The sequence below is a fragment of the Apteryx mantelli genome, chromosome 15 (assembly GCF_036417845.1).
Source record: "Apteryx mantelli isolate bAptMan1 chromosome 15, bAptMan1.hap1, whole genome shotgun sequence".
Classification (NCBI taxonomy): domain Eukaryota; kingdom Metazoa; phylum Chordata; class Aves; order Apterygiformes; family Apterygidae; genus Apteryx; species Apteryx mantelli.
In genome coordinates this window covers 10735550-10879728 of record NC_089992.1, presented here as the reverse complement: position 1 = coordinate 10879728, position 144179 = coordinate 10735550, and the positions used below count along the sequence as shown (strand labels likewise).

The window sequence follows — 144179 nt, the reverse complement described above, 5'->3', positions numbered from 1 at the left end:
AATTGCTAACAGTTTCTCCCTTATTCAGTTCAGCTTTATCAAAGTCAACACATAAAACTCCATACTGCCTAGTTTCTCTTTTTAGAAATGCTCCAAAACATCATGGCATTGTCTTTGACAGAAATCTGTAGATTTTACAAATGCTTTCTCATGTTGTATTAATGAAGGCAGCTAACATGGCTGCTACCTGGATTTGGTGGACAGAAAACATGAAGGTTTACAGAAGCGTTAAACTTTGAAGGTTGGCTCTGCCATATGGTGTAACTAGGAATCACCCCATTTTTTTCTTGTCAGGTTGGTTAATAACAACCGAGGATTACATGGCCGTGAGTCTAATGTCTAGGTCAGACTACCCAGAATGGTTAGAACTTTAATTCCCTTACATTAATCCTTTTGAAGTATGTCATGAAAGTATAGCCTGTAGCTGTCAAATTACATATGCACTGTGAGTGTAGTCTGTTTAAGTTCAAGACTTAGCATCATGTATTACAATTCAATTTATTTTTATATCTCATCTTTCACACAGAGGGTCTGAAAATGCTCAGCAGTGAGAGACAGAATAATGAGATAATGCTTTACAGAACTGTGTAAAGTGACTTGCATGTAGATAGAAAGCAAGGCAGAAGCTGGACTTCAATGAAAGATGACAGCTGTAAATTAAAAGTAGTAGTATAAATACAGGGATATTCTGATAACAGAGACTTGAAGGGTGTATGGAAAAAGGTTTGTGTTGATCTTAACTTGTATTAAAAGTCAACTGTAGAATAATAAAGCTTACAGTATATACAATGATGATACTTTGTGCTAAATAATATCTTGTATTATAAGAGTTTGCATTTTCAGGATTGCACAGCATGCTTCTAAATTTGTTCTTATGGGTGGAATAATGTAAGGATGGAAAAGTAAAAATGATATGATAGCCTCTGACTGATGCCAAACTGAGAGTGTTCCTACTGAGGTGCTTTGCGAGGACATCTTGATGAAGCTGTGTGAAGGAAGAAAGACTCGGGAAAAGAAGTTCTAGGGGTCATTCAAGAGAGAACTAATCCTGGCCTAAGCAAGAATCATAGTGATGGTGTGAAAATAACGGTAAACATTCTGGCAAGGAAGGGAAAAAATGAAAATACAGGAGTGTGGTGGGATAAATAGATGTCTTGGATTGGGTGTTTACTCCAAAATAGTTTCACATGTCTTTCATCCCGGACATGGGACTTTTCCCATTTTGCCCAGCCTGCGGTATCCAGCACTACGAAAGGAAAATGACAGTCCCTCATCATGGGATTTTACCCTGCTTTTTCTTCTTTAAAATGTGGTCATTTTTGGTAAGGTATGAGGCTTGTGGTCTCTAGTAAAGAAGTAACATTGAATTCTCAACTGAAGAGAGTAATCACAGGATCAGAACATTCATTAAACTGCTCTATAGCGAAAGACAATGTACTGTCGCTTTGCTTTTCCCCCACATTCCTGAACTGTCTTACTTGCAGGTGCAAAACTTTGAATGTAGACCATTATTTGAGTTGAGGACTGCAAATATATTGCATTAATTGTACCAAATTGAGAGACCACACTGAAACTAGCATAGATGATCAGGAAAAAATATATAGTTGAAAGCACCAAGCCTTAAGCAGTGAAGAATGGTGAAGAACCGAAAGTAGAAAAGAGCTTCAAATATAGACTTTACTCTTTGAGGGCAGCATCAAAGACAGATTGTTGGAAAGGTTTGGGAAGGACAGGCTAAATAATTAGTGCTGCCATGAAGATAGCTTAGGAGAAGAGAGAAAGAGCTATGTCAAGGATTAAAAAAAAAAAAAAAAGTGTCCAAATGAACAGCAGGTGAGATCAGAAGTGGTTTAAAGCAAGAACATTAGGATTTGGGAAGAAGATATAATCTCCGTTGAATGTTCAGAGAAATAATTGTAGAGAAAAGAATTGGTGATTAGCTAGCCAAGAAGGGCATTTTGAGGTTATTGTGAGAGGAAGGAACTAGCAAAGGAAATGGTGAAAGAAGTTAGGGATGGAGAGAATGGGATGAACAAGATGGTGCAATGAAGAGGAAATCTGTGATGGATTGATTTGGGAAGAAATATGTTCAAATGAATGGCTGTATTGAATGTGTTAAGACTTTTATTTAATTTCTTATGTTCTACATAGGAATTTGGTTTTCTGCTGGCTTTTAGTGTTGTCTTTCTCTGAATTTCTCAAGACCTTCAGAAATATTCCTAGTTAAGTGTGCAAACCACTGGTCACTGAGCAAGTATTATTTGTACCTTATAGCTGAGCAAAAAGATGCATTTCATCCAACAAGCACTCAGGCAAATGAGCATCTTAACAAATTTGGCCCTCTATGACAGTCTGCTCAGATGCCTTTCTGACGTGCTTCAATGTGTTCTTATGTTCAGTCAGCCAATATGAAATAGTTTATGAGAATTAAGAAGATTCAGTGCTGGCTACTGTACCTTGCCTAATTATACTGTTATAGTCACAATTATATTAATTTATTGTATCTCCACTCTGTCTTTTTTCAGGCACAGCTGTGCTCATTCTAGAAGCAAAACCTAAAGTACTCCCTCTCCAATCAACAGTGCTTGTAGGAGTAGACCAAGGTTTCTGCCAAGAGGTACAATCAGTCCATCCTTGAGCAATTCTAACAGTTCAGTACTTAGAAAACAATGCCAGTCACTTGTGCTTTGTGTTCAAAAGTTGATGGTGAATTTGAGCCCACCATTTCTGGATTTCCAATGTGCATCAACTTAAGCTGGATTTGGGGAGGTGGGGTGCTATAGTATAACTATGTTAATGGAGTGGATATTTTGGCTTTTTTTTTTTGTTTTATTGTTTTTAGTAATTTTTATTTTCTCTGTCTCTATCAGCTGAAAATATGGAGACCCATCGCAATGACCAGACAGTTTTTCATGGATCTGCACAATGCTGGAAGCCACAATTAGAGTTTTGCACTGATCCTGTTAAACTGTTGAGTAACATTAGGCATGCTCGGAGTGCTCTGTTAGTGGCTCTTCAGGCTACTAACCTCTACTGACTCTACGCAGACTGCAGTCTGAGGTGTTTCTGTGCTTGTGTTCCATGAGACTGAGTCAATAATTGATTTTTAGATATTAAAAAAAAAACACGTGTCAAATAATGTATTACTATGTGTTTCATGTTCAGAAGTACCTGGAAAAAAAAAGACATGCTAAAAAGATGAAGTTATCAGAGTGAAAGAACGCACAGTAAGGAAGAAGAGTAAGTGGGTCTCTTTGTTGAAGAAGAAAGAAGAAATCCTGCTCCAGAAATTGCCAGCTGGTTGGTGGTTCTTTGCTGGCAGTCACCCAGCTTCAGAAAAGACTTGGTTTTATAAGGTAACTTTACTCTGATTTGATGAGATGTGTACTGCCTATCTATAGTTTACCACAAATTTTTGATACACACCTTAATAGGCAGTGTAGTATGCTATAATATTGAACTACCACAAAAGTTGTTTTATTTCAAAATTACCTTTTATATAAATGAGCTGGCAGGAAATCTTTGATAATTGCTTTTTTTTTTTCCTAGAGTTGAATTTGACATAGGACTACAATATACATAGTTATTAAATATTACTAATATATTATCTACTACTAATAAAGTCAAACCATTTAACATCATTATGCTAACAAAACACAATGACCCTCAGCACAAGTCCTGACATAAATTTTTATTGTTTACACTGAACTCCTAGCAGTCTCCTAAATGTAGTTTTCCACTCAAAATTTTATAGCAGTACTGCTTGAGACAGACTATTTTTACATACAGTACTTGCTGTAATGCAGATTTTCAATGTAACAGTGCATAAATAAGTCCTGCTTTCTGCTTCTTATCATAATGCCACCTATTTTATGAAAGCAGAAAATACTTTTGAAATGCTAACCTTTCAGATTACCTGTGGAGTCCTAGATCTTCCTTCTATCCTTTTTACCAAGTAATTTTCCCATAGCTGCCATAGAAGTCTGCCGTGCTTAGAAAGGTTTCATATCTAAAAGATTTCATCACCTTAAAATGACATTAAATGGTTCAGCATAGTAGAACACATGCACTTTCTGCTCTATGGGGTAATTAATAAAATACAAACTTAGCACACAGCCTAAAATTGATTTCTCTGGGAAAGACTGGGTTGATACTAGATAATGATGTTGCATATGGACAGCAAATGACTTAAAAGACCTCCTCAGTTTTTTGATCTTCACACTGTATTTTCAGCATGTTCCACAAATGTATCTGTACATTTCCTATTGAAACAAACGGACTGCAGCTGATACATTTCAGAAAATTAGTTTGCTTTCTCTTGGTATCTCAGTGAGATGCTTTAGGTCAGGTTTTGCAATTTAGGAGCTTGTTTAGAAAAAGTGTTGATATAGTCAAATAAGAAAATGCTCTGATACACCTCAAGGTAACAAAGTCTCGGCTTTGTTACCTTTCAAAAAGAGAGTTTGGAGAATGCTTGAGCCTTCCTCTGGGGAGAGTAAAACCTTGGCTTTCTGTTCCCTTGCATTGCTGACCCAGATTCTGAACTGTATCTCTATGAAAACATGAACGTAGTCAGGAAAGGGTTAGGGAATACCTAAACAGTGCTTAAAATTAAGATTGGGAAAGGAAGACAGAAGAGCTATGCTAACTGCTGGAGACTGGTGGGTCGGTCCTTCACTAGCCATTGATACTGAATGGCTATGGAAAAAATTTGGTCTTTTGGCTCCCGTTATCCTAAACTCTTGTCTTAAACCACGGATCTAGTTGAAGGACTGACTATAAACAATTCTTGCTTGTTAATACCATCTCTTTTCTAGATTTTGTGTATTCTGTATGGGGTGACAGTCCACATAACTGAGAAAAGCATGATTTCTCATATTTTTGGAGCCTCGTAGTTTTGAAGTGGGCCTCTACCAACTTTAGGGTATAGTGGTCTTATAAAAGAAACGGTTTGCTAGTGGATAATGAAAGCCTGGCAGGACTAAGGGGATGGTAATGCAAGTGAGAGGTTTGTGATTTGCTGTGTGGCATGTAGGCCATGCAGAGCTGTAGTTAAGACTGGGAAAAATGATGCTATTAGGGGTAGCAGTAAAGTCTGGTAAATAATAGGCTGAATAGCTTGCTTTGTGCTGGATCACAAAAGTCCCACAAGATGCCCAAAGAGAGCTGCTGCTTAGTGTCAAATGGCTTAATGTTAGCTCTGGAGTGAGTAGGGATCATTCAAGGCTCATGTGAGGTTTATGCCTATGGTTTGGAAATGAAAGGGTTGTTTGGCTTCTTGTTGGATCAGCACTGATGAGGGCTGGTACCAGCAGTGGTGAATGGCTGGAGGTTAGGATTGGGGCTGAGAGGCTGCTGGTTTGGGGATGAAACTTGTGTCAGAATTAGGTTTGGAAGCAGGGGTAAGGCACAGCTTTTTAGTTGTGGAGGTGAATAACTATTGAAACAGTAACAGCTTCATATTTTTTCTCTCTGCGAATTCTTTCTTCCCTCAATAAAGGTTGAACATCCTTATGAAAGAGCTGCCATAGCTCAGTCTGAAATGATGGACCTGATGCAGAAATAATTGGAAGAGGGTCCTTGGCTTGTGCTATGTAACAGTTAGGCTAAATGATAGGAATCATGCCTTCTGGCTTCAGAATATATGACTGTATTTGTTTCCAAAGGGATCTGCTTAATAAGCTGAAGAACTCTGGTAATTTTTGTCTTGCAAATAGGCACGTTGGATTCTTTTGACATTAGAATCTTAAAAACATGAAAAAGATGTGCAACATGCTAAATCAAAACACTTAAAGATGAAACAAAACAGAACTCTCGGCCTTAACACTGTGGGAAAATAAGTTTAAAAAAGTGATGCTGTGTTTCTCATCCAGAAAATTATTCTAGCAGAACCAAAAATTTTCTTGCTAACGTTCCAGTAATAACCTCATCTGGTGTTTTCAATATAGTTGCACTGACTGTATATTTATCACAGATCCTCAATGGACAGTGTAGCCTGGGGTTTCCTTTGCCCAAACTCTCAGATATAGTAGAGCTTCCAGATATTATTTACAGGTATCAGTGCTTTGCTGAACCTACAAGAAACTGAGGATGTTTGCTTACCTTCGAGCTGGTGAACACAAACAAAACTTGATTATTTTTCCTCTGAATTTAGTAAAATAGACATGCTATGTTTTTAACCTGATTTTCTTTAAAGACTCAAGGTTTTAATGACTATTCATTGTTTGTTGGTTTGCATACAAAAAAATTTTTTTTAATATAAGCGTATATATAAACCTGTAATAAACAATAAACCATATTAAAATTGGTTTAAAGATTGACAGAAATCATAGGTGGCAACTTGGTTCCTAGTGTATAACTCACTGAGTGCACCAAGACCACCACATACATCAGCATAAACAACCACATGCATTTCTAGTTGCATGTCGTGTTTTGTATATGGTGATAGAAGTTTGAACTTTTCCATAGTTCATTCTGCAAAGCAAGTTATTTACTTATTAGTTTAAAATAATCCGGACTGTCTTTTTAGAATTTTTTAAATTGAAAAATACATTGATTTTTGTTTTCCTTTCTGTATATAAATGGTCAAATCCACTCAAGGAGGTATTAACTAATAAGGAAAAGTTGTGACACAACTTTCTTTTCATTAGAGTTTCATCTAGCAAGCCTCGAAGCTTTGGAAGTGGTTGCACGTTCTGGTATTGTCCTGGTTTGAGCAGCCTGCACTGCAGATGTCTCCTGGTTGGAAAGCTCACTCCTTTTGTTATTTGCAGTGTTGGACTGCACAGATCATACGAATTCTTACCCTACTGAAATGTCAGGAAGAAATCTGATGGGCTGTGACTATCAAAAGGGAAACTTGAACAGGATGCTGTGATTAGCACTAATACTGTGGAAATGATACTTTGGGATCTTTGACCTTGTGCGACTAAAGGTCTCACTTTAGTATCTGCTTCATCATATAATATCCCTGGTGCCTAATAACATGCTCATGCTTTGGTACAGTACCAACTCCAAGGGAAGAGTGCCACCTGCTGAATTACCAATTCTGTTTCCTGCAACGCTTGCATTTGCCAGTTTCTCACCCAAAATACTGACCAAATCCTGTCTTACCTAGTGTCAGAAATGTGAAAAGATCAAGGCCTTACATAACATTGCCTTATGTGGTGTTGCAAGTCTGAATGACATTACTGCAGTGTGGCACTTACCAAAGGAGAGGTCTTTTTTTTTTTTTCTCAGTGTGGACATTGGAATTTGTATTTTAACGTGCTAATTATAAGAGAGTGTAGTAAAAGTGAAGTTAATAACAGTCCATATAGCATTACTATCATCTGACCCCGATTTGAACTCTTCACTGCTGTAAGTGCTAAAATATACTGCTAATGATTTCTTTGGAAATACGCTAATAATTGATGCAATATTTCAGTCTTAGTCTCATAAAAAATTAGAAATGTCTTAAAAAATTAAAATAATAAAACTCTTAATGCTTTCCACTAGATGCTCAAGTGCATTTCATCAAGGTCTCTCATGCAAAAAAAATTCAATTATCCTTCCATAAATTTGGATGGAATAAAGTATATATTTATCCCATAAACTCTTCTTTTCATTCCAGCATGACTAAAATTGCAATCTCTGTTTTTTCCTTCTAAAGTCTTTCTTTTGGCAAAGCAGAGGGGAAAAAATACATCTTTGGACATGTGCATGTTCATTTCTAAAGGAAAACTGGACAACTTCTGTTTTGTAGAAAAGCTAAATCTCATAGAATGAGTGTTTTGTATGCCTCACAGATGGAACTTCAAAATTGTGTTCGAGGCTGGTAATTTGGCTTCCCATGGGTCACCCGGATTAGAGGATGACTATGGTAACTGAATGGAACTGACCCAAGTATCTCCAGCATATACAGCTTTGTGGTTCACATGGTCTGCAAAAACAGATATTGAAATAAAGATTAAAATAGAAACAGTGAGAGTCTTTCTGATTGGAAAAAATTACTTCAAGAACTCTTAGTAAGTATTTGCTTAGATTTGTGCTGCAGTACCTTTGTGACCTTGTGTATATAGACTTCTGCATCTGACAACTTGAGGTCTTTCCCTTAGGCAGTTGCTGGACCATTTGTAAGATTAAGATCATTCATAGCTCCTGTCACACTTCAGTGAAATTCTGTACAACACTCCCTCAAAATTTGGCAGAAGAGAAAATAACAGGCATGAGAAAGGGGAAAAAACATGTAGAACTAGCAAATGCAGAAATAGCAATTCAACATTCTGTTAATATTTTTTTCTTTTTCTCTATTGGCAGGATTCAGCTGTCACTGCAAAATACACAGTGCTGCTCTGTGCATCCAACCTGACAAAAAACTATCTCCAAGCAAAATCAGCAAGTCCTCCTGTCACAAAGTAGTTACCTCTGTAGTCTACTGATACTGGAAACTCTCACCCAGAAAATTCCCACTGCTTCAGTAGTTAAATGGTCCTTTTTATTGTGTATTGTATTTTTAAGGGCTCTCTTTGTTGATATACAGTTTACAATTGGTGTACTTGAAGTAGAGGTAAAAATTATTCGAGGTGGCAGATGGTTTTAGATATTCTACATGCTGGACAAAGCAGGTTATAACTCAGCCATAATGGAGTTTACTCATATCTCTTCATCTTGTTTTTGCACTTGCTTAAAGGAATTTGTCTCAGGGATCCACTCTTGTTCTGTCCAGGCAATCACAGCTGTTGCTCTAGATCTGTACTTAGACGGGTGTGGGGAGGAGATCACTTAGCAAATTAGCCCAAATGCTCACCTTGAACTCAGGTGGTCCTAGTTAAATAAGAATTTGGGTTCTCAGCTAGCACTGTTTTAGTCTAACTACATCAGCACTGCTTCAGGCATCTTAAACAGGTTATTTTGCTTCGAGAAAACAGCAGCTGACATAATCATTTTTATTTTGTGAGGAAGCAGAAAATTTGGTAGAAACAAACTTATAATGTGCTTTCTACACCTTTTTCTTTTCCCTCCTCCATAGTTTCCATTCCTGGGTTCTCTTCAGGCGAGTTCTCCCTCTCTTGAAAGCTGACAGGCTTCAGAGGATACTCAAATATCTGATTGAAATGAGAATTACCTTTGCTGGCATGTAGCTGCTTGAAATGCACCAAATCATAGCTATCTTTCATAGGGATCAAGGCCTGAATTCTAGAAAGTGCTAAGCCATCCAAGCACTCGTTGCGACCGCAGTGAGATTATTCACAGGCTTAATATGCTTCATACCTGGCTGATTCTTGGTGTAACAGGAGGCTTTTCTTTTACTCTAGAGGAAATTAATAAGAGGCTTGGCACTATCGCTTGTTGGGTGAAGTTCACTGATAATACTCTTATCCCCCAAAGGCCCATGTTTAGGGGATGGTTCTTTTTACAGAAGAAATTCAGTGATTATAAGGGGGATTTTGATGCATGCTTTCTTTCCCTCCTTTGTTTCCTTGCATTGTTTATTTGGAAGATTTATCTTTTCCATTTATCATAAACAAATATGTAGGTTGCTAGAAGTGCTTTTATATGTCATGCTTGTTATTGTATTCAAGAACAAACTGATGCTTTATTCTCTTTGCAGCAAATTATTGCTGAGTATAGATGGTGCAGAGCATCAAGTTTCATGTGTTTTCTTTGTTTCTTTGCAGAAAAATGAAGTGACAGGTGCTTAGCCTCATTTTTCATGCTAGCTTTGCCATGCCATTTTCACCAATAATGAAGGCAGCTGCCAGAGCTTGAGGAAATCAGGCGAAAAATTCAGCTGGCAGGTAGACCCAGTCACTTTAAGAAATGTAATCTTGTCTTAGCAGATAGTAATTAAAAGGCAGAAGAAATAAAATTTTGTCTCAGTTTTCTGCACTGTTACATCAATTAAATCTGCAACAGAAATGCAAGCAGAAAATATAACTTATTTTCATGTGGCTACACAGTATGATTGTATGCAAATCTAATGATTTGCGTTGCAAAGACAATGGCAATTTTTTAAACCTAAGTAGAATAACTCATCATTTCCAGAGGAAATGTCTGTGTATGCACTAAATTTTCAGTCTGTAATATGCCTGATGCAACGAAAAGCATCTCCTCCTTGTTTTCCATTCATTGTTAAACCTCAAATGAGTTCCACTATCTGTGCTTCCTGCTTTCAGTAACGCCAGTTTTAATCGTAGCAGTTCAGTAAATCTTAGTGTGGACAACTAGGCTAGCCCAGGCCTCAGCAGGGGAGCATCCTGTTAAAGAGAAGATTCAGGAAGTGCATGATTGAACCTGGTAAGAGTTGTCATGATTTTGCAGGAAAATGATGTTTTGATTCAGACAAGATTTCTAAGTATTTTCTGCTATTTCCCCTACTTAAAAACATCTACCTTTGAGGACACAGCCTCGTCATTCCTCATATGTTACTTCTCCTTATGGCTGCTAGAATCATGAGCAGCATGTGCAAATCAGTTGAAGTGTGAAATAATTACATAATTAAAGCTCATTATGGTATTGACGGAAATGAAATGCTACTGTAGCTATGTCACTGTTTTTGTAACGGGCTTTGATTTGCAGGGGTTTTATAAGTCACTCATAAAACCTCACCCAGTTTCACAAAAGTTCACCTAATTTTGACTGTTACCATATAGCCAGAACAGAAGGACGTTTTATTAAATGAAGTTAGTCATCTCTAAAGATATGGGGTTGTTTATTTTAAAGTTGGTTGAATGACTAGATGTTGATTTTGTACAACTCCAAGCCAGTTTTGGTTTTGCTGAAATCACATGTCCTTTCTTACCTCTCTTGTGCAAAGTCTGCATTAAAGCAGATGAGAACTAAGATATGTTCCTTAAAAATGAAATTCCCAGTTCTTCTGTCCTGTTGACTGATTGCTGATGCTTCTAAGCATAATGGAAATTTTATCACTGTAGCTCCCATTCTAGTGTGGCTGGTGTAACAAGCAACATTTTTTTTTAATAGTTTTTCTTAAGTATTTGGTTGAGCAGAAATGCAAACATACTCCTTGCAGCTGGAGTGCTTGAACAGATCACTTTAGATCAACTGTGAAAATGTAGTCTAGTCTGGTAAGTGACATCCCTGTTCAAGTAAATGTAATGTGAAATGTATAGTAATGTGGTGTCATATAATGATGTAGGATTTTTAAGTTTTTATGAGTAAGAATGAATATTAGTTTTGAATCACATTCATTCCATGTTTGCTTATGGTGTATCTCCGAACTTTTATATTTAAGAAAATATATATTTCACTGAGGGAATCTTTAAGTGACGCTCTGGGAGAGAGAGAAAAGGAGGAGAAAAGGAGTCTAATGTATTCAGAGACAACCATAGCTCTTTTTGCTAGGAGCAGATAAAATTTTCATGAGTCTGAGTTTCACTGATCATGAAGGGTGGATGGGCTTCAGGTGCTCCATTAATGTAGTGCTGCATGGAGAAACCTGTAGGTACAGGATAGCATGGAAAGCAAAAGTGGGAGCGCTCTGGTTTTATTCGAGGAGATGAGTAATTCCAGGTCACAACTTCTGATCTAAGTTAGACTGGTGGTGACTGGAAACATTTTTATCTCCTAGCTTGGCCTGTGAGGTTGGGTTTCACTCTGATTTATCCCAGGTTGCTAAACTTGCATTGTGGTTGCTGGTAATTGGTGCCGATGTCAGCTGGGAGCCCAAGACAGAAGGGGAGCAGATACCAGAGTATCCTGAGTGCTAAATAGGCAGGGTAAGGGAGGAGTGAACTTCAGCTTCCCCAGGGCCCATGTTGATGCCTTTTAGATCCACAGCTGGTAACAAATCACTTGGCAGATTGCTGAAAGAGTTGCAGTTCTGGGCAAGCAGAAAGCAGAGTGGTGGAGGTTGACTCCATTTGAGAAGCCTCTCTTAGCATCATCTGGGTGGCAGCAGCTAGCTGAGCCTGCAGCTTGGGATGTCCTCTGCAAGCCTCAACACATTTTCTTTGCTCTTGTCGCCATCCTGACCCACAATGCTCTTGTAACTTCCAGTCCCTGAACTTTTGGTCCCCTGACTCCACTACTATTCCCATGTGGTATAGGACTCTAAAACATGGGCATATGTCCAAAGATACCACAAACATATTTTTCCTAGAGACCTAGGCCAGGACTGGTTCTTGGCTTTTGGTGCTGAAAGGCTATAGCATTTAACATATCCTCCCAAATATTAACTTTTAACTTCCTAATTTTTGTCAATGCTTGTCATGTTTGTCATGTCACATTATGACTTTTAAATATTTTTGAATAACATAGATTACAAAGGAACAAATGAATAATGGAATTAAGGTAAAAGTACAAGCGGAAGAAACTTTCTCTGCCTGATCTTTGTTAAATGGGGATACAGATTGTATTTTGACAGGAAGATATTCCAGCATTGTTAAACCTTTTGCTTTTTCTAGACACCGACATTTAACCTCTAAGTTGTTCAGCCACAGGCTTTAGATCTGGAGCTGTGTTTGTCCTTGGCTTTGCCACACACAGCAAGTGTGTAGCAGACTATGAACTCCTGGGGTAGCTGGGGATGTTCGTTATTGTCCAAGAAGCCAATGCTGCTGCTTTTGAAATTTCATCTGTGTCCTCTGAGAAAAGATTTTTTTATATACCCAATAGGATAAAAACCTTTCAGCTAAGGCCTTCCAAAAAATGAATACTGCATTCCTCCTGCTGGGACTTTGTGTTGAAGAAGGAAACAGATGCTTCATTTGGTTTCTCCTCTCACACAAAATTTAAAGAAAAAGGTAATGTAAAGTCAAGATTTTGAAAATATGAAAAGTGAAAACAATGCACTTAAATCAGGTGTTCTTTAAAATGCTCAAATGCTATTAATTTGGGGTCTTTAGTCTTTAAGGGTCCCAAAATAGTAAATTCAAGAGCCTAATATTCTTAAAATGCTGAACAGCAATTCTTGACAAACTGGGGTTTCTAGGCGTGTCACCTCCTCACATCACTGGTAATTAAAAAAAAAACAAAAAGTACTTGGCTTAAGTATTTATGTCCTGTCACTTATGAATCCTCCAACCAGTTTCCTCCTCTATTTTCAGAATCAAAAGACAGAAATGTTGGCAGCAGTTTGAAAAATGGCAGGGATGCTGGTCCTGGGAAAGACTGGTCTAAAAATCAATTCAGAGGGGTTAAGCAGCCTGTTAAAGAGGGAGGTGAAGTGGGAGAATAGGAAACTAGTTTAAATTCTGTTTGACGTTTTCTTTTAAAACACGTGTCCTCAGTCAGCTCATGCAGTGATAGTAATTTCTCAGCACAGTGTCAGGTACATAAAGAAATGTGACAGGCTTCCGTGCTAACCTAGGCCGCCTGCTAGAAATTATCATTCATTATCGTTATTATTATAACTAACTCCAAGTCTGACCCACTCCAGTGGCACTGAAATGGCAAAAGTCCCAGTTACATCAATGGTACAGACTCAGGCCTGAAGCTCCCAATTACTTTTTAAAGAAATCCAGTGGTGATTAGTGGCCGTAGCTGTTATTCTACCTGTGATTTATGTTCTGGTTTGTTAATGGAGTGTGTTAAATGAGGAGCTGTAAAATAGTAGTTACTATGAGAAAAATAGTTTAATGTGATTTTAGAGTTTTGATATAATGTGTTACCAGATGTAGCTACTCAATCAGTAAAACAGTTTTTCTTGGACAGCATTCTGCTCCAGTGAATAAACTTCAGTAATTACCCTGCTGCCACAATTAAAAAAAACCTCTTATCTAGACTCCTTGCTTCTAGTTTGTTCAAGCTGATGAGAAACTGATAAGATGGAGTTTCAGTGCCTGTGACATGTTGTTATCACTTGGCAGCATTCAAATGCAGAATATTTTAAAATCAAATCTGTAAGTCTGCACGTTACTTTGAGGAAATGTGTCAACAAAGCGCTGTCAACTCCTTGCCTCTTGACAAGCTGTACAGATTTCAGACTACTCTGAACTGTAGCTTGTCCATCAAATCAGCAGATGTCTTTTTTGGCACTATTGGCAGTGTAGTTAGGTTGGTTGGTGGTTTTTCAAAGGCAGGATAGAGATTCTGATTGTAACGAAGGCCTAAGAGCTGGTCCTGATGGCACAGAGCTGAGCAGGTGAAGCTTCTTTGTGGTGAGTCTGGCAATAAGAAGGAAGCGCTGAAGACTTTCACACTTTGTTCATTTGGTTTGAGATAGGGACGAGGTCCCGAATGACAAGAATGGCTAATTGGAAGCTGCTTCCCTCAGCCCTGGAGAAGGAAACAAAGAGCTTGGAGTGTTTGTTCAGACTGCTAAATGTCGCAGGTCTTGATGGTTCTTACTGCTGTCATTGCAGTATGTAATTTTCTAGTCTTTCAAGAGGGACAGCATTGCGCTAGCACCCACTTTCCATTTGGAGAAAATCCTTGGCTTGCAAGGTACTTCTGGTTGCGATTATCTTCGCTTTTTGTGAATTGGCTTGGCTGGAGAGGTTCAGCTGTTCCTAGTTTGCCTTGAAAGGGAATATAATACAGGGTTTCAGTAGGTTTAATGTTTTACATGCCAGCTTAATTGTCAGGCTGAAGCATCTTGTCATGAGTTGAAAGATGGCAGAGTGCCTTTCTCAGTTAACTCTGCAGATTTAGATGCGTACAAGTATCTTGCATGTGTCCATATGCTGTGCTTATTTAGTGCCTTCTTGGGCCCAAAAGCTTCTTTTATTCTCTAAGGCCAATATGTGCGTGTGTTTTCCAAATAACACAAAACTAAAAGCTATTTGTGGAAAGGAAAGTAAGTCTTTTCTATCATATACATTCTTAAGTTATTTGTTGCAAAATTTAGACTCTGGCTGAATTTCCTTTGAATGGTTGCACTTTCAAGTGTACTTATTTAAAATGCATGTGCTTTGACTTTGTCTTTTGTTTGTAAATTAAATCTGATTTCCCTGCATTCTGCAATAGCCTATAGGGTTGGGTTTTTTGTTTGTTTGGTTGTTTTTTTTCCTGGCATAAAAGCTCTTTTGCTGTGTCCTTCAGTTAGTCAATGGTAGAAGTCTCTCCCTGAGAGATTAGTTTGTCTCGCTGGAATTTCATACTGCAGGATGACAGTCTTCTCTGGCATACAGTAAGCTCACCACCATCCACAGTATACATGAAATCATAATCAAAGACAGATGCCTTTCCCTGTTATAAATAATCAGTGCTGCTTGCATAGGCCAGGAAAAATCCTTGTTTAGACTGGTCTTACTTTCTTTGTTGGACCTCTGTATTTCCCTTGGCCTTCCCTTTTTTCATCTTTCCTCTGTCTCTAATTCTAGATATTTGCCTAAGGAAATAAAAGGAATGGGGAAAGTAGATCTTGGCACTCTCTGAATTCTCAGTGGATTACCCTATGGAGTGAAATTAAATACACATGACATATAAAAGGGAACGGCCTTTTAATTTATAGCAAAAATCCCTGTTCACAATAAATCCCTTCTTTCCTGTTTGTTCGTGTGCTTGACGAGAACATGTCATATGCTTCTGGGAAGCTGATATAAAAGCTCTTTGTTCTGTGTAGGATTAATTTTTTTTGAATTGGTGAAAGGTTTTATGTAAATATCAAATAGCAATTGTGGATACACTTTTAAATTGGTTATCAAATTTACTTGCTTTTCAGCAAAACCCAGTACAGTACTCTCTATTTTAATAGCTTCTCATAAAGACACAGTCCTCCTGACTACAAATTGTCTTCAAATAGTAGTGAGATTTCTGAGATGTCAGGGCTTTCAATACATAGCATAGAGCACACAGTATCTTGCAGGACTGGGTCCTAACTGGTGTCTCTCTTGTATGGTACTTTCAGGTCTCTCATGGAAAAATTCTGCATTAGAGGTAATGTGGTTATCACTTTTTTTTTTTACTTGGGCAGTGCACAAAGCACTTCTTTGCTGAGCTTTAGATTAGATTTTCAGCTGCAGTCACTGCCCTACCAGAATGTTTCTTATTTAGATTCTCTGCAGTGTTCCTGACTAAATGGTCCACATGAATGTTTCACTGTAGTGTTTTGCATTCTAGCCTTCCAGCTTCTTGTGCTCTATTCTTTTCTTCAAATATGTACTGTGTGCCAAGGCAGGGATTGTGAAGAGAGAGTTGTGTGATTGACTGGTTGCTACACAACCAACATGACGAGTTCTAATCCTTTAAAAATCTAAACAGTTCTGGTGTCAGTTCTTGCCGTGTTCTGTGCTCTTACAGGAGTTTGGGCAAAGACCTGTCATTAAGAAATGAGAACATCATTTAGCTGTGCAAGGAGTCTCAGTTAAAGTGCTTGGGATCTCATTTTTACTCTGTTAGATTATCTTGATGCAGAAATATGCTTGCACAATGCACTGTGGTCTGAGCCCAGTAAGACTGAGCTTGGTAGCACAGAAGATCGTGTTTGTTCTTACACCATTCATCAGCAAAGACTTCTAATGTGAAAAGCCATTCAAATAATATCTGATGAAGAAGGGCCATTGTGATGAGACAACAGGATTTTCTTTTTAAAATACCAGTGGATTGCCATAAAAAAACACCACTGCCAGTGACATGATAAAATTCCAGGCTGGTCCTCTTCTAAGAGAACTAGCATTTCTCCTGCAAAGGTCAGCCTTGCTCATGATAATATGGGGGCTGACAAGCATTTTTTCTTTAAAAACATCAGGGCCAACTGCACAGTCAACTATGAAAACTTTTGTTTTTTCTTGCATGCTAAAAAAGAAACAAATTGCTATGGTCACTGCCCCTTAGTATTTATAGTTTTCTCCCTTACCTAATCTCTTCCTACACTATAAAGACCATAAATACAGTAAGGGGCAAAGCAAAGTATGATCAGTTTGCCCTTGAAACGTACCCACTCAAACTTGTTGACATTAGTCCCATTAATTAATCATTTTAGAGACTCAAGGTTCCTTAGCAGAAGCATCATCTGATTAACACCCACTCCTGGCATTAAGGTGACTTACTGATACCCGTTGCCACAAAAAACATGGCATATAGGTCAAATGCAGCTGAACTGGCTCTCAGATTTCAGCACATGGCAGTCAGGCTTTGCCTGTTGTAACTGTGCCTGGTTTCCCACTTCTGTGGGAATCAGTTAAGACTATAATAATAGAAGTCTAATGAACTGAAATCCCTCAGCTTCAGCTGTCTTGGTAATATATACATATTTTTTTTCTGCTGCAGTGAGAAGGATCTTCCTACATTCAGCTACTTATATTTTCCTCTCATTGAATATACAGATGATTAGCTGTGCAGGGCACGTGTCAGCAAAAGCACAAATCAGTCTGTGTTGCAGACTGGCTCTATCTTTTATAACATGTTCAACTTTGACACTGCTTTCTGATGATATGGGTCCAGGGAATGAAAAGCCCATGGAGCAAGCTACATGCTAAAACTATCACTGAAATTCCTGCTCTATCTGGAATGCTGTAGTCTTTTTGAAGCCTTTGTATTAGAACGTGGCATGTTTCTTGATAGCTGATACTCTGTGTTTTGGATAGAGTCATGGCAGAAATTTCACACTGAAAAATTGCCTGATGGATATTTACACCCATTTAATCATCTATTGGAGAAGTGAGCCACATATCACTGTTGATATGAATGCTGCGTGTTGACTTTCCAGCTCTGCTGGATGTAGCTTAATCTTATGTCTAGGTTTATAAAACCAAAACATGAACTGTGCTCCCTTCTCTGGAAGAGGTGACTTTTTTCCCCCCTTCATTTTTCTTTCTCCCTTTCCACACTGTTGCTTGATTTCTTTGCCTCTGATATAATGGAAAATTAGAATGGAAACCAGTTAAATCACTATTAAGGAATGCTGAATCATACTGTCTTTGGGCCACAGCTGCAAACTGTAGTGTTTTATCCAAAAGCATTGGATCTGGCTTCAAATCCATTCAGTTAAACCAATGTGACCTGTTTAAATGTTTGTTCTTGCAGACACAGTAAATCCAGCTAATATATATTTTAGGCCAAACCATGCAGTTACCCAATTAAAGTAAACTGCTAAAGGACATTTTGCTATGGTTTATGCTTTTGTGACTGACCAGCACAAGCTGTATCCCTGTAAGCTACCTGTAAACACATGCAGAGCATGCACCAGTTCAGTTATGCTGGTGTAACTGGTTTCGGTTAAGCAGCGTGACGATGCTCAGAGGCAGCCTGAGGCTCTGGCCTTTCGAGGCCTTCTCTCCCATCAGTATAGCAGAAGCCTTTGTGGCACGCTCTGTGCATAAATGTGACTTAGCAGCTTTGGCAGCAACATCGGGCTGTTCTTGCGAGTACAGGAAAACTATAAGCACTTGTTTTCTAGTTGGTAATTGCATTTTTGACCTGATGCGTCTTTGCTAAGTTCACAGTCCTTCACATGTAATGTCTTCTAGTAATTTGAAACCTAGTCCCTCTAATTCCTCCTTCCCTTCACCCAATGAAGAAAGATGCAAGCCAAAACCCAAGTGACTGTGATTTCATCTTACAACCTGTTACAGCAGTGAGAAGTCTGGCTTAATGCTGCTGATCAGTGGCGAGCTTGTTTGTATAGAAATACTGTGTGAAGAAAATCATTTGCCGTTTGTGCATAGGAATGTAACACTGAGGGTTTCAGAAGTGATATTGTAAATAAAAAGCTCACTGCAAAAATAACCATATATGAGATATCTCAGGACATGCTGTGCTTCAACATGAGTTAAATTAGCCTCTGGTAGCTGCTATGTTCATCAAAGATGAATGTCTGGACATCTGACAGTGCAAGTGTGGTTTGGTTTCTGTGATGTGCACAAGTTCACCTCACAAAGTCAGTTTGAAGAAAGTGGGTTTGGGGGGCAAGCACGAGTGAAAGGAACTGAGCATTTGAGTGGTTGGAAGTGCAGAGGAGACTTTCATGTCTATTTTCTGAGGGGATGTGTGTATATACGTATGTATGCATGTGTCTGTGATTCAGGGGCAGGTGTGGTTGAATGGGAATGACCAAGAGCAGGGACAGAGACACCACCAGACTGGTGGGGAACGAAGATGGAAGGCAATATGGAACTATTGGAAGGAAAAATCCTCAGAGCTGGGACTGGACCGGCCTCCTGTAATTTACTGGGGGAATCTGTTCCCTCCAACACATTTAATTTCACATCATCTCTGCCTTACTTTTCAGAATTCTTGAATGGAAAGTGTCTGTCACTCACTTTGTGTTAAAATGGCCTTTCCTAGTTGTTCCTCATCTTGGCAACTTTCAGTGGAGCTACAGAGAAAACTAAAACCCTCTCTCCTGATCTTCAAAAGCATCATCAGGGAGCTAAGAGGCTGGGATTAGCCTTGCTAATAAATGTGTGCAAGAGAACTCCTTTGGGGCTTTCTGTTTTTCTAACTATTGCTTTAAAGGATTGAGTTGCTACCCTCCCCTGATGAGACAGTGTGAGTTTGCGTGGTCCTCCAGCCTGTTGTGGAGGGGAAGAGAAATTACCCAGTCAGACTGCTCTTTGGTTTTCTAGAGGATCTTTTTTTATGATTTTGGCACCGCAAGTTTTTGCTTTCCAAAGGTACTAGTGAGACACCCGCCATCCCCCAGGGACCTGTGGGCAGTACAATCCATTTCCTACAAAAATAGGGCAGAGATTTTTGCTCTGTCAGATGAATATGGGTTAGGATCACAGTCCCTTGGGCTACCTGTCTGGCTTGCTTTGGAGAAAGGAGTGAGGTTCTCCAGGTAAACAAAGTTCACTGTGTGATAGTGAGCTGTCATTCACATGCATTAAGAATACTTATTTCAAGTTGCTTTAGGCTGTGTAAGAGCACGTGTCAGTGTATCTTTGTCCAGTCTCAGCTAGTACAGTGCAAAGTGAGCACGCGCTTGAGCAGGGCTGGAATTGCAGCCGGGAGAGAGAAGCTACACACCAGCCTATCACGCAGCACATTTGCCTGTGTCAAAACCATGCGAACGGGTTCAGGCTGATCAATGACTTTGTGCTGGCTGCACTCAATGATTACTCTGAGCCCATTCATAAATTACACTTGAAACAATAACCATTTTCAAAAGCTTGAAACACTTAGGTGCATAGTTTTAAAATAATGCACTGCCATAGCAGTTTTACGCTGCATATCTTGAGTATATGATATTTAGTCTTTGCTGTTGGAAGCCTCCATCTGTGCAAACATTATAACTGATACCATTCTGAAAGAAGTTTGATGAGTGGCAGGAGAGAAATAACTTATTTCATTAATTATTTGGTTGCACAGATGGACATGTAATCCCTGGCCAGATGCATTCAGACATTTTTATATAAACAGCACGGTAGGTCTCTAGATATCCAGTTACAGGCTTCCACAATAAAGTTAATGTTGTCAAGACCCCATTTGGAAGTTTTTCTTTTTTTCTTTTTTTCTTTTTTCTTTATGGCATCCCTCTCCTCCTCTTGTCTCAGCTTTTTCCTTTTCAGTTCAGTAACAGAATCGCTTTGGCAAGGCTCTTTGCACCGGTATGATAAAAGCATTCACAAAGATCAAAGAGAAAGCGAGACTCAGCTGGTGGCCTTTCCCTTCAGAGCGGTGGCTTTTAGGCCATGTCTATGCTACAGATGCTTGCTGGCAGGACTATGTCAAGCCCAGGTTTGATAAGGGGTGTGATCCCTGTCAGGCAGATTTGTGCTAGGAGAAGCCCTGAGAGCAGATGCAATTTTTCTAGCTATGCTGCATGTACTTGCTTGGCAGGAGGGAGCAATAAATGGGACCTGAATAAACTGAATAGTGCAAGTGCAGCTTTGTAAGTATAAAATGCATTTCCACGTAGCACATTTGACCCTACTACTGAGCTGGCATTCACCTGCCCGCAATGCACTTCTAGCATGGCCTCCAGCCCAGCCCATGCATACAAGTTTTTGCCAAAGTAGCTGTGTTGGACAGGAGGCAAAACAACTCGATCTATAATTGATATAATTGTCCTGGCAAAAGCCCTGAAGGAAATGCGGTAAAATAGCCCTTTGGTGTTGGACTATCTTCTGTTTAGCAACTGGTTTAGCCTATACTGGCACAGAAACTCTGGCTGGTACAAGTTTTTTTCCAACTGGAAGCTACTTTTACTCCATAGTTTATGTTATAGCTTGTTTGCTAGAACACCTTCATACATAAGCAAGGCATTAGTCTCCTGCCGCGAACTGGGTTTCTAGTGAGTCAAAATCCTGCAGCGAGGCTCGGGGGAGAGGCAGCCCTCTCAGCAGCGACTGGCCTTGGAGGCCTCTTCCTTTCTGGTGGGAACACAGCACTCCAGCAGTGTTTCCCAGGGCGTGTCATAATTCCATCGTTGTAATTAACATTTCTCTTTGGTAATGAGTTAAGTGAATTAGACACTTAAGAAGAGAATTCCTTTCATTTTTGGGTTGTGTTTATAGTGCTGAGATGCACTATAGGAATGGCTCTAAATTTTTGCGATGAGAGTTGCTTGAAGCTTGCCAAGGTTTTGGGGTTGGGGTTTTCTTTGTTTATTTTAAATGGAATTTAGGGCATGATGTTTTCCCCTCCTGCCTCAGTCTAGACTAAATTAGTTTTCCTTAAAACTCATCTATTTTTGTGTGTGTTTCCTTGCACAAGTGCAAAAGGTGGTCCAGAATGTTGATACCATGTTAACTTTAATGCGTATTACTGAACTGCACTGTACTGTTGTGAAATCAAGTAAGTGCTCTTTAAGCACAGGGTTGGTTTGTTTTTTTAATAAGAACTTATCTTTATTGAATGACAAGTGTTTATGAAAGCTATTGCCTAAAATCTGCATCTATTTGAATGAATCTGGAGTTTGCCTCCTTCAAAATCAGCTCTGGACTTTTTTGGCTTTTATTTTATCTGAGGTTTTTGTTAGGGTTTACAATGTTGCTAGGTTTATTGGGCTTCCAGTAAAGGAATTTTTTAAAATAATCTGATGGTGTTTTTTCTCATGTTCTAGTTTCAGTTATTTTTAAAAAAGTATGATTTTCAAGCCTGCTTGCAACAACCTACTCACTTGGGAGACTGATCCAAAGCTCTTTGAAATCAATGGAAAACCTCCAGCAGGTTTCATGGGCTTTGGCCAAGGCCTTTTTGAGAGCATAAAAATGAAGGCTTTTCTGTTTCTCACTGTTGCATTCTTAAATCTGAGTAAGTAGAAAATTGGATTTATAGGTCAAAGAAGTGGATCTACAATAACTAAAGCACCTGTGGTTCTCTACTGTAAAGGGTATAGATTGGCAAGATGTACAGCAGGTAATTCTTACAATGTGAAAAATGTAGACAACCAAAATTAACTGCAGCCAAATATACCCTGGAACCAAGGCTGTAATTTATAATATGGTCAAGAATGCATTGTAGACTTCTCAATCGATAAGCTAATGAGAAAAAGGTCTGCAATTAATTACAAGTCAACTGGGTCAATATCCTGCAAATGAAAGATATGAAATTGCTAACATTTGGACGAGACTTCTTTGCCAAGTATATTTATAAACATTGTATAAAATATGATATTTATAAAAAGAAAAAAGCTCCTTTCACTGTTCAAAGGCAGCATCCTGAATGCTGAATTTCTTTTGCTCTGAAAATTCAATTCAACTGACTTTATTTCATCTGATTTTCTTAGGTGTATAAAAGAACAAGACATCTCTTACCTTTAATTTGAGACCTTACAATGAAGCCAAGCAGCTATAAATAGGCCTCCCAGGGTGATGCTACCCATGACTTAATGGTCAAAACATCTGAAATGATGAAAGTTTGTGGCCAAATGATTCTCCTAGTAGATGGCAGGACTTGAAACATTCTAATCAGAGATCTTGGCGGTCTGACATCTTGTCACATTTATAGAAATAGTCCCAAAAAGGGCAGCCGGGGAGTGAGGAGGGTAGGCTGATGTTGGCATTAGAAAGCAGCTCGTCATCTGCATGGGTCTCCAACTTCAAACAACTCTATGCCTTTATAAGTTGCAAAACTGGGAGTGCTACTTACCTGGAATCCTTTTCATCTGGCAGTGATGATTTTTTTATATATATTTTATAACACTTCTGGTTTTTATTAAAAAGACAGAGGATAGTCATTTCCAAGGGGGAAATAGCAGTATAAAACATGTGAATCTCTCATTTTCTGTAACATAAGTTTGTTTTATTACCATGTTGCATACTTTTTTCCCCTCCTTTTTGGGGGGGCAAGGGAGTTCGGAGGATTGCACTGCAATTGAATGTAACAACAATCAGTTGCTTAGAATTTAACTGAGCAATAGCTGTTCTTGAACAGTAACACATTCATTGATGTTGGAGAATTCTTTTCAGTCAGGTGGACAAAATGCCCTAAAAGACATTGACAATAAAAGAGTGGGTTAGGGCTTTATTACCTGTTTTTTTCCTCTCCCTTCATATTCACTGTAAAGTCTGCTTGCTTTAATTTTTGCCATCACAGGATTTTACAGAGATGATGATGATATTGCCATACTGTTATTTCCAGGTTAATGCTACTAGGCTGCCCAAGTCATCTGGGCTTTCTAAGGTTGCTTGTTCGCACTGGAAGCGTACCAGTCATTTTCAGTGTTGCAGAGAACAGAAACAGATTTTTTTTTTTTTTCAATGCACAGACAAGGAAAGCATACCCTGCCCACGCAATGGTCCTGGTTTCACCGTGGAAATCCAAACCACAGCAGGCATGGGAGCTGCTGAGACATGATGAACTTGCTGTGAACAGGGTCCCTTTGTTTGTTCTATCTCTCAGGGTAGGCTGAGGCTGCCCTTCTCAGGTCAGAAAGAAAATGTGAAAATGTGGAGAAGGAAGCTGGAATTCAGCAAGCACTGACCCACTGAAGGAGGGTCTTTCCTCTACAAGGGGCAAAGGTTTGGAGTGAGCCTTAACAGGAGTTACAGGAAGAAAAGTGTTTACAGTCTCACAGATCTCATCAGAGAAGGAGATTTTGACTTTTTCAGACCTTATGAATTTAGAAATATTTTGATGCTCAATTTTTCTTTGCCACTTTTTTTTTTTAACTTCATGTACAAAGCCCCTCGAGCTGGTCAGCTTGAAGGACATTTTACTTATGGGTAAAATATTAATAAATCGAGATATTCTAGTTTAGGTTAAAATATTAGTACTCATCATGTTGACTATGGTCCATACAGATACTTCTTCTAGCACATTAGTTGGTTATCGACTCGAGGTTTAAAATGGCAGAATGTGTGGTACAAAAACATGCTAAGTCTTGAGTCTTTGCATAAATATCAGGAAGGATATGAAATAACAGACATAAGGTGAAAAATATTGCATAATTTTGGAAAAAAATGTGTCTGACAGCTTACATCACAAGAAGTAACAGGAATGATATTTGCTTAGTGTTATCAGCTTCAGTTGCAGCTTTGGCTTCACTGTTTGCTGCCTGACTTCAGTGCGATTATATTCACACTTGAAGTCAACTATTTCACACTAACATTTGAGGTACTGTGGATTGTATTACTTGTTTGCCTTTACACCTCTTTTGCAGTTCTCTTGAGTCTTGATGTTTAGGATACCTTTCTTTTTTGCTCTCTTTATAGTCATGGTTAGGACACATCTACCCAAATCTCCAACCCTGCAAACCCTAGCACACTTTATGCTTGTGAGTAGTCCCATGAGACCAGTAGGGAAGAAAGTCAACCTGGAATTTGGATTACTCTGTGGGTTTCCTAAGTTTTTCATGAAACCTCTTCAATCTGGGCTGTGGTTTTCTTTCAAGTATCACATTGCTGTGCTGGGCTAGCTCTGTCAAGGCTAGAAGTGTTAAATCACCACCAAACTTGCAGGGTTTTAGAGGAGAGGAGCATGGTCTGTCTCCACATGAATGATGTCCTTGGCTCACAAAACACTTTTGTAACACAGTTTTGTTACTTGGAAGAAGAGCAAGATCTTTTTCCAGTCCTTGTCATCCTTTCTTGTATCCCATCTTTCTCAGCCTCTTCCAGCAAAGTCTTTTTTTGCATAATAAAATGTAGATAGGGTCATATATTGTAATATGTCCATTAATCTAAAGGTAGAAAATGAGAACCATAATGAGTGTCCATGACTCCATCAAAGAAAATTATTTTTTGGAGAGGAAAACGTGTGTTATCACAGCAGCTAGAATTTCTTATGTCACTTAGCTCTATATAACAGTATATTTTATATCCAGCTGAGAAGCTGTCCTGCTACTTATTTTTCATATAAAGGCATGTGCCTCCAGACTTTTAGTACTTAGGTCTTGGTTGTTTTATCTTCCTACAGCCTCAACTTTGATTTGAGTTGCTATTTCTCATTTGCTGTGACAGTGCGATATACTAGTCTTCATTTATTTGCCTCACCTGGAAGAGGGATATATGGTATATATGTCCAAACATAGGCTATTTTTAAAAAGTACAGAAAAGTAAAAGAATAGTTCCCAAATAAGCAATCAATAAATATTTTTGATTTGGTTCTGTTTTAATGAAGATAATTTTAACACAACACTGACGTATGTATTATTGTCTTAGTCAAAATGTCAGTGGCATCACTGGTGGTGATACAGTCACCCTGAAAAAATATCAGATGAAATGCCCACATTTCAAGTTTATAGAATTTACACAGTAAATCTAGGACTGCTCCTATTTCCAACCCATTCCACCTGCTCTTCTTTCAACTCAGGAAGCTGCAGATGTATTAGAAATGTCTAGGAAATCTGTCCAGCAAGAACACTCTGTTACAGTAACATTAGCTGATTTCCATTCAACCTAGAGAAGCATAATCATTTTTTTGTCTGCATTTTCCTCATTAGACATTCAAATGAAATCTAAGCACATGAAATCTGCATTATTATGAATATATTTTTTCATTAAGCTACAGAAACTAATCGGCACTGAAATTAGATTTCACGTACAATTCATGACGTTAAGTTTCTTGAAAAAAATGGAAACATAAAACAAATATAACAAAAAAAAACAGTAAAAAAAAAAAAATCTGCTAGCAGTTTGACATAGAGATGTCTGCATTTTTAGTCTGGTCACCTAGTAAATATGGCCTCCACAACTCCATTATAGGCCACATTTCATTTCTTTTGAATTTCTCTTCAATTAGTCGCTTGGCCTCCTAAGTACAAATGCATTATGACGATAATCAGGTTTTAATTTAAATGCATTCCTTAGTTTATCAAGTCGATCAGTCTTCCTTCCTTCCTTCTGATGTGGCTGTTCTGTGGAAAGTAAGGGTAACATCACAGAATTTTTGAGGTCTTTGTCATTGTTTATTAAATTATTTTATTAGGGACAGACTGCGAACCTTTTGCAGTCATTAGCATCATGAGTCTGTTGGCATTGATTGGTCTGATTGTGTTGCTAAGCGGAGAAGAAAAGGGTCTCGGCATCACCTTTATAAGGGACTTCTGTCTGGTGCAGCGCAGATGAGTTGCAAGGGAGCTGGGCTGTGTACTGGAGCATTGGCTACTTCCACTGAGTTGGTCTGGAGCCAGCCCAGGGCAAAGCACCTGCTCAATGTATTCTTAAATAGAAACAGCCTCTGTGAGTGAATGGAAGAAACAAAATCCAGCTAACAAAGTCACTGTACTGTCTTCCGCTTTAATGAGTAGGGCTAACAGCTTTTGCTATTGGCTAATTGAGATTTTAGCCCAAAGGAGCACGTCTCAACTGCTCCATGTCAGACCATTGCTGTGTTAATGGATTTGGAAGCTTTTGTATGTTTATTACGTGATCTCTGTTGACAAAACATGGGATGCCAAGTGGCTCTGTAGCTGGGTCTACGCTGTCCCTAGGAGCTCAAGGAACAGATTAAAGACTATGGTAATTACTGGCCTCGTGCCATGTATTGATACTGCTACTTGTAGGATGCTCATCTCGGATGTTGCCTGGCACATGCTGGTTATGCACTCATTTTGTGTGGTACCATGTAACAATTCTGTTTAACACATTCTGCATAGAAACAGCCTAATAAATCAAGGCGTAATAAAAAATAGTTGTTCCTTTTCCAGGAATTGTACTTTGAAGTGGTTTTGCCCCATAAAAAATAGACAAACAGACTCTCAACTCTATGTGCAGCCATTTTCTTGAAACATGAAGCTAGAAGTAATTTCCTATCCTACACTATGTGCTGCTATTTCAAAAGTTGATTAGGAGAGACTGTAAAGCAAGTGTTACTCTAGTCCTAGACTGCTATCTGAGAGTGAATCACAACAGCAGCGGTCATTTATTTTAAAAAGAGTTATCCAGATGTTACAGACTGCCTGGAATTTTTTAGGACTAAAATTCTGGGACATACTGTAGAGGCTATTTAATAGCTGAAGAGATGACAAAATAGAAAAACAGTTAAAGGAACCTGTTTGGTGGGGTTCTCTCTCACCATGCAGGCATGTTCTTCCATCTAAATTTCAAAGGCAACACAACATTTTGTTCTTAAAAAAAAAAAAAAAAAAAAAAAATCTGTAATATATGTGACCCCTCTTCTGCTGCACATTCATCAGTTCCAGCCAGGGAGATGACTTTTGTGTTGGCAGATGACATTAAGCAACAAGTAGCATTCTGGACAGCAATGAGCCTCTCTCTCCAAGAAACATCTGCTGCATAGGGAAGGCATGCAGTGAAGAGTATGTCATGTGTATGCTGCTTATATCCGGTGGGCTTTGTTAAAATAAATAGCTAGATAAGATTTCTTGCTTTGATTTCCAAGTCTGCTGTTACTTTGTTCCATCACCTTGGTCAACTGAGTTCAGTTTATCTAGCTGTAAAATGTGTTCCATAATATTTACTTGACTTACTGTGGTTAAATCTTCTGTTATTAGTTTAGGCCCCCTTTGTTCTAGTTATTGTATACATATATAAGAAATCAAAGTCTCTGCTTCAGAGAAGGAATCACCTTCATAAATAATAGTAGGCAGAGCTAGAAAAAAAAATTATAAGATATAGCAGGTAAAGCTGGGCAGCTAGGAACCCAGGTAAATAACATGGTCATTTTTGCAAAGAAAGTCAGGAAGTGCTGGGTATTGAATCAATGTCTAATAATTCACAATTAAGTATGCTATCTACAACCCCTTTCTTCCAAGGGGGCTAATTTATATTTTTTTGAAAAATTGTTAAGGGCTTTTCTGAAATCCTTGAAACCTTACAAAAATAATTGTGTAAAGCCACATAAACCATACATGTTTTTTATGTGAACTGTATATATAGTAAGCCATATAAAAATAATTTTTGGTAGGAATTTTTTTAAAACATGTATTTTTATTAGGTTGACAAAAGCATAATTTTGGTATTTTTTTAAATTAAAACAGCAACCAGTTTGTCATGAATTGTAATCTCAATTAACTTTTGCACTCTCCTTGCATCCCCTCACTTAATCTCTCAAATTGGTTTTAGCAGCTATGTAGATTTATTTAAATGCTGTATCTGTAGTCATACACTCCTAATTTAGCTTTTAAGTTAGAAATGCACATGTTTATGACTCCATTAGGTTAGCTTATAACAAAGTTCAGCTTCATTGCTTAGTCCTTATGAGACAGCAGTGTTACAACATTATATGCGGGTTGCTTGAAGCTAAGTACAAAAAGATATACTGTATAGAGCACTCTCCTAGATTTTTTAGTCTATCCTAGTGCCCTGACACACTGTCTCTTTGGTATAAACTGCCAACAGTAAATACAAAGTAAGTGTGATCCCAGCCTGTTTCATAAAATTATGGCACTACATTTTGAAATTATGCCAGTTTAAGTTGCAGGCAAAAGTGCTGCTGGTTCTGGCTTGCTACTGTAACTGTAAAACATGAAAATGGTGATTAATGAGAAATGGGTAGATTTCATTCCTGCCCAGGAAATTCAAAGAGGTAATGGGGAAAGGAGGCAGAAATATATACCATGGCTCTGGGGCCTGATTTGTTTTCTTAAGACTTGATTCTGCTCTGCCTGGAGTCTGCTAGAAGTTAAGGAAGATCAATAGCATCTGGTTGTGTGCCCTAGGAAAAAGAGATTGCTAGGTGATATTAAACAGTGATGGTTTTGTTTTGGCACTGTTTTTTTTTGTTTGTTTGTTTGTTTGTTTTCCCCTAGCCTCCTTTCTCCCCAAATTGCCAAATTCCCTTTACCTTGGCACTGTTTGTTCTGTGACCTTTATATTTAATTTGCATCTGGGGTTTGTTAGTTATTTTCCTTTGTTACCGTCATCTGAGGGTATTCTGAGTGCTTGTCACTACTTACACATCCTTCTCCAAAGGCTAGTGATCATCATCCCAATCCCAAGGAAAGTCTTGGCCAGTGCTAGGAGCTAAGCATCAGCTAGTGCATTGATAATAAGGAGACCAAAGAGTTGATTGACACCTGCTTTTTTCTACATTTTTGAATTGATGGTAAGAGGCAGCTCGGAGCACCCTTGTATCCCAGGGATACTTGAGAGAAGAAGGAAGAGAAGTCTGCTTAGTTTCACATGACTGTCTGAAAAACTCAGTCTACTCTTTTCCATGTATATGTTCAATCCTCCTTCCAGATGTTGCATTGTTGCATCCTTAAGACTCCCACATTTTTTGGTTAGGTCCTTATTATTTTTAATAATATTTTATTTTATTGTTTTATGATCTTCTAGTCTCCCCTTTTTACTGGATGACTTCAAGTCTATTAGTTCATCTTTGCTTCATCTTCCACAGCTGTAAAGTAGCAATAGGATGTATGTCTAGCTGCTCAAGTAAGTGATTCATATTCTCAGATTTCTTTGAACATGTAAAGTATGAGGTATTATTGCTTACCTGTTATTGTCCTAGTGAGATTTCATTGTAGACATTCATTTTAATATGCTCAATGTATTTATTTTTTAGAAATCCTCTCTTCCTTGTAGCTTGAAAATGAATATGGATCTGAATGACACAAGAAGAAAATCTGACCTGGGATGTACTTATATGGATAGAGAGTGTCTGTAGAAGCAGCATGTTCCTTAACATTTTATTTATTTGAAAGATGAGGTCAAGAGGAGAAAGAGCAGAGAACACTCATGTCACTTGTCTAGAAGACCTTTCAAAAAAGTCTTCACTGGTACTAGAAACACATACGGTTTCATTCTGCTCACATCCAGGTAACTTGCTGCTTTAGTAGTTGGTACTTTTTTGTTTTGTGATTGTGTGTTACAGTTTGTGCAACTGAACTGACAAGACATAAGTAATATCACTTTATTCACTTTAAGTTGAAGTGTATGATTTCCTCTCAAAAATTAATATGGCAACAGATTTCACCTGCAAAATACGTATTAATGAATAGATGCAAATTATTGTAATCATATTGAGATATAAAGTACTGTAGTCATGTCCACTTAAGTCTTTCAGTGATTATAATGCCATCATTTTAGGGTCACATTTCTAACGAGATATTAATTTTTTGTTGTAACATTTGAATTGGTATAACTGTGTATCTTAAAGCCCGTTGCTCTTAGGAGAGACAAATTCCACTTTCAGTGGAGAAAAAGATACTCAAATGCAAGAGAAATTACTGCAACTGGATGTGCAAATCAGCTAGCTGTGAGTCCATGTTGACTAATTGCCCATGTCCTGTGCCATTGCGACCCCTTTTTGAAAACTGTTGTGGGGATTGCGTGGAGAAACTAGGATCCACACAGGCGCCCAGTGCTAACCCCTGCCCTCTCCTGCTGGCTTCTCCCAGCTTAACTGAAAAGAAAGAACAGTGAAAAATCTTCAGAAGAGGAGATCTAATAGGTACAATGAACTGGAGGTCTGAGGAAGCCTGGTGGCTTATTAAGCGTTAACCTGCAGGGGTTTGACACATCCATGTTCTCGGCTGCTGTATGAAAGTCCTCGTTCTATCACGGCACGGCACAGGCGCAATGCAGAGGTCCTCCTTGGAGAAACATGTGCGCGCTCTACCATCGGCATTTACAATGACTTGAAAATGGTTATGGCAGTGAAAAGTGCTGCTATTTTCCATAAGTTTAAGGGCCAGCTGTTCTACTTAGCTCCTGCTTTCATCGAAATTAATGTGGTCTTTTGTAAGCTAGAACAAGGGGAAAAGGAGGCTGTTTTTAAAATGTTTTTTCTGCGTGTCACTTTTCTTGTTGTGGCTAAGGGAGAGAGGGGAAATGTTTTGCCCTGGAGGTTTCTGCTCTGCAATCAAAGGAGGGCGTGCACAACTTACAGATGTTTACTGTGTCAGGGATGTTTTCTCTGCCTTTTAGGGTGAATTTTTTAAAAATAAGTAATGAAGGTGCTTCCCAAGCCTAAACTGAACTAAAATTTCAAACTTCTGCGTTTGCTTGAAGCTTGATTCCTTGGTTGACATCATCTTTAGCCATATGTAATAATTAAATAACCCTAATTCTGAAAATTGTATTGTCCAGTGAAATCTTTTCCATATTTCCTCTTAATGACTGGCCCTGCTCATAGGGAAATATGTAAATAACGTGACTACCAGGGAGGAGGGTTAAACAGCCTTTAATGGCTTCAGTTCTGTGAACAATGATGCCCAAGAGGAATTTCTTATATGAATAGTCCTGGTGAACTCAGCAGGACTCTTCCTGTGGTAAAATTATTCACACAAGAAAGCGTTTGAGAGTAAAATGTCAGTGCTCCTCTCCCACATTCCTCCTGTTCCCCTTCCTTCGTGAGTGCAAGCCAGCAGAAGCAACATCAGATGGCATTTTTAGTCTAATATGTCCCAAATAAGGATTTCATCTAGACTAAACAACTGTTTTGAATATTTGCTGTAACTATTAATTATTGAAAATGTTTTGAAATTTTTCTATTTATTTCATAGCTGCTACTTCTTGATTTAAATCATCTGTAGTGTTCCTGTGTAGTGTGTTCACTTAGTATTTAATGTGCATAATATCTATTTATTACAATTTAACAACCTCTGCAGTTAGCTGCACTTTACTTAGAGAATTTATTCCTCTAAAAAGGTTCTGGATTGACTGATTTATCAAGGAAGCAAAAGTAGCTCAGTCTTATGTCCTGTTAACAAGGCAGTGCATTTTAGTTTAATTTTAAATGCATATTCAAAGCTTATACGATAAGCTGTAGTATACTTATCAAAGACATACTGTTTGTGGAAAAGTTGTCACTTTTAATCTGACCAAGGTTGCTTCAGAAGTCACAATTTTCCCTGCAGGTACTGAAGCTATCCAATTGCACTTCTTATCTATCTATTATAATTAGTGCATTTCTGGTACAGCTGTTGCTTGGATGCATATTTTAATTAATTGATAAAACAGTTGTTTTTCTCAACCAGTTAGTAAAACCAATCAGACTATACCCATGACTTTTTGGAAGCCAGTACACAAAATTTCCTGCTGTATGTGTGTGTGTTTGGGCTGGTTTTACTTATTTATTTTTTTTATGCCCACTATATCTTTCTTGATCCTAATGATAAAATAAAATTTAACTATATTTAATCTAGGCTGATTTTGAGTCAAAATCTCTATCTGTTTTACAAGCACTGAGAAAGTTGACCAATTGACCGATTCACCCTATAATTAGGTTTTTGCAGCACCTTCCTCCTGTATAAATTGTTGACAGATGGATTCCTGGTTGTTTTCCTGTGGTCACCAACGCAAACAAGGGACTCATCTAAGTGACAGGTACTTACATTCAGCTGGAATTTTTAATCATGGCTTAACACTTGTCAACTTCAAAGTATACACTGTTGGGAAATTAGTGTCACATCATGTGATACAGCGGTTGTAAGCCTGCAAAGAAAACAGCTTGTTTGATTTTTTCCATAGCTAAGGTTAATTGTCTGGACAGCTGTGAGTCAAGCCTTCAAGACACGCTGCTTTATCTGATTGGTCTCAGTCTTGATCTGGCACATGAAAGGGAATGTGAGGAAGTTTCAAGCAGAGATCATTTTGCAAGTCCAAAGATGAGGGTGAGGTCAAGTTCGCTTGCATTTTCACAGTATCTCATTACAAGCATAAAACAAAGTGGCATGTAGACAATATGAGCTTTAGTGTAGCTATGGTTTCACCTTCAGGAGGTTTACATTGCTGGAGTATTTTTCATTTTCTGTTTACTAGCATCAAAGAAAAATACCACAACAGAGAAACAGAAGTTTATATATATATATTTTTTATTTATTTATATTTATATATGTGTGTGTGTGTATTTTTAAAGGCAACTCTTCCTTCTAAGGAAAATACATATGATAACTTAAATTTTTGACATTACGTAACTTACACAGGTGTTGCAAGCATCTCATGTGGCTGCAGGGTAACTTTAGCATTTAGTTGAGTATGTTGGTATTATTCATGTTACGTTAATTTAGCCCACAACGTTACTGCAAATGCTCTCCTCACATAGCAGACTACCTCTTCTTCCATGCGTTCAGAACTGTGGAGGTTACAGCAGGGATCTACGGGGCAGAAAATGCAGCTTTTCTACCAGTGTCCTTTATGTTTATTATGAGTTGCATGTGAAACTTAAAAGTTTTAGCCTGTGCTGTGGAAGGAACCTTCTCTGTCTCACGAGGCTCACCAGAAATATTCCCTGAGCTATGGATGAGCATTGCCTTACAAACCAATCCTGCCTGCTGCCTTCCCCCTGGAGAAACGCTGTTCAGGCTCAGGGCTGGATCCTCAGCTGGTAAAAATTTCCCTAGTTCCACCAAGGTCTTGGTATTATTTCCTACTTATTTTTCTGAAAATTTTTAGCTCTTAAATGTGTGCATTATCATGCTGCATGTTTTTTATGGTTTGGGGTAATCAGTTTTTCTTGAGAGAGTGTTTTTGGTTAGCTGTATATTTCAGTAAAACCACAATTTAAAATTCCATGAGCTGTTGTAAGTTCTGTGGTTAGTAGAAGAAGCATATCGAGCAAGACCGTGTCCACTCTTTGGTTTAAATGCATAGAATAGTGTTATTTTGTATGCCGCGCATGAGGAATATGTTTTTACACTTGTGACAAATGCAGTGTAAATTTCTCAACACGTACAAATACATCACAAACCAGAGAAGCAGAAGCTGGGAGGGTTTTTTCTCCAAAAATAGCAATGCAGAACACATGGCCAGATGCTATCATTGGATACATCTGAGCAACTCCCATTGGGTTACTGGGCATCAGCATTTTTGCAGTTTGCATGTTCAGATGTGTATGGAGGCCTTGTGCATGCAGTCACAGTAGATACTTAATGTGATATACAGCCAGGGAAAACACTTTTTTTCCTTAAGCATTTTAACGTTTCCAGCTTTTATTCACAGTTCCATTAAATACCGGAATGTAGATGATGCCGTTGTAGAATGAAGCATCTTTTTTGAGGTCTTCAGATGTTGTCATCTGAGATTTTAAGAAGTAGTGCCATCCTTAAAAACTAAACACCCATTCAATGAAATAAGCCTTCTTTATAAAGATGCTAATTATAAATGCCTGAAAAAATGTAAGATTATAAATTAGTTGTAGAATATCTTAATAGTTGGCATGCAAATGAATCTACCACTCTAACTGCATAAATAAGCACAGTCAACACATTATGTAAATGACCATGCTGATGGACACCTTTCTAAATCCTTTTGGGATCTCCGTTCAGAGAGGTAATTATAATGGTGCAAACTATAATATAAAAGCAAAATCGAAGTGAAGCAAATGATGTGTTACTAGAAAAAGAACTTGAAAAGACAGAGCATTGGTCTGTTAGAAATTAACTATTTTGATTTTTAAAAAGTAAATTCTCTAGGGTTTTATTGTTTTTTGGAGGAGTTTGGGGGTTGTTTTTCACTTCTATCTTCAAAAGGGCACAGTCCTGAGATGCGCTGGTGACTTGGATGGTTATAAGGGAGAGCTGTGCATAACCTGGAACTAAACTAAACCCTCAATGCAAATCCCCACTGTGCTTTGAGAGGAGGCTAATACGAAAAGGAGCATGACATGTCCTAATATCTCCCTTGCTTGCCTTTACAATAGCAGGGAGGACCTTTAGGATTTCATGGGGAATAATAATTTGTACATCTTCAACTGTCCTGTAAAAATCAGTGAGGAAATGTACTCTCATTAGGGGATGGAGTGTGTTGGAAAGGCTCGAGGGCTAAATGCATTAGAGCAATTCCTGCAGCATTTTTATCAGTTCCTTTGGCACTCCCCCCCCTTTTTTTTTTTAAACAAATCCAGAGAATCTCTAAATGGTCCTCTGTTTTTCTGTGCCATTTTCATCATATTATTTTATCAAAATATTGTGAGACAGTGTTTAACCTCATGTAACACTTTCCTCCAAGCAGAGCTGATCTCCATATAAATTTATCCTGAGCAGTCCATGTCCAGGCTCTTACTGGCTTGATCAGATAGAAATGGAGGATATCAATGAAGTTGGCATATTGCTGCTAATCCTTCCTGATGGTATATCCAGTATCTGAAAATACCAAAGATTTAATTTAAAGGGAGATCTGTAAAATCAGTGTCCTCTTTCTAAGAGAAAGGGGCAACTCCCTGTAATGTACATCTCCTCTCTCTAAAAGTCTCGTTTTAAAACACTTTTTGCTACTGTTTGGTCTTCAATTTATTTGCTTTTCATTTCTTCCCATTTAACATCTAGGGCATGTTACGTTCCCCCCAAAACAGCCATAGCTTTCAAATTTGTTTTGCAGGGTTTTGTCAATAAAAGTAGGAATATCTGCCTTTAAGCAGACCTGTTTTTTCTTACCAAGACAGTGTTTTTCATCAACTGTCAAATAGCAAATCAGTCAGACTATGCTGCCATACTTTTTATCCTAATTTTTTTCCAATGGTGTGAGTGTTTTTTTCACATGTTCATTAATATGATTTTCATCTTCTCCCTTGTAAAAAAAAATATTAATACTCATTTCTGTCTCTTTACTTTCCATCTTTATTAAGGCATTATTGACTTTCAACTTAGTGAATGTTTGCCCTTCAACTTTTTAACTTTTGTGATAAACATGTGCTTTTGCTCCTATTGTTCCCTTTCATTAGCCACAAGTTAACTACTTAAGGTCAAATTCAGCTCCCAGTTCTCTCCAAGTAAAGTCAAGAATTCTTCTGCCCCTAACCAGCCTTACACCAGAGTAGCTGGGAACCAAATTTCAGCATTTTAACAGAGGCACACCAGAGTGTAATCATCTTGTTTACAGTCAAGAATATCTCCTCCTTAAGTATTTTCTTATTCTTTCTTGGCTCATGGCAAACCTTTGGATTTTTCTGATAGTGTGATTCCCCCAATAGTGCATTTCTGATAGTGTGTGCAGTGATGCCCCTTGCACTTTTTGTGCTGAAATATTTAGACATTTCAAGAGAATGGTATTATGATCTTGACTCATAGCTAGTAAATTCTTGTGGGAGATGTTACTGCCTTTTCAATTCTTTGTGGCAGTTCGTATATTTAATCCATGCAGTCAGACCCTTCTCTGTTCTCATGTCTGTGATTGTGCATGAAAAGAATAGCTGTCCAGTAACATAATACACTTCAGTGAGGTATACATGTGACTTTGCCAATTTGGAGATGTGATTACTGACTAGAGGAAGAATCTGGCAAGATACAGGTTCTTATTTTGGTCCTTGGATAAAAATGTCATGCCTGCTGTAGGCGTGTGATGGACTACATGAAAGACGATATTGTTTTTGTTTGATAATCTGCATTTTTAGCTTATTCAGTCAACTGCTTGAGTTTGAAAGGCAAAGTTTAAAACAAAAGGAGATTGGTTTGGGGGTGAAGGGATAGCCAGCCTATGATATTATCCTGGAAAACTTCAGTGGTGGCATGAGACGATTGTAAGGAGAAAATCCAGAGATAGGAATTAGCAAATTCTGGCAAGATGTCCCCTGCTAAGTTAATAAACTTTATATTTTAGGAATTCTGTATAGTCTGGTGTGGATTTGTAATTGGCATCATACATGCACACATCTTCCTCAGCTGAAGAACATAGGTTGTTTAGGTCTCTTGACAAAGCTCGCCTGTACAGCGTGTACAACAGCTTTACCTCACTGTAAAGCTGTAGCTTACACAGCCTTTTCATTCCTTTTCTCTAATGTTTATGTGGATTCATGATGTGATGTTATTTGTGTTGTTAATACGTATCATTTCATTAGGTTTTAAAGGACTAATACTAGCATCTTCTCACTGGAAATAAGAGATATCTACATGGGTAACAACTGGTTTGGAAGAAGATCTAAAAGGTGTACAGAATAAGATGTAATATTCTTAGCCCAAGGGTGGGGCTAGGGCGCTACCCAGTGATCCTAGAATACTCGATTTCTGCTGCAAAAAGATATGCTAGACCCAAAGACCATGAAAAATTGCATATTAATAAGCTTTTATGGGGTCAGTCTATAGGAGGTGCCACAGTGTATAGGCCTGTAGAGTCTTTCCATGTACAGGCTATCTCAGGAGACTGCTGAAACACAAATGTTTTGTTCCATGATTTTTTTTTATTTCTTTTTTTTGCATTCTGCCTAATGTATTAATTAATTCTTTTACTAAAGTTATCGCCTAATTTGCACAGAAATGTACCAGTCCCTTCTGTTCCTGTCTGTCTTATAAACAGCATGAGAAATCCAGTTTTTCCTCACCCACTTTTCAATAGAACACAATAATAATCATTTGTTAAGTAGAAAATAAACTTATGCTAGGGATCTTGCATTTTGACATGCAGCATTAAAAAAAAACAAAGAATGATGGCCAGAGAATTGCCTCTTGTACTTAAGATTCCTTCCTATTATAATGCAATTTAAATTACTCTCAGTTGGTTTGGAACATCTTTTTTTCTAGACATAAGCCCAATTTTTTTCCCATCTAGCTTGCAGACAAATGCACACTACGTAATATAATACTTAGTGCATAATTTTTTGCTTGCCATGAGATGCCTTGTAAATGTATATATTATATATGTAGTTTACATACCATAAGCTAACACTAAAAAACCCTAATAAAATCCATACCGGATAGTCTTATGTAGATTGAGGAAAAATTTAATAAAACAAATTCTTGAGTTATTTTAGTGTAGAGCATTAATCAAATGATAGCCCTCTTACAATTAAAAATTATGACAGAAAAAGTTCTTAGGGCACATTTCCTAGCAAATGCATCTCCCTCCCACCCTCCCCATATTTCAAAATCTGCTACAGTTAATGCCAATGTAGTGATTCTATAGCGATTGTGGGATAGCTAATATCTGTGGTGTGAATGCCTCTATGCTCCTAGTTTTACAAATAGTGCTTCCTAACATTGCTGCTGTAGTTGACTTTTCCATTTTAAACTCTAAGATTTAAAGGTTTTTCAAAGAGTGATTGCATTTGAGATGATTCTCTTAAAGGCCTGCCTTGCCTCTACTTTCTCCCAGTGCTGGAAACCTAAAGATAAAGGCTGGTTTGGATGAATGTGGACTTTCAGGATGGATGGAATGAGTGGAGAGGTGATACGGACTAAATGCTTAGCTTGTATCTCTGTGCTGTCTGTAGTTGTGGGAGCCAATAGATATTTCTTTAGCAGCCTTGCATGTGACTGGCTTATGTTTGGAGTGGGGAGGAATCTCAGGGCTGATCTTTGACATAAATGAATGTGAAGGAAATTTAAGTCAGTATATCATCCTCCAAGTCTTTGTTTTATCTCTAGTGGACAAATCCACTGAGGAAAATTCTATCTAGGGATATTTAACAAAATGCCGTGACATCTGACTCTAGTTCCTGAGCTCCCAATTGCTGGATGCTGGGAGAGCACACCTGGGCAAGTGTGGCTTCCCCTCTTATTACAGTCTTTGGCAATTAGCTTCTATCAAAGACAGGATACTTTGGCTTGGCCAAGTATAGCCATTTGTATGTTCTTACACTCTGATTTATATGGGTTTATTGAGGCACAGTGGATATTTGCATACCCATCCTAGCTACTCATGTGGTGCGTTTCTCCCAAAATTCCCTGTAGAGTTAATGGATAGAGAAAATTTCCTACATAAGGTGCTTCAGAGAAGAGAAATAGCCTAACCTGGAATCTCTTTCTGTAGATAATCCTCTATCTGGTGATGGCAAAGGGGAAGAAAAACCAGCTGAGCTGGCTGATACAAGTTGTGTAGCGAGTGCTTTCTCCTGACCCCAGCCTGTCCATCACCACTGAATTTAACACAGAATTTCCAAAACATATGACAAGTCCTCTGTAATAAAAACGTATGCTGTATCAAAATATCACATCAGATTTAACAGAGAAAAACAATCACAGTGCAATTACTCTTTCATAGCTACGAGGAGAGTTAAACACACTGGGGCATTTGTTGGGGAAGGGAGGACGGTTATAATTATTAAGGTGCGGTGTGAATTTCACTGCATCTTTCCAGCACCCAAGGGACATCGCTCGATCCTTTTGACTGCATTTCTCTGCTCAGTGGATTGGGCAGCTCAGCGTCACTGTGAATAGCTGTCATTCTGGTGGCATACCCGTTTGCTGCCAGTGCAATCGCACACAGAGAGCAAGCCAAACAGAGAAACAGCGTGCAAGGATTTGTTCAGGAAGGGTAGGGCAGGCAGAGAGGATTGTGGTAGATGGGATGATGCTGGCAGTTTGACGGCATCGACGCTGTGTAAATGTTTGTGACCAAATGTGGCCCGTTAGCTGTGCCGGAGGTGTCACAGCACCTGGTCCCAAGGGAACTCCGGCCCTGGCTACGTTCTCTCACTTTATGTCAGCGGACCAGCAGAATGAATAATAAGAGACTATTTCTAACACATTTCCCTGGTATTTTTCCCTTTGTCTTGGAATATTCTGACTGTACTCTAGACCTCAGTACTCTCTTCTGATCTTGAAATAGGTGTCAGCTTTCAGCATACCTGTCCCTGCAGCTCCAACTCAGCAGTTGCTGGCAGCCAATCGTTTGAAGTTAGGCAAGCATTTGGGGATATAGACATTTTAATTTGTAATCAGCTTTAAAGCCTTCAACACTTGTTGTGAGCAGAAACAGAAGCTTAAGCAGAAATTTTTTTCCCTTTTATAAAAGCCATTTTTCTATCCTGGCAGGAGCTATGGGCTTGATCTGACGTCCACTGAAGGAATAAATCCTTATCAGCTCTGGCCCAGCCCTTAAGACAGCAAGTTCTTTGGCTAGCAGAGAGTCACATAGATTGAAGCAGGCATTCTATTACAAGATCTTCAAGGGATAAATGCTAATTAAGGATAATCTTATAGGAAAATATTGCTTTTTTCACATATTTGTCATGGGGAATACAGTTAAGTGATACCTCTAAAATTCCTTACTTTTGGGAGGCTTTCCAATGCTACTAAACCAAATTTAGCTTATGGTTACATATATCTAGACAGATGTATGTAATCCATGCTAGATATCTCTTACACTCAGAAAGATAGCTACAGAGTGTATGAATAAGTTCATTCATCATTTATAGGCTGCCACCTCTGGGATGGAAGGCAGCAGCTGTCAAGCAGTGCGCTACAGCAGTTTCAAGGCATATGCAAAAGCTCTGCTTCCAGTTTGCATTGTAGGGTAATTCTCTGCAAGTGGAAATAGAATCCTCTTTATAAAAATGTATGTTTAAGTTTTCTAAAATCATCTTAGAATCTTTTTATCCTAAGGACCATTTAAAAAAATCATAATAAAATGTTTGCCCTTAAGTTGTTTGATGTGTCCAAAGTCTGTTAAATGTTGCTGAATTTTGTAACACTAAATTTACTGAAAAATAAGATTATGAATTAATTTTTTGTACTGCTGGCTTTTCTAGACTGTGCCTGTTTGCTTATGTTTTAAGCAGCTAATATGCTGCAAACTAAGAGTAGTGCAACTGCAAATAAATGTTCTTTACTGACAAAATTATTTGCTGTTAATTTTAGATGGGAATTGCTGAGAGACTGACGGGCAGATTAACAGTAGAGGCTTCTCCAGCAAGAGCTTTATCAACACATTAAGCAACAAAAGGGATATTTATAGTACTTTCCTGGAATATGCTTTTTCTAGCTCTCTGTTGCCATCTTGAGTCTCTTCCCTTTGATAGAAAATGCAATTTGGGGCGTAACACACATAGAGACAAAGGGAAAACAGATTTCCAGTTCCGATGATAAGGAAAACAACATTATTTAGCTTAATAAAGATTATTTGCATCATGACAGACTTTAGGAAAAATTAAAGCTGATTGACTGGGCAGCGTGAAGACAGTTGAAATTTGTTGTAAAGGGCTGCAGAAAGATTCTTGGAAAGGAGCTGAGCTCAGGCATGACATGGAGTTGTCAGTTAAGTGCCTCTGTGGACACAACTGGCAGTGGCTGTCAAAGAAGCTAATGAGATTTTTACAGTATATTTACAGATGGATAGAGAAATACTGAAAGTACTATCTTGTCCACGATGCAGGTATTTTTCTTTATTTTTTCTTTAACCTGAAAGTGCCCTTGACAAATTTTTCACCTTCCTCAGAAAAACAGTTACATAGGACAGAGCAGGTATCACAATTCCTATGGTTCTAACTATGCTAAGGGAAATCAATGGATTTCAAAGTTCCTCAGGATAGATGGTCCAACGCCTACTTTACAGTCTGAGCACATTTGGGTATAATATTGGCAATCCGAAGTATTCTTTTCCTTCAAACAGAAAATACTGTTTTAAGGCTCCCCTTACGCTCCTCTTGTAAATAAATCTCATAGTAGTAGCTGATGTTAACACAGCTTAACCTGTGCTAGCACAGGGTTGAAATAAACCCTGGTGAAAAGCCCAGCTTTCTTCTGCTGCTGCTCTAGTGGCAAGAAAGCTTGGTCCTGTCGTCTTGTTGAATGGGAGTTTCTGCTGGGTGTGCCAAGCTGGTCCAGCCAGCTTCTTGCACCCTCCTGACCAGTGTAGGGGATATGCCATGGTGAGATATGTAGATATCATTCACTAATGTCCAATGCAAATAAGCCTTTGAAGGCAATAGACCTTAAGACTATTGCTCTACAGAAAGAACTGGCATAAAGTAGAAATGTACATTTTGTCCCCCGCAGCTGAACTAGTAGGTGCCTCCTTAATTCTCTGGAAACCTAAAGCCACTACTTCTTTGTGGTTGTGTATTCATCTCAGGATTCATGTTGCCCTCCTAGGATTTGTGTGATTCTTCAGATACTGGTCGTATATTGACCCTGGAGTTTCTTCAAAAAGATGGCCTAATTCATTGGACTTTGCCTTCTGTGATCTGACTGCCAGCAATGGTTGTCCAGGGAAGTACTCAGGTACCTGTTAGACTCACCCATCCTAGGCTCCCATCATTGGTAGAGCTGGCTATTTTTAATATTGTTCTTGAGAATAATCTTTGGATGATGTGTGCTTGCATTTGACGTCACTGTACTGCTGCTTTTAATACTACTTTTATGTATTTTCACATTAAATGATCACAGGATTCTTGGGCAAACAACAGCAAATAATATAATGGTGCCCACGAGTTCTGCCTATTGACTTTTCCCTCTACTCACTAGTCTTTGAGCCTAAAAGATATTGGTAAAACAAAGATATTTGATCTTGTTCTCTGTTCTTGATTCCAGTTTGTGTGCTAGAAACCCTTCTCTATTTAGGAAAAAAAAAAAAAGAGAGAGACAAAAAGGAGCAATTATGGAGATCATTGTGGTTTTGATTATAGGGACAGTTGTTTAATTTAGTTGATTTACATTCCTAAATAACTATTAGCAGGAATTCATATGAATACGCTCCATCGCTTACGATGAGTTATAGCTTGCTTTGAGATACAACATGAATATCTGTATAATAGAATCATAGCTCTTGCTATAAAATTCGTAAGAGATGAAATAAGTAATTGCCTTTTAAATCTACCAAAGTACATTCAAACCATAAAGGATAACCTGTAAAAATGGAGGAAAGTTATAGGGAAAACTGTTGTCTGTGGCATTGTTCCTTGGCAGCCTTACAGGGGTCATTTGTGCTGTGAAGGATGAGGCAAAGGTTTAAGTGGCAAGCGATAGAAAATTACCCAATGCCAGCATTACAGAGGCAGGAGGACTAGCTGGAAGGCCTGTGCTTTTAGTCATGTACAAGGAGATCTAGAAGAGTTTCTTGGAAGATTTTGAACACTTGTAGCTGGGAATTCAAAATCCTCATCTCTTTGGCCTGAAAATAGCTTTGCTTTTGAAGATACGATGACTCTGTGGTTTATCATGGCATGTTTGCCAAATAACTTTCCCTACTTGTGGGTTTAGTTCCCATCTGAGGGATAATTTATCCCCTAGATGTTAGAAATGAACAGGACCAATTACATTGTTTAGAGCCTTCCATCCTCTTTTGGATGTTTCCTTCAGTAAATTCCCCCCTTGTTTGGGATGATTCCTCAGTAAATTCCCCAGGCCAAGTTGGGTTTTCACCACATTCCTTTAAAGACTCGTCACTGGTAGAGTTTCAGCAGATGCATTAGTCTAGCAAAGCGACAGGGTGGTGAAAGTGTACGTCGTTGCCCACCAGGCAGTGTGCTGTTCTGTTTACTTGTGCTGTGCCGTACTTGGTTGAGAGCAAAGAGCGATTAACAAATCCTGAGATGAGTGCTGTGCCTTGCTTTTGCTTTCCTGTAAAGGACACCTAATCCTGGACTATAAATACTAATAGATTATTTTGCCGTGGAAAAAGAGGCTCCCACCACTTCCCCCCCCCCCCTTCAGAATTGTCCTGTTGATGCGGATGTGAGTAACTGATTACATAAAGGTCATCCTCAATTACTGGTATTTTGTCTATAAAGTAATAACAGGAACAGCAGGGTCACAGTTCACTGCAGAATTTATCCTAAGCTTTGATTTTTATTTTTATTTATTTATTTATTTTTTTGAGTCACAGGCGAGTTTGGTATTCACGTATGTTATTTTGGGGGTCACTGGCGTTGGTCTGATTGTTTAGCTACAAAATTAGCATCGTCCTATTAGTATACTATACTATTTGCCTGTTAGACTGATTTTCATTTAAATCCATATTGGAAATTTGTTTTTAAATATATTTTAGCTCCATGGGCACCAGAGAGATTTTTAGAATGACTGTGATCCCTGAGGTTCCTACCTCAGAAGTAATTGAAATGGGATATAGATCTGTATCTCTTGAATGAGAATAGTCCCTCTTCAGCCGTTATTTTGTTAAGATAGACATCATGTAATGTAAATTCTGAATAAAATCGACATTAGTTCAGCATAGTAATACACTGTACAGAAAGTTTATTGAAAAATCTTTAATACTTCCCCCTCCAACGTGAAAAACTGTATTGCTATATAACATAAGCGATTTTCTTTCTACTCTTTGGGATTTTAGACTGTTGGAAAGTCTGCAAGTGAAAACAAAAGTATTGGAGAATTCCATTATATCTATTGAAAAAATATTGTCTCATTTAGCTGTTCACTTAAATCTTTTCCCAAAGCAGATTTTTTAGCCATGTTATACTATTCAGAGGATAAGATTCATCTGAGGAGGTAAATGGGACCAATTTTTTTTTGTCATGATCAAGAATGAAGAAAAATCTTGCCTCCTTACACTGGAAATACTTATCTGTTGAATAGTCTAAAAATTTGCTTTGGTATAAGTGTTTATAGTGGAAACGCCGAACATTAGTTAACTAGTCCATATTGTTATCAGTTCTGTTGCTAAAAAATATTTACTCTTTCTTTTTTGTTTTCTGACACAGTATATGAAATGTTGGGTATATACTTTTTCAGAGGATGAACCATCATGCCACATTACTGTTTTAATCAGTGTTAAACAAAAGATTTAATTCACTATCCAATTACATCCTAAGTATGTTCATTTTAATAGGCTGAGTATTTTCCTAATTTATCTGCTAATCGCTGCAAACACATTTGGCCTCAGTTCAAAGACTGTTGTGTCCTAAATTTCAAGCTGGGATTAATACAGTACTAAGAAATCCAAAGCAATTCTTTCTCATGAAATTAGAGCGTTTTGCACCCACTCGGGTGAGAGCAAGTTGGGTTGAACATTTGTATGCTCGGGATCCTGAGTGCTCATCTACACGTGCACCCTTAAAGGTCAGTATTTTCACTGGTTAATGCAGCTTGCTCGGCAAATTTACCAGAAATAAAAATGCATGCAATGATACCAACGTCAGTTTATCATGTAATTAAATCGGTCTTGCACTGTTTTAGAAAGACTTTTTGAGATGGGTGAGTAATTGTATGTACTTTCATTGTAGTGGCTGCATTGTGAATGGACTCATGCATTTTCCATGGAATAAAACGGTCTTCTGAAAATAACTGTGGTAGGAGTCAGAAAAGGTGAGAATAGCTTCTAGTGCTGGCATTGATTTGTTCACCAGATATTTGCAAACTTTGCAACTCAAAGATAACTTTTCTATTTTTAGGGGGAAAAAAAAAGATTAAATTGTCTGAAAAACATTGCCCGTCTCTATAATCAAACAGAAAATAATCATTATTATTTATGTATGGGAGTTATCACCATAATTGATTTCTACAATGTTGTCTATATAAATAACTGTGCATCAGAAGTAAGCAATGAAATCAAGTTTTTTATCTTTTCAAAATTTGGTCATATTTTAATTTGGGCCTGTCATGAAGCTGGTACCAATAAAGGGGTTTTCTAATAAGCTTCAGAACTTAGTGCTAAATAAAAACTAATCTCAAAATTCATCCGTTTAAAAGTGTGATTTGGTCATTTCATAAAATCTGATCCCTTGAGTCTTAATTTTACTACAAATGTCAGTGCTTGGACATGATGTAATGTTCTGTTTCCTGTTAAGCTATTCTTAGATCTAGGGAACCAAGCTTCCCAGACTTCCCTGAAAATAGGCTTATTCCCAAAAAGAAAAGCTGACAACAAGCATTATTAATGCCCCCAAAAGCTAACTCCTACTCTGCAAGATAAATAGAAATAATTCAACCATCTGCAATAGTGTCAGTAGAATTAGATGACTTATATAATATCTGGAGCCAAGAAAAAAGATAAGGGAATAATTAAAAGTCATCCTATAGGCAAAATAATTCTTTGTGACAGCTACAATATTTAGGAAATTACATATAGACTAAAGATAGTTTTGATATCACTCCAGAACACCTACAAGAGAAATTATGTAATTTTAGCTGAGATAAAATGTCTGGTTTGATCCCTGCTTGGAGAACCACATCTTCATGTTCCAGGATGATGCACTTGGTGCTGCTAGCTTTTTTTTTATTGTTTCTGGTTATGCAGCAAGAGTTGAGTGACAGGCAGCAAATGTCATATGCCTCCTCCTTACCCTGTAACCAGAAGGTTGGGGTTAAAAGTGGGAGGGAAGAACTGGAGAGGAATAAATGAGAGGACTAGAAATTTGGCAGCAGCAGAAATCAGTATGTACAATGAAGTGCTGAATGACACATTAAGGTGACACTCCTTCATTATAAATTATATGTGGCAAATCACAAAATAAAAGTAGTCTAGAAACTAAATCCATCCCATATTGGTATGCTGCATTATCCTGAAGTGACCCTCAGCAGCCAAATGTTCTTACAGTCTGTCCTTGGCTCCTTTTGCATTATACAGGTTCCTAAGCCAAATTTTCTAAGTTAAATGTCTGAACTGTAAATAAAGATCCCCAAAGCCTACCATACTTTCCTTGTTCTAAGAGTCCCTTCACAGTATGGCCCCAATTCAACTAAGTACTTAATATGTACTTAAACCCCACTTAAATCAATGGGATCTAACAGTTTGTTTAAATGCTTTGCTGAATCATGCCCTATTAAACTGCCTATGTTGGAGATCAAATTGTAATTTATATTGCTGCAATTTCTTGTTCTGGTGTTATATATGAGACCCACAACTACATTTTACTGTAGTCGTGTTTTAACCAAAGCTGGAGCTGCTTAGAGGGAGTGTGGGCAAGACCTGTATTCATTATGTGCAAAAAGAGGTTTTAATTGTTTTGGGCAGCAGCTATTGTATACTTGGGTTCCTGATAGAATGAAATGAAACAAGCTTAGTGGAGAGACTGAATGTTTTTCGAGCACTATCATTTTGAAGATTAGTACCATGAAACTTTCCTTTTTCAGTAATGTTTGCAGCCCCTGGTAAATGTGGGAACATATAGTTCTTGCAGAATGTAGATGCATGAAAATATTTGAGGAGGAGGAAAGTTTGAAGCTTTTTCCTTTTTGATTTGTTGGCAATCTTGTCTTGGCTATTTTTTCACAAGTGCATCTCTGAGTGGCAAGGAAGGCAGCCCATCTTTTGTAATGAGGGACAGCAAGTAAAGAAGTTGCCAAAAGGACCATCAAGAATCCCCAAGTTATTTGGTGCATAGGGAAAGTATGTCAAAAATACTGCAACTGTGTATACTACTCGTTCTTTAGAAGACAGTCACATGTCCTGCTATGCCTGGGATGCACAAAGAGATTACATTGGCCTTATCACTGTTTTTTTGGAGAGGAGAGAGAACGAATGGTGGGAAAGTGAGGACTCTTGTTGACTTCTCCTATAATACAAGCTCTCTGCTTGTAGTGGAAAACGGCCAAAAAACAGCTCATATGCCAAGAAAGCCCAAATTAAGAGATGAGTGGAAAATACCAGATGCTTAAATTTGTCTTGGATTTTCTCAAAGCTGCTAATATTGGTTTTCTGCTTAATTAGCCAAATAAGGGCTGGACTGTGCCTCAGTGTTTCATGTACAGATATTTCTCTGATCATACAAGAATGAGTTAGCCACCTCCAAGGCGCTGCTACCCTTCAGCAGATCTGCAAAAAGCCATGTAGGGGAAGAGGGTAGAGGTTGGTTTCTGAGTTAAACAATGTTAATAGGAGATCATTGTTGTAGAGCACATCCCTTCCGCCTCAGCCCCACAACACAGCTACCAGAATTGTCCAGAGACAGATTCCTGAGAGAGAAGCCTAAACTAACTTCCAGACAAAAAAGATATCCTGGGAAAAAAATTACTCTGAATGGGTGCATTCTACCAGCTAGACAAGATTTACTTCTATTCAAAGCATTGTGTCTTTTCTTCATCACTTATTTTTCCTTTAAGCAGCTAGGCTTTCCCCAAGATATCTCAGTATTTTGTCTATAACCCTGGGGATATGGACAGGCAAATAGGGGATTCAGTCTGTCTTGGATGTGAAGGAATGACTCTTCTGTAAGGAAAATTTAAGGAAAATTTCTGATGGTCAACTGTAATGACTCTTCAGCATTTTTATGCGTCCTGAAAGTTGCAAATAAGTCAAATATCAGTTCAGGTTCTAGCAATGCGAGGAACCATTGGACCATATGGAAGGACATTAGCAGTGCAGAAGGGTGAAGCTCTTAACTAAAGAAAAACTTTTTCCAAATTATCAGAATTTGATTTAATTTCAAAATATTGATTTGAAATACTATTTTTTTTCCTTAATGGGAAATTCCATTAACGTATCAGCTTCCCATGGAAACAGAAACAAAGTGATTAACTGTCCTTTCTGTTTTAGTAGTGAAGTATTTCTAAAATAAATAGTTTTGTCTGGTTCAGCATTTCTCTCTTGTGTACTTATGCACAGGTCTAGGACCTTGACTTACAGCATGTGGCATATTCTGGATCTCATTTTCAGTATTAGCACAGAGTGATATAATTCTCTTCCTTTTCAAAGGCTGTAAATTAAAAGCAGGCTACAAGAGAATCTGCTTCAGAATCTATAAAAAGGAATAGGGAAAAAGTTATACATGTGTCTAGTTGCAGTGACTCAATGATTTAAAGTATTTTTAAAAGGCAAACAGAGATATGCTTAAATGCAGATTCTCTTGAAAAGCTTCAGAGAGTTTCAAAATTATGTAATTTTAATGTGCCTTTATGGTTGTTTTTTCAGTTAGAAAATTAAACTCCAGAAATGTCCTCCTAGCTAAATGAGGTTTCTGCACTGCTGTAATTAATCAATCATCTCTTCAATAAGAGCCAAGCCTCAAATCCACAAACATGAAACAACAGCTAGTAATGACTATATAAATTGATTTCAGAAGGTTAAATGTGCACATTCAGGGCTTGGAGAACAAAGTCTTATGGCCTTATCCAAATGGATATCTACGTGACTCACATTTCTTTGCATACCCTGTAATCACGAAAATTAAGGGACTGGGTTTAGATGAGGCCATGAAGTTTGATTTATGTTGAAAAGTTGATGGTTTTTTTTCTGATGAACTAGATCCATGGAGGTCTGGCACTGCATACTTTTGTTCACTGCTGGGGCAGGAAGAGGGTTATAAAAAAGCAAAGGTACTAAGTACGTGTGCAAGGGTAGAATTTTTTGACTAATTGTTGGGGCTGAGCACATTTAAAGGACAAGAGTAGGGTTGCTCTTTAGACCTAGATGAAAATTAAAGCTGACAACAGTAGCTGTCTCCATGCTGAGGTTATGGCTGAGGCAGGCATCAGCCCATTGACTAAGCTTAGACAAATCTGTCTGAAAGTGAATGCATGATAAGATGGCAATGTGAATCTGTAAAGAAGCCTAAAACCTTTCTCGGTAGAAACAGATAAGTCCGGCTTTGGTTTAATGTTGAGCCAAAAGTCCCTTCGATATAGGCATAGGAAACAGATTTGAATAAATGTAAGAATTTTGAATGGCTGAGAAACCCAGTAAGAGCTAGATTTGGACCAAGAGAGGGATAAGGATGCATTTGGGAGAAGTCTTTTGTTGGCTTTCTCTAAGACTTTCCAAATAGGCTACAATTAGATATGGGGGGAAAAAGAGATCCTGGGCTGCAACTGTATCTAGCATCTATTTCAAAAGAGGTTCCCAGACCAAAATCAATGTTATGTCCTTCAGACCTCAGAAAATTGCAGTTAGGGCTAGTTAAATATCTCTGGGTTAAAGTTGTGTTGCATGGTCCATGATAAAGCTAGGATAGGATTCAGAGAGGATGAGGTAGAATTTGGATTGTAGCTGTTCGTATTAAGGCAGAGTGGGTAGACCTTGACTAGACTTCTGTTTAGGTTCTGTTAATCTTCCTTGTCAGGGCTAGGTTTAGGACTGGCCAAGCTTTCCATACCCAAGCTTATGCTTGTGTCCCTAGACTGCAGTAGAGCTTAAGACCCATAGCTAGAGTTGAGCTGGGGCATGAAATGGCCAATTATCAAAAAATATAAAATGAAAAGGGATGGGAAGAACAGTGACCAGGTATGGTGAATAATAATAAAAACAGTCGAGTAACAACCAAACACAGGAAAAAAGAAGTATTTAGTATAATTAAGAAGAGAGAAAAATAATACAATAAAATAATAAAATAAAATAAAAATTCTCTCTTTTGAGAAGAGAGAAAAATAATGGCTTCAAAAGACATTTCAAAAAGAATTCATTCAAGAAAGCAGAAAGAAAAGGAAAAAAATTGATGTGGCTGATTTGAAGTATGTGCTTATGCAAGATATGATAATGAAAAACTCAATATGAAGATGAACAAAATGAGAATCAGGAAGAGCAAAACTCTTCAAAAAGGAAAGAATTGTTTCATTTAAAGTTTTCATCCTTTTTAATGAGGTTTTGAAAATCTCACAAGGATTTGCATTTTTGGAAAAAAAGAACTTTTTGGAGTGGCCATATGCATTTGAAATACTTTGAGTATCTAACTCTGAGACCCTGCAACTTCAGCTGTAATCCCACAGTCTCTGCAGCCATCTCGCGGGGAGTCTGTGCATGTTCACTGAGGCACAGCTGAAGAGAGAGGAATTTAGGTAGTAAGCAGCATGTAGCCTTGGTGGTAAAACTCTTTAAGTTGTACTATCTTGCTCCAGGCAATTTTTACTGTGTCTGTGTCACTAGGGTCCTACGGCATGTGTCAGTGAGTAGGGACTGTAGATACTAGTAAACAATTTCTCTTTTATCTTTTAATCCCAGTTTTCTCCATAATCACCGTAGATGTTCTAGATGAGCTGAGGAATGTTTTAGGCTTTTTCCATCGCCCATTAATGCCCTCTGATTTCCTGATCTTGGTGCTGGCAAAATCCCAATGAGCTGACAAGTCCTTTCCTGCCTCTGGGAGGCAGATGTGCTGGATGACCTGCTAGACCTGCTAAACCTGACCTGGTTCCCAAAGCCAGAGGAAAGTCCCGTTGCTGCCCAGCGCCTGGGGCCCCTGTGCTTCTGCCAGGCATCAGCCAGGTACTAGGGCCTCCCCTCTGTCTCCAAAGCCAACACAGGAAGGTGAGCACAGTTTTGGGTGCTGACAGCAGAGCAGCTGAAGGCTCCTGTCATGCTGAAGCTGTTGGATAATGGCACATAAGTTTTCAGAGTCCCTCTTGATTTCCCTGGGAAGCCTTGGAAATGTTAGCTATTTGATAGCAGGACAGACAGGCTGAACAGTTCATTTCTGCTTCCTCCTTCTGTCAGCTAGATGCCTTCTGTTTCCCCCTTCTCTGATTATACCCAAAGTGCTTCCTTCCTGCCAACTCAACCAGTCAAATTTGATTTGAGGATCTTTTCCTTTCTTTTGATAACTGCTTTACCGTCCTCCCTTTTATATATTCATGTCAGTTCTTTTTTTCTGAGAGCCAGCAAAGCAAAGGATGTTCACTTCACTAGGAATAGCATTCATTTTCCTTTGGGGTTTGTGGATTCTGTTCATAGTAAGGCAGAGACCTAGAAAGCTTCCTTCAGAAACAGATTTGTCCTGACTGACTGACGTGATAAAGCGATGGAGGTGCAGATGGAGATGCCTTTCAGTTCATGAATCCTTTTTCAGGATTTTATTGCCTTTTGAAGATGCTTATGTCTGTGCTTGCTGCCCATGCTGCCGCTGCAGTCAGCGTTTTGCTGCAGTGTGTGCTGCTCAAACTCCAGCTCAAGCTTCCCCTTCTGCTTCTAGTGTTTCTTTGGCAGCTCAAGTCAGAAGAGTAGTCAGGCACTGTTAACCTAGCCATGCAGAATTACATTCGTAACCCTGAATATCATTGCTTTTATGCCTTTTCTTTCCATTCATGAATTTCCTGCTAGGTGCTGCACTGGCCAGGGTAAGAATATTGCCCATCAGGAATGGGTGCACAAGAATTTTCATCATCTAAAATGGGGATTTGTGATGCAGTGACTTGAACCTTTCCCTTTCAGGTATTTTTGGTTTCTAATTATCTATAGAAAATTGCATTAATGTTAAATGTTTTAGGAAATTATTGCATGTCATCTCAAATGATGGAATCTTACTGTTTTGCTGCAGTCATCTCAGATTCCAGTTGTTTTGTCTCTGTTGTCTCTGTGTGTGTCTGTCTATTATTCTATTGGCTTTTTTCCTCTCACAAGCGCAGGTTCCTAATCTCATTGATCTGGTTTCTTCATATTAGGTCATGTTACAAATTCCAAATCAGATTACAACAAAATCAGATTAGGTTCTTGCTCTTAAACAGAGGAGCTTAAATGTCTGGACCTGGTTCTTATAAACTTATATTTTACTGAACTTGTCTAGTTTGCGTGTCCAGAAGGAGTGCTCAGTATTGCATGCATCACCCCCTTAATTTTATTTCGGAGAGACTTTCCATAGTAAGTGGCAGTGGATTAAACTCCTAGCCTGAGAAAGTACTTTTGTTAGATGTCACTGCAGTGCCCGATGTAAGTGTCATTTACCTTCTTCCAAAACTTCCATGAACATTTCACATAATGTGGTCTGCATCCCAGGCTTGACTTATGTTCTGTCACTTACAATATATTGATTTTTGTTACTTATCATTATGAGAATTTTATTCTATGACACTTACTTAGACAGAGGAGTCACTTTACACATTTCTAGGAAACATGGCATGCGCGCTCATCATCTGAAGCAGACGTCAATTTTTTGTATCAAAAACATCTCCTTTTTTTTTTTTTTACGAGATCTTTATCCTTTCAATATTAAGGTTTTCCTGCAATTTGTTTTGTTTTAGTAAATGTATGCATTGGCTCCAGGTGATGGGGCATGGGATCAGACTTTGAAGAAAACCCTGTTCCATCCCCAGCTTTTGTGCTGTCCCAGGAGGGGGTGATCAATTGAAGGTGGAATCTCGTCCTATTGAAATGCACAAAAACATTCTCCAGCGCTTAATGGTGGGAATCGTGGTCTCACTAGAGTGTTACTCAAAGCCCTTAGAAAGCATTGGAAAAATTGCCAAAAATTTCAGTAGACTTTGAATCAGAGCCTTAATATCCTGTCACTTAGGTTTCCTGTTGATAAATGGTAATAACGATAATGCTCGTCTCTCTAAACTCTATCTATCTGCAGATATTAAGCACTTAATATGACATTGAATATTTATGCTCTACTGAAGCAGCAGTGCTTAAAAAGCTTACTAAAGACCTCAGCAAAAAGGGGAAAGGTAAGAAACATTTTATTCCTAATGTTTCCAGGATCAAAAGTAAAGAAGAAAAAAAAACTAGAAGAGGAAGCAATGTGGCCCATACATCTGAGAATCTGACATTCTCTATCTAGAATCTAGAGAGCCCCAAACCGTACCAATTACTAATTCAAGAGCTGTAATTGTGATAGTGTTGATAGTAAAATAGACAAAACATTTTATGCAAGGCTTCTAAATGAAATTGTGGTATTTGGAAAGAAATACCCCAGTCAGAAGATGTCCTAATGAACTATCCACCTGTTTCCTTGTTTACCTGAAAACATCTTTTCAGTGTTTCATTTTCTTTCCCAAGAGCTTATCTAAATTTAATTAAGGATAAAACACATTTACTAAAGGAATCCGTTATCTCTGATGATAAGCAATTCACAAGGAAGCAACTTCACCACATGGTGGAGCTTTCTACTTTCTCTACAAGAAAAGATGGTCAAAAGAGTTTGCTGACTTTGCCAGAATCCTCTAATAAAAAGCGAGATATTAAGTTCTCCCACAAATATCATTCTTTATGTGAGGATTTATGCATATGTGTGTAATGAGAAGTGTGGGGGGCTTTTTTCAACTCTGGAAAGTGCATCCTGTGATGAATTTAACTACAAATGCATTTCATTTAGACCAGCAAATTTCAGCTTATTTCCAGCCTTATGATTGCACACTTAGTCTACTGTCACATAAAGATGAAGAGTTCTTCGGCCTATTTGTCATCCCTGGATACATCTAATCCACTCATATATGTACATTTATTTTTCAAAATAAAAGAAGCATACCATTTTCACCCTATTTCCTCACTGGACTTCTACCTGCAGATGTGCGTTATGTGTTTTGCCTTCCTCTGGGTTTGTTTTGTATAGCCCTTGACTTTGGTCCCTTTGAAGGGAAGAGCTAAGGACACAGCAGCAGATGCAGGAACATTACTTAATAAATTGCTGATCTGTCCTGTGTGAAGACAAAGAGCTTTTGGCATTTGTGCAGACTTAAGAGAACATCTGTGTTTGTGATGGCAGAAGATTGTGTGAAAATGGAAATGAAGCCTCAGAGGAAAATCTTTTTGTTGATAAAAAAAAAAAAAAAAACACTCTTTATAAGAACTTTCACTGATGTTCTGTTTTTTTTTTTTTTTTTTCTCTCCAGATTTCTGTTTTCATCATCTCTTACTTATTGGTAGACATGACAATCTCTTTGGAAATGTGTGCTCATCATGAAAGAACTAATTACATTATACACTGCTACTTTTAGTGGTTGTGTACTCTCATTCTGTCTTTCTTGTGCTTTAGAATACAAATTTAAAGGTCTGGCTATACACACAAATTGTACAGGCTGAACTAAATCACTTCCAAAGTTGAAGTTGGTTCAGTTTAATTCTTTGGGTATTTAAACCAGTTACCTAATTAAACTAAATCTGTATTGGTTACAAGTAAGTTGATTTAGGATTATGCACAGAAGAGATTGCACCTATTTAATTAATCCTGAAAGCAATTGTGTTAATTCTATTTATACAATTTCTGTGTTTAGATTTCACCTTGGATATATTTTTAAATTGTGAAGAGAACCAGGTATCTTAAAACCTTGAGAATATAAGGGTTTTTTTTTAATTCATGAAAAGTACTTTGTCTAAGCACAAGAGAACTTCATGATCACACCACGAACAGGAAAAGAGGAGAAAGGGGAGCAAAACATGAAGCTGATCTGCCTAATTTAATTGTGCAACACTAACAAAGAACTAAATATTAATGACAGGTTGTGATCCACAATCCTATTACCAAGGCTTAAAGTGCTTTGCACAAGCTGAGCCTTGCAGGCTGCCCATATGAATCTTTATAGCACATACCAAATCTTAAATAAGTTAATTTAGCTAAGCCCATACTGTGTGTAATGGGGCTTTTTCAAAACATTCTATCTACTAAGTGTATAAAAATACCATGAGATGAGTGAACACAATAAACATAAGAAAAACAGCACGTGGTTAATGTGTGCTGGCAGTAAGGAGATAATCATGACCATGGCATCTGAGAAAGTCTCTGCACTGCTTGTACAATTTGGGGTTTGTCTTCTAACTGCTGGGGCTCAGACTCTCCACCTCCATAACCTGGATGATAACATCCAATTCAGTAGCAGAGTAAGGCTTCGATATTTGTATCATGAGGTCCTTGAAGGAAAGGACTGTTTGAAATATAGAGATATTACAATTTAGTTTTTCCTTAGTGTTTGTAGACTATATTTTGCCCTTTTGCATTTACTTCATAAACCTTTTGCATTAAGGATAGCGTGCACACACACACAAAAAAGATCCCCCAAAGCCTCCCAAAACCAAAAAAGCAAAAATCACAAGATCCTTATCCTGCAATAATGTGTTCAGAAAGTATCTTCCCTTGAATATGCGATGGTGTTCTGCACTCTCTTCTAAAAAACTAACCTATGAATATTTAAGGCAAAGGCTGTGGGTCTGATTTACCATCCACTGAAGTCAATGGTAAAAATTCTACTGCAATCAGAGAGAGACAGGTGATATTCTAGATATGATCTAGACTGTTATTCTAGGTATGATCTGTGGATGACTCGTACTCAAGCTGTTTCCCTCCTGCAATGGCTTAGTCTAATTGAGTCCATACATATTGTACCTTTAATAATTCTGGAGGCATTTTTTATGCTGAAAATCTATTCTGTAGCTCTTGGTCAGAAATAAGATGATGTGTAATTGAAGTTTCTTTGCCAGTTTGCCTTTCCTCAGGTAAGTTTTGGTGGTTGGCCCAGGATATTCATGAACATAGGCACAAAAAAAATACATGTCCCATTATGAACACTTAATGTGCTTTGACATGGTTTAAAGATACCTGCAAGTTTTCTCACCTGGAATTCTGAATTGTCAGCAACCCTAATACATGCAGATTTCATTAAGTGGGGTAATGATCGTACTTACTTGGACCCAAGTAAATCTGTGGTAAATCAGAGCTGGCCACAGAAAAACAGAATAGCAATATAGAGGTTCATGGTGACTTTGGATGACAGAACTGCTTACTGCCAGAAAAAGACCTGGAAGTTGACTTCTGGTGAATCCTGATCTTTCTGAAGGAGGAGTCAGAGTGAAAACATGCATCTTCAGCACAGGCTGAAAAACAGCTTTTGTCATAGATGTTCTGAACCCCTTTTAAAAAAGTGGTCTTTGTATTTAAAATGCCAATCAGTAAATTCTGCAATTAAATACAAAATTATATATCACTGTATCCTCATATATTTTTCTCATCCAAAAAGTATACAGACACAATTGCTAGCCTTTGTTAATTTATTTGAAATACCATCATTCCCTAATAAATGTTTCTGAATTAATTAGGGTTGAGGACCATGTAGCAAGTAAAATGGGCATGAATTAATTTGAAGTTCTTCAAGGGCAAAAATGTGATTTTATTCATCATTGTAGTATTCCTTTGTTCAGATTGATCACATCAGTTTAGAATACTCAAAAGCTCTATTGCTGTCTTTTCCTTTTGAGACTAAAAAACTGTTATGAGAAAATTGGTTATGTTGAAAAACTGATGGTGCTAATGGATTATTAAATGTCTGGGTTAACTTTAGTAGAAATGTTTTCATTGGGATAACTCAATTTAATACAGTGTAATAGAATTTTCTGATATATGTTAAAGTCCAAATGGTGATGTGTAAAAGCAAAGAATGAAAGTCCCTTTGAGAAATCTGCTTAAAAGCTGACTGTTTGAGATTGCTGTAACCTTATAACTCTTTATTCACATGATGAGATAATGACATAATTTAGAACTGGGTGGCTTAGTGATATATGTTTCATTTAGATTCTTTCTACCAGGTGACATTTATTGAAAGCTGACTGTTGAACTGCATTCCATGCCTTGTGCTATCTATCTGCCTTGGAGCTGTTGGACACTGTAATTACATTTTGCTTCATTTCCTGTATAATTTATGTGAAAATCCTTCCATGGTACAAAAGTGCAAAGCCCAGGCAATGAGAACATGACAACGTGTAAGATTTAAGATGGTTGTTTAGATTGTAGTTAGAAACTGCCCATGACTCAGGCAATTTCAAGGTCATCCAATATATAGTGAGCCCAGGCAGTACAGCACTTTTGAGATAGTATAAAATAATAATAATAAAAAATCCTACTTTTAATAAGCATCGATCTTACCATTATTCCTAGAAATTGAGGTGTGTGTTATGGGTAGAGTAAGAAGAAATGATATGACTAATCTTATTGGTGTTGAGTATCATGGCATTTAGCCACGACCATGCTGTCTTTGCACAAAGAATATTAGAAATGGTTTAGTGCCAGGGTATAATGTTTTGAAGTCTCTGAAGCTCTGCTACATTGTTTTATTACACTTTCAGAGTTTTCCCCTTGGCAGTTTCTTGATGGTGCCAAACATACTTTTTAACTAATGTGTTTTTAAATGCCAATTTTTTCTTTTTTCTTTTTTTTTTTTGTCTTGTTTTGTTTTTCTCCCCCTTAGAAAACTCTTCTAACTAGATCATTATGCTGCCAGTTCCCCTCTTCACCAGCCTGGTCTACGTTACATCTAGAGATAATCAGCTGTGTTTGTTTTCCAGGTAAAGGATATTAGATATCTTCCTTTTGCACTGTTGACTAGAAGGAGTTTGTGGAGTTCATCTAATTTCTGAACCCTGTTTTAATACTGTAAATTCTCTATATGCTTGACTGTCTTTCATTGTATTTTTACCATGTGCTTATGTGCTAAGAAATAAGAACGTGTCACATCTGCTGTGCCCTGCATCCTTGGTTTAAAGAGACAGAAAGTTTGCTCCAACTTCCAGATAGGAGAGCTACCAGGACCCAGAGATTAAAGGGATGGATTTTGGTGAAGCCTTTAAAGCCTGAGCTTGGGATGACTGAAGGAGTTTGGGACAGAATAAGGAAACAAGGAGACAAGTTTTATGGAGACAGTGGGTACGTTTTCAATGAATGGAGGAGACAGTCAGCCAGAGTTGAAGGTAACTCCCTGTAAGAGGCACAGCCTGTGAGTGAACTACAGCAGGGGGATCTTAAAAACCCGAAGGCAGTGGTTGTATGGTAACTTTGGCCTAAACCCATGCTACTGTTGAAAGGGAAGAGCCCACCCTACTTCCTGCATCCTCACGGTTCATTCCCACTGCCTCCTTTGGGCTCACACAAAGGATTATGCTGCTGCATGGTGAACTGAATCAAAGGTGGATCTGCTGAAAAGGAGTCTGGGAGGTGGGGGAAGGCAGGGGATTGTCAGAAGTATTATGGAAACATGCTGAATTCAAGTGACTGTATAACCACAGCCTGGTACCCCCCACTTTTCTGAGCACTGTCCTCATGTGATGTCCTGGAGAACAAGTGGAACAAGCTCATGTCTTTGCAGACAATATTTTGCAAAGCTGTGTTTGTGATTCTTCCTTGGATAAAAGATGATTGTTGTTTGCCAATGAGATAACTACTGTGTATGTAAACAGGCTCCTAGGTGACGCAGTAATAGAGTTAATAACATCACTTATGCAGTTGTTCTGGATTTCCTCTCCCATTTTTTTGTGAGCATCTGGTATGTGGAGAGGTTATATAATAAATGCAGATGAACTAATCTTCTTATTTCAATGCCAAAGGCCCTCTGAAACGGAGGTGCAATTTTATGCTGTAAAAAGTGAGTTGATGTTACAGAAAACAAGGAAAATGGAGCACAGATTTTATGGAAGTCTGCTCCAGCCACACCCAGCCTCTCCCAGGCTTTTGACTTGTAAGACTTTCCCCAAGTATTGACAGTCTAGAAATTCTTAGTCAGAAACATTGCTTGCATTTAATACACTTCTTTACATTAAGAGACTGTGCCACATCATGAGCAAATCATTCTGAAACAGTTTTAATATAGCAGTGTACACTATAATAAGAATTCAAAGACATGGGTAAAACCCTGCTGCTAGATCTGACCTCCCCAAATCCAAATATGCCTGCTGTCAGAGCTACAGCAAGGCACACGGGTACCTGCCTCCCTCCCCGGCTCTAAACAGCCACTGTCTTCTGCCCATCCTATCCCCACAGTCCTTTAGTCCATCTTTTTCAGAACTAGCAGTCACAGGTTCATTTCCACAGTATTCCTCTACCTTTGTCTTTGCTCAGCTTGGCACACCATATTTCTGCTGATCTCATCCAAATCTGACTTTTCCAGGACTCTGAGCCGTGTGATACAAGGGGAAAATTTTGTGACTTTAGCAAATCTTCGTTTTAAAAATTAGTGGAGGAGAAGCCTGGCAAAATGTATTTTATTATTCCTTTATTGCAGTTAATTTCCCTGTCTCCCCTTTTAAGTCACCTAATGTTTCCCTTGGGACAGTTAAGAGCGGAAATAGTTTTTCATGTGATTAACTGACATCATGTGGATTGAGCGTTCTTTTCTAAAACAACCTTTCCAAAACATACACTGGAGACTTACAAAGCCTAAAAGCTTGATTTTTATTTATTCTTTCTTATCAAAGTTTTAGGACACTGGGAATTTAACTAGTCATCTTGTAATAAGCAGAATGCAAATTATATCCTCTCAACAGAATTTGATTTTATGTAAGTTACTGCAGAAAGCTCCACAGCCTTTTTCCCCCAACACAGGATTTCAGATTTATTGCAGGGCAGAGAGCATCCTGTATTGAATTAAAGGGAACAATCATTATCATTTGTGGATCTCTCAGATGTCTCGCTGCTATTTATCATTTTGTTGTGTTGGATGGTGCTGGGGTTAAGTCAGTAGGCACGTTTCAAACTATGTGTTTCACTGCACTTTTCAGTGCAATTTTAATATGCAGTAGTACTGTTCTCCTCTCTTTTATTGGACATGGTAGCTTTTGGCTTTACAGAAATATGGTGTCAAGGAATAAATGTTCATATGCAGATCGCTGCAAGCTCAAACAGGATAATTCCATCAGCAATAAACTGCACTGACTTCTCTGTATACAGCATGATCAGGTACTAGAAATTTTGCTTCCCTTCTCTTAAATGGATCATTTGGCCAATAAATCATGATTGCTTTTGCAAAGTGACACTGACTCAACAAAAGTGAGATATTCTCACCCTTCTTTCTTCTCACTCTTTACCTCTAACTAGTCTATAGCCTGACCATTTTTCTGGGAAGGAGAAAGTATAATTTTTGAATCCCTTCAGGCTGACACACACCCCCCCACCCCCCAGGCCTTGTACATCCTCAGCAAGTGGGGATGCTGGGCAAAATTGGGATGCTGGGCAAAATTATCATCATCGTTATCATGTTCATATTCCTTTAAATGAAGGCGGTCATGGTGGTCTTGTGTGTGGAGCCCAATTGTGGTGTTCTGTGACAACAGACGTGCAGGATAAAACTTTTCAGGGCCTTAGGCGTGGGCCATAGGCATAAACACTGAGCAGCTCAGTACTCACAAGCTGGTTGAAGATCTGGGTGATTACAGAGAGTGCCCGGAGAACTTGACTAGTGCAAAATCAAGCTCTAAGAGATGAAGAGGAGGTTTAAAGGCTTGGCTGTGTGTGCTGAGATGTTTTGACTGTAATGCTAAAAAAAATGCTGATTGCGCTGTTTTAGTTCTCCTTAGCAGAACTTCATCCTATGCACATTTGAAATTGAAGCAAAACTCTGGGTTTAAGGTACAGTTTTGGTAAATATTAGAAATGGTGCAAAAAACACATTCTAATGTTTGGAGGACAATGAAAACCAACTTGAACTGAACCAGACATAAGGTTTCTGTGTTTCAAATCTTGACAGTTCTTCACTTCCTCATCCTGGCGCAAAATGAGAGAATCTCATGGAAGAATCTGTTCCAAAAGTTTCTTAAAAGCAGTCATGCAAATTCAAGGTTTTCATCTCAGTCAAAGATCCAGAAAATCATCTGACTATTCAGTCGCATTTTGCTATTGTCAAATTCCTTGAACTTATTTTCCTCTCCTTTCTTCTAAAATGTGGAACTTTTTCCCTTTTTTAATGTTCTAAAATTATCTTCTACATTTTCACTGACTCTTAGGTCTGGCTGGTAATGACTCACGTAAGCCTGGAAAATAATTTGGTTACAGTGCTTTCAGAAAGGTCTCTGGTGAAATGAATATGTCTGTAGAATGCACGTCATACTGCTGGGTAGACAAAGCTGCACAAAACACAGATTCCCTTGTAGCAGAAGTAGCTCCAGTCTACAACACTTGGCAAATAAGTTTTCTTATGGCACCTACTTACTTTCTTCCCACCCAAAAGGAGAGAACTGCAAGTTATGTCACACAGATCAGGGCATTGCTGCAGGCAGTGGTCTTCAGGTGAGCTGGCTGTAGGAGCTGCTCTTGGACATAGCTTCCCACCCCACCATGTGGGCTTGGCTCTGCATGTGACTTCTGCCTTTCTTCAGCCTGCCTCTGCCCTACTTCTGCTTATCCTTAGTCCCTGTCTTAGCATTAGGCTGTAATTTGCTCATGTAATCAGAAACCTGATTTTGCTCGACAATTTTGTTTGATATCTATTGTGGTTTGTACTGTCACAGAAATGTGTATTTTAATAATCATGATACTATCTAATGCATAAAAATAGTCATCTTATGATGAAGTTAGATCAGTTAACTACACAGGAGGAGTCTTTTAAACCAAAGTTCAGTTTTTCTGTGTGATGTGAAGTCACAAAGAAAACTGAATAGCAATGGGAGTATTTCCCCTTGACCCAAGGCCAAGTCTCCCATATGTCAGCAGGAGTTATGAACATGCAGAAATTGGAGAGTGAAACCTTTCATATGAAACTAAACTGCCCAAACTTAGAGGTCAGACAATGATTTAAGAGTCCAGTAGATCAATGTTACTCTCAGTAAGCGAAGATGGTGGCTTTGGCACTCTGGGAATCACATAGCTGCTCTTAAGCCCAGCTGTGCATCTCCAGTATCTTCGGGGTTGAAGAGGAGAACTGAGGTTATAATTCGAGAATGAGACTTCTGCTTTCTTTGAATTCCAGCTAGGTTGTCTTTTGATCTTAGGTCTTTTGGCTCTAAAAGTCCTCAAACTAAGTCAGAGGAGTTTCAGCATTTTTACAGGAATCTGCATGCTGTAGCGCATCTTTAACTCACTGGTTTCTATGGGGTTAAATGGTTCTGGCACTATTAATAATTAGTCCACTTAAACATGCACATTAGTCTCCTTTTTCAAGATTTCTAAATACTTTTTTTCCCCATCTGTTTTATGTATTTAAGAATCTGAAGGGATAAAATTCTTTTTTTAGAGATCACTGGAGACACAAGTCCTCCCTGAATTTCCATCTTGGAATCGAGATTTGTGGTGCTGTGAACTTGCCAAGCAGAGAGACCTGAAAAGGTCTGTTAGTTAACTTAGTTAAATAGTAATAGTTAACTGCACTGCTGAAAAGGTGGGTGAAGTTTAAACTAAAGCTTCACGGGCATTGACATAAAGGGAGAAAATAGCCAACTGTTACCCTGAATTTTCACCTAACCAGAGCTCACCAACCTGGATTTTTCCTGAATAAGTGTTTGAAAACATGAAATGGTCCAATGGATTAAATATAAGGTATCCTATTATGCGCTGACAGCTGCCCACTATATGTTTTGCAGTAAAAGGTTAATGTCCTGTTTGACATCCAGTTGATGGCAATTGAAATCAAATCTATATCCACTGTAGTATTCATTCAGAGTAAAACAAACCCCAGTGTGTTTCTGGATTCAACGCACCGTATTGAAATGGGCAGCTGGGTGTTCTGCTTGCTAAACTGCTTGCTGAGTTGAAAAGCAAAACCAAAAAGCTCTTTGTGCTCTGGGTGAACGCTAGGGTTCTTTGAAAAGGTCCTCACAGGGGTCGTGGGCAACGGGAGGATGCCACCAGCTTCGGGGAGAAGCTCTTGAAGAGCTTTCTATTTTCTCTTAAAAAGCACTCTGCATCCTCCTGTCAGATGGCCTTGGAATTCATGACTCTCTTGGTGCTCATTGTGCTTTTAGCCTTTGGTAGTAACTTACATGAGTGATTCCAACACTGGCAGTATTAGAACTATTTAAATGTCAAGTTTAAATCGTCTCCTTTAAGTTAAGGCTTTAGGCCTTTTTTCTAACAAAAAGGAAAGGAAATTAATATCTTCCCTGTTGACAACTTAGAAAATATTAACTAATTAAATCTATGTAAATCATTAAAGTTAACATTCTAATGTTTTTGGTAGCGTTGTACCATATCATTACCAGCATATAAAAGTACACTGCATTATCTGTGAAATGTAGTAATCCTTAGGAATACCAATAATATTAAACCTTAACTTCTCCAGCATGGTTCCCTCAAATGAAAATTAAGGGATCTGGGAGTCCAGGGAAAGGTGGGACTTGGGCAGTTCCAGTTTCTTCTAGATGTCTCCATTAGCTTGAAATCTTCAGTTTTACAGAAATGTGTGTGATTTAAATTCCTAATGAACTTTAGGTGCACTGATAGTTTCATAGGGCTTGTCTATACCTTAACAGTGAATATTCTGCCAAACAACTGGAGTTGATCATAAAAAACTAAAAGCATGTTAGCACAGTTAATTAGCCCTGATGAGACAGGCTTGTTACATGGGTGCAAAGCTGCACTGTCCTTGTGGCCCAGAATATTATCCCTGTACAACACAGGGCCACACAGAGCCATGTAGATGCTAGGCTGCCACTCCTCATTGCTTAAAATAATGTGCCTATAGGAAATATTTAAATTTTATAAATGAGAGCAGTGAGTAAACATAACTGGAATAAGAAGCAAACTGATGGCTTTTAGTAGGTTGGTCTAAAAAGCGAGGCAGTAAATCTCATGAGCAAAGGCAGCAGAATCTGGCCCCCACTGGCCAAGATGCAAAGGCAAATAACTAACTACAACTGAAGAAATATATTTGAACTGACCTTTTAGTGCTTTTAAATTAAAAAATTGAAAGCATATCATGCAAGAGGACAAAAAAGTGGTGATGTGGGCGTTTGCAGTACTCTGAGCACCAAAGCTTTAAGGGGCTTTTCTGGCATTCAGAATAGTTCCTCTGTTTGTTTTTCCAGCTGGAAAGAGGTGATAAGCTTTTCAATGGAGACGTGTTTCTGGGCCAATATCTGTTGTTCTTGGCTGTTTGCTTTCATTTGATGACTGTTCTGACACACAGGGAGGATGGCTTCTTCTGTGAATTAGAAGCCAAACAGGCTGGTGGATTTGAGTATGGTACAGATAGCTCGATATGCCAAAGCTCTAATGGCCTCTATTTTACAGACTTTGCTATGAAAAATTAAAAAGCACAGCATGGAAAAAGTAAAATTATTTGGTCCATCCTTCTTGGGAAGCTGGAAATTGGAGTTCACACCCCCTAGTCTCCAGTGTAGTTAAAGGAGGTATGTACAGTAGATGTTCAGGATGGAGTTGGGACCAGTGAATTCAGATCATGGAAAACCCCACGTAGTAAGTAGAATATGGCTAAATTGTGTTTCCACCAATGGTTTTCACTAGGTTTAGAAGTCACGCACATGTGGCAAAAGGAGAAATGAAAGGGGTAGTGCAGAATGCAGTTGCTTTTTTTTTTTTTTAAACTGAATTCTGAATAGGGATATTTCTTTACTCTTCTGTGGCTCTTCCACTTTGTGGAAGCTTGAAACAAGATGGGGCACCTCGGGCACTGGGCTTTTCTACTGGCTACATTTTGGAAATGCAGAATCTTTTTTATCTAACCTGGTCCTTCCTTGTCACCTAAAAAGTGTGGAGTGAATTAAACCAAATGGACTTGCTTCAGAACTGTAAAACCATGCAAGTAACTCAACTCAGGCAGTAAATAATGAGGCTTGTGACAACTTAGCCCTTTAGCTATTTGATTAAGTAAATACAGCACAATGAACATAACCATGATCATGGAAAAGTAAAAATTTCTCAGCAAGCAGCAGTATTTTAGATTTGTTCAGAGCAGAAGGAAAAAGCAGCCTGTGCTATTCTCTGCAGGAAATCTAGCAGAGAGAACTTAATGTTCTCTCTTGTCAGAGGCTGCAAATAAAAGTTAACTACCACAGACCATTGATTTATGCAACTGAAACCAGTGCCGCATTGTGCCCAGAGCTATTAAGGAGAGAAAATACCAAGTTAGGAACAAGTGAAAACTCTCTATAAACTCTTCCTTTTTCTTCCATGTTGTAAGAGTCAAATTATGGCAACAGAAACTATTCATATCAAGTTTTCTTGGTCTCAGTTGTGCTCTGCTTTAATAATGTCACCCAGTATACCCACAACATCTACGATGGAGAAAAGGCTCTGGAAAATCACTTGACCATGCAACGTGTTTTTCAGCTGCCCTGGCCCTAGCAAAGTTTGGAGCAGTCTATTCTGTCCTGACAATCCAGTAGCAGTATCCCAGAGATGCTGATGGGAGAGGAAGTGTTGGAGCTGGCTAGAGGAACTGTGGCAGGGGACTCTCCACTGGGGAAATACGACCACGGGCAAGTACAGTGTGTCAGTTGCCTGGTAGTTAATCTTGGATTATATGGATTACTTTTAAAATAAGTAAAGGTTACTACTACTGTATTTTGGTTATGACACCTCTGAAACTGAAAACTGGGATTTAACTATCAGTTTTAGAATGCACATGAATATTTTTAGTGAATTAGCCCATCTGAGGATAGTTAATGATGCAATAGTACAGGGGCATGATACTGCTCTGAGTGCTTTAAAATTTGTGATATATTTCATGCCATTTTTGTGAAATGTAGAAATGTTATCATTATTTGCAGATGGGAAGGGAGGCATAAAAGTGCCAAAACATGGCCCAGGACATACAGGAGGTGAGACAGAGATCTTTTAAAGTGATTTTCTGTCTGGTAGATATACATTTAGTAGCTATTAATTTTTTAATAAAATTAGTTAAATAGTAGAGCTCAAGAAATGGGTAAGCATCAGACAGTAATGTTTTCCGGCGTTTTTTGATCTCGGAATCGCCATTATCAAAAATCTAGAAAATGTTTATCATAAACTTTTAAAAATGATGCAGTTAATTGATGGAACTGAGCATAATTAAGATACTGCAGCTATCCAGAAAAAGTGAATTGCTTGGTAACCTGTACTTGTCTGAATATCAGGTATTTTGATACCTCCAGAAGACATAAATCTAGGTATAATGAATGTCGCTCCTGCTGAGAAGCTGGGGCCTCAGCCCAGGAAAGGAGCAGCCCCCAGGTCCTGTGGAGGTCATCCACCAGGAAAGGATCTGTAAGTCATGTGGGAAAATGACATCACATTCTTCAAACCCGGCTTTTAATTTAGGACTGCAGCTGCCCCACCACTGGGCTGTGTTTCCTACCTCACGTTGGGCAGCTCGTTTAAAAGCACCCCGACGCCTTCGCGGGGCTGCTGCGCGCTGCCGCTTTAAGGCACGCGCGCGCGCACGCACGGCCGCGCTGAGCACCGGGCAGCGGCGGCAGCCGCCTTCTGCTTCGCAGGGCTCGGCAGCCCGTCTCTGCTCTCCCCTTAGTAACGTTTGCTTGTGAGGCATCCGACCGGTGAGCTAACGGCCTCCTTCCAGCGTGACAGAGTTTCGCCCAGCGCGGGCAGCAGCTACCACCATGGCAGCAGTAACGGGCTCTGCTGCAGTGAAAAGTGCAAAGTCCTGCAAAAAGTATCGAACGGTGAAGCGGCGCGCCAGCATCTACACCTACCAGGAGCCACCCCACAGGTGAGAGAGCTTCCTCTCTTCTGCTTGAAGGGCAAATCTTCCTGGTCTAGCCAGAAAGTGGGATTTTGTCTTTTGTCTTTCGTTTAAACAGCCTAGCAAGAGGAAGAGGAGTATGAGAAAAATGAAAGTCTTTTTCTGTATTCAGATTTATTTTAAACCTCTGTTTTATTTTCACAAAAGTCATGTTCAATAGTGTACCACAAACTTCTCCAGTGTAACTCAAATGAGTTCAGGATAGAGCAGGGTAAAAAAAAACCCCTCTATTGTTGTCCTGCTTATTATGTATTTCCTGTGAATGTCCAGTATGCCCAAGGGTCAGAGACAAAATAATGGACAGATGGATTTGTGGTCTGACTATGTATATTCTTCAGATGTTCTTACAAAGTGTGGCTTAGATTATGACTTATTTCTAAGTCATTAAAAGGGTGCTGCTTTTTTTTTCAGCAAAATTGCAGGGAACTTTCCCATCAAATATATGGCCATGCAATTAGAAAACTTACTAGCTGATATTGCTGTTGCAGTATTTTGCAGTTCTGTTTGTTTTATTCAGAGGGGAAACTCAACTGACACAGATTTTTAGACACAGTCCCCTACAAGAATGAATATTGCTGCTGCTTTACACGCGATACCTTGTTTCAAACATGGAATGAGAGCTGTCACCACAGATGTGGTGACAATGTCAGAAAAGATGATTTAATAATCATCCACAGAAATCTGCTTAGAGAGGCATGAATCTTTTTGCAGGGATGTGTAATTCTTGGTGACCTGGGGGTCCCACGCTTCTGCCCCTTCTCCATAGGGAAAGGTAACAAAAGGCCGGGGCGTTCTAAGCATATTAGCATATTCCCCCCATTTTAACAAGGAAATACTTTATCATTGTTACTATCAAAGTAAAAGATCAACAACAAATGGCAAAATAAATGCATGTTAAGTGCTCTTGCTGGAAATGTTTAGACAACACTTTGTTCCAGAAAAATATATAAAGTGTCCTGATAGCATGATGTACGAGCTGTTTGATTTGAAATGCTGGGAGTGGAAAGATTTGGATTCCTAGTGGGAAACATGGATAATTTATGACTGAGCAGCAAGGGCAGCGGGGAGAGTTACATTGCAGAGAGGGGGAAATCATCCCAGTTATTCACCAACTGTAAAACAAGAAGATTCCGTAAGTTCCCTAGCTCATCGCTGTTACATTGTTCTAATAAATGGATCATGTGCAAGTCTACAGTTTGCTGGGGATCTGAATCAGAATGATTTGTCCTGTGTTTTTCCTCCCATGTGGTGTGTGCTGGGCTGCTCAGTAACTCGGACAACGATAATGGCGAAGAAAAGGCTGACAGTCACGACCCAGAGCAGATCTTTCAAAACATACAGTACCAGAAGGAGATTATGTCCAACATCCGCTGCAGGCCATGGCCAATGAGGCAGAAACTGAGGGCGCTCAGGTAACGGAGTCTGTATGAAAGCTTTCAGGCCCACGGATCAGGGCAGTGTTTCCAGCCTCAGAAGTATTTCCGTCCAAGCTGGAACAGGGTGAGCACAGAAACGATTAAGAACTGCTAGGAAATTACACTGTGAGGACACTCCTAGGAGACAGAGAGCTGCCTGAAGGCAGGAGCCCCAGGATGGGAAGTTTGCAGGATGAAGCAGTTCTGAACACGTCCCGGCATGAAGTCACCCTTTTGCTCTTTAACTAATAAGCAGTGTGTCTGCTGTTCAGAGGCCTAAGGAAAGACTGTGCATTCTGTGCGTAATGCTCAGTGATACGTTTTGGAGCTAAATTGTTTCCCTCTGTCCCATGAGGCAAAAGTCTGCCACTTTCAAGGTGACTGTATGTGACAACAGGGAGGCTTTACGGAATGAGAGAATAGAAAGTGGTCTGTAATTTTCAGGTATTGCAAATGGCAGTAAATACTCCACATTTGTTGGTTTAAAAGGTACATTCAGTGTAGTACTGTCATGTCTCACCGTTTAAAACTGCAGTTATTACATTAACAACGCCGGATTCACAATGCAGAGTGTGTGGGGGTGCCCATCTCTCTTTGGGCTGCCTGTCTGAGTTGTGCCAGGCCTTTCCCTGGCCCGACTGGCGTAGTCTGTATGCCACACTGCACTGGTTGGCTATTTGGGGCTTGCTTTATTTTTTCCTCTTCACCTGGCATCTTTCTCTTAACCCTGTCTGATACTAGAATGGCATTTTAGTCATGAGGAAAATACACCAGCAGTAGTCCTTGTTTTGTCTTGGGAAGCAAAGAGAGAGTTTCTCTCTCTTATGCAAAATCTGTGACTTGCTACCTTCCTGCTCCTGTATGATTTTTTATTGATGAGCTTCCAATAACCCCCATCCACCTTCTCCTGAGGTCAAAGACTGATTATGACCAGAAGTAGGATCGGCTGAATATGCTTCTCTATGTCTTGCAACAGCTCCACACTGTATTTGCAGAAGAGGGGTTGATATCCACATAAGATTAACCAGTCTCTAATGGGAACCTTTTTAATTTTACTCATTTAGGTTGTGCCATTTTAAAAGAAAGAGACATTAATTGAAAGGACAGAGAAAAAAATAATAGAGAACTCTCCCTGCAGTAAAAGATTTGAATGTTGAGTTTTCTCAGACAAAGCTCTTGTTACTTTTGAAATGATAGTAAAAACCTCTTAAAATAATTTTGCCTGATTCAGGAGTTTATGGTTAGACAACCTATGTCAGTATTTCACAGCATTTGGCAGCCTTGCTAGTTGCTACTTGTGTAGAATTAGGGGCTCAGAGTAGTATGATCAATGTAAAACCAAGTTCCACCTTCTTGTGCAGACAAGCTAAAGAGATTGTGCTGAAGTATGAAGGAAGACTCACTAGAACAAGAGGGTATCAAGCAGCTGGTGCAGAGGTATGTCTGTTTTTTTCTTAAATTACATCTCTTTTCTATATTAATGGTCATCTGCATATTTCATATGCAGAAGTGTGTTTTCTATAAAATCCTGATCTCCAACTCAAGAACTCCGTAGAGGGGGGAAAAAGCAGTTAAAAGCTTCTTTTTGTCTATTGTGAATTTTCCTTTTTGTTCAGATACACAGTAGGCAGGAAAAGAGATAATAGCTATATAATTATTTTAACTAATGCTACTTCTACTGACATGGACAATTCTGTATAATCTATATATCTGCTGCACAACCTGCAGCTTGATTCCTTTCTCAGCATTGTGAACCCCATTTTCAAATGAAAGTAGCAATCCTAGCAATTCTCATGCAATTCACAGCATCTTTTTTTTAATTAAAGTACTTCAATTTTAATTAAAAAAATTAATTAAATCAAATTTTAATTCAATTCAATCAAATTTTAATTAAAATACTTCAAATCCTAATCTAAAATCCTTGTGTCACCATAAAAAATGGATTAACTTTGGCCAAAGAGAATGATGATGTATTCATTAATTAAAATGTGATTTACTTCTCTTTGGTTTCAAGAGATTAGATTTCATGATATAATATTGACACTGCTGCTGACTAAAATACAGTTTGTTTGGGTTTTTAAAACATCTGGCTGTACTATGAAAGATACTGTAAAATGAATATGATATACAAATATTATTTTCCTGTTGCTATTGTAGATTCATTCAACAAATGAAAAAGTGGACTCAATTTTACACATGGAGTTTTGTGTTTCTCCTCCCATATGCATACCCCACAGTATGTAGGCAGATGCTTTTCTTCGGGCATGCACAAAATAGAAGTTGAATGAAGACTTTGCAAAATATAACCACAAGTTTTCTGCAGGTGTAAATCGTAATATACAGACTTGGGAATTATAGTAGCTGAATTTGTTGCTGCTGAATATGAAAGCTCGTTCTTTCTCTTGAGGTTATGCTTCTCTTAAATGTGAAGCTAGCTGTGTGTTCATTTTTTTGTCCTAGAAATCCAGTTTGTTTAGTGCGGTGGGATTCCTTCACAAATTATATAGAGGCTGTGATTAGTACTGGCTTAATCTAAATATAGGAAACATTCTACACAGTTCTTCTCAAGGAGGACCTGTGCTCATAAATCCATCTGCTCTCAAATTCTGTCTTGGCTGTTTTTGCTTAAAAATGCCTCTTTTTACTCTGAGATCTAGTCACTCACCTCTTTCTCATTTCCTTTGCAAAGGGTCTATGTTGCTTTGAGTTGTTTTGTGAAATTTTGCCTGGGTTTGTTGCTCGGATTGTTCTGCAGGTGGGGTTTGGTGTGAGAGCGCCGTGCCTGGCTCTCTGTAATGGGACTCCATGGAGCATTCATTCACTCATTCTTTACGTGCAGGTGATAGATTAAAACTTCCACTGTTTTGCAAAGCATTTACATTCTCTACTGCATTTTCTGCTGCTACTAAATGAAAGACACACCAAACAAATGTGTCTGAGCCATAATTATGCCACAGTTACTAAGCTATCCGGTGGCCAAAGACAGATGGGGCTCTGCGTGCTCAGCAGTGTGCAGGCGGAGCGGTGCATGGCCCTTCTCCAGGCATCTTGCAACCAAGATGGATCTGGCAGCATGGGGAAGGGGATATCCTGGGCACAAGCAGAGTCCAAGGCTAATGGCAGCTAACTCACATTTATTCCATTCATCTTGCAGAGAAAGTGGCTCCGTTTAGGATTAGATGGTAGACTTAGATTAAAATTAAAACAAAGGCCAATGGAGTGACGGGACAACAGAGGAGGAGATATGGGGCAAAGGATAGGAAGGGAAGCTAAAAGGTAAAGTTAAAATAAAAGTCATCTAATGAAGTGTCTCTGAAGGATGAGGAAGGAAGGGCCAGAAGAGAGAACTGCAGTGAACCAAGTCACCTGCTAAAGTCTGTGAAATACCCCCACTTTGGCTGCTTCTGCTGCCTGGAGTTGCTGTTTGGGCTTTCTCTATGGCTCCTCTCCCCTGTGGCCCTGATCCATTGAGGAGGTGATAGGGGAACAGTGCCTGTCTGCTTCCTTCTGTGGGTTCCTCATGACCCTGCGTGTGTCAAACAGGTAGATTGAGGGCTCTTGTCTTTACCCTCGGAGGTGTGTAAAGGCCTCTCTGTGTCTCATATTTTTTGGCATTTTCCTGGTAAGCACAGTCAGGGACTCCTGTGCCCTCCCATGTTTTGCATGTTTCTGAACTATGCTGTGGTTGGTTTTACCCATCTTACCTCACAGGCGTGCTGTGAGACCTTAGTAATTAATGTTTGTAATATGCTTTCTGACCCCAGATGAAAGAGGCATGAGCAAAATGCTCTGATGCATTTTTGACTTATCTTTTCTCATGCAGAAGTAACACACCTCTTATTTCTCTGCTTTTTTTTCTCAGCTTTGGAGGAAGTTTATTCGACTTGCATATAATTTTGTGGTGATATTCATTCCTTGGGAAATGAGAATAAAGAAAATAGAGAGTAAGTATAAAGACTGAATGTATTGAAGAGTAAAGCACTTGCTGAAATTATGAGTCTTACAGTTTATGTTTGAATTTACTGAATTATGTAATATTTGGAAGAGAAATTAAATGCAAACTTTCATCAATGTCATCATTTTCATTCAAAAGCTTGTTTTTTCTACTTTTCCTGGTTCCTTAGGCATTGCACAATTCTCAGTTATGACTGTAGTGTGGGGTAACTTTTAAAAAATCAAATTTGTCCCTCTGTGCTTCTGAAAATAGAGGAAGATTTGGGTATAGCTTATCACAGTCCACGGGACTGTATCCTTGGGCCAAGCCCACGTATGCCCAGTCTCGAGTGTGACATGGAACCTGCCTTGTCAGCCCTAGAGTCTTTGAAGTATTTAGAGCAGCCCTTAATGTCATATCAGCAGTCAGGTCATACCTCCGTGCTTCAACAGCAAATGAAGATGGATGCTTGACATCACCCAACATAACTGCTTCCTGTGTAAATACTGCTGGGGATTATCAGACTTCCTACCAAAGTTTGTTGCAAATATATTTTCTCTTTGACACAATAACGTTTTTTTCTACCTAGCTGTTTGCCCTGCATGAATGGGGCGGGTGTTTCTTTTCTTTTTACTCTTCAAATAATGCTTCATGAATAAATGATACCGCTTTTTTACACTTGTAGCTCAGATAACTTTTTTTTGTGGTTTAAGGTCATTTTGGGTCTGGAGTGGCCTCTTACTTCATCTTCTTGAGATGGCTGTTTGGAATCAATATCGTACTTACCATAATGACAGGAGCATTTGTAGTCTTACCAGAGGTAAGAACCCATCGTTAATATTTACGAAGGAATGCTGCACTGTTGCACTTTCCTTTCTGAATTAAGCAAATGCTACGCTTAAAGGCATGTATCAGTTTTAAAGGCACAATTTAAAATGAATTATTTAAAATAAACTCCACTGTCAAGAGTTATTTCTGCCAAAGGATAAGAGAATCTTGCTTTTAGTGTTAGAGATGACATTTTGTCAATGAAGTACTAATGCTTTTACGGAATATTTTTTTATATCTGATTGCTAAAATGGAGAACCAAATCCTAAAAGCTGCAGTAGGTATGCTCAAGTGTGCTCAAGTCCTGCTATTGTCACTTAAAGGCAGAGAAACATAACATCTCTCTTTCTCCAGAATCAGGTTTTTGTTCATTAGAAATCAGTTCTTGAATTTCTGAACAGCCCCAACTTTGTTTAGTTGCATCCAGATAAGGCCATTTGTTAACAAGAAATTGTGAATTACAAATCTAAGAGTGTATCTAATACAGTAGACATCTGAAATTTATGAAAAATGACTTAAACTTACCATCTACACTTCTTCTCTAGTCCACAACAACAGATAAACACCTCCAAAAGACAGCTCATTCCATCTTAAGCTTGGTGTCTGAAAATGTTGCTGACTGGCCTTTGAAGGAACCCAGCTTTCCCCATTGACCTAAGTGAGAAGATTAGGTTAGATTAGTTGGTTAACCTTCAGAATCTTAAGGAGATAAACCCCACTCTACATACTGCTCTATCTTGCCCCAGGATAGAATAGAGCAGATAGGAAGGTATGTTAACATAACAAATGATTTATAAATACTGTCTTACCTAACCTAACCAGTGCTTTAATGATGTTGTCAGAAACATGTGAATATCTGTTTTTTCTTCTCATTGGCTAAATTTAAAAAAGGTCCTCAAAAAAAGGTATTTTTTATCTTTTTTTTTTTTTTACTATTGTAAGTAAAAGTAGATTTAATCTTGATATACCATTTTGAAATCAAACATATTTAATTTAAAAATGGTAAATTAAAATGAACAGTTAACTTTTAAACAGATTTTGTTAATTAAGTTGACCTCTGTCGTCATTTTTCAGCCATCTCTAAGATGTCCACAGATCACTCAATTACCTGAAAGGTAGAGCTCAGGCGGCAAAAAGCCAGCTGGTTTAGTCAAAATTGAATGCAGTGTTTCTCATGAAGTTTCTAGCTTAGGACAATGAATGACCAAAATACTTGCTATCCTCATAGTGTCACCCATGCAGGCAGCTCTCTGCATGTTCTGCTGTGCAGCCGGTGTGGTCAGACAGTCTCCACTCAGCTTCTAAGACCTTGTCCCTTCTTCTCAGCTACTGGCCGGAGCACCGTTTGGCAGCACAGTCAGCAAGACCATTCCCAAGGAGCATATTGCATCTGCTCAAGATCTGGACACCATCTGGTCACTAGGGGCAAGGCTAAAACCACTCTTTATTGTTTTGTTGTCCGTGTTCTGTCGTAGCCAGGGGTTGGTGCTCATATTTACGGACTCTGGTCTTTGCAGGGCTACCTCCAGTACTCTGTTTTGTTTTACGGCTACTATGGTCGTGACAGGAAGATTGGGAAAGCTGGGTACCGGCTGCCTCTTGCTTACTTCCTTGTTGGAATGGCAGTGTTCGCTTACAGCTTTATCATTCTCTTAAAAAAGTAAGATTTCCATGTATTGCTGTTCACAAGCTTTTATGTACAGACAATTGTTAATGTTAATACTTATCCCATTTCCTCTGTATTTATTCCCCATAGTTCAATTAACCTGTTCAAGTCTGCTAATATCAGGGAGGCAGATTGAGTTTAATTCTAGCTTGCTCTTTATCTTGCTGTCATCTATATTCTCTCTCTCTTCAGTATCTCTAAAAGGAGGGCAGTAGTACACCATGCATGGGGCTTCGGCAGGTCTGTGCCCTTTGTGTTTTTGCAGAATAAGGTCTGACTCTCACTGAAGTGTTTTCTATTTTCCTCTTTCCTGGTATAAATATTATTATGAAAGGGATTTAGATTTTAAATGTAATGCTTTCAGCGTTATTATTCCCATTTATTGAAATACAAATATAAAAATGCTGTCATACATGTAATAGCTTGGCATCATTTGAGCTGGTATGTGGCATCCCGTTCAAACGCGAGCTCGTTGCCTTTGCTGTTTAAGAGCCGGGAGCAGGAGTTTTGCAGGAGAGCGAGCAAGCCTGCCAGTGCTGACCATAAATCTAGGAACATGCAATGCCTGCAGTGGGGCAGGGTCACGCTATCCTTCCTCCTTTCACTTTCCCTTCCTCTCTTGATAACTATTTATCTGACACAGTGCAGTCCAGGGTGATTTTTAGCATTGCTCAATACCTGTATCCATTTCCAAACTGATCCTTCCCTTTCATTTGTTTTTATTCTATCTGCTAGTTTGGGCCTAGGGTCACTGGTATGTTTGAGACTGGTCTGCACATCTGCAGTTTTTGGGGATGTGATTAGCTCTTCTCTGTCTGACACAGCCCACTGACTCTTTGCTTGCCTGCTTGCTGTTCCTCTTTTAACATTGTTCTTTTGGATGCCCTTTCTTTCATAAGCTATTAATCTTCATTACATTTCTTATGCTTTGCAATATTCTGCATTCTTGTCTACCTAAGCTGAATAGGCCTTTTTTTTTTTTTTTTTAACCCCCCAAGGTCTGTAAAATGGCACTGTGTTTCTGTTTGACAATAACATATATTTTGAGATGAAAGCAATATAAAAAAAACAAGCAGATCTTGTGCATGATCACTAGCTTTGCCAGACTAATGCATAATCACAGTAATAGTGATCTTATGTTATAGTATCTTCTAGCTGGATCCTACCTGGCGATCTTAAAATTGAAATATATTAAACCTCACTAGAGCTGTGGACTTAATTTGCTTTATTTGTCAGCTATAAAGAATGCAAATGTCATCAAACTGCTCTTCCAAAGTCAGTCATTTCTGAACTAGAACATAAGTGAAGTTGAAGCTGGTTCATTCTCTGAACCTCACCCCGCTTTTACTTTCTTCAGAAAACTGCTGAGAATGACACTAGTTGCCACAAATTTTTGGTAGTTTTAAAGATGTAAACATTTGAAAGCTATGAACCAAACCACTGATTTTCTTCATATGCATCTTCACACATTGACAACGGTGAATATTTGTTCTCTTTTACAGAATGGCAAAGAACTCGAGAATGAGTTTAGCAAGTGCCTCTGATGAAAATTACACTTTCTGCTGGAGACTGTTCTGTGCTTGGGACTATTTAATAGGAAACCCCGAGGCTGCAGAGAGCAAAGCTGCTGCAATAGTTAATAGCATTAGGGTGAGCAACTGACCTACAAATTATTTTGATTTGTTTGTTGATTTGTAAATTAAATGTGCTTTTCCTCTCATTCCCCTACATTTCCTATTGTTTCTCAGTACTCATTTCTGGATCTGTTTGCCTAGGAGAGGGCTGATATCACATCTCTGTGGTGTCGCAGTCATATCACACGTTGAATCCAGATTTCCCATTTATACTGAAGACAAAAATTAAGATTGAGATAGGACATCCTCTGATGTGACTTCTTGACGACACTGTCATTCCATTTCATTCTGTCATGTTCTGTCCCGAGAAGGACATTGTATTTCATGAAGTGTTTTTCATGCCATTGTAAGTGGGAAAAGAAGTTAGACCCATTGAAATAAATTTGCCTATGATGCAATTTCATTAAATAGTGGAATCAAGAATATTTTTAAAATGTAAAAGCATTCATTTATTTTATCTCTACATAACAAATGGTCCAGGTACATATTACAGCTCTATCAATATGAAGAAGTTGCATTAAATACAGATGTTTTCCACTTAGATTTTAAAAACAGATATGTTTTTCCTCCAAAGCAATTTATTCTGGAAGTTTGGGGCCAAATGGTTCAAACTGTAATAAGCTGGGAGTTTTAGTTATTTCAATGGCCAAGGATGACTTTTGACAATTCTGTATTACATTACTGTCATATGAATTCCACAGGCACATCCTGCAAAAAGATCCGGTAGCGTAAATCTTTGGAGGTACTTGGTTAAAGCAAATGAGATAACACATGTTAGCAGGACGTAACCAACACAGCAAGAGACAACAGAGACTAAAGTGCACAAGTATTCAATTACTGTGTCTTTGTTTCTTCTTCATTGCTTAAGCTCAATTAGCCTTTCTAACAAGATGCACAGGACAGAGAGGTATTTTTATCCTGGCACCTCCAGGATGTGAAGACTTTTATTAGTATACTTGGTAGCTTGTGTGAGGGATATGTATGTTATTTTTGTTGAATGCTATTAAAATGATAATGCTGTGTTTCTTTCAAGGAAGCTATATTGGAAGAGCAGGAAAAGAAGAAAAGCAAAAACCTGTATGTATATAAGATCAGAGATACTTTCTAAAGCACTGTTTCAATGCAGATAGCAGTGCTAATGTGCTTGTTTCATACTTCTAAAAATCATGTTAGAAAAAAAACCCTGGTGCCATAAGACAACCAACTGCATTGGCCGTGTGATTCTTTTCCAGGGCTGTGACGATAAGCTTAAGGATTATTGCAAACATCCTTGTGCTTCTCTCTCTTGCTGGAAGTATTTACATCATTTACTTTGTTGTGGATCGATCCCAAAGGCTAGAGCGCACCAAAAAGGAATTGACTCTTTGGGAAAAAAATGAGGTACAGTGTTTTGTGTATGACACCTCTGTGTTAGACGTAGGATTATTGTCTTAGGGCTCTCTATAGCAATAGGGTGCACTGAGGTGTAGTCACAAGACAGTTGTCAGGAGAATGAGGAACGAGACGGCAGAGCTGTGGTTACATGGATTTCCCTTTGCATGCTTGCTGCTTCTGTGCTGCAGCACGATGCTAGCAGAGCCGAAGCGGGCAGGGGGATGCAGCAGTTCCTCGTTGCACAGGGACTGCACTTCTAGGTGGCCCTGATTTGGTGAGGACAAAGCATAAACTCTCTTCTGTCACTTACAAATCTACTTTTGTGCCCACAATTGAGCTGAGGGACACTAGGCCAAGGGGTTAGAAAAAATTGTTAGGAATGGCATCAGCTTTGACAGTAGCCATTGATTTCAGCTGGAGGATACAGAATGATCTGTGAGTATTTCCCTTCAGAGGAAGGAGTGGATACTGAGAACAAGAAGCGAATGGGATATGGAGGACTGTTCAGCTAAAGATGCTGTCTTCCAATTTCCTGCATTTTAAGTTTTTATTTTAATTAATAAAGTAATAACTTTAAAGCTAGCATATAACTGTCTGGAGTAAAGACTCCTGAAGAGTATTCCAGATCTATAATTTTGGATCTCATTTACTGTTATTACTAATGTCAATAATAACTTTCTAAAGCATGTTCTCCAAGAACAGCAATCACCAAAGCATACGCATCGGTAGTGTTTCAATCAGCATTCACCAAGAGGCACCACAGATCTACATGGAAAGCTACAAAAATGCTGTGTCTTTGTGTTCTGTAGGTAAGCGTTGTTGTGTCCCTAATTACAATGATTGCACCCTCTGCTTTTGAACTTGTGGCAGCTTTAGAGATGTATCATCCAAGGACCACTCTTCGTTTTCAGCTTGCCAGGTACGGGGAATAATATACAGTGTAGAAACAATGTGGGGAGCACGGGAGGAAGAGGAGAGGTGTTTGGTCGTGTGGTTTATTTCAGCCAAAAGAGAGAATGTGTAAGAAGCCGGTGGGATAATAATGCTGACAACCAATACCTCATTCTTGTTCTCAGGGTTCTCGTTCTGTATCTGGGAAACCTCTACAGTTTAATCATTGCTCTCCTGGATAAAGTGGACAGTATGAGTGTCACTGTAAGTGTCGCTTGATGTTTTATGACCTGTAAAACTAGTCAGCTTTATAGATAGAGTTTCTTTTATTGTAGAACACGTGAAGTCAGATGTAAAACTCTGAAATCAAAGCGTTAAAACACATTAGTTTGTTAGTAAAGTCAAGTTTAGTCTGTAATGTTCATTTACAAATATTTGTAATTTTTTTAGGATAATTGGATCCACTTGATTGCTGGTGTATAGTTTAAATAAACAGATTTCCTCTGCATTGCCTAGCTACTTTAAAAAAAAAAATGGCCACCACGTTAGGCCAAATGTTTCCAGCTACCTAAAATCAACTTACAATATTGTCCTTATGAATTTCACCTGAATCTGTACTTTGGCAGCTACTTGACAGTTACCTAATTGCTGCTTGAAAATACTTGCAGAAATGCATTTGTGTGCATTTTAGAAGGCATGAACATCTGCATGTATTGTAAGTATGAAGTCAGAAAGGACAGTTGAAAATTTCACTTTCAAGACATTTATTCTTTCAGGACTCTGAAGTTAACTATGATGCAAGTAATTCTACCACCTACTTACCAACCAAAACTCTTCCTGAAGAAAAGAATTTATCTACAACTATTCCTGATGTACAAATTAAGAGAAACAGCACTGTAACACTGGAAGACAGTCGCACCCAAAACTTGACAGTTTCTGACTCACTGGTTAACAAAACAGTTTTCTTTGACTATAATACTCAAAATCCACAGGATCAGTGCTGGGAGACGTATGTTGGTCAAGTATGTTACTGTTTTATTGTCTCATCAATTTATTCCCGATCCATGTTTGACTGTAAGTTAAAATCATGTTGTGCTGAGTTCTATTTCAGAAGTTTTCTTTATGCAAATTTCAGACTTTTAGCTGATTATGCAGAGTGATATAGTCACAGATGTGAGCTTTCTTTTTGTTCAGTATCTACAATGTGTTTACTGTTGTACAGATGTCCTTTTCCCATGCTTTGGTCTCTGTTTTCAGCTCTGCACAGGCAGATTTCTACAGATGCATGATATGGATATAGGTCCCATTTTTAATAGGATGCATCCGATTGAACTCATGCATAGAAACATGACTACAAAAATGTATAAACAGTAACAAGAACCCTATTAATATCTTTTTAAAATTCAGTCCTGTGCAGATTCAAACTCTGCTTGGATAGATGTGAATGCTATCCATAAGACTGTGCACTTGGTCACTGTGTTGTATTTCTGCATTCTCTATTCATTCTGCCTTTGTAAATCAGAAGAGAATTGAGTCTTCTCCCACTTCTTCAGACAGCAAAGGGACAACAAAAGGTTTCCAACTACTGTCAGTCCACAGGAATGGAGCCAGTTGGGTGGTAGCGCCATGTACTCGTGTGCCCACAGTTGCAGAAAACCTGCAGACTTAATATGACACTTTTTGTTTCCCTGCATGTGAAACAAACATTACTTGTGGCCTTTACTTTGAGCAGCTAGCAGTCACATTAAAACATACATAGAGAATCTTTAACCACACAAAATATGAAATATGTCATTTGATCCCAATGTGCTTTGGTCTCCAAGTATCAGTGCTGCACTTAATCTAGTGGCCTAGACAGGAGATAATGATGTCAGTATGTCTCTGCTTGCTTAGCTCCTTGTTCCAGAGTGAAAAAAGATAAAGGTCTTGTTCTGCAGGCTGTTTGATCATCTGGGGCAAAAGTCCCCTCCTAGGTTTATTGGGCTGATTTCTATTCTTCTATGCCCTTCTCCCTCTTCACAGGCATCACTCACTGAAACTCACTTGGTCCTTGGGGTAGAAACCATCCACATTGTATTTAGGTAGCCAGGAATTTTTTATAACTGGTGTTCTTTTTTTTTCTGGATGGGCTGGAGATGTTTGGAAATATGTTTTTGATTTAATTGTTATGTTTTTAAAACTGTTAAATATGGCATAACTCAAATCAATTGCAAATCTTAGCACTATGCAGATCTCCTATGGCTTGGTGATCCCAGTGCCATTGAGTTTTGGTTTTGTATGAGGAGTAACCATTTCTCAGCATGAAACACTTAGCAAGTGCGCATTACAACAGCCAGTCCAATAAGGGGCTTGGGTACAACAGAATACACAAAACATTTCAGTTTATCTAGATAAATTTTCAGAAAGGCAATTAAAAAGAAAGCTTGAAACAGCTATGACCAGAGATTTATTGCTGCAAGCAGTAGAAGAGGCACTGAAAATCTGATTACATTTTTTTCTCTTTGCTAGAATAAAGACAAGTAAATAAAAAAAAATCTGACCTCAAGAAAAGCTAAAAGAAAATATATTTATATATTCAAATCACCATTTCATCAGAATACTAAGCTTGAGCCAAAATACAAAATGCAAATACAAATGCAAAATAAATCATACAGAGAGGTATGCATGTCCATTTGTTTTGAGAATGACTCAGTATGTTGGAACAATCTGTGTTTCAGGAAATGCTGAAGCTGTCAATTATCGACATGATTTTCACAGTCGCGAGCATCTTGCTAATTGATTTTTTCCGTGGACTCTTTGTCCGATATTTAAGTGATTGTTGGTGTTGGGATCTAGAAAGCAAATTTGTAAGTACATGCTTTAATTTTAACAAATTAAGATGATGAGACTGGGTAGGCTTATTCCCTTAGTACTGAACATCCTTAAAGCCTTTTGGCACATTAATAGTTTCTTGGTAGCACGTATCTATAAAGGCACAGCTCATGCTGTGTAAACTGGGTATAAACTGGAGGATGCTGGGTAAATGTTGAGGTCAGATGTTTTTCCCAAAGCTACTCCCATGGCCATGGTGTAAAAACTTCTTTTCCAAAATAAGATCATGGTGCAGTCGGTGCAGTCCCACAGTCAAAGACAAGTAATTTGTGGGCCTTTTACAAATAGAGGGCATCGGTTGTTCCCCACATCCTCTTTTCTGTAGCCATAACAACTATCCATAATGTAGGGTAATGTATCCTTATTGCTCCAAGAAGCAATAAGTAAAGGCATGTAGCCCTTTAAAAAAATCACGGTCATACTTGGTTAGCAAGCAGCTGTTGGCATGAAAGCCTGAGCTCTGTCCTCTTCGTCCTTAACTAAACAAGTGAAGTAAACTAGAAAGGAATTATTTTTTTTAATTCCAGGCAACAGAGTAAGTTTTACTGTGTTCTCACTGCCTGCCCAGGGCTAGTATTTACTCTGGAGATTTCAGGCTATATGCTGTTTTGCAAACTGATTCAGTCAAATGTTTCTAATAGATGATCTGAAAAAAAAGATTAATTCCACCTACACTATATTTCTTGTAGCCGGAATATGGAGAATTCAAAATTGCAGAGAATGTACTGCATTTGGTCTACAACCAAGGAATGATCTGGTATGCAATCTATAAGCGATTTTTCTTGTCCTTTGTTGGTTGATTACCAAGTCAATGTGGTAATTCCCAATGAAACCTATCCAAATAGGCTATTAGTACAGCAGCCTTTTATACTTTATTGTATTAAGAGATTGTTGATAAAGTGAGCCGTTGACTAACTGCTTAGTATATGTTTTTGCTACCAAAATTGCTTCTGGCAACACTGAGCACTGAAATGACATTATTCTTCTAGGATGGGAGCCTTCTTTTCACCTTGCTTACCTGCATTCAATGTTCTCAAACTGATTGGACTCATGTACCTGAGGAGCTGGGCTGTGTTAACATGTAATGTACCACATCAGCAGGTTTTCAGAGCATCCCGGTTAGTCCAAATAAAGAATAAATCAAATGCAGACAATAGAAATGACTTCTGTGTATAGAACCAAAATGAGAGGAGATCTTAGTGCTGAAAATTGAGAAGCAAATTTGACAGTAATCTTGACAATAAAAGTCTGTGAAGAAAAAAAGAGTTACTGAGAAACTGGAGAGTTGTACGGTTATAAAGTAGGGTGGTTAAAGGGATATACACAAGTAACATAAAGGGACCTGAATTGCCTGAGGTTGGCTTGTGACTCTACTGAAAAACTTGGTAGACATTCACTGCAAAAAGTCAAGGTATGAATTTTGCTGGACAGTATCCAGAGTAGAAGGACTCATCAGGGATTGTGTCGCTTCTCTGAGGCAATTAACCAATACCATCAGAAGGATTTTTATGGCCACAGTTTTGGTGGTGAATAGAAATAAAACTGAAAATACATCAGGGAATATTCCTACACCAGTAAATCCAGCCTAACACAAATGCTCCATTTCCAGACAAGTCTGATCAAGTGGAATAAGCTACATGTGTAAATGTCTGCAAGTCCCATTTCTTGATGTTTCTGTCTTTGAAAACTATGAAGTATCTTGTCCTTTAACAAAACAGAATTCCCCATTTTAATTTGATGGTGATAAGCATCTTCATTCTTTCATCAAAATGTAAATAATTGAGGGTTTCTTTAAATCTTAAGCATCAGTTATTTTTAACATGTTTTGAAGATGAATCAAGTTCTGCCACCTTTTTCTCCTCCCCCCAGCAGAATTGGGAGGTAAGCTTAGTTTTTACAGAATGGTACTATAAATAGTTTTCTGGCTGTAGCAGTGACATCTGGAAAGCAGTGCAAATAAAATTTTGATCATTAAGAGTCTGCTCATAGCGGCTCTGTATGGACTTTCTAACCATAACAGAATGATTTTGATCTTTCAGAAACATAGATCTTGAACTTGTTAGGTAGACACAGACTTATCCTTCATGTTGCCTCTGTTTTTCTCTCTGATTAGTATAATCTGAAAAATGTTATGTCTTCCTGCAGATCCAATAATTTCTACTTGGCTATGTTGCTGTTCATGTTGTTCTTATGCATGTTACCAACAATTTTTGCTATTGCTCGATATAAGCCATCTTTAAACTGTGGTCCCTTCAGGTAAGTTGTTATGGACTAATTAAAACTGCAAAAATTTTATTTCTCCCTTTCTCAATAAATGCATCAAATTCAATAATACCCAAATTACCAATAAATAAAAGTTTATAGAAGGGACTGTGTTTTTGTGTTGTCAGTGTTTTCCAGTTCAAGAATTAATTAGCTGAATATGTGAAAGTCCTGAATGAGGCTAGACATTTTGGATTACATGCATAGTTCAATTATTGTATGTTTACATAATGTAACGTGCCACCAAGCAATCTACCGCATATCACTGTCTTGTGAACGTGAGGTGTTTCAATTCAAGCACTGCCAAGGCTGGTCAATGTTTTTGCACTTTTGAAAACTTGTTAAAAAGTAAATAATGAAACAAGTAGCTTATATATTTTTTTTTCTTTTGATTATATTGTTCCAAAGTGGTCTTGGATGAAACTTTTTGTTTGTTCAGTGCAACATTGCTATAAATTTGACTTACATGGATTTGCTACAACTTAATTTTATTATCATTTTTCCCCCTCTTGTAGTGGACAAGAAAAAATATATGATATTGTTTCAGAAACGATTCAAAACGATTTTCCTGCATGGTTCAACACAGTGATTACATATATCAGCAGTCCTGTGGTTGTCCTCCCTGCACTGCTACTTCTATTGTAAGTACTTTGATTTTCATAGCAAAGTTAACCTTGTTGTATTAATCCTGGGCTTATCTCTAGAGAGTCAAATGTTAATACTAAGGAACAAACACTGCATTATTGTGATTTTATTAGGCATATCTGAAAAAAATTTATTGAATGTATGCTGTAGGGATCAGACGGGAATGAGATCATCACATTTTCAAAAGTAATTTCTCTTTCTGGGGTACTGTGTTAAAGGAAGTTCATTGTATCATGTCAATTCTTACAGTGCTGTTGGTTCCGCGAAGTTTTAAGATCCCTTTTCCTTCCCAAGAGCTCCTCAGAAATTAATTTTCCATTTCCTCATGGTCATTCATTCAGTTTAGGACTGAGTACAGATTCAGTCTATCATTTAAAGAGGCTACCCAGTCATCCTTATTCCTGACAAGATAAATCAATTATGAAGGTCTGTTCTTAAGTGTTAATGTAATATAGCTTCCTGCAGACTTTCCAGTGGAAGTCCTTGCTTACTCCCATCTCTAAATAATTGTTCACAGCTGGTAATTAATATTTACTTTTGAGCTGTTTGAAATTCACTTTGCTTCTATGAAGTATCATGTTTTACATGTACCTCTATATCATTTTTTCCCATAAACTACAGACCAATGCAGAATTTGCCCCACCAGCCTAATTTTTTACACAAATCAGAAAGACCCAAGCAATGCTTCCTATTTGTAACTTTTTCCTCTGAAGTCCCAGCCATGTAAAAACACATATTTACACATTCAAATAGATCTGCTGACTGCCTCAGAATGATGGCTAAGCACGTATGTAAATGTTTGTGGTATCACAGTCTAGTTTATGAAACTTCTTTACTCAATCTGAAAGCCAGTGTAATCCATTATGTCAGGCCAGATCTGATCTCAGCTCTGCCACTGTAAATAAGGTGTTATTCCAACCAAGTCAACAAAATGACACTGGTATGAATGTGCAAACTCAGCTCTGGTTTTAGCATCTCTGTTCAGTAACCTTGGACTGGAAAGAGGAGAAAATATATCAAAAGGTTGTTTTTTCTGTTACCAGAATTTAAACAAAGACTGGGAACGGGCAGGGTTGCCAGCATGATGAAACAATCTGCCAAAAAAGAAAGAAAAAAAAAGTACAATTGGAATTGCTGTTAAAAAATAAGTTTTCAGTGTCACTTATTTTTAAACTTCCATGTATGCTTGCTTGAAAAAGGGCTGTGATCATAGTACAAAGGAAATGCTAGAAAGCAACTGAGCCTATGTACCATTTTGTTGACCTATAACCCTTCAAGAAAAAACTCTCAGGCATATTTGATGTGACTTATATTCAGCTCTGTGTTTTCCTTCTAGCATGCTAATTTATTACTTGCAAAGCATTGCAAGATCATTAAAATTCACCAACAATCAACTGAGAATGAAGATTCAAACAGTAAGTACAATGGGGTTTTTTTTGCATACAAGTTGGTGGGTCTTCACAAAAGTACTAGCCTTAATTAAATCTCTAAAGTCACTTTGTGTTTCACAATGTAAAATCAATCCTGTATTTATCATCCTTACACAGTAGTGGGCTTGCTTTCTAATCTGTAGTAATCTACTGGTTTTCATTCTCATGTATGTATTTTAGGAAAGAACTGAAGATAAGAAAAAGGTGGTTCAAATGGCAGCAGGTAAGTTGGTGAGCTTTAGAAATACCACTATTAATAAAGCATTTAGACACAAAATCATTTTGATTTCTCATACACACAGGTAAATTCAACTACATTTTAAAATCTGTATTTCCTGTAGAGTCCTCCTTTTAGATGGTTTTTGAGCTCATCTTGACTTAACCTTGGCAGTGTTTAGGCGTAAACTACACACAAGGCGTGTAGTTTACACCTAAATTCCATTGGGATCCACAGACTTGGTATTTTCCTGCTTTTATCACCTCGTGAGCAGGAGCTGGTAGGCATTCTGTGATCGTTCAGATCTTGCACAAAATACATAGGGTAGTAGGCAGAAGATGGGAGAAGGGAATGGCTCCTGTTCTTTGACCTGAGTGGGTCAAACACTTCCTGTGCGGTGAAAAGGTTTCAGGCTTAACTGTCTACTATGCCTGAGGGCACGTGAAACCATCCGTTTCACTTCTCAGAGTTTAGCAATGAAATAGCAGGGGAAGGTGGGGAGAAGGAGGCAGTCTTTCTAATCCCTGCCAGTGAAACTATTCCAAACAAGGAACAAGTAAAAATTTGCTAGCCCAAAGAGAAGGGGCAAGCCATGATTCAGTAACCTTATAGCTGGACCTTAATGTTACTGACACCCTTATGAAAAAACTTAACCCAGCAGAGATATAAATGATGAAATACTTGATGTGTAGCAACATACTGATCAGGAGAGACAACTAAGGACAATGAGATATGTTTCTTAGTTGGATTTTCTTTGTAAAAGAAATCAAATTCAGCTTTAGGCTGTGACCAGCATGCTGTCACTGGGGTCAGTTTCCCGAATCTGGCCACCTTCATACGGGTAATCGTGTCTAATATAAACTAAAACTGTGCTCTTAAAAAGAAATGTTTGTTTCTTGCTCATTTTGGACACCTACAGTGCAATTTTTAGTGTTTTCTCTATATACCCCAATGTTATGAGGACCTTCTGTCTGCTATGTACTGCAGTCTGCCAGTCCACCCCTTTATAACCGTGTCTCCCAGTACGACACAAGTGCTTCTCTTGTTGAACTCTGTGGGGCTCTGTCAACACTGGGTCCCTTGACTGAAGGGTGAATTTGAGCCAGTGCATATACACAGCAGCTTCTAAATTTAGAGCCCTGGAGAGTTCCTGTAATAATTCCTGTTTTCTAGCCAGAATCCAGAATCTGGATGGGAATGACAAGAGACCAGAGCAAGAAAGTGATATTATTAGTCAAGAGTCCTCAGTTCGGTCCTCAACCCCCCGAAAAAATGGCAGTGTCTTGAACTTCGAATCTCCTGTGAGCAAAAGCACCAGAATACAAACCATTTCCCAGTCTGTTGCCCAAACTGTGCCCTCAGCTGATGCAGCAAGACCTGTCAACACAACTCCAACAACTTCAACCTCTTTAACGCCAGCTCCCTCAGTACCAAGCGTACAGAAACCAAGGAGCGACCACATCACAAACAGGCAAGACTCTTTTGATTTTGAAATGGCATTTTTTCCAGTAGCTGTGTGACATACCTGTGTTTATTTACAGAATGTACAGTCTGTACATTCAGACTAACTCTGTCTGCAGCACAACAACTGAGGAATTTTTTAAAAGCAGATTCACTTATTACTACTACTCAGGTTGCTGGTAACAGCACTGTCTCATTTCTCCCTTAATTCAGTTGCCAGAGTGGATTATAAGACTTTTGAAATGATTTAGTTGATGGAGTTCACTCACACCTCTAAAACAAAGGCAAATATTAAGCTGCCCTTCTGGCATGTAAAGAAAATAGTTTGTGGGGGTTACTGTTTTCATGAACAAGACAAATACAGAAACAGTTAAGGAATTTGTGCAGAATGTCTTTGGAGGTCTAGCTGTAGGATGACGTGTTTTCGACGGGTTGGTTCAGACAGCTGACTGGTGCTAAAGCACCAGCTACCTGTTTTTTTCTAGTGATCAATTAAGAGCATTTTTACACAGTTCTTACCATCATAAGAAAACAGATCTGGAACGTACCTTGAGAGGTCAATAGTCTGTTGCCATTTCCCAGGAAAGGAGAAGAGTATCTCCTAATTTCTAGCATATGTTTCTCTAACTATTCCTAAAAAGTGTGAACAATGGAGATTCCACAATCCCCACTCTTATGGTCTAGTGTTTGACTTCCAGAGCAATACATTTCTTATATCTGTTTTAATTATACTGATAAATAAGTCTTTTTATATTTCCTTTTTTTTGTTTTGTTTTTTCCTAAAGGTACCCAAGCGTTGTGCATGGGAGTGCAGGTGATCTTTGTAAAACAAAGCCCTACACACCAGTGACTTTCAAAAAGCATGTTGAAGATGTTCACTCTGAGCCTCTCTTTAGAAAAGGTATTCGACAAGTGAATCCAGATGCTCTTGGGGCAGGAGCTCCTGTTTTTGTGGGACGTAGACCACATGCTACCAGATATTTTCTTGTTAACGAACATGAGTCCCGCAAAAAGTTGCTCCGTTCTACTTCACGACTCCCAAAGCACTTCAGAATGGACGAAGCGGGAGATATTATTGAGTTGTATCCACGCAATGTCAGAAGATATGTGGTTCGAACACCACACCGGATGTATTCCCCCCATCCCAGTGAAGAGGAGGACGATGAAGAGGATCTCAGGAGAGACTTGATGAGCAGAACCCATCGCCCCCGCTCACTGTCCGATCTTCGCCCAGCACCCCGATTTTACATTGGGGAACATGCTGATGGCCACGTTCTTATGGGCAAGGATATAGCCAAAGTGCATTACAAATCCTGGGATGATGGTTTTGAGCTGGACCTGGATAGGCCCCCATATGCTTACAAAAAAGTACACCTGAAAAATGTTGAAGTTGACCAGCACTATCCTGAGCAACGTGTGAAACCTAAGTCAAAGCAGAAGCTGGAACAATCTCTAACAGAATCTGATTCTGTTTCCATTGAATCCAGCAGCGATCCGCAGAACAGCGGCAATGACCAATACATCCAGGTCATTCACAGCAAGGAAAAGTACCTGAAACCTGGGGCAAAGCTCACCAAAAAGAAATCCAAAAACAGCATTGATCTAAGTGTGTCTGAGCCTAATGATCTGGTATGCTCGAATGTCTGAGAAAGCGCCCCGTCATTTTTGTGTGTTGAACTGGTGCATCTGCACTTCTTGCACTTGCTGTTTGAGGTCCCCTGGAGAAACTGTAACGTGGTCTTTGGAATGACAGTGTACGCAGGGGAAAACATAGCTAGCCTCGTACTTTACTGTTAACTGTACCTCGCTTTAATAACACAGCTGATGCATTGCAAAATTTGGAAGAGAAAATTATTCTAACTTACTACTATTATGCTGTAAAAAAAGAAAAGAAAGTATTGTAAAATCAAAAGCTGTGTACTTGGACACAATTAAACCAGTCCAAAAATACGTCAGGTGAGACTCTTTGACACGGTCACGGCTGGTGTTTGCACTGAATCAGTCCAGCAGGCAATCAGCTTCCTGCAAACACAGCGTTGCTCTCTGCAGTATAATCTGTGACGTTTTTCCATGCCTAGTTTAAACGCGGTGTAGCTCAAACAGAATAGCAACAGGTTAAACTCAGGGAGTACGGAAACTCGGGGAATACTGAGTTTCTTCAGACCGTACTCTGCGGGCAACGGAGCTGCCTGGTCAGAGCAATCGCCGCCGGGTGCGAGGTGGCCTGGTAACGCGCCGGGGAGGCGGCTCGGCCCCCGGCAGAGCTCACGGGGAGACGCCAGGGAAAGCTTCCTCGCCGTGGCCTTCCTAAAACTTATCTCGTTCCTCCTGATTTAATTCTATCCTGCTTTTCACACACTGTCACAATTTTACAAGTTCTTCAGCTGCTGAACATTGCTTTTTCTTTTCTTCATTTCATTTGGGTTACGCCTGGATAAAACGCTGTTGCGCCGCCCGCCCGGCCGCATCAGTACGCGGCCGGGGCCTCCCGCGCCTCTGAACCAGGAGAACGAAGCGGCGCTACCTGCAGCCGGGCTCCCCGCGCCTCCCGCCGGCCGGAGGCCCCGAGCGACGTCGCCTCGCTGCCTCTCTCCCCTCGCCTCTGCCTCCCCCGCTCCGCCGCAGCGCGCAACGTCCACCGGCGGCCCCGGGGCTCTTTCGCCGCCACGGAGGCCGCGGGCGGGTGGCGGGAGGCGGAGGGACGGGCTGGGCCGCGCTGGGCCGCCGCGCCGCCCGCCGCCCCTCAGGTGAGGGGGAGGCGCCGCCATCGGCCCAGGGGGCGGCGCCCTCATAGGCGGCGGCGGCCGGGCGGCGGCGGCTCCTTCCTGCCCCCCCGGCCATGGACTACGTGGGGCTCGCCGAAGCGGCGGCCGCCAAGATGGGGCTCTACCGCCGCGACCCCGGCGGCTGGCGCGGCTGCCGGCGCACGGTGAGCGGGGCCGGGCCGGGCCGGGGGGGCGGCGGCGGCAGCGCCGGGGCCGGGCCGCCCGCCGCCCCGCGCCGGGGCTGCCGGCGGCGGCTGAACCGCCCCTGTCCCCGTCCCCTCTCCGCAGGGCGAGGTGGCCGTGTCCTGGAGACCCTCCGCCGAGTTCGCCGGCAACATGTGAGCGCCGCCGTCTCTCCCCGTCCGCTTTGCTGCGCTGCCGCGGGGGGCGGCCGGGGAGGTCCGGGGGGGGGGGGGGGCGGCCGGTTTTAGCTCCTTTTCCGCCCTGCAGCTACAGGGGGGAAGGGACGGTGCCCGCCAGCGCCGCCGACGTCTGGGAGTGCATCAAGCCCGCGCCCGGCGGCCTGAGAGCCCAGTGGGACCAAAACGTGAAGGACTTCGAGGTCATCGAAGCCGTCACTGAGGTGAGTGCCTTAAAACCCGTAAGTATCGCCAGGAGCGTAGTGTTGGTTTCAGAAGAGGTGCGCTCGGACGCTTCTTTTAGTGCCTTGAAACAGCCTGTATTACGTGTGGGGAAGGGGTCTCAGGTAGATACTCGGCCTCTCCAAATCTGGACCGGTTTGACAACACCGGGGTCAGGAATCTTTTTTTTTCTTCTCAATAATTGGTATAACTTTTTTTTTAACAATAGTTTATTTTCCCAGAAGGAGCTGCTATAAAGTCTTGGCTAAATACTGCTTAGTTAAAAATATGTAGTTTCATAACAATAAAGACCTGAGATTGTTATTAATGCAGCTAAGCTTTTAAGGTTTCTCATGATTATTTTAAACAAGTTATTTGTGAGGGAAGAGGAGACTTAGAAAATACCCTGGCCTAGCTGGGTAGTGAAGAGCTCGTGTCGTTGCCTGTTAACGCAGCCCCCTGCCCTTCGTCCTGGCAGCACGTGATGCTCCAGCCCCAGCTTGGCGCTCGCCACACGTAACCGCACCACACAGCACCATGCAGCACATTGCACTGTCCTCAGCTGACCTCGGGCTCACATCTGTCTCAACAGCCCCCTCTTTAACGTGGAGACGCTGTTTATGTCCTTGTGAAGTGCTTGGAGCATTACGGGTGAAAAGGGCTATGTAAGAGCTGCAGCTACTGCTGCTGCCGCTGTGGGAACACAGTTTAATTGCCAAGCTTTTTGCTTGTCAGAACCTTAAAAGGGAGAGGTTTGGATCCCCGACTCGAAGTGGTGGATGTAGGTGCTCTGAGGTTTCCAGGGTGTGAACACAACCGACTCTAGGGATGTTGGTGGGAGCCCTGCGAAGATTTCTTTTGTCAGAACCTTACAGAAATTTATAATTAAATATAAACTGCATCTTTAGAAGTGGTACAACCTGTCCTTTGATATTCATAGACTTTGTTAGACTTGCCAGTGTTTACCAGCATGGTAGAAACCTCTGTTTTGGGTGGGCTTTCCATCACAGTACCTTCATAAAAGGGGACTGAAGTATTAAGTTTTCTGCAACATAACAAGTCTAGGTATCAAATTTCATCCCATGTAATGTGGTGCAAAGAAGATTTCCTTTAACTCCCTGAAAAGGAGAGGCCTTTTTTACTGTCCCATGAGTATAGATGTGCCCAATTCCCTTTTCAGCATCCCTTGTGGTATCTGACCTTATATGACCTGGGAGCAACTTCACATCACTATTTTCCTCTATTAGTCTGTCCTTCATCAACATGTGCCAGGTGCAGGAACTTCAGCTGTGCTGAATTGCATTTTATTCAACAAATGGTGAATGGAACTCAATAGTACAGTTTAAGTGTACCTGAAAGAGTTCCTGGCTGCGTAAGGATCTTTTTCTTGCATTTCTGAAAGCATCAATTGACGTAATTCTGTTTTGTAACTTCTAGACTGTCTCTGTATGCAGAACCACAACCCCCTCAGCTTTCATGAGGTTTATTTCACCAAGAGAATTTGTGGATGTGGTACTAACGAAGCAATATGAAGATGGGACTATGCTATCTGCTGGTAAGGTGCTTATGTTCCTAGCGTGCTCATATAATGTTATGAGGCAACCTATAGCTACAGCAAATAAATATAAGATTAAAAAACAAATAATGTGTGCTGTTCAGTGTCTGTTGATTTGATCTCGATCAGAAGATAAAATGTTAAGGAGCTGCTTATATCATGGCCCTCAGATGGATTATAAAAGCCATGTTTATGTTCAGACAATGATTGTATTGTTGGCCTGTGGTTTCTTCTCGTGGTATGCTTTTGAGATTGAATAGTTATTTCATTTACTGTTAAGTTTTGAAACTTTTTTTAAGAGTTTGCAGAACTTACTAAAAGGAGTCCTTTGGGCTAAATCCTGTTTTACCGTTTTCTACAATGCTTCTAGATTTTTGGTGAAGCCACTGAATAAATGTATCATTCCTGTTTATCTAAATAATCATCCCTCTGAAGCCAAATAGGGGTGATTTTTATGGGGCTGGCACTGCATGCAAGCATGCCTCTTTGTTTTTTCACTTCAACCTATTGTTTACCTGTTACGGTTTAGTTTTTTATTGCCCCACTGTTCAGCTGTTGCATTTTCCCATCCTGTTCAGGATTATGACTTGCCAGAAGTTTATATACCTGCTGGATGGCAGCTATGCTTCTTAGCAGACCAATGGTACATACCTCTGTGGTATGGACTTGTTGGAAGTAACTTGAATGACCTCTCCAGTAGAGCAATGCCCTCATACTACAAAGTTTCAATAAAACTCCTTGAAAATGTATTGATACTTACTTCACAGCTCAGTAACAACTGCAACTAATTTTAATGCTTGTTTGCTTTGTGGATTTCACAGCCAGAATGGTTCCTTTTAGTCATCTTTTCTGACTGTTTGTATGGCACAGCCCAACATTAAAAATATTAGATTGTTGTTTCTCTTAAATATATTCCCTTGTATTAAGTTGCTTTTCAGCTGGTGCTTTGACTACAATGGACTCTTTGCCTCTTCTGGTGAAAATGACTTTTTTCTTGGATGCTTTTTTCCTATAGCCACCAATGTGGAACACGCACTCTGTCCTCCTCAAGCAAATTTCGTTAGAGGGTTCAATTATCCCTGTGGCTGTTTCTGTATACCTGTTCCAGGGTAAGAACAGATCTATTTGAATGCTATATATTCTGAAGTCCTTCCTATCTGTAGTGCAGTGTAAGTGTGTGTGGCCGTATGTGACCTGTAGCCTCTTGGCAACCACAGGTTTCTGTCTTCCTGTGACTTGTAATCATTATGAAGAGTGCCCTTTCTGTTCCCTTTTGTGCAATGAATTATTCTCTTTCCATTTCCTAGAAGGAAGTTGTTAATGTTGCAGGAACCATCATCATGGTAGGATTCCTGCTGACCTCTTAAGCAGAGATTCAGCAAAACATACAAGTATGGTCTCGGCTTTTGGAAAATGAGTATATGGTTGTTTATTTCATTGGGTAATTCATAAACAGAATCATGTAGCTAACTGGGGCCTGATTTAACTGTAATTTGACTTGCAGGGATAGCCACATTCATAGGAATTTCAGAATAATGCCTGTTGTCAGTTTAAAAAATTTTTTTAAATCTATTTTTTTTTAATCTATCATCAGCTAATACATGTAAATATTATTGTAAAGTTCTTCGTATCTTCAAACCTGAAGCCATAAAATTACTTGCATTGTTTTTGCAGAGAATCAGACAGGACTCAACTCCTCAGCTTCTTCCAGACCGATCTTGGTGGTTATCTTCCCCAGACTGTGGTGGAATCCTTCTTTCCAGCTAGCATAATTGGATTTTATAGCAATCTGACCAAAGCCGTTAAGACATTAAAAGTGTGACAAGACCAGTTGCTGAGATGACCAACTGAGGGTAGGAAAACCACTGGCAGCTTGAGGATAGAAATGATGGGAAATAGAGGTTGGCCTACAACACTTTTCTACCAGCAAAGATACTTAGGAAAGGTGAAGTGGGAACAATGAATTGAGTAAGGTAAACTTTTTACACAGCATTTTCTACCTGTCTGTATTCAAAGCAATGCACTGTCTTCTAATATATTTTTTTAATTATTAAAATAAAGGTTATCACACCAGATGCTGAAAGAATCCTGGAGGCAGCACACTGTTGGCTGTCTGCGGGGAGAAGATGCACATTTTCTATCTGTTCTTGGCCGCACTTCATCAGTGTCTATCAGGAGGAGCTTTGCTAAAATCCACTTAGCACTACCAGCACTAGTCAGGTGCAGGTCAGCCCTGTTGTCTCTCTACAGCTCCCCGTAGACTCCCATGAAACAGTGTTCCTTCCCCGAAGGAAGCGCTAGCTTTTTTGCTGCCAGCGCTCGTAGAGCTGCTAAGATGTTATGATGGGACCAAGCCAGCGAATGGTAGAAGCTGGAACGAATTGGACTATGTCTGGAGAAGCCCACTTGCTTGTTCCAGCAGACTTCAGTACTAATGGTAAACATGTGCTTAAGTTCTCTTTTCTGAATCAAGGACTAACAATCTAAATCAATTCACAGGTCTGTGGTCTGGCAAACTTCTTTCCTCCCCTCTATACCAAAAACAGTGATTTCCACAATGTCATGAACCAAACTGCACTGACATAGTGGTAATAAATAAGATTAAGCACTTTACCTGCTATTTTTCTAACTGCACTTAAAATGACCATGTATTTAAACATTTTTCAGTCTCTTATAGTGAGAGGTATTAACAGGTAAATAATCTTTTCTGTAACCTGGTCTTGATTTGACAGGACACATTTGTTTCTCTTTAAGACTGCCTTGTCTCAAGCATTATCTTGGAAAATCAGCTCCTGAGCTAGTGTGCAGTGATGCATGCAGCTCTAGAAAATATTTATGGTGCTGATTACTGCAGGAATGTCAGATGTTATTATGAATTGCATATAATTACAAAAGGAAAAAGAAATGAATTGCTGAATTAGAAATTTAAATGCAGGTTGTGATTTTAATGTTGTAATTTGATTATTTATTGAGGTTAGTATGCTCTGTTTTCTGTCCCTGTATTTGTTGTATGTATAATATAGTATATGGACTTGCATACAAATTTTCCCACTGTAATTTTCACCCTGTGGAATAGACTTTTCAAGGAAGCAGTTTTTAATCTAGTCTCCTTTGTGTACAAAGATGTAAAAATTCCTATGAGAATGTTACAAAATAAATATTTTTCTGCTACATCTTACTGTTTTTCCTGGATCATCCTTTAAAATTGTTTCCCACCCCACTGCTTTGCCAACAGGGAAACTTGGGAGGCTCTTGGATATCCAGCATCTCTGTAAATTCAGTACATCAAGGTAGAGAAGAGCCTTCACTCCCATTTGCACTCCCTACTAAGTGGGGATAAGTATTTAGGTGTTTTGGTGAGAGCACTAACCCTCCTGAGTTCTGTCTCCTCTGTTGGTTCTTATTTCCAAATTAGATTGGTGCTTTCTGTGCTTAAGGGTAAGAAATTGACTGAGAAGAGGTTTGGGCCCTGCTACTACAGAGGTTAATACACATTTATCTAAATGTACTGTAAATCAGGCATGATGTGCAACATCTGTGCAAGTCTTTGAAGGATTATGATTTTTGTTAATTTAAATATCAGAAAGTTAAAGGAGCAGAGCCCAGATCACCACTCTTTATTCCTGCAAGTAAACTTTTTGCTGACAGTAGGGACTTTTTATATTAGCTGTATGTTATGTTATTTCAAACAATAAGGATGGTAGGGGAGGCTCTTTATTGGAATAATTTAAGGATCCTTTCTTTTGAGTGTTCAAGACATTATCCAGAAGGAATTAAGAGCCCTTAAGATACTGCAGCCTTCCTGCCCTGCCAAGTTAGGGATGGGAATGTCTTAGTAAAGATCATCTTGTAAGATGTTGGGGGACTCCCCAAGAGAAAAGGCTGCCAGTCACACAGTGTATTTCCACTTCTGCTTTTGATCTGGGCTGATGTCGGGAAATGGAGAGACAGGCAAAAACTGAAAACTGTTGACAGGAGAGAGGAGAGCCTTTGGAAAACATGAAATCAAACCTGTGTTGATTGTTCTGTCGGTTCTTAATTTGATGAAATAAAATAGCTGTTTCTAGTGAGGACATCTTCAGTAAATGACATTGACGTTAATTTAAGCCATTCTGTGCCATGGCTGTACCTGGTACAACCTCTGTTGTTAAAGCCACAAAGCTGACTAAAAAAAGTGTGATCTAGCTTTTACAGGAAATACTTTTAACTGTGCTGCTTTACTGTACAGAAGTGATACACATTTTTCCTGTATTGGTGATATAGGCAAGTGGTTGAAACACCTTAGGACCTTTATATGCACCAGGTGTTTACTTAGACTCTGTTAAGCCAGAAACACAGATTGATTCAGGTAGGTACCATTTAAAAAATGTACAAAAAGATTTACAGTTTATTTTTTCTCCTATTTTGGTATTTTGCTACTCAGTTGGCAGAACGTTTGCTTTGAGGGTTTTTTAATTGGAGAAGACATGTCAATTGGAAGGGGGTCTGGGGACGGGGGTGGCAGATGGCTTGTCAAGAATGTTCTTCCCAGGATTAGCATAGAGTTGATTTGTGAACAAAGGCCAAAGCAAGTTATGTGCTTGGATGCGATTAATACCTTCTGCTATCTATCCTACTTCTCCTTCCATCAATTGCCATTTCTGGGACCTTGCCTTAAGTGTCCATAAAACAGTTTCTGAACTCCTGTAATTTATGGTCTGGTGAAATTAAGTAACCTAAGAAGAGGGCAACAAATTTCCGAAGTATGGAAAGGTGAATAGCCAAGGACAATAACCAGTTTAGCCATCTGGCATGCAGCTAGTGACTGACTACTTCTAGGACAAAGCATCTGCTATTGTAGCTCTCCTTTTAATGAAAGAAGACCAAATGGGTGTACGAGATTATCTTGCTGTAGGTAAACATGCTGCTGGTAGAGATCCATGCAGATGATTAAAGACCCAAAATACTGACAGCAGGATTTGAAGCATAGATTCGTCTCCAAGTTATTTAGTATTTCTAGAATAACTTCCAGTGTTCTGGACCTTTGGGTCCAAAAGCTTTAATTCCCATATACTCTCACTGACACTTCCCTTATGAAATCAACACCATGATATTTCAAAGTTTATGTGTGGGCAGAAGATAAGACATGGTTCTAAATGGCTTTGTTACTCTCCTGCATTAGTCCTCTCAGAGCTCAGGCCAGAGAATGATTAGAAAAACCTCCACTACATTACCCTTAGCTTCCTGCCTCACCCTTACAACACCTACATATGCTCCCTTTTTTCCCAGTGTTTGCCTGCTGGAGTTGAGATGGTTCTGTCAGCTGCTAGTAGAAAGTTCCAGACAGATTTTTGGCACTCTTGACCGTTTTGTGGTTTGATTAGAAAAGCTGGAGTTTTCCAGGGACTGTTGTAGTTTTGACTTGCATCCCCATTTCTCTGCCCGTTACACATCCTTTAAGTCTTTTTCTGTGCTGTAGGGTGTTTAGTTATAGGGTTGCAGACAAATTTCCTTCTTCTGTGAACGCAGGGTAGGGAGCAAAACTATTAGAACAGGGCTGAAAATTTACCTCAGAATATGTTTCTTATTTTTTTAAGTTAATGGCTAAAATAGGACAGTACTATAGCTGTCACACATTTTACAACCAGTATATTATTAATAAAATCATTATTTTAACATTTTACACTTTGTAACATCTGTTTCTGAATATTGAAATAAGAATCATGAGCATTTTGTGCATATCTTCTCATTTTATCCCAAACAGCTTGTTCTGGAATTGCAAAAACATCTGTAACTGGCAGTAAGATCATATGTATTTTTCATACATACTTTCACAATATCTTGCTGTGCTGGCCAAATGGCCTTCAGTAATGAAACCTTTTTTTTGTTTGTAATATTGGTGGTAGTCTATTCCTCTTCCTACAAAGTTTCAGATGACTTGGCGGTAACAGAGCTCAGATTCTTCCTCTTGATGATAGCTGTGATCGGCCCATCGGGTAATGCCTTGATTATATTCCATGCTTCAAAACGAGTGAGTCCTTGCATCGCAGTTGTGTGCACTTGTAATAGCTCATCACCAGGCTGAACAGGGCTGCTTTGTTCTGATGCAATCCCTGAGGAAAGAAAATTAATTTCCTTTAATTCTTTGTATGGAGGACACTTTAACGAATATTTCTCTCATTAAGGATCACCAGCATGTATGGTATAAACCACCTGGTCTCAGCAGAGAGAGCAGCAAATCAGTTACACTGGACTGAAATGGGTAATGTTGTATTTACAAAAAATAGCATTTTCATGGGTATAAATCAGCAGTCAGTTATGAATTGCACGAGTTTGCATCAGCTAAGGACCAGCCATGCATACATTTAAGTGTGTTTACCTTTAAATATCCTGTTGATGACAATGGGTTTATCTCCATGAATAGAGCCCTTCCCTCCTTCCAGACTGAATCCTAAACCAGCAGGTGTTTTTTCTAAAGTTACAGTGCAGATTGTATCTTCGGTTGCTGGAAATAAATGGGAAATTAGCAGATGGGAACCATATAGTCTGAAAAGCTAAAACATCTGTTACAAAGAATCAACCTCTATTTGTTTTGTTTGCAAAGGCACCAAAACCTGCTAAATGAAAGAGAAAATAGCTTTTAGTTTTTCTTTTTGTCATTGTAAGACCCTCTGGGAAACTGGAGAGAGAAAGTTGTGTTTTGAACTCACAGCAGAATGGAAAGATAAAAAGGAAAGTTGGTAACGTTTACTAGAATTAGAAAAATCTGTTCAATGAACAAAATTTAGGATAAATATGTTTGACTTGATGTTAGTTTTGAAACTGTTATTAACTATAAAGCTACTAATGTTCACTTGCAGTATGCAAATAAGGCTACAGATTTCCAGATTATGCTTTGAAATTATCTCTCTTCCACAAAGAAAGTCTTGTAAAATAGAAATTAATAGAATAAAGAATCACTGTTCATTGAATTGTCAATATACTTTCAATATTTTTACTATATTTGATAATCTTTGTATGTCTTCACAAATTCATACTGAAGAAGCTTATTTTTCCCTGAAGATTCCTTTATTTTAGAAATCCATTAATTCTTTCCCTCTCAACAAAGTCATTCCAAGTATCTGTTCCAGGAGCGCTCTATTAACTGTACTGTCTTTAATCATGGTTCTCAGGTTTATCTAGCCAACACTGAGCTGCTCTTCATGAATAGCCAGAATTTCTGGTGATGAGTAAACGCTTAATGGATGGGGGCTGCAAGGTAATGCCGCTGAACATACTCACCAGACTCTTGGGAGACATCACTTGCTACTGAAGATGTACTAGAATCAATTGAAACATTGAGACATTTTTCTCCATCTTTAGCTTTTCTAGTGACAACAACAGCTTGCCTGGGCTGTCGGGCCTGTCGCATGATTGCTGAGGCATCGTTGTGAGTGGCACCTTTAAGAGACTTTCCATTAATGGATAATACTTCATCTCCTTTCTGAATAGTTCCTTCCTGAGATGCTAGTCCATTAGGAAACACTTTGTGAACCTATTGAAGACCCCAGTCACCACACACACACACAGAGGAGGAAAAAAGACAAATCACTAAATCACTCAGTTAATACTTTTTACAATGTGCATTTTCCTTTTCTACCTTTGCCAGGCAGAAGTTGCTTCTAGCACATTCCAGGGCTGAGGGCTGAATGACTTTGTACAGAGAAGTTCTCCTGGGTACAACCCTTCTCAAGCAGCTTCCCAGTGCTAAGTAATCTGTCCAGCCCCAGTGTCAGATGGCCAAGGCTGTGCTGCCGTGGAAAGTACCTTGCCTACGCTACTGCTGATCCTCTCTCTGCCCTGCCAGTCAAGGGGAGATGATGTGACACTTGTCTCTAGTTTCCAGCCCTTACGTGCCCATGTATTCACCTCATTCCTCCGTAGGCCTGACTCCCTGCAGGGTCTCCTGTAAGCATATGGACAAGAGGGCCGGTGCTTCCTGCTGTTGAGGGGTGTGGGCTGTTTGGCCTTGGCTTTAGGAGCTGTTTGGGGAGAATTGTGCCCGAGAAAACCAGACACCACTGCCAATAACCTGGGGGTGCAGCTCTGTGCAGAAGGATCCCACCCTTTCCAACTTTAGACCGTAATTTTTTTGTTCCTATCAGCAGACAGCTGCCTACTTTCATTATGCTGAAAGCCAGCCCCTGCAGTAGAACCCTATTAAGTTATGTATTTTTAGACAGAGTGTGTGTTTTAGGAGTATTTTTTGAGAAAGATGCCACTTACTGTTATCACTTTGTTTTCTAGATCAATGCCTCCTGCCAGGCTGAATCCAAGCCCAGTGTCCTCTTCTTTATGCAGAATTGTAACATGAATATCATCAAATTCCTTGGCAGAGAAGGCAATAATGTCAAGAACATCCTAACATACCTCAAGATGACTGGAAAATCAGATTTTCTTTTTGTCTACCGCGCATTTTGTAATGAGGCTTAGGGACATAAGCAATATTTACATTACTGACATATATTTAGTATTTGTTTTCTGATCAAATATTTGTATATCAATTTCCTATTTTATAAACTATTATTTTGTCTCCAAAAGCATTCTTTTTCAGTAAATGGGTTATATGGGTTATAAATCGAATTAATTAAAGGTTTTAAATATCATATACTGTAGAAAAGATATTGCTGACTTATGCAGAGGTCCTTTTCACTGAAGAAGGGGGAAACTTTCTTTTTTTTTTGGCATACAACTCACATGGATATCTGAGAGTCATGGCTTAAAAATTGCTTGTAACTCAGAGTTTTATTTTTCAGTGTTCTAGTAACAGCCCCAGGTAGAGTGAGCTGTTTCTGACTGTTATCCCAAAGATGAGTTTATGGAAAGAACCCCTATTTAGCCTAGTTCCTTAAGGAAACGTGGCTTTCTTGACCACATTTCACAATCCCATTCAGGATGTGTGCCGTTGTAGTTGCATCCGTTGATGTTGTGTTTTGTTTCCTTCCACCACTGAATCCACTGGCCAGCTGCAACCAGGCAGAGTAGTGGCCTCTAAGAGATTATCCTGATAGTTTCATGAAAATGGAGGACTGGATATGAGAGAGGCTAATGTCTCCATTGTATCCAGTGCAGCACAACTTTACAGCTAATTAGGTCTAAAAACACCAGTGTGAGATGTTGACCAGAGACACAAATCAATACGAAACTCGGCTTTCATTAGTTCTGCTTCTTGAACTGCTTTTTGGTTGTAACATTCCAGCAAGTTCTTAAGAAAATAGAGTCTAATATTCTGTTCATGCCATAATCAAATGCTTTTCAGTAGTTGCAAAGTTTGATGTAGTCAGTGAGAATACGTCTAGGACATAAGAATATGTCTACCTGGTCTTCTGAAAGGCAGATATGAATTCACTACCCAAGCTCCAAACAGGACAGGCGCAAACCAGGACTAACCTAGGAGCCATGTCACTGCAGTTAGCTAAAAAACAAAATATATTAATTAAGGCTTCTTGTTACGTTAATGTTGTTATCCTGCTTTTGGGCATCTTGCAATGTCCCACACAGCAAGAGCATAGCTGCCAGCAGAAGACTGTATTTTCAGTGCAGAGTTCTAGATGTCATCTGCTTATTCTTTTAGTGTGGGCTGTCTTTAAAAATCTCTGCTGTTTTGGAGTGAACAAATTTAGCCTTTATTTTGACTTATTCTGAGCATTATCACAATTTTAGATGACTCCAGTAAGACTAAATGATATTCAGTATCCCCAAAATCAGGCATCATGTGTCTCAGACTGTGAACCCAAATAAAAATAAAGGCGTCCAAAATGTTAGTGCCTACTTTTGCATACTCTGACCCTACCTGCTGTATACCTCAGTTATCCCATTAGTAAAATGGGTGTTAGTCTTGCTTAGCTATCTTTGTAGGTTTCTTTGAAATTTCTGGTCAAAGAGCTAAACATTACTACTGATACATATTGCTATGACTGTTTTATTTATAATCATGTAATGTTGCAAAGATTAACTAGATATGTCAACTCAGCAGCTCCCTCTGAAAATCATGAATGCATGGAGAAGCAGATTTACCTTTAAGGTTGCCTCATCTAGTGATTTTACTTCCTCTATAAGCTTTGCTAGCTCTTCAGGGGAAAGTAGAGAGATGACAGACTGCCCTGCTGCACCGGAAGCTTGAGGTGAGCCATGTTCCTGTTTCTCTTCCTCTTTCTCATTGTCTGCTAAGCTCACGGTGTATTCTCTCAGCTCAGAGAGGCTGTGCCGTTGAGAAAAGAATAGAAAAGAAGCGCTGAGTTATGACAGAACATAGCTACAAAAGCATAGAAGAGGCAACGTTGGAGCAGGAAGGCAGATACTGTAATTAGTACTATAAATATAAATATATATTTATATAAATATATATTTACATAAATTAAGCATATAAGCCTAACAGAAAGAAGTAGGATTAACCACATAAAAGAATAGCAACAAACTCTTTGCCCCAGGCTGAAACTGGCTTTAAAAAGCACCCATGTCTATGTTAATTTAATTTTTTTTAATTTCTCATTTTCATGTGTTTCTGTGCTTTCCAGTTAAGTCTGGGATTAGATAAAGAGGTTGTGGTTTTGGGCCTTTTTTTTTTTTTGTAAGAAAAAAAAATATTTACGGATGTGTATGTAAGGATCCCATTTTCTAAGAAAGGCAATTTTCAATGTATTTTTAATTGGTCCCAGAAAATGCTATTCAAGTAGTACAGATATAAGATTCAGATGGACACCCAAAATCTAGTGTTTACTTGGATTACCACTATAAATTTCTTGTTGTTTAGCTATCACAGACTGTAATCTTCTGGCAAAAGTTATTAAAAGGTATTAAGAAGTTTTATTTTGTTATTTAGTCTCTATCTTTTGATTTTTATCAACAAACTCTTATCAAACAAATAATGATCCTCTCTGAGAAAACAGGGACTAACTTAATTTTTTTCCTGTGCAGTAGAATTTTGAAAGCTACAAAATTAATACTTTCAGAAAGCCTCTTGAGATGGAATTTAGAAGGTTCTTATGTGCTTTTGAAATATTTTACCAAAAGTATTATCTTTATTCACTTTGCTGTTTTCTGAAATCCTGACTAATTATTAACAGGAAATGCATACGAATCATTGTAGGAAGCAAGACCAGGCAGGCAGGTACTGTTGTGTCTTAGGGAATGCCTAGATCCCACTCTGGCTACATCACCTTCATGTACTAGTGCCAGACTTGCTTCTCTATACGCAGAAAGTATATTATTGCAATGATACTCAGCGTAATTGCACAACTCATACAGAAAGACTGGCAAGTTGTTGGCACTAAAGTTAAATGGTAGGAGTAGCTGGGTATTTAACTGACCTCATTACAGTGACTAGCTACAGCTACTTTATCTGGGCAGCGCGTAGTCCCAAGAAAGCAGCTTTTCACATAATCTTGAAATAATGCATTAAAATCCCTCAGCTTCCTCACTGGCAAATGCGTACCTTTCATTAGCAGCAGTGAGGTCTGTTTTTTTTAGTCCTGCCTCTTAATCATGGAGATGCTGGAGATATTTGTCCTTAACTAGGAGGAAGCTTGTAATTCATATACAAACACATAAAAATGAATGTAACAGTCGTGTAAGTCATTCATCCTTTGCACTCTTAAAAAGTTCCTACCTCAGTCTGTGCTTTACTATCGCGTGCCACAACCTAGAATGTTAATTTATCAGCTAAGCAGCACAGAGATTCACAAATACTGTTCTGGGAGTCTAATTTTAAATATGGTGTCTTACTTTAGAGAAAATCCAGTGTCCGAGTGATGAGTCTCACTTGTGGGTGAAAGAGAAGTCCCATCCTCCTCCACAGAGGACTGCAACAATGTATCCAGAGTTTCCCATGCATTGTTTCCAGAAGGGACTGGAGACTGAGGAAGGCAAAGCAAAGATTTCATTAAAGCGGATGACACCTGGCTACTGATGGAATAGATTTTGCTGTATTTTTCATCATATGTCTTCATCATCTCACAGGACTGGGTAGCAGAAAGTGGGAAGCTTCGTGATCTTAGGCTCTGAGCTTTTGTTGCTGATACTAGACGGGAAGGTGCAGTGGTTTCCGTAGTTAGGAGACCCAAGGAATTTTCAGTGTTAGCACTGTTGCTTTTCTCTGAGCTAGCTGCACTAGCTCGGGCCTCCTTGGAAGAGGGAGATCTATCTAGGCTCTTTGTCCCCGTGACCACAGGTGACTTTGACCGCTGTTGGCTATTTTCAGAATGTTGGAGAGAGGTTTGGGTTAATTGGGCTGGAGCCTCTCCCGACCCTTTGGCATTGGGAGAGTGTTCCTTTTGAGCAGATGGTTTGGGGCTGAGCCTTCGGTGTACTTTTTCAGGTGACTGAGGAGCACTCAAGGATTCAAATGAGCTTATTCTTTGTTTAATTGATGATCCCCTAGAAGAGACATGGGATAAGCTGGAGCGCAATTCTTTGCTGGAAATACTCTGGAGGTCAGTAGAACTTTTCTCTGCTTGCGTTTTTTGATCTGAATTTGCTTTCCTCAGTCCTTTCAGACTTTGGCGAAACCAGGCTGGCTTAGGTGCAACAGGAGGACCCTTTTTCACAGCATCATTTGCATCTGATTTTAGCACTTTTGAACTGACTATTTCTGAATCTGATTTCTGCAGAACTGCCTCTGAGCTGCTTCGATTTTGATTTTCTTCATTTGTGTTGATGCCAGGTTGCAAATCTAAGTGTCCGTTGTCTTCACTCATGGTAGGATTAAATAAGCTTTTTATGCAGTCAGAAATTCTAACCCAAGGGTCTTCTGTAGTTGTATCAAGACTATAATCTACTCGTGCTTGTCTCTTAAGTACAGGCCGTTGTATTGATGAAAGAGGATTCCCTGTATTAGAGAAACATTGATTATAAATAAGACTCCTACTTATTCTCCTTATCCATCCTTCACCTATGCAATGTTATTACTTCACTAAATTTGAATTTCATTCAAGCCTCCAACAAATTTTTTTTAAGTTTCCAAAAAGTTATACTTTTTTTAAATTCGCAACTCTTGATCCACAAGTTCTGTTTCTTGACACTGGAATTAGCTGAAAACCAAGGCTCATCTGTGCTTAGGTACAGGATCGCCTTTCTAAAAGGGCCTGTAACTTATGAAGGTAATCTGAAGTTTTTGCATGTTAAAGTCATGATACAGGTTACAGCAGTTAAAATAGAAGGCTAAAATTGAAATGTTATTTCCAATGAAAACTATGCATAAAAACATTTTTTAGCAATGCTAAAACTAAACTTCAGTATACTAAAATCAAAAACTAAATTTTAATATAAATAAGCAAGTTGTTATCTGAAAAAACACAGCAACACTATACATGTTCATTTCCACTTTTTAACAGTAATCATCTACTGTACTTTTTTTGATGTAGTTTTCCCTTTTTCAAAAACTAATCACTGTAAACAGTGGTTTAAAATTTCATCTATTCACCCAGCAGTTTACAGACATGGGTGCAGTCTACGTTTAACGCTGAAGGCGAAGTCAGTCTGAAACTCACTTTGGAATCCAAACTAATGCTAGGTTCAGCTGCAAACAGCATATTAAAGTTTATGGAATGAAACATACCTAGGTTTGGTTTTCTTTCCTGATCTCTGCCCACTGGAACAGCAGCTGTGTGTTCAGTATCATCTGCTGTAGAAGTGGTAAAGACACTGTGGGTTATAACAGTTTTATGTCCTTCTTGCATTGGTTCTCCAGCTTCCTGCTGAACAAACAGGAAATAGAAGTGTGTCAGAATGCAATTATACAAACCCCATTATATATGAGTCTTTAGAAAAACATCTTTTTGCTTTTTTTTTTTTAACTCTGAAAAGAAATATTGAATAGGAATCAAGGTTTCATTTATGCTTGGGATGTAATCCTGAAATTCATTCTATATTTCAAGAGAGCTGGTGTGATATTTTATGGTACACTTGTAAACAGACTGAGAAAAATGCAATTAGTATCTCATAAATGAAGTTAATTTCAATAACTCCATCTACCACTTCATAGTAAAATAAAAGACTGCCTGCCATAATTGTAGATTTTTATAAAAACAGCTACTCAGTAGTCTCCTGCAAACTAGTGAAGCAAAGCCAGAAATGAATTTCCTCTAACTTCATATTAAAACACTCTTTTCCATTGTAAATTTTTTGCTTTTAAACGCAAGCTGGACAAGCTTAAGTTATTACTGCAGTTTCAGAGCTCTCCCATTCTTGTTTTTGGCTGGAAAAAAAAAGGGTGAGAGGATTAGTTTGAGGCTGCAGCAAATGATGCATCACTAGCAGATGCTCTGGAATTACTTGATTATTTTGTAACTGATACCAAGTTACCATTTGGTCTGCTACGATTCTGGAAGAGCTCTCTGCTGTTTTGGAAGTGTTCTCTGCTATGTAGTTAAGCTCCAGTATTACTGATAGAAAGCAAAACCAAGCAGGGCAGAGAGTCAAGGTCTAGAATCATATGAGATTGTCCTAAAAATATCAGTAATTCAACAATTCCTTAGCATTTCTGTAACGGGGTGGTGGTTATTATGCAACTTTCTCATTTCAGGAAAACCTGTCTCCATCCCCTGCTTTCTAAGGGCATTTTTGAAAGTTGCACCTGTGTTCTGTAGCTGTTAGACATCGACATTAGACATTCAGGGAAGTGAAATAGCCATTTGGAAGCACTAGGTACATACAGTTAGATCCAATGCTTTACTGATGGCAGTTATACCTACCTTTTTATTGACACAGTATAAAGCACAGTCAAAAATATCAGTTAGGCATTCTTGGCTAGGAAGAAGGAACCAAAAAATATGTGGAACCACCATACAAAAACTATTGCATGCAGGCCTCAAAATGGCTAATACAAAATGTTTAAGAAATAAAGGAATGAAGTGAAGAGCAGTAACAAATCTTTCTCTTAATGATCTGAAATACATTCTGGAAAGAAACTGTCTCTCCTGGGCACTTACAGCAGCTACCGTCCTGAGATATATTAACTGCTTTATTAGAGGAAGTTCTCTTCATTAACAGAGCTTGACTTCTCATAGAGTTTATTGATTTTAATGATAAGGAGAAAGAATAAATCCTTAGAATAACTGAGGGCCATAAGATAATTAGTTGTGTGCAGTGAAAATTCAGTAAGTTGTTAGTTCCTTGAATTTTACTCCAGCATGGTGATTTTCCAGTAGCTGTTGATGATCATGCTTCTACTGCTCTCTTCTTAGAGGATGATGAAAGAGTCACCTTACATGAGGTGCTGAACTGAAACTTGGATGTTAACATTATACCTTGACTTCAGTCTGAGCTGTATCATTTTATTTTCACTGTGCACCTTGAAAACTGAAAGTTCAGTCTTGTTTGTTTTGCATTGCACTAAGGTCTGCTCATTTCTACTGGTATATTACTAAACCCAGGGGAAATAGGTTCCTTTTTTAAACAAACCACAGGCCTGTTTCAACACACAGATCTCTCAGTCATGCAAATGTGATACACTGTCTTTCTATCCTATCTTAGATAGGAGGGGAACTGAAATTTAGTAATGTACCAATGTACACTCAGTTTTCAAAAACAGCAAATAAGAAAGTGGGTCTCTGACAATTTAAATGAGTTTATTTAATACCTTCTTGTTTCAGAGAAGATATGAGGCCAAAATTACCTGCTGTTCATAACGCTAGTCCTTCTATTTCAAGAGAAATGCGCTAGTGAAACAAAGAAACTGTTTCACATGACTCTTCTCTAGTTCATAACAGTTTGACACAGTAAATTTTGAGATCAGGATGAACCATATCAGTTGGCATCAGAGGCTGTTCAAAATCCTCCAGTCCCAGCCCACAGGACACTGTGGTTCCAGTCCCACTGGAACCGGTGGCGCATGTTCACTGGGAACACCAGTGGGGGACTTGGATTCATTCTCACTGCTGCCTTCTTTGGGATTTGAACACAGATTCTCAGATGTGGAAGAAAATTTCCTTGAGGCACTTCTCTGCCTTGTTAGTTTTAGTTTGGACATCATGTTTAGAACTACACAGGCTTCACTAAGATAAGTACACCATTTTCAAAAGAGAAGAACCTTGTCCCCTTCCCCTAGTCCTCTCATACATATGCACGCTTTCCCTCTCTCTTCTCATCTTTCTTCCTGCCATCACACAGCTGATCTCTTTCCCTTCCTCCTTCCCCTCCCCCACACAAAAGACTTGCAAATTTTGCTTTACCTGAACGTTTGCAGGAGATGATACAGCCACTTCTGATACAAGCTTTTCCTTCCTGTCTGCATTATACTGGTCGTTACCTGTACAGTCCTGCTTAAAATATTTCCTTGGTGGAGGTTTTGGCTTTGATGATCTAGGTTTTCTAACGAGGATCTCTGTTGATTTCTTAGTGTTTTGTAGGAGTCGACCTCCTTCACTACAAGTAGGCGGGGAATTTCTCTCCAGATTGTTTCCAGACAATGAGTGCAACAGGCCAGGCTGTCTGGTAATGGGTACATCAATACTATGTACCCTTGCCTTCAAGTCAGTCAGCTGGTAAGCAGTACCGTTACTAGAAGATGACCTGGGGTTGTAGCTGCTGTCACTGCTGGAGCGGGTCATTATCTTCTGTGTCCTGCGGTTGCAATAAGCGGCATTCCTTTCAATATGTTTTTCACATGGGTGTCTTCCATGCCAGCTTGTCTCTAGTTTTTTGACACCTGTATCAGGAACATGCTCAAAACGTCTATTCAGGTAAATGCAAAGTGCTTACTTCTAAGATTCAGCTGATTAGATTTGCAACTAAACATCGTCATCAGTTGATGCATAGATATGATTAGTGCATCACACCAAAAAAGGAATTAAAGTCAAAGTGTTAACATCTTAATTACTGAACAGCAAAATAATGTTACCTTTATTCATATAGTTTACTGCTGATGGTTCTATTACCCTTAGTCTTTTAGAAGTAAGGAAGCTGAAAGGAGTATCGTATTGCAAAGTGTTGCCATGGTAGGATATCATAGCTGAACTGGGCAAATAGCTCTAACCATGATCGCAATATGCCTTTCCTCACAGGGGGATTAACAAACTCTTTGTCCCCAGGACATTACCTGCATCTTGCAGTTTTGTGCTATCATACTCCTGTCACCTGCTGACAGCTGTTTGAAAAGCTCTGAGCAGTGGTTATGAATTGGAAAGTATGAGCAAGAGGAAGTTTGCATAAAAATCTTTGTTGGGGATCAGTCAGATGCGGTCTCTTCTCATCACTCTCTGGTAATGTACCTTAGAAGGCATGTTAAGAGTGCTGTTCTCTGAGCTTTCCTACTCTTCCTTTCTGCTCCAGGTCACTTGACTGTTACCAAGGATTCTATCACAGCATGTACTGACCTTATATGTATTCTCAAGTCAAAATTGCAATGTCTCAATGAATGTATGTATTTCCTTACCTTCAGTACTCCATTGGTGTCTCTCCCTTCCAAATCTGTTGTTTTCCACAGCTTGTGCAACAGCTTCTTTTAGCTGTTGCTCAGACACCTAGGAAATACCGTGTCATTATACTCTCATGAGACTGCTGTGTGATAACATTTAAATCTTTATTCCTCTCACAAAGACCTCCAGCTCCTGCAAGTCCTCTATTTGAAATGAATAGATCTAGTCAAATCATGTAACAGTTAAATTTAAAGCCAAAGAAGTGCACACATTATATTTGCACATATTTCAGTATAGCTGAAGTTTCTGTATAGATGTGCCATTCATATTAGTTGTTTAAATAAAATGGGATCTTTCAAAGTTAAATGTCAATTTGAATATTTCATTAGAAGGGCAGGTCTGGACTTACCAGTATAAGGTAATTTAATACTATATTTTCATTATAATTTGATGCACAATTTAAACTTAATAATCATTTACACAGTGCTTGTAAGAAGCATTTTGTAAAAGAATCTCCTAAGAAGAAAATATTTTACTTTAATATTAATTAATAGCAAATACTGGCTGGGCAAGACCTAAGTTTTAATTACATCATGGAAGACTGTGTATAAGCACTTCTTGTTTCTTTTTGAGGCAGTATGTTCCCTCTTTCAAATTATTTTCCAATTAGTTCCAATTTTTTCTTGACTAAAGTCTTTTTTCTGTGAAATATAGCGTTTGTACCTTAAACCTTATTTCTGTAGTTTATTTAGTCACAGCATAGAAACTCTCCAGTGATCTTCAAATCTTGCATGATTATATATAAGATAGCGCATATCTCAGGTTTGTACCTTAATGTATGTCTCACATACTTGCAGTGATGCTTATAAAGACATCACCATCTTTCTGTTATCAACATTTTCACACCTGTTTTAGATTAGCATCCGCTGCCTCACTTAATATTAGTTCATCAGTATGTGCTTTATTGAAAAACAGAACGAATATGGAGTGCTACCTGTGGTTCCGGGTGTCTGCTAATAATAACCTGCACTGCACCAGGACTGCAATGGCTTAGCACAGCATAAACTTCATTAAGAGTCATATTTTGCACTGATGATTCATTAATTTCAATGATTTCATCTCCACACCTACAGAGATATTAAAAAAATATGAGAGGATATAAACAAAGCATAGTTTTTTTCCCCCCAACCTTGTCTCACGCACATGAAAGTATGCAAGAAGCGGATTCCTGTGGTTGATCTGTAATGTCATCACAGATTAAATCATTATGTCTCACTGTGCCCTTTACAGAAAATGAAATGGGAATGAGCAGTTGGACATCAAGTTTCCTTTGACTTACTGCCCTGTTGCATATAGCTTTTGAACCTTCTGCATATTGACCAAAGCAAAGTTTGTGGTCTATGATCTTTCTCCTGTATGCAGCTCAGTTGTTGTTTCCACCTACGTCTTCCTCCCTTCCTATCAAGTTAACACTTCACTTTTCATGTGTTTATGGTCTGCTAGTATTATTTAAGGTCAGACAGAATCTTGCGATGTTTCTGCTACATGGGAATAACTTGTTAATACAAAATTTCTGGTTACCATCAATTGCCCAGATCAATCACTGCCTGCTGCTTAGACTGAGTCTTTCCAGATGAAATCCAATTTTGGCCCACATGGAGACTGAGGCTGCCCTTCTCTGCTCTACTGCAAATACCAACAGAAATTAAGAGGCCTTCTGAAGGCATTCATTCAAATCATACGAATTTCGTACAATGTGAGATGAGGGTTACAGAGCACCTGAAGTTAAATCAAAACAGGTTCACTGAAAATGCTGTGTTCTGTTCAATTCTGAACATGCCCAACATTACCAATTGGTCATAAATCTTATGGGATGAATTCCTACGCTCCTGCTAAAGCAAATTCAGCAAACTTGTATTTCCCTTGGACAAGAAGGGATTGGATTTGAGCTTGCATCAGGAAAGCTAGTGCCCATAAAAGCCAGAATATACCATATGTTTGTTTTCCAGATATGTTCTCCTTTTTCACTTGGAAATCTTCTCCAAGAAGAATGCTATATGCTTGTCTAAGACCACCAAAGCTAGCCCAGCCTAGACAAGAGACAATAATTCAACTGGGTTGCCATATATATGGAAATCCCAGATATCCCAAATATGCATGCTCGAACCCACAGAATAGCATATATGCTGTAAATCCAACAGTTCCAGAAAGAATTAGGACCTCCTGCCGAAACAGGTCAAATATGAACCCATAATATATCAGAGTGGTGGAAAACTTTCAGTATGAGATATCCTGACAAACACCCACTCTCATCCTACCTGAGTCTCCCATCCATATGTGCCACAGAGCCTGGTGAGAGGGTATGAATAAAAATCCCTGAAATACACTGGAAGTAAGGAATGCTGCACAATCCAATTCCAAGGCCAACACCTGCCTCTGAAATAATTGATCAATAAAAAAAGAGGCATAAGAAGTGGTAAAAACAAGCAATTGGAGAGTCCTTTTTTAAAACTGTCTTCAATTTAATTAATTTTGTGTATACAAACCAGAACCCTGTTCTTGTGTTTATGAATTTTTCAAATTCAAAATTAGCAGCTCTTCTGCTGCTCTTTTTTCTCCCCCCCTTTTTCTTTTCCCCCTTTTTTTAATGTTTAAAGGGCATGCACACAATATTGATTGTTGGGTTCCAATACCTGGTTCACAGTTCATTACTGGCATGTTACAGATACAGTGCAAATGCAGGTGTATTTTGCAAGATATCTGTCATGACAATATAATTCAAATACTTTACAAGGAGACAATAGAAAAAAAGAACAAAAATTAAGGAGGAAATGTGATGCCTGGCTGTTATTTGAGATACCATCTAAAACCCTTTGTTTTATATAATGCAGCTTAAGATTTCTGTGAATTCACCCTCTTGGTGCTGGGCAGTCATTTTGATGTCAGATCGCATACTGTGTGTTTGGTAAGTCAGGCTGTTTCCCATGGAGACTTTGCTTTGTTTTTTGTCTTTATGGTCCCATGTTTTAAAGCATATTTCAGTCTGCCAGTGGTTGTTTATAAACAGAAAAGTGTGACAGTTGGAAAAGAGGTGAAAGAAAAACAAAAAGATATAGGTATGTGTTTTATTTACTTTTAAGCCATTTCAAGATTGAAATGAACTATTTGAATAATTAAGGATAAGAGTTCTGTAATCTGCTTAATGGTAGTTTTTGCTGAGAGGTTTATCTTTTCATGTGAAGGATATTCATGTGACAGTCCAATGCTTGACTGGAAAAAAGAAAAGATTGATTGGCTCTTGTGGACAGATGGTATGCAAAAGCCTGCTGTTGACACATAGTTGTTAGCACTGGCAAGCACTGAGATCTAATTTAGTGTATTAAAAAACCTCAGTTCAGGAAAAGAATCAGGTTAGTGAAGAAAGACATTTTGAGAGCAAATGAACAGTGTTTTGTGAATCAGGGCCTTGTTTGTCAGTGCTCAGTTAATTTTAGCACTTACCTTTGTTTAGGGTAACTTCCATTATGACTCTGTCATTGGGCTTTGTAGCGTTTAATGAGAATGTTGTGCTTTCTGAACTGAAAGAGCTATTTTCTTTGGTTATACATGTATTAGAGCTCAGTGACTGACACAAGTGGGGCGATAGATAACTGGAAGCAGAATGAGGCGTGCTAAAGCTTGTCCTGACTGTAAGCGTGAGAAGACCCTTTTTGGCCTGCAAGAAACAAAAGAAAATGAAAGAATGGGATGAGCTCACATGCATATTTGTGTGTAAAGGCAGAAATTACGCTGGGAGGAGAATACGTAACCTTGAATTTTTGTAAAGCATCGTAATGTGTTAATCCATGCATGGATTCTCCATTCAGTTCCAGGATTTCATCACCTGTTTTTAGAAGGAAGAATTGCACTGCGTTACTATTACTCTATTGTGTTCACAGTAAGCTGCATGATGGACACGTACTCAAAAGGAGTCTTGCAAATGCAATAAGGGAGGCAGATGTAAATGTCACATTGGGCTCATTTCATCTTCAGTTTAATCTGCCCTTAGATAATACCCCCATTCTTTGGGGATTTGGAGTGGGAAAAGGGAAGGAGGGAGGAAGGAAGGATTTCCCACCTTCTTGTAGCCTTCCATCAGCAGCAGCAGCTCCACCAGGAAAGATGGTTTTGACATAGATGCCTATTGGCCCATAAATGCTGTCTTTCCCTCCAACAATGCTGAAGCCTAAGCCCTAATTTATGGAAGAAAAACAGTGTTTGAGAGTCCACGTTCAGTTCTCATAATAAATAAATTCACAGTTGCTTCTGCAGTAGCTACATGGGCAGTACCAGTTAACAGAATTGTATAATCCATGGAAAGATAGTCACCCAAGTGTCAGTAGTAAAGGCAAATGAAAATTTCAGCTGAATACCCTCAGGGTTTGGGTTTTGCTTCAGTTGCAATCAATTAATTTATTATAAACAGGCAGGAATGTGTTTAAATTCTTTTTTTTTTATTTTGCCCTTGAACTAAAAAGTTACTTTGAGAGATTGATTTATTCTTTCTTCTCCTTAATTTTCTTTCCCATAAATGGGATTGATAAAACCACCATACAAGATCTTGATATTACTGCTAATGTCAGACACACAGACAGATATCTTGTGAGGATATACTTCTCTTATACTCTACCAAACAGAGTTAATGCAGGCTGTAAGTTTAAGCAACACCAACCGATCTGTTCAGGTAGACACTTCTCATTTACTTATTCTTTGCCCTCCTCCCACCAAACTTAAAAGGATATTGTGAGACTAAAATATATCTCTGAAGCCATTTAACATCCTTTGGATGAAAAGTGAAAGTAGTATGCTCATGACATCCTTATGTGCTCCCAAAATACAGACAATATATGATGATCTTGTGTTTTATCACATTACATGGAATGACTTCTGACAGTAATCTCACAGCTTAAATAGTTTTTTATAAAAAATGCAGAACCTTTTTAACAAATCCGAAAAGGTATGTATTAAGCTTACAATTTCTCAATTTTCTTTTTAAGCATCTTCAGTGACACTATTTTTATGCATGGAGCTATTTTCTGTCTTTCTCTAGATGCTGTTGTGCTGTTTGCAAATATGCATGGTTTTATTGAGGTTTTGTGTGGTCTCATAACACTCTGACTTGAAGGAAACTCTAAGATTGCTGGGGTAGTGCAACCTTATGGATGACATCTGTGATTTCAAGCCTACCTCCAACTGCCCATAAGAGAAGCAGTGAATGTCAGTGCTGGTGTTACTCACTTGGTGTGGATGTGTTCATTAGAACCTGGCCTGCAGTCTCTAGGATGCTTCACAGATATACCTCAGAAGGTTAAGAAGGTGGTGATGGTAACTAACCACTCCTGGCAAACCCTGAATTTGAAGTGGCAACCTTAATACCCAAAGTCACTTCCCTGCACTGACGTCTTTGCAGCTTACATTCAGGAAATGAAGTAAAACTCTGTTTATGGTAAATCAACAGAGCCAGCCTCACCTTCCCTTGTCCTTTCATCAATACAATGTTTGAGATTACCGAAGCCTGTGAGCCACAAGATGCATGCATTAGCTGTGCTGTACTTAGCGATCTAGATGACCTTGAAATAGCCTGTGAACATAAAAAAAATAATAATAATAGTTTCAGTGTAGAACCAAACATTCTTGGACATAGATTAGGGTAACTGGTTTGCTTCAAATTTTCTTCCTGATGACGGATGTTACTGGAGGTTAAAAAAAAAAAAAAGCAATTCCTTCTCATTTTCAAAGCCAGTTGTTTTTCAGCTAATCAATTTGCATGGAACCGATGACCATGCTGAGTAATCTGGACTTCTTATGCTGAAATATATTTTTTTCCGTTATACATTCAGGAGTCAGTGGACTGAAGAAATATTACTCTGTATTTTGCTTTCTTAAATGCACAGGACTCAAACTCTCAAGTCCTGCTCACTGAAATTGTCCTGCAGTGACTAAACTAGATTCAACCAGCATGAAATTACAATATTGGCCCTTGAAGTACTGTGCAATGCTGTAGAAAGGTATATTTGATTGTGCGCTCCCTTGATACTCCATGCCAGAATCCCTTTTTTGGCTATTAGGGGTCATAACAGGTATTATCATCTTTACCTCTCAGAACTGAACAAAGAACCAAGAAATTCCAACTCCTTCCATAGTCTTGCTACTGACTAACTCTATATTGGGACATATCACCATTTCTCTGCATTTCCCTAAAAATGTGAATTAGTGCCTGTGTAAGGTCTTCAGAATATAAACTGCCATGCGCTGACTCTGTTAAGCCATAACATAGGCTTCTTTCTGCAGCTGAATTCAGTGAAGCACACCCTCGTTTGCTTGCTAACCAAGGGAAGCGATTTCTAAGTGCTTTCCCTCCCTCCTCTCCATAGGTTTCTTAACTTATCTCCAGCCCCTGAGATTTGACCCATTTTAATAAGCCTTTAATAATATATTTAATGAAACACCCCTCTTTGACCATTGCAGAATTAGGGGTTACAAACTAATTTAAGTTCTGACAAAAGTCATTATCTAAGGCTAGCTACCTGTGAAGTTCAGCAGGGCCTGAGTTAACAGCATTGGTTACAAGTCGGGGCTAGTTCAGCACAGTTGTTTACGCAGCAAAGTGAAACTAACAGCTGTCGAAATGTGTGGAACACCGGTCAAAAACTCAGCTTCCGCATATGCCAGAAAATGAGCCTTGATTTTGACATGAAAACAAGCTTATTCATTCAACATGGGGTTGGGAGTAAGATGGAGATGGTTGTGTGATACCAAAAACGTAATTCTCTGAAAATTATACCTCTTGTCAGATCAGGGTGATTGCTTATTCCCATGTTGCAGATCTTCTTGCAACAGAGAATCTGAAGTCAGAAGTTTTCAAATTTCTCTTGCTCCCCTCAGCGCGAGGGGTTTTTCTGGCTGCTCCCGTGATGGGGACGTGCACGAGCACCGTGGTGCCGCGGAGGACGAAGGCCTCCGCCGGCGAGCTGCCTGGCAGCCGAGGCCTCGAAGCAGGAGGGCGCCGCGGGGGCTGCGTGACGAGCTGCGGAGGGCAGGTCTGCGCGGCCTTTGCTGGGCCAGGGTCGCGCTCCGTCTGCCACCTCTTCGCGCCGCCTACCCCTAGGTCAGGCCCCCGGCGTCGGAGACCGGCCCGGGGAGCTGCGGCACGCGAACGTCTCTGCCTGGCAAAGAGGTGGCGAGCAGCGGTGTCGCGGCCCCTTTCTGCCGCGAGGTGACCGCGGCCAAGCCCGGGCCAGCGGAGGTGGCATGGGAGGCTGGCGGCGGCTGGGCCCGGGCTCTGGCCCTGGATTGTGTCTGCCAGGTGCACGGAGCGTGGCCACGGCCGGCGGCGGGGAGGCGCCCGGGAAGGGCCTCCTGGGGACGAGCTCCGCGGTGGCTCCTGGAAGCCACCCGGGTGGCGAGACCCACACCGGGGCTCCGCGCGCCCTGCGAATGGGGCCACCCGAGGGGGAAGCGGCTGAGGAAAAGGGGGTTTGCTGGCCCCCAGCCTTTCCCGCCGCCCTGCCCCTCCTGGAGGAAGGATGGGCTTACGAAGCGGAGGCAGCGGCCATGCCAGAGACCTCGGGGGTTTCTCTACCACCGGCAGGGCCTGTGAGGAAGGTGCGTTTGGGCAGGAAGCTTGGCTGCAAATGGCACTCCGGGATCCTCGTCCGAGCCTAGTTCCCCTGCGTTCGGGGCCGTTTCCAGCGCACTTACTGGGGCTCTGCCTGCGGCGCAGTCCAGCTGCTGGGAGAGCGACTTCCTGCCGGTGGCGAGCGCGGGCGGCTGCCGGTCCCGGAGAGGCCCGGCTCCTCCGCGGGGCGCCGTGCCGTCCGCGTCCCCTCGCCCGTACGGGTTCACACCTGCAAGGCACCGGGAGAGTGGCCACGTTACCCTTCCTACGTCTGAGCACTTCTGCCTGTTCAACTTACCGATACGTTGTGCTCATTTACTTTATTTTTCCAGTTGCTAATCTCCCTTTGAAGACAGGAGAATGGTCTTTTTAATCCTCACTGTGGAATTAGTTCCGCTAGTATTTAATATGGTAAAAATCAAACCTCCCTCACCTGAAGTCCACCAGCCCATTTCAAATGCACCTTTAAAAATATGAAATAGAATGGTTATGCACAACCCCCCTGATTTTAGGTTATTGTGAGCATCCAGCTTTTATGTATCAGCAATTCCTAGCAGAGGAGCCCAGAATAAGTGTGGGCAACGGCTGCAGTTTCTTTCAACCCTGTAGCACAGTGAAGTGCTGTGCCGTCTGCTCCGAGTGTCATAAGAGAGAGGTTTACTTCCACGCAACTTACTGGTTGAGTTACTGCGAGTCCGTTGACAGGTGGCTTTACTGTGCAGAAAACAACCATTTTGTATTTCCAAAGGCCTTTCTTTACAGGTTGACATTTCCTAAAAATGAGAGACCAGAATGTTTTAAGGAGAAATTCCGCCATCTGTGGAAAATAAAAAAATATATAAAATACTTAAAAATAAAATTTCTTCCTAATTTGGCTTGTAACAAGTTTCAACCTGAATCAAAAAACTTGGAGCAAAAGTAATTATTTAAAATAAAGTAGATGATAAAGGACATCAAGGTGTAAAGCTTTGCTTGATATGTGATTACAACTTGCCAAAGGAATAAGATGAAAATATTCTGGTCTTTAGTTAGAACAGAGAGAAAATTAATGGACATCTCACATCTGTCAGTTCAGACAAACTACTATTTAGATTTCTTGGTAGAGTCTAACTATGCTAGTCCAATTTTTGGATGACTGGTGCTTTTGGGTACCTAGTTTGCATCATCTTAGAAAGGCCTTATTTTTAAAAGGAAAATGCTTAGTCCCAGCTTTGCAATGGTGTATAGGTGCCTTATTCTCACAGATTTCAGTGGGATGACTTTGAGCCAAAAGAGTAGTTGGATGTTTAAAAATCTTGGAGGACTTGGCTTTAGTGTTTTCTGAAAACTTCTTCTAGTTGGAAACTTGCAGTTGCTTTGGAAAATATGGCCACTAATTCTAGCATTTAAAAACCTTTAGGTAAAACTTTCAGGTTTCTATATGCAGATTTTTCAAACGGTTTGAAAAGAAATAAGTGATCACATCTGAGTAACAGTTTGTAAGAATAGTTTCTAGGGGTGTATGGTTCCTAATAGTCCTGCGTCTATTGTGGTACAGGGAATGTCCTTGATCCAGAGGGAATCATAGTCATGGAAGAACAATGTTATTGAATACAGACAGCACTAATGATTTAAATACAGTAAAACCTGTAATATAAAAGTGTTTTGCTCAGGGAAATTCTGCAGGGGCTAAGAAGGCCACAGAATAGCATCAGAGCAGGATCCATATGTTCTAATGTGTCTGTAGACAACCAAGACAAGTATTTTCTTCTAGAAGCCTAATTTTAGTAGTGCTTTTTGGCAATAGCTTATCAAGAACTAATGCATGGTAATTTTCCTCTTCAGCAGCAGGTGGTGGCATTGCCAAGTAGAAAAATCCTACTAGGGCTTCCCCATCCCTTTCCCCGGAGAACTTTTCAGAATAAGAAATGCAAAAAAGATCCATAAAGAGACATTGTGAAGCTGATTTTGCAGTGTTGCTCTTACAAGCCAGCTTGCTTGAAAAGCTTTTGCTATTAACTCTTAATTATTTTGATGCAGGCTTGTCTTTAAATGCACAGCTCACCTGCCTGTCTCTTGGGTGGTATTAAACTGCAGCAGCTTAATATAGTTCATCTCTGGCCTCTTAGAATTTTAAAAGAGGGAAAATGAACAAAAATCTTGGCAAAATCCAGCAGACATCAGGGTGAGACAGTGCACAGCACTGCAGTCTTAGGAAGAGGCACACTTTACCTATACCTGATAGCAGCTTCAGTAATGAGCGTTTTCTCCACCTAGGATAATAGCATCAATCTTTGTGTGACCCTGTTGCAGATAACAAGTGGAAGGTGGCCTTTTTCCTTGAATGTCAAGGTACCAAGCCTTCAACAAAACCCTGGCAGAAATCTGTTCTCTTCGAAGTGGCAAATGTATGGTAGGAGACTAAGCCTGTCCAGTCATCATCGAGTCTCCTCCAGAATTTGCAAGTGAAAAGCCTTTGGTGCCCTCTAGTTTGGGGTGTGGATGAGGGGACAAGAAGACTGAAATGAAGCGGGTCTAATCCAATGAAATGGACTCTGTGAAAGGAAGAAAATCAAAATGGTTTTTCCACTGAAAGAGTTGGTGATAATCTGGGGTTGTTGACCTGTTAATGCTGCCTATTGTTTCCCTGTCTCCTTAGCACACTCCGGTAACATTCACCATGGGAATTTCCTAGCTACGGACCCTAGATGCAAAAAATTTACTTCAGTACAGAGTCTGTTCTCTGGCTTCTGGATTTGTGGATCTTCCCTTATTCCACCTCTGCCTTTGCTCAAATTCTACACGGAAAATTAACATTGGCAAGCCATGTGTTTTTAAAAGAAGGCATTGTACAGTCCCTGCTAGGATTTCCCAGGGTCTTTGCCTCCCCATAGCCTCTGTTTATCTGGGAAAAAGCTATGCTGAAGTCTACCATAGTCTGACCACAAGAGGTTTGGGGTTTTGTCAGGAAGAGCAAAACCGTGTTCTTCAAATGTCTGATGTACAAATTCCCCTTGTTGCTCAAGCAAATGCTGTCAAATCCACAGCTTTCATGCTTACTTTGCTAGCCGTCGCTATGTTCACCAGCCGTGTTGTTGACTGAATGAGATATTCAGCCTCTCTGCTGGGCAGATCTTTAAGTGATTGTCCATTTAGTGTTAACAGTTCATCCCTTGGGCTTTGATGACCATCCCTTAAAAAAAAAGGAAAAAAGGCATATATGTGCACATCATTTTACAGACAAAGAAATGTATGTCACTATTGTGCTACATATCTTACTAACTTGAGGGATCAACTGCAATCCTCCCTTTGCCTTGAACAGAACTGCCATGATGTAGGTGTTTTGATGCTTGGTGCACCCAACCATCTGCTTGAACTTTCTCCTGTTTCTGCTTTCTTCTGCTCAATCTTGCAGATCAACAGCTGCGTTTCCACACATAGCTGCATCCACAGGTAAAGCTTAGGCTTGATGTGTAGCTCAGAATAACACTGAGGTAGGTGCTGTTCCTGTGGTACGGCAGCAGCCCTTCTCCAGGCACCCAGTATACCATGATGTGGCTGGTTGTGCTGTCCTGGCCATGGGCGCTGTTACTTGAAGGCATTCCTAGGTTCTGACTGCTCTGCCTTTGCTATCTGGGCTCTCATTTCGCCTTTAGTTCTTAGAGCCAAATGACTCGGGTGTGAGCCATTCCCTCTCTGTGCCTTCATTCCCCTGCCTGGAAACTTGTTCTGGTCAGCTTGTATGTAGGTGGATGCTCAAGGGCTTTGAGTATAAACTTAAGTCCAGCCCAAGCCAGGTAAAAGTTGCCCCCCATCACCGTTTTGCACTTGTGAGTTGAGCAGAGACTATATGCTTTACTCCCTTTCAGGAACTCTGGCTCACATTGCTTTCCAGTGGCCTTGCTAGGCTGGTGGCATCCTGCACTGTCCTTTAATAGGGCAAGTAGGAAGAGACCACTGGAGAGCTAGATGATATATACAAGCTGCCAATCTTCCAAGTGCTATTTCTTATTGTAATAGAGAAGCATTACATCCCTATATGGTCACAGTTTTATTTTGCTGGAATCTCCTTCTCCAGCTGGAAGCATTGCAAAGAACAATCCCCAAACATCGCTGCCCTTCTCTGAATCTGAACTTCAAAGCATAGCTCATCACAAAGTTGATCATGCAAAATCCATGTAGGCTGCCTAATAAGCATGCTATCCCCATGTGTACCATACCTGTTTGCTGTGCCTCCAGCTGTCACCTGGTTCCCGGTGAACCCCTTCAGAAGAGATGTACAGTTTGGACTTCTGGAGAGCTTGATTCCTGAGCTGCTGTTCCCTGTGGCTGTACACAGCCTGCATATGCAGCTGTCCTGGTTGAGGAAGAAGAAAAATTGAGTGAAAGAAAATGTGCGAAAGATGCAAAAGGTACTTACAGTTATCTTAAGCCTTTTTAAGAAATGCAGAAAAAGTTCATAGAACCAGGTTCCCTTCAAGTGGAATATGAACAGACCCTAGATGCTGTGCAGCTGTGAAAGAATAGTTCTATTATAGAGTCAGTGTTTTAAAAAAGTTGTTTTCCCTAGAACTTCAGTGGCTTCTGACTACAAGAGGGAGGTATTAGAATAGTGCGCGCCTTTGCACAGGGGGGAAGAGAACAAGTAATAGACTTTTCATAGTAATTGGATAAATTTTGCCTATGCCAAAAGACGGGGAGAAAAAATAAACATACACCAAAAAAGGAAGTACTTCAGAAAATGTAAGAGGTCCGAATGGAAAATAAATGTTTACAAAACACTAAAAGCTCCACCCCCAGCTGCTGACTTGTTAAGTGGGGAGCAGGGGAAGCAAAGATCACTGGAATAGTGGAAGATTCTTTGTCCATTCCAGACTGGTTGACGATGCTGTAGTCTGTGTGTTACATCTGGAGGGCTAATTGTAAGCACATTTGTAACATAGTTATGAATCATTAACAAATGGCCATAGAGAAAGATAAATAGTGTTAAGTCATATGAGTAAGTAAAGCAAAGGATGGATTGACTAAGCGCACAAAGGACAACACATGTCTAGGCAATATATTCCTGGAGCACAAGTACTTGAACACTACAAAATTCTAAAGAGACAGAGCTGGAAAGCTAGCACACGATTTCGATTTCATTTGTTCTGTATGTCTGAGTATCCACTCATCCTGCTCCCAGCTGAATGCTCCCCCTCACCCACCGCCAGCCTCTCCATACTTAGAGAAGTGAGCAGGGCTAACGAGCACAATATGCCGTCAAGACCTCAATCGATCCTGGACCTAGGCTCATTCCCAAGAGATTTATATGACTGAGGTATAGATTTCTGAAGGGGAGGGTCTGAGGGGCTGGGGGTGCCTCTCACACATTAGGACAGCTCAGTGTCAGGGATGCTCTCTTGTTCACGAGATATAGCCAGTGATCAAGTGTCAGTACTGCTCCAGGGCCCCCCAATCAGCATGACATGAACCATATCCAGTGATTATAGCCAGTGATCTGTTGTCCTATGACAGCACAGGGAAAGCTGTGTAACTACTTTCTTCATCATCACTAGATTTCCACGTCTGCCCTAAGCAGACTTCATCCAGTCCTGAGGTTTAGAGCCGTTACGACCTTTTACCACAAATCAATAGGGATCACATCATACCTGACTGACAGAAAATACAAATCTAGTATTTACAGCAATATTTAGTATTTACAGCAATGTCAATAAATGTCATTATCTTTCTGTCTGACTATTGAAGCCTAGCTCCCATTCTGATGATCACATCATATCTGACTGACAGCAAAGACAAATATAATATTTACAGCAAAATTTAGTATTTACAGCAATGTCAATAAATGTCTTTTTTTTTCCTTTGGCTGACTCTTGAAGTCTGGCTCCCATTCTGAGACCTGTCAGAGTAAATCCAAGGCTGTGACTGAATGAAGCATTTAAGGTTGAGTACAAGGCTTACTGCAGGGTGAATTCAACAGGTAATGGATAGGGGCTATACTTATATTGACTGACTTGTTAACTTTGTGGGTTTGCTTGCATTCCAGATCATCTGCCGTTGATAAGGAGCATCTGAATCTTCCAAATCCTCTTTTGTTTGTGAAAAGTGCTTCTAGCAAGTACAGGTAAGTGTATGAGTATGGACAGAATTACATTTTAAACCAGTCTGTTTGAACTCCAGCATTAGTTTTGGAACTTCTGTATTTACTTTTCACCCAAGGTAAATATCTTGGGAAATACACATACTTGAAATCAGGACTATGTTATGTTCTTTTTTACCTGATGGCAGTGCTTTAAAGTCTTCAGCATGGTATCAAAATAAAGATGAGATTTCTGATGTCTTAAAATTTCAGATCTTGGGTAGCAAAGAACATGAGCTACCTTTTCTGTTCATTTGCATTGGCCCTGTGTTTTATTCATCATTAAGAAATTAATGGCCAGGTATGCAGACATGAAACACCCATTAAATTTACAAGGTTTTCAAAAGCGTAGTATGATGCAAGATAGATATTAAAAGTAGGAAACTATTCTGCTAGCTGGCAAAGTATTTCTAGACTTTAGCTGATTATGTTTTGGGGTAAACAAGAGAAAGGGGGGGTAGCTCTATGATCCAAAGAGGAATAGTGGCAATTTTCAATGTTTTGTATTCAGAATTCAGGTCTGGACTTGTCAGCTGCTCTCCTTAGAGTCCTTATTCTTGTGTACTGCTCTCTTGAAATATATAGATCTGCTCTCACAGATACTGATCAGCTGTGCGCGTGCGTGTGTGCATATGCACGCACCCACCCACCCCTTAACATAGCTGTTCACCCCACTTCATTCCATTTTGGTTTTGTTTTTAACTTATCAGTGGACCTTTACAGACTGTCTCCAGCTCATCTCAGTTAAGAGCTCTGTCGTGCTCACACCCTTCCAATAGCTTGTTCACAGTGTGCAGGTTCTCCATTCATAGTGTTTATAAAAGTCTTTATTTTTAATTGTCCCAAAGCCGTTTGGCTCTCATCAGTTTCACAGGAGATCGTAGAGGTGCAGTGGGTTTGGCTCTGAGGTTCTCCCTTGCAGGAAAAGAGCGCCATGCAAGTTCTTCAGGGGAGATGTTGTGTTTTGTACAATGGGACACCTGCTGGGCTGAAAATTCCAGGTCGTATTGGGACATACATGTGAAAGGACACGGCTGAGATACAAATATTCTTTCCAAGAGCCATCAGTTGCAAGCTTTTATTTAGTCAGGAGGAAAGCAGAAGTTAAATCCGTTGTATGTTGCAGAAAAGTCTTGAGAACAAGTACAATTTTGGGTTAAATCTGTGGTCATCTTACCAAGTTGGGCTACATTTCAGATAAGCTCTGTGTGTCAGTCACTTTCGAAATTCATTTATGCAAATTACTTAAAAAAAAAAAAAAATTGGGCTGGAGGGACATGTGGCAAATATCTGTATGTTGTCAGCATCTGCACTTTTTTGGGTCCTGGATATAGATCACTGTATTCACATCCAAGTTATTGCAACATGACAGAAAATTAAGAAAAGCTGTTCTTTAGAAAAATAAACATTTGACCAATTCATGTGCCAGCAGCCGATTTGCACTGGGCTTTCTTCTTTAATGTCTTTTATTTCCTGTCTCACTTATTATTTTATGCATAGGAATACTGCTAATGGTTCCAAAAGCAGAGACATTATTTATTTTGCATCCTCCTCCCTTTTAATGTATCCTGCTGGTTTTGCAAGATGATTTATAGCTCTGAACATAGCAAATGGTGAAAATTTGTTAAAATAAGTTTGGCAGGTTTTGTGTGTGGGCAGGTGGATTCTAGGTCAGACTTACCTACTCATTATTGGAACATATGTTTAAATGCATATTAGCTGCCAGCAAATACAATACCTTAGCTTTTAAGAGGCTTTGCAACCCAATATTTAAGACTCTGGGGAAACTTTTATTTGCATTATACCCATCAACCTGAAGGTAAAATGAAAAAAGTCTGCAGGAGTGCATTATGAACAAAATTTGTATTTAAACTGAATCTGCTTGGCTGAAAGATTAAAATCAAAGGTGGAGCTCAAGAGCCTTCTTGAATGCAATGCATTTGTGTTACAGGTGAGAGTAAATTAATTTTTCCTGTGTTTCATTCTGGAAAAGTAATCTCCAAGTTCAGACCAGCTCCCCACCCTCACTCCTTTTTTTTCCATGTTAAATGTAGAGCTTCTAAGGATGTTTTTCTATCTGCCATTTAAGATATTTCTTTTGCCTTCATGTTCTCATTAGACATTTCTAGCCTAGAGTCCCGTCTGAAAACATCTCATTCCAGATGTTGTTTTGAAATAAGGGTAACCATGGCATCTGTGGAAAACTAAAAAACTTTTGTGCACTCTTAACGTAAGACACAGTAGTTGGATTGTCTGAAATGAAGTAAAGTGTTATACAAGGCTAGTTCAAGTAAGGTCTTTGACTCAGTTAACTAAGCGTATGATAATAAACTGATTGACTGTTTTAAAAAAAGTCAAAAATAAAACAAAAAAATCTAACAACAGTACAATAGTGAATTTAAACATTTGGCTTTTCTAGCCTCCTGACTGTGAAATGGCTCACATTTCCAAGATTCAGAGAGTACAGCCTTTTGGGATTTTTTTCAAGATGCATTTTTTTCGTCATCAGTTGTAATAGAAAAAAGGGCTAGAGTCTCTCTGGCACAAATTGATGTGACTCCGCTGATTCCGATGTGCCCCAGCCGATTCCTTGGTCCTTTCAAAATATTTATAGTAGATATAATTTGTTTTCCCAGCAGCAAATTCCCTTTGCACTTAATAAAATGGTAGAAGCCAGAAAGCCTTTGGATGATGCAAGAAGCAGGGCATGGGATTCGGGTTCTGCCCTCGATAGACAACTCAGCACAACAGATGTTACAGACAGACCTTTCTACCCATCATCTGGGCTTTGGTATGTTTTTCTGGGAACCTTTGCCCCAACCCACATTTTGCAGCACACGCTGTCTTTATATAACACCCTCTTTCCCAACTTGCTCAGGGATTAAAGTGGCCCTGATGTCACAAAAGCAAGAAGGCAGGGAATGCAGAGAGCGTGAACAAATAGAAGGAGGGAGGCAAACTCGTAAGTGCCTAAATAAATGCTTTGTTTTTCCATCCTGCCCATAGGCTCGTGTTTGAGACATTACAGTCTGTTGCCATAACACTTGTCCTGGTACCAAATGGCCAGATAACAGGCTCTTGCACAAAGGCAAGTTAACGAAAATACATTCTGGTGATGGCCAAGGGAGAGAACGACCTTTTGCTTTTTTCCTCCTTGAGGCAGGCGGTCAGAGACTAAGGGAAGTGAAGATAGAGATGTTTCTAAAACTGAGTGGAGCCATGCAGTCAGATCAGCCTGGATCCAATGTTTGCATAAAAAGCCAGCCCTTCCCTGTTACAGTTTATTCTAGATGGTTTTTCACCCTGACTGCCAGCCCCTCTGGTAGGTAATTATCAATGCTTTCCAGGGTATCAGCGGTGCAGTAAGGAGAAACCACAGACCATAATGGAATGCTCCTAGAAGCAGCACTCAACCCCAGCAGAGATAGCTGTTCTCTGAAGAAAGTGAGTTGATATTTTCTAGTCCTGTCCTTTCTCCCTACAACTGTCATAGCCTCAGACTTCTTAGTAACATGAGCAGGCGAAGCCATCTTCCACACAGTTTGTTGTGCTGGTGCACCAGGTACACCAGATATCACACCGTTGGCATTTTTTTTTTTCTTCTTTCCTTTTCAAGTCACCTAAAAATTACTGATTTTATGGGACTCAGACAAACTGTAAAGGAGATCTGCTTGCTTATACACTGTGGTGCTGGCTTTCCAGCTCTGTCCATGCCAGACTAAATGCACCTCATCTTAGAAGCCAAGTGGTCCTGGAGTAAGCTGAACAGATGGTACTGTAGGCACAAGGAGCAATAGTCAATATGAGTGAATATTGAAACACAGAAAATAAGTGAATGGAAAAAATTGTTCATACCCTCCTATCATTGCTAAACTTACATTAGAGAAGGGAAAAAAATCTTTGCTCTTTAGAATGTATGATGAAAGAAAAGGAGATACTTTGAAGAGGACATGAGAGATTAATGGATCAGACTGAGACATTCTTTCCTAGGTACCTTCTCACAAACTGTAAGTTGTTACGTGCTATAAGATTTTGATCCAGTTTTTCCTATCCTGGCTGAGCACAGAGCTCATACTGTTTTCCTGCACTATCAGCCAGGCAGAGAGAAAGATGATTGGGAAGTCTGTGAAGTGATAGCCCTTAGGGGGACATCTGCACTTGCCTTTCCACTGACCAGCATGTAGGTGAATGAAGCTGCTGTTGCAATGCACAAATAATGTTGGGGAGACAGAAGAGGAAAAAAGGAAAAAAGTGTCATTTGATAGGAAGTGGGGAGTAGTTGCATGATGTGCTTGTTCGCTGCAGGTTGCTCCTTTGTCTCCTGAGGATCACTAAGAGTCTTGTGAGTACTACCAGATTCTTTCTGCCACATACTTGATCAGAAAATTAGAATACTTTTCTTAGAAATTGAAAGGAAATAATTCTTTTTATGTTATAGCTTAAAAGAGGATGCTTTTCCCTGCCAAAATAGGTAGAAGTTTTTATTTATCTGCACAGTATCATAAAATGTAATGCAGTCTGTCTTAGTGATTCTTTAAAACACGTCTAAGATAACTAGCTACAAAGATCTCTGAGAGTTCCTAGCTAATAGGAATTCAGAAAATCATGATCATAATTTGCAAAGTCTTGGGATCTAATAATACATTGCACATTCCTCCCTGAAAGACAAAAGGCTTAAAGCAGTCTCTTAAACAGAATTTCAGAACCTTTTCTGGAGACTTTGACTTTGATTTTACATCAAAGTGTTTTTATTTTTCGGAAGAGTAAATGACCCATACTGAGGCCATAACACAATACACAGTTCCTGGATTTAAAGCCTGGAGAAGCTACTGACCAGTTTCTCTCATCAAATTCTTCACAACGCACAGAAAAGAAGTTGCCTAGAACACATAATTATGAACTGAACTCCTATCATCCATTACTGCCCACGTGACTTGATGTCTCATAATAAAGCTATAAATCATCACAGTAAATGTGGTGGGCAGCCTCACAACTAAATATTGTCCATCCTTGGCCCACTTGGTGGTTTAGTGGTATAAATATGGGCTAGGGATGCTTTGGTTACGAACAAAAATATGCGCAGTGGTACAAGTCAGGTTTTTTTGCATCGGGGGAGCTAACCTTGGTAATATTCCTTAGGGGAGTCAAATTTAGCCAAATACAAGGTTGCAGTCCCCTCACATGTGGCAGCACTGTACTATGGGTCAGAAGACAGGGGAACAGCTACATCACTTTGCAGTCCCACCCTGATCAGTGTAGGTCTAACTGGCACCAACACTCATGCATAGTTTGGTGAAAAAAGGAACTAACCTAACCTGGTTTCATATGAATTTCAGCCCTATGAAATTCTCTGATGTCTAATAAGATCCGAGTTCCAGCTCAAAGTTTTTGCCACGGTTAGGGCAATGAGAATGGAGCATTTCTGTGGGGATTCTCTGGAGTCTAATATGGGTTGTATTTATGCCGTGGTGTTTCCCTCAATGGCTACAGTAACAGTTTCTGATGAAGAGTCTCTAATTCTCAAATGAAGACTGAATTGAAAGGAATTGCCATTGCGATGCATAGATGCCCTATCTTCAAAAATTCTCCTCCTGATTCTCGTTCCTCTGTTCTAAGAAGCACCTAGTTTCTCAGATTGTTAGAATAGTATTGGGTCCTAGGACTATTCTTTGAGATCCTAAAGATTTTGGAATCACAAAAACATGCCTTTAACACATATGCAGAAGTCATGAAACACTGTGTGATTTGCTTGTGGTTTATGCAGTGGTGACTTCCACATAATTGACAGTGTGGCTCAGAGAGATACCTAAGTGTTTGTGCAGAAGAGACGAACAAGTATTTGGAAGACTGCTGTTCCAGATTTCCCCTTAACTCTGGAGCAGAGATGCACAATGAGCATTAAATCATGTAGCACTCTTAAATGTTTTTCTTCCCTTCTACCGTGACAGCAAAAATGAAGTTGTTCAGTTCTGTGAGAGCTGTTATCACCTTCAGAGTCATGTTTAGGACATAAGCAGAATAGTGGAATATCCTCAGAGAAGCCACAGAAAAAATGGAATAAATTTTCTTGAATGAAGACAGGGGGCCTCCAGCTCTGAGTCACACATCATGGATTTCTGAAGTGGCACATAGAGATGAAGAGAGTGTGGTACAGTGGGACTTGGAGAATGCTTGTTGACTTCTTTCTTAAAGAGAGAGGTTTTGAGCTTAAGCTCTCTAAAATGCATGGTACACATGAAGGTTGCTATGGCAGGCTTGTGCCATATGGAAGAGAGAGGTCAGTCCTTTCATAATATAGAGCAAAGCTCAGCAACAGTGGTACGAGGTAAGGTCAATGTAGCTTTTAGCAACATTTGTCCTACTTAGCTGAGATAAGACCTTTTAGAATCACTGATCCATGACTCTGAGAGGTATGGAAAATTAGCAAGTAGTGTCGGAAGGGGTTCCTATTGTTATCAGAGCTCTGGAGAAGAAATTTGATGTGCCCTGGATCTACAGTGCCAGTAAGCAACCCAAGCGCTGCTGTAAGGGCTTGGGTTGCTGATTTATGTCATTATCCATCCAGGCTCCTGACCCATCCTGTTCCATGACACTGACACTTCAGCCTAAGGAGAGGATTTATACCCTCCGCGGTTGTGTTAGTCTGCTCAGTGGCATTAGTTATGAGATATACTCCATTTCCCAGATGTCTTTTTGAGCTACCTACCAACTATTAAAGCAAATGAGCTAAACTTCCTTTCTGCAGTAAGATACCAAATAGTTTCATATGGATTTGCATCACAGCCGTTATTGGAACCCAGCATATTTTGGAGGTATGCAAGCAAGTAGATCATGGCAGCTGACAGGCATCTAAGAAAGCACTTAGAGGGGAGACTCCACAGAGGCCAGCCTCCTCTTCACTCTCACAAGGAAATCAGCAGAATGCATGTGGACCGTTTCCAAAGGGGAGGAGGCTGTGTGCTTCTGCAGGTGACTGAGTGTATTTTGGGTCTTGGGTCAGTTTCAGCTGTTTATGTTTTCTGTCAGAACGCAATAGAAAGTTGGCTTGTTTCTGTTGTCGTGTTATGGCTTTGGCAGGGGCTGAAATGCCTCACACCCAGAACGCTGTCCTGCTGCAGTCTTTGCAGTTTTGGGCTGCGTGCTGTGGTCATTACCAAGAAACTGAAGGAGTAAGGGGAGATTCAGATTTTCAGTACCACTTTGCCACTGGGTCTTTAGATGGCAAGATCTGGTTTTAGGCAATTTCTACCAAAGATATGTAAAATATAATATTTTTCTTACGTATTCTGTTTTAGGTGAAGGAGTCAGTTCCTTCACACAAGCCACTGTTTGCTCTGGTAAGTAATAACCACGTGTTTATTTCAAGTCTTTCCTCTAGGAACTGTTTTATTGGTTACATACACAGTCTGTGTGCCAGGACGACACAGACTGTATTAAGAGTCATGTCACACCTGCAGTGAGGTCCCCTCTGGGGTGAAGCTCACACACATCACAACAACAGATAGAGAGAAAATGAAGAATTATGATATCTCACTGAGAAGGAACTTTCTAAAGACATCTAGAATTCATTGCTCACACTGAAATATGGTCAGAGCTTTACGGTAAAAATAATTCCTTCCTCATTAAAAAATAATGTTGTAATATGAGGCTGTTAGAGTTCTGCTCTCACATCTCAAGAGACAGTGACATCTCTGGTGGTATAGAGCTACCACCACCTCCTTCCTGAATCAGAGAGAAAGACCTTCTGTCTGCTGAATCTCCTGTCTTTCATAGTATTAGCACAATTCATACTTGCATAGCTTGTGAGATCTCACAGTATCACTGCTTACAAATGCATGGTACTATAGTAACAGCTTTATATTTTGAGCAAAATAGCTTTAATGCAGGTAGAAAGCACCAGCTGTGCTGTCTGAATGCACTGAAAGTGGCCTAGGAGTCACTGATTTCAGTGGAACATCAATCAGCAGAGTGCAACAGCACAGCAGGGAGGCTAATACATTTTCATGCTGTTTATACAGAGCAGGAACACTGCAGGCTCATAAGCTCTGACAAAAACAGTGGAATCCTGCACTCCTGAGAAATATGAATTAATCCATTTAGGAACTTCTGTAATGGGAAACGTAACAATGAACTACACCAAGCTGCCTACCTTGACGAATAACTTTCTTCTCATGTTGTTGCAGTTTTCATTTGCCGCAGCTTTGGACTGGACCATGCTGGTGATCACGCGTGGAGGATCAGGTGGGCTGTCTTCTGTTTCTGATGTGCATGGCAGTTGTGTTCTAGAATAGCCGTCAAAATCCTCTTGACCCCAGTTGGTAGAAATCTCAAAGGAATCAGGGCATTTCTCATCTGGACTTGACCCATCGTCACTGTTTTTGGAATTGCAAAGTATAAGTGATCTTGAAATAGAGCGAAACTTTCTTGACTTCCTGTTCCCAGCATTGCTCTTGCGATCCATCTTCAGAGAGCTGGTGATGCTGCTCTTTTTCCTATCATTCTCCCATTTATGTGGCATGATACTTTCAATAACTTTCTCCGCTTCTCTGGAGCTAAATATCCTTCAGGAAAGGAAACATAAAAAGTGAGTTGCAATATACCCCACTTTCCCCCACTTAATAACCTACGCTACTGAAAAGCCCTAATGAATAAATCGAATCAACAGAGCCTTTCAGTCTGCTAACAGCCACGTGATATCTCATGACTTGCTAATTTTGTTTCTGTGCAGTGCTCTACTAAATTCTCCTTCACCTTTTCATTCTCTTCCCCTGCTCCCCAAGCACAATGGAGTGCTTTTAATAAATGTTTTTGATGCTTCCATTGTGCTGCTTCCTTTTGGCTTCTGCTGAATTTGCATGTTGAAATCCCAAATTGAAAAGGAAGATACTTAAAAGCATTATTCTATCCTCCTAACGTTATTTGGAAAGAGGAGGCTCCTTCTGAAGTTTGATTCATGAAACCGCTATAATTCAAACAAGATTAATCAAATTGTCGGGGTTAAGTTCTCTGCCTGGCACATCTGATTTGTAAGTGTTTTAGCAAAAGTAGATCTTAGCCATGAGAGAGTAAGGATTGTCAGGCTGCTGTAAAACTCCTACCTTTGCAGACCAGAACTCACTTAGGACTGTGCATTTAACAGCAACAGAGAGATCCATTGAAGCACTTTAGATGTGAATATCTGATTAGGGATTGAACTCTATAAAAGAATACAGCTCCAATACATCAATCAAAAAAGTGGCCCATTAAAGAAATGGTTTGTTTCAGTGTATGATTCAGCATACCAAATTAAGAGAAAATGGAAGAAAGGCTATACAAGAAAAATACGGCAAAAGTTAGACCTTTTGTAAAATGAGTAAAGTAATGAGTATGTTAAAATAACAAGGGGGAGCTTTGTTAAAAATGTTTCCACTTTCTTTCAGAACAAATAGTTTTATAGAAATATTTTGTTAGGTATGTGTCAGTCCTGGAAAAAAATTCAACAGGAGGAAGTCTAAATGAATTGTTTTGACTTTCTCACTTAGTTTTGATTATCATTTTCATTACAGAAGCTTTTGTATTCCCTTAACATAGGACAATACTTAATTAATAATATATGCTGTCATTCTAGAAAAAAGGCCTGTTGAAACCGAAGGATTTGCATAAATCACAGAAGGCTGTAGATGTTATACACTAAATTGGAAACCGATATAATTTGAAAAGAGATTCTTAAGTATAGCATTGAGAGAAAAAAAAAATGATACAATGTGCTATATACTGGATTTGTGGTTTTTTTCTGTCTATGCAGAATTAAGTAGGTATATGTGCACTTTCTACCTAAAATGCCACTGGTGATATAAAAATGGTAGAAGGCAGATTTTCTAAGGACTCCTCACAGTCACAGCAAGAAACACAGGCCTGTGAGTTCTGACCAAGCCAGATCCATCATATAATAAATCCTCAAGATTATATTTTTCTCTTTTTTCCCCCTCATACAACCATGGAAATCAACCAAGCTCTGAAGAAAAACAAAAACAGATGATAAATAATTTGCAGTGAGTACCTTTCTGAAAGAACTTTATGACATTCCTTGAGAAGTGCACAATTCAACATGCATCTGAGTTTGTCTGGATTTGTAAAAGAAAGATTTTGCATGTAGCTTTTTCAAGTGGTGCAAATAGGTCCCTTTATCTGCCAGGGAGAAGCATGTTAATTTGCGCAGTCCTTTCTGGCATTTTTGGTAAGTGATACTCCTATAAAAGTTCAAAGATAACTTATTTTATGTCTTGCCCATCCTAATATTGCTCTTCTCCTTAATGTCTCTCTTCCTGAACAAAATCCCTAATGCTTCCCAAAACTCATGTCCTGAGCACTGGATCGCCTTGGGTTTCCCAGCAGAACACTGTTCCGTGGCAAAATTAAAGTTTGAAAGTTCTGGGAGAACATGTCAAGTTCAATAGGACTGGTGGGTGTTCTGCCCCTCTCCTGTGTGTCTTTGGGAGCGTCTCCTCTTGTCGTGTGGGAGAGTCTGGCCCTCCTGGCTGGGAACACTGGACCCAAACTCACCAGGCTCCCAGTGCACCGCGCACCCCTACCCCCTCCCTGGCACAAGGAAACAGTCAAATTGAATTAGCATTTTCTCCCCCATTCTCTTCAGTACACAGCATGTTCTATGTCCCATGTTTCATTTTCTTTTTTCTTTTGTTCGGAGTAGCCTCCTTTCTTATGAATAGCAACAGGATTTGCAGCCATGGGCGAATGCAGCCCCGGCGTGGATGGAGGACTGCCCACCAGCACAGCCACGCTCCCTTCATGTGACAGGGACTGCACACTGAATGAAAGGACATCTAAGCCTATGCGTAAGGATACAGAGGCCAGAGGGGATGGTGAAAGGGATGACATGGAGCTCAGCTTTACCACATGGACTTTGTGGTTGACTTTGGGTTTTATTTCTCTAGCATTAATCTCCCTTTCTCCACAATTGAGAGAAGCTACTTTTCAGAACCTCTACTCTGTAAATTATTTTGAAGTACAGAGATGAAAAGTGCTATGAATTACATCAGAATAATAATTTTGAGAGCTGAAATAAGGAATCATTGTTGATGAAATTTAGCCGCAAAAGCCTGCAATTTGTCATATGCTTTTCTGTTGTTTACTTTGTATTAGTTAAAAGCTGACTGACACTCATCCCTACAAATATGTAACAACTTGCAAGGTTTGGGATTTTTTTGTTTGTGTTTTGTTGAAGTGGACCATTTTAAGTGTTTTGGTTAGCCCAGAACTTTGGATTACTTTATTATGCACCCACCTAATTGCAGTTTTTGAATTGGCAAGTCCCTATTAGAGTCCCAGTGTATTAAGAAGTTAATCTTGTAAAGCTTGATGTTGCTTTTCATGTATATCTGAAAGTATTTTGGAGGAAGGGAAAAATGAAATCTGGCCCATTAGAACAGAATGCTCTTGAAAAAGCAATATGATGGATAGGACGAGGGGAACTTCACACCTTGCTGACATATTGGAGTAATTTATGCAAGTACCTTCCCCCAGCACCTTGATAGGAAGCAGCAGAGCTAACTTGCCACAGGTCTGTGCAATGTGCATCATTGAAAGTCTGCGTGGGGGTTGTTGCTTCTTCTGTGATTCAGGCAATCCCTGTTAGACACTAGCAATAACAATGTCAGAAATGAGCCTGAATTGTACATTCAGATCAAAACAACCTTGTCTGTGGGGGAAAATTAGAAGAAAAAAACTTTTCATTCAAGGATTTCAGTGTTATTCAAAAATTGACTGCGCTCTTATCTCCCTAAGAAAGAGAATTAAATAGAGCCATTAAGCACATGGGTAAGCAGAAGACGAGGTAGTTTAATGGTTGAAATATGACCCTCTGGAGGTTGGCATGCTAGAATGAAGGACAGAGAGAGATGCAGGACTGCTCTCTCACTCTACCTGAAGCTGCTGAGCTTAAGAGGGAGCATTGCCATCAGTACTAAATGCTCCAAAAGGTGCCTCTCCAGCTAATGTTAGGCATCTGGGATGCAGGGAATACATAGAAGCACCTGTTGAAACAGTGAAGGAAACACAGCTCTAAGTGCACCCTGCCATCCCACCCTCCCTTGCAATGCCTCCCAAGGAATTCTGCCGTGTGCAGAGGGAACATATTTTCTGCCCTGCTCCATCAGCTCCTTTCCCCTTCCTTCCATCCCCCAGAGCTCAATCACCTCTCAAAGACCAAATTTAACCCTGAATGACTTACCTAGTATTTCAAAGCAAGCCAGTGGCTGAGCTGAAAATAAACCCAGTAGACCTGATGACTTCCAGTTAAATACTTGCTCTAAGTATTAGATCACAGCCCAAGTCTTAACTAAGGCTGCATCCTTTCCAGAGCTTCTGATTCAGGGTTGCATAAGTGACAGAAATAAAGGAGGCACCAAAAACACAGTCTATAAGTTTCCCGATATAAATATCCTGAAATGTTATTTTACACAGAAAACAGCATCACAAGTGCCAGAGAAGTTTTATGATTCATTGCCATCTTCCACCAAATTTAATTCAAGGTATTGTGGGCATGGACAATTACTTCAAAGTCAGTTCTCCAAGCCATTCATCTTTCTCTTCAGTGCACTCGTTGCTTGTCATTTTCTCTTGCCATTCCTATACCTCCAGTGTGCCTGATGGAAGTTGTCTGTGGTTTGTAATGCAAACCAAATGTTCCTTCTCTTTTTCTTTTTTTTCCCCCAAGCTTTATTTTTCCAGCTTTAAGTTTAAAAAGCCCTAACTCAATCTATCCTCTGCAAACAAAATACTTAATTTGAGCTGTGCCCATTTGGTTCAGATTTTTGGTTGGATATTAAACCGAGCATTTACAAGATGTAAATAATTTGGTGTAGCTCCCAGATTGAATGGTAATACTCTGCTGTTAAACAGACAGTAGGAGAGTTAGATCTGTTCTTTGCTAGCAAGAACAAGATGAGCTTTATATTACTAAGTGCTAACAGCATGATATCTCGCATCCCATTTTAATCTAGATCTTGTGATCTTTGTCAGATTCATTCCTGAGCAATACTATTACACTGAACTACTGCAGATGTCTAAGATTTCCACGCAATAAGAAGAACTAGAGATTTGGAAGTTTTCTAATAAAGAGCAAGGCACTTTTGGAGAGTTGGATTTACTGTTAAAAAAAAACCCAAAAAACAAAAACCCTATACCTATTGTAAAATAAAAATTCAAAAAGAGGAACTTACAACAGCGAGGCAGACAAACCTGACTTCTGCAGAAGGCTGTTCCTCTTCATAGGCCTGGCAAAAAAAGACAGAGTGAATAATTGAAAACACACCCTCATAATATCACGTGACTCAGTTTCAGTAATTCTGCTCAGTACATTGGAAGGGAGCTATTGTTTCCTAATTGAGGAAAATGTCAGCAAGGATAGATAAACAAAAGCAATGGGATGCAGTATTGGGGAAACAGTTTCCAGCAAGCTTCCAGCTACCCAAGGAAGACAAGACCATTTAAGGAGTTTGTGTCATTTGTTTTTACCCATCACTCTCTGGTCCTAGGATTGATGGGGTTCGGGCATGTTAGGCTTACTGTGAGGGGGAGGAAAATCCATGCTAATCAAGTGCAGGATTTCCTGCTGGAGGCCGAGACAGCCAGCATGTTTCTTGTAATTTTCAGCAGATATTTGAAGTGTTAAGCTAGTAAGACTTTCATAGGCTACTTCTGCTCCAGGAGCAAAAAATAATAGGAGCCACGTTTGAATGCCAAGTCCTTGTATTGTTCACCATGAAATGGCATGGTCTCTTCAGCCTACTAATTCTTGTACGCTCACCTCCTTATGGGCTAGATTGTAACTTTGTGATCCAACATGATCAAAGGCCCAGTAAATGGGTACGCTTTCTGTGGAGCATCCCAGGGAATGGGAACTATGCCTTGGATTCCCAGTTCCCTCTGTCACATCTTTCTTTTTCTGCAAAGTAAAGGGTTCACAGTCTACTCTACTATCATGGCAACTTCTCCCAGACAGCACTGGTGAGCTGCATCGACCACTGCTGGTGGGAGCAGCAGCCACCTTTCTGCCACATCCCTAGGCACAATCAGCTGGTTTTCATCTAACACACAGAGGCTGCTCTTTCCTCGCCTGTCAATCCTCAGTTCTGTTCACACACTGGCAAGTCACAATCTTGCTTCAGAAACCTACTTTCTCTCAGTGAATTTTTGTGACTGCTTTAAGTGTAAGGTAGGCACAAGATACCTACGGAGTTTGTAAATTAAAAAAAAAGTTCCAAAACAAAAAGAATTGTCTCTGAAATGGTTAATGTTAGTTTATTGAAATAGGGAAGCCTCTTCGGAATTTTCTCACAACCTATAAATCCTATACTTTTCTGGAAAATGTAAACAGAAACCTGAATTTTACACCTGGCCCCATCTGGTCATGGAAATGGTCAACAAGAGAGTGTTTAGACACCTGCTACCCTCTATGTGTTCTGTGGCTCTAAGATAGCGGTTTTACTGGTCTGTCACTAAACTCACAAAAGAGAGAGAGAAAGTATAAAATGGGTTTAAAATATTTTTCTGGCATGGACTCATGTTTATTGGTCTCCTGTTACCCCTAGATAAAATTTGCGCTGTGAAGACAAACATCTGCCCCATGAGAATGACAAACTGGGACAAAAAGCAAAGCTTGCTCTGCTCTGCTCTGTACATCATCTACAGTAGCACTGAAATCCTCTGTCCCTGATAATATAATTGTGGCTAATTTATATTTTAAGTGTTTAGAAAAAGAAGAGAATTCGGTATCTCTTTCCCAACCAATAAGATTTCAGGATACCAGTTAGCCAAAGGACATCTAATGTAAAGGGGACAGTTTTAACCTGGATCACTGGATGATAGTAAACATGGAACATTACCATACTATTTTAAATTCTAATTTTGTGGACAAACCATGCTTTGGCACTGAGTAGTGAACACTGGATAGCAAGTAGCTTTCCTGGAAAGAAGGAGAATTAGGGAGCTGATTTTGTGTTTTCTGAAACAGTTCATCACTGTATTTGAATAGAGAGAACAGTGACCTGGTATATAAGTTGGGGTTTTATAGTGCTAGTATTGTAAAATGAAATATTAATGAGAAAATAAAGCTGCATACTGTTTACTACTTAACTGTCTTACACAGTAACACACACATGCTTTTGTTTAGCAATAGAGAATTCATTCACACAAAATCTTAACAGCCCCTGAGTTTTGATCCAAACTGATTGAGTTGGAAGCTCAAAAGCATTAGAAAGCTTTTTTTTTTTTTTTTTTTAATTTCTTCCCATTGTCACATGTTATTGCACTTCCTGACTATGGGCTAAATTCTGTAGTCCTTAAGCCTTTGGGAGTTTTGTTCATGTAGAATCTGGACTTCTGCCAAGGCCAGCAGCAGAAACATAAATATCACAAGGAGGGACTGTTTTTCATGATGTTTCACTCTAACCTTTTGCAGTTTTTTCGTCTTCTCTGTACAGTAATTGTCAGTGCCCAGTGGTGAACAAAAAAGCACATTTTTAGAAGTCATAGGGAAAAAGGAGAGAGAGAGAACCTCTGCTGTGCCTGCCGTGTTTTAGTAATGGTATGCTTTGATATTGGATCTTGTGGTCAATCTTCATTACTTAGCTCAAAGACATCATACCAGAAAAAGGGCACTGATCACTGATCAGAGGCTGGAATTTTGTATGAAAAGATTGAAATGGTATGGACTCTCCTTTACAGAAAGGAGCTGCCTTGATAGAGGTTTATGAAATAATAGGCAATATAAGGAAAATCAGCTGGGTTCCCTTACTGTCTTTTTGTGAAAGGAACAGGAAAAGAAGAATGTAGCAGAACCAAAAGAGTTCAAACAAATAAAAGGAAATACAATCTACAGCATAATTAATGTGTGGAACAAGAAGAGAGCAGAAATCATGAGCCCTTTGAAGTTAGCTATTTTGCCTTTGATTTCAGTGGGACACAGATTTCACCCCAAGAGGCAAGTAGATGAAAACAGTATCTGCAGTTAGAGGGAATAACATATTTAAGGGGCAGCAACTCTTGCTTCAGAATAAAAGTAAAACTCTACCATTCACAGCGAGGGTGGTACATCTGTCCTGGGATGGGGTCATAGTTACCCCTTAATGGAGACCCTTTTCTGACATGCGGAATTAGTCTCTATTGGAGGTGGGGAATAGACATAGAGTAGTCATTGGACTATTTTTTTATAACAGTTCTTCTCTTTTGCCTGACTAAAAGCAGGATGTGTCTGGAACCATAGCAGATACAGGAAGTGATTCCTCTTTCCCCCAAATTATTTTCCAAATCCAAAGGTAGGTTCTGGAGCACAAATATGCAGACTATTCAGCACTAAATGTTTTGCCTGTTGCTACTAGTGATAACCTTTCCCCAAAAAAGGAGCATATAAACTTAAACACAACATTAGCACTGGGCAAAGCAAATCTAAGTAATGGTGGAACTTAGCTCCAGGTCTGATCTCCACCCAACTCAAAATACTCCATGGGTTAATAAGAGAGCGAGCCAATAGTTTGAGATATTCTCATTCTTGTCCTGTCCTTACAGGGCTCAGCAAGCCAATGAAGTAGTTGTGCCTTAAACACAGTGACAATTTTCACATGTTCCCATATTCCAGACAACAAGTTATGTTGCAGAGGACAGTCATCCCCTCATGGCTGCTAAGCCAGGACTGGATTAGTCATCTGTGTCTTGAGTTTTGCAGCTGTCACTCTGCCCTTCCATCCATCAAAACATAGCAACATAGGAATTGGCACACTGAGTCGCAGTGTAAACACAGTTCAGTATCCTTCTCTAGCAATGGCCAATGGCTATTGCTTCAAGGAATTACCTTGCAAAAAAGCAATTAAGATAGAACTTGCTTTCAGGAAGAGTTTCCTCCCAGGATCTTCCTGGTTAGAGTAGGCTGGCACTCTGAGGTTTTGTATGTATTCCAAAGTTGTTGAGGCTTTTTACATTATGATTGGATAGTCTTGTTTTTAGCAGAAGCTGCAAACTGCCCATAATGGATAAGTATTGCATTATGTCAAATTAGGTAAATCTCTTTCTGATTCCTTTCGTCACTTAGTACTTAGCTTCTGCAAGGAAGCATGAAGAATGTTTTTTTCTTCTAAGGATGAAATGAATCCTGTGTAATGTAACTGTAATTCATCCTTTTCTGTCTCCCATTAAGTTTTTGATTTCAAGAGTATCCAGAGGCAATGAGTTTCATGTGTTATATGAAAATGTACTTGCTTGTAATTGTTTTAAATTTGCTGCCTCTAAAATTTGTTCAGTTGTTGTACTAAGAAAAATATCCTGATCTTCAAGTCTTTGTAGAGTCCTTTTGTCATTGATCTCTGTACATTGATCACTCTATCACCCTCTATTCCCTACCTACTTTTAACTTTTCTTCTGTCTCTTCCTGTGTCTCAGCTTCATGCTTTTTTTCATATTCTTGGATGCCCTCTCTTTTCTTCAGGTCCTTTTTTAAAAATCCACATCCTTTTGTGAACTTTTTTACCTGACTCTTTTATAATGGTATCTAGCTCTGCAGCCTTTTAGACTGTTTCTCAGTGAATTGCCTTCCTATAAGTTAATGCAAGTTCCTAGAGCTTGTCTTCCCAAATATGTTGTTTGTGTTGCATGATGTGCACTCACACTCTGCGTGATTACTGACCTTATTCCGGTGTCTCTGCTTGTTGTTATTGTATACATACAGTGTTTTGGGTGCAAAAAAGTAGCATATGTGATCTACATAAATACTGCCTTAGGAGCAAGTGTGATTGAAAAAATACAGCAGTGGCAGTGTGAAGAGTGTCGCTGTGTGTAGTCATGGTGTGGTACGTGAAGGACAGCAAGAATGATGCTCTTCTAACAAAGTGTTTCTAGTTGTTTATTATTTTAATATTTTTGTACTGTGCCTATAGACCATGTGTAAGTGATTATGCTGGGCTTAGAGAAACACTACAGAATATTTGTGTCTGAACTATGAAGTTGCTAAATATCTGGGTACTGGAGGTGAGGTCCATCAATTTTTCAAAGCAATTAACCAATATAAAGTTTATAACTTACTGCAGCACCAGAGTAGTAAAAAAATCACATGAGCTCTCCTGTATGGTGTCATTCTGATTTTAAACAAATATTTTAAAAAGTTATGACTTTACCTCTTTATTCCACGTTTCCAGTCACATAATGTTCCTTTTTCATCTGACTTTGCATTCCTCTTGATTTATATTCCCCTGAACTGTAGGCTGAAATAAGGGGCCCTTTAGGTTGAATGAAAGGGGAATTATCAATTGCCAAAATTATGATTTATCAGGGAAAAAAAATAAAGGGCAAAAGAAAAACTAGCTTACTCTGCATACAAAAATCACATGAAAATTTTCTCTGTATTTTTTTAATGACTTTAGTATAAAAGGGGCATTTAGATCTACTGGTTTTACGTTTTACTGTGAGTTCAGGGTTGGATTCTATCATATTCCTTGCTGCTGCATAGTCCTTTACTCCTCGAACAGACTGATATTAATGTGTGGAAGTACTGAAAAGGTGAATATATTTAGTCCATCTGACTAGTGGCAGAATTTGTTCCATATTTTAGACTCTCAGACACCACTTTGTGAGGCCTGATCTCGGTCTCACTGAGGTCAGTGGCATGTTAACCTTTAGCATCTCACAGGTAGCGTGCATGATTCCATATCGGTTGCTGGGTTTGTTTGGTTTGTTTGTTTATTTATTTATTTATTTATTTAGCATTGCCCATGTTTGGTGAGGAATTAGGCAATATCTCCCTCTTACATAGCTATGCCTGAATAAGATAAATTTACTGCATTTTTAGGAACAGTTGTCATTTCAGCTGCAAGGCTTTAGTAGCAGCTACTTCTGAGTATCTGTCATTCCAGGTGCCTGGCAGAGGCAAAGCTACTTAATTGAGCTGCTGCTTCTCTGCGCTAAATGAGTTTTGAAGACCCTTCACATTTCTGCTGCTTTGCTTTATCTCAAGTCTGTGACAAGCAGAATGAAATTGAATGGATGGATTTTATTTGTGGTGTTGAAGATAACAGGGTAAAGCTCCAATGGCAGCTGTCTTGCTCTTAACTTCTACAGTGCTGTAGCTTCTAAACTAACCTGTTTCATCATGCTTACCACGTATGTTGCTCACTAACATTATAGTTAACAGCAAGGTGAGACAAGATTAGCTTACAGTTTCCTCTTGGGTAAAACGGTATTGTCTGTCACCTAAACAGCTCGCAGGGAAGATGCAGAGCGCAATGCCTCTGGTGCTTCATGGCATCCAACGACATCCCACCTGGAGGTGTGACAGACTGTGCTGGAGTCAGCTGTAGCATCTGGGAGCTGGCTTTTCTCCCAAGTTTTGAGATCAGCTCACAGATTCACAGCAGTATCTAATGTTAAATAGCTCAGGGTTAGTGACAGGGAGAACTTAGCTGAGGGTTCCTGACCTTGGATTCTTTCTTTCTGCAGAATCAGAGATTTTAAGCCCAGAAGAGACGGTTCTAATTAGCTAGTGTGACTGACCTGACAAAGGGAAAATGTTAACCTGTAATTCCTGTACTGATGGCAATAAATTCTGCTCCAGGTAAAGTGTTTCTGTTAAAATAAGCATCAAATCTGAATGTAAAGACATTATTCCTCCAGTCCCGAATAACTTGCTCTGTCCTCAGATAGATTGTTCCACTGGTTAGTTACCATTGCTTTTAAACATTCCTATGTCCTGATACTCATTCGCATTTATTTCTATATTTGTCCAAAAGAGCCTTAGACTGTTATGGCATAGTAAGGGCCCCTGATCACTTCCCCAGCATTTTTGTGAAGATTAATAAGGGGGGGAAGGGTGTCATAAAACTTTATTGCATGACCTGATATTTGATAGGTTTTGTATTTTTGTGATGACCTCAGTTTAAACATTGCAAAAATAACTGTTATTTCTACAGTACCTGTTGTCCAAGGCTACCAGACAGTAATTAACTGAGCACCAGAGCATTAGGAAATGGAAGGGATGCCTTAATCCATACAGCGCACACAAGAAGGTACAACTCAGATCACAGGTGCTATATTTATATTGCAACTGATGGAGGGGACAAGAGCAGCTGTAAGATCAGATTGTGCCAGAGCTTGTCTACCTCCTGACCACAAGGCTGTCTTTTGAGTAGGCCATCTGGAAAGGGTGTCTGGGTATTAACAAAATGCTGGTATGTCTGGGAGTATGTAAAACAGCATGTTAAGGCTTACGCCATGTTATGTGCTCTAGTCAGTATGCTCCAGCAATGTCACAGCAGGCCTGTCCTGAGGGCACCCACAGCACACCAGACACTAGAGTAGAGATGTGCTCAGAGAGGTCACATTTTCAAGTGTCTGTTACTCATGGATGCCCTTTTTTTGAGTAGGAATCCAGAGAAGATCTCCAGAAGAATCAGTAACTAAATCCGTTGTCTTAGGTTGGACTTCCCAAAAGAAACAGCCTCTTCTGGAATTTTAGTTCCAAGTGATGGTTCAAAATCATGTTCTAAGCCAACCACACAACCAGCATCATAAGCCAGGATTTCCAGCCTGGTTTTCTTTGCTTTTTCTTCAGCAGCTTTTAAGCTGATTATAAATTTTGTCTTTTAATTCATGGAGTGAATCTTGAAAAGCTTGATTCAAACATCCCAGAGATAAGAATACCCAGACT

The 144179-nt window shown here is 39.5% G+C and overlaps 3 protein-coding genes across 6 annotated transcripts; 2 read left to right on the top strand and 1 right to left on the bottom strand.

Moving 5' to 3' along the window:
• Nucleotides 1-66674: 66674 nt before the first annotated feature.
• TMC3 (transmembrane channel like 3) lies at nucleotides 66675-90150 on the top strand. The gene is made up of 22 exons (XM_013957252.2): nucleotides 66675-66784; nucleotides 68086-68229; nucleotides 69594-69669; nucleotides 72095-72176; nucleotides 72880-72986; nucleotides 74321-74419; nucleotides 74512-74654; nucleotides 76163-76310; nucleotides 77328-77371; nucleotides 77527-77674; nucleotides 78478-78587; nucleotides 78745-78823; nucleotides 79336-79581; nucleotides 81277-81405; nucleotides 82120-82187; nucleotides 82420-82548; nucleotides 83576-83686; nucleotides 84208-84333; nucleotides 85674-85752; nucleotides 85948-85990; nucleotides 87158-87455; nucleotides 88231-90150. Exons 1-22 carry the CDS (start codon nucleotides 66675-66677, stop codon nucleotides 89090-89092), a joined length of 3381 nt encoding a protein of 1126 aa, XP_013812706.1. The 3' UTR covers nucleotides 89093-90150.
• Nucleotides 90151-90256: 106 nt separating this feature from the next.
• On the top strand, nucleotides 90257-95519 carry STARD5 (StAR related lipid transfer domain containing 5). 4 transcript variants are annotated; one of them, XM_067305352.1, is made up of 7 exons: nucleotides 90257-90374; nucleotides 90499-90548; nucleotides 90661-90793; nucleotides 92229-92346; nucleotides 93362-93455; nucleotides 94021-94314; nucleotides 94408-95519. In XM_067305352.1, exons 1-6 carry the CDS (start codon nucleotides 90285-90287, stop codon nucleotides 94166-94168), a joined length of 633 nt encoding a protein of 210 aa, XP_067161453.1. In that variant the 5' UTR covers nucleotides 90257-90284; the 3' UTR covers nucleotides 94169-94314; nucleotides 94408-95519. The 4 variants fall into 4 exon arrangements, with proteins under 4 accessions (XP_067161453.1, XP_067161452.1, XP_067161455.1 ...); XM_067305351.1 differs by having other exon boundaries at nucleotides 94021-94319; XM_067305354.1 differs by lacking the exon at nucleotides 94408-95519 and adding an exon at nucleotides 93654-93737 and having other exon boundaries at nucleotides 94021-94054.
• A 2491-nt stretch (nucleotides 95520-98010) lies between these two features.
• On the bottom strand, nucleotides 98011-136760 carry IL16 (interleukin 16). The gene is made up of 21 exons (XM_067305277.1): nucleotides 136711-136760; nucleotides 131640-132051; nucleotides 121575-121711; nucleotides 120415-120547; nucleotides 118052-118148; nucleotides 117459-117604; nucleotides 115228-115338; nucleotides 113836-113950; nucleotides 113528-113601; nucleotides 113220-113433; nucleotides 112037-112154; nucleotides 110713-110845; nucleotides 109736-109823; nucleotides 108534-109009; nucleotides 105920-106058; nucleotides 104089-105190; nucleotides 102382-102565; nucleotides 100591-100692; nucleotides 99607-99859; nucleotides 98705-98830; nucleotides 98011-98438 (listed from the first exon to the last, which is right to left on the bottom strand). The coding sequence occupies exons 1-21, from the start codon at nucleotides 136758-136760 to the stop codon at nucleotides 98245-98247; spliced, it is 4404 nt and encodes a 1467-aa protein (XP_067161378.1). The 3' UTR covers nucleotides 98011-98244.
• Between the last annotated feature and the right edge of the window lie 7419 nt (nucleotides 136761-144179).

Bases quoted from the DNA above. Each gene is read 5' to 3' on its own strand.
- TMC3 (XM_013957252.2), top strand. From the start codon at position 66,675: ATGGCAGCAGTAACGGGCTCTGCTGCAGTGAAAAGTGCAAAGTCCTGC. The intron at 68,230-69,593 runs GTAACGGAGTCT...CTTCTTGTGCAG, and splicing joins CAGAAACTGAGGGCGCTCAG to ACAAGCTAAAGAGATTGTGC. The intron at 72,987-74,320 runs GTAAGAACCCAT...CCTTCTTCTCAG, and splicing joins CATTTGTAGTCTTACCAGAG to CTACTGGCCGGAGCACCGTT.
- STARD5 (XM_067305352.1), top strand. From the start codon at position 90,285: ATGGACTACGTGGGGCTCGCCGAAGCGGCGGCCGCCAAGATGGGGCTC. The intron at 90,375-90,498 runs GTGAGCGGGGCC...CCCTCTCCGCAG, and splicing joins GGCGCGGCTGCCGGCGCACG to GGCGAGGTGGCCGTGTCCTG. The intron at 90,794-92,228 runs GTGAGTGCCTTA...TGTAACTTCTAG, and splicing joins TCATCGAAGCCGTCACTGAG to ACTGTCTCTGTATGCAGAAC.
- IL16 (XM_067305277.1), bottom strand. From the start codon at position 136,760: ATGAAGAGGAACAGCCTTCTGCAGAAGTCAGGTTTGTCTGCCTCGCTG. The intron at 109,824-110,712 runs GTAGCACTCCAT...GGTATTTCCTAG, and splicing joins GCAGACACCCGGAACCACAG to GTGTCTGAGCAACAGCTAAA. The intron at 105,191-105,919 runs GTATGTTTCATT...TCTCTAATACAG, and splicing joins GGAAAGAAAACCAAACCTAG to GGAATCCTCTTTCATCAATA.